This window comes from Arvicanthis niloticus, chromosome 10 (assembly GCF_011762505.2).
Source record: "Arvicanthis niloticus isolate mArvNil1 chromosome 10, mArvNil1.pat.X, whole genome shotgun sequence".
Lineage (NCBI taxonomy): Eukaryota > Metazoa > Chordata > Mammalia > Rodentia > Muridae > Arvicanthis > Arvicanthis niloticus.
The window spans coordinates 76,555,847-76,700,025 of NC_047667.1; the positions used below are offsets into that span (position 1 = coordinate 76,555,847).

Genomic DNA, 144,179 nt, shown 5'->3' on the forward strand with positions numbered 1-144,179 from the left:
GAACAATTTTTTCATTTTTAATTAAATACTTAATATGAATATAAGCTGTTTTGGGGTAAAATGTTTCCAATTCCTAATGAAATATAGGGCTTTCCTGTAGTAGTTCTCTGTTAATGAGTAAGGTTTCAACATTATTTAAATTCTTATGAATACATTTCTCATTGTAAATAACAGATTTTTGCATGAGTACTAGAAGAGTAATTACCTATCATGTTAGTCTCTTGCATGGATCTTGTTTGTGGTCTAAGTACTGAGCTTATGATAAATGATTTTTCCATATTCTTTACATTTGTAAGGTTTGCCTCTAGTATGCATGCTAAATTTGGTTTGCAAATATGGTTTCTGAGTGTAGATTTTTCCACATTTTTTATATTGGTAATGATTTTGTTGCAATAAAAATTCTGTGGTCACCCTGAAGATTTAAGGACAGTGTAAAGGATTTGAAACATTCACTATATTTGAAAGGTTTGTCTCCAGAATGGATTATAGTGATGAGGCTGCAGAGTTGAGGACTTTGGAAATAAACGTCCACAACTATCATATTTTTCAGATTTGTCTCCTGTAAGGATTCTCTGGTGAGATTGAAAATTTGATGAGCAAGAATAGGATTTCCTGCATTCAATATACCTATAAGATTTCTTTCCAGTATGGATACTTTGATGACCTTAGAGAGATTAACACCAGAGAGAAGATTTGCCATATCTTTTACATTTGTAGGGTTGAACTCTAGAATGGATTCTGTAGTAAATTTGAAGATGTGTGAACCATGTAAATTATTTATCATAATTACATTTCTAAGGTCTGTTTCTGTGGGGAAAAAAAAAAGGCTTGGGGATCCCGCGGTTCCTCCTGCCATGCTGTGGGCAGTCGGCTGGGAAAGCTCTGGGTTTCTCCAGCTGGAAGTTGGGCCCGGCTGTTCATTAACTTAAAGTCTCTCCCTGGCTCCTCATGGTTCCTCATAGCTGCGCAGCCCCAACACACGAGGAAGCCCTTGGGTTTCCAAAACTGGTTTATTCACATGGCAAATTGTGGACGGATCTGGATGCATACCCCTCAAACCCAGGATCCACCTGAGTTAAAAGGGGAGGGGAGAAGGGGGGAGGGGCTGGGGAGGAATGTTTAATCGGCTCCACCTCTGGCCTTCAGGTACCTCATTAGTATGTAAATCTCTCTAGGGCCTGTTCAAGCCCTCCACCTGTGTACATGACTGAAGGGTGGAGGTGAAATGGAGATTAGACCTTGTGTTAGGCCCAACATCCCACCCTTTTTTCTTTCATAAAAGGAGGGGCAACTCTGTGTTAATGAGAGATGTGGACCATGTGGAAGTGGGCCTAGGAACAGGGCTAAACATTCTACCGCCCCTAAAAAGGGTCTCCGGGATTTAAAGCCTGTTCAACCAGGCTATGTCCAAACCATCTCTTCACGGCCCAACATCTCACTGTTTTTTTGTGAAAATTTTGGATGAGGTGGTCAAAAGAAAACACTATGTAGGCCAGAGGGTGTAGCATAACTAAATCAAGGGTAGTGGGAATTGAGGGTAGGGTTTGGAAGGCAGGGAATCATTGAAACAATTAAATACAGATTGTACAGTTTGAGGGTAATGACATCTGATTAATCTAAATAGACATTATGTTTTTCTCACTAACATGTAACTTTAGCTATGTGACTTTGGCAAAAGAGTTCATTTGTAGCTGGAAGGTCTAGATTTGTCTTCTGTAGTGAGCATCTCTGGGTTCTGGCATGCATCTCTGGAGCCTGGTGTGGGTCTCTGGATTTCAGCATGTTCTGGGGTCTTCAGTCAGATGAGATGACTGGAAGAAGGCAGCTTAGCAGGTTTCAGGAGGTGGCGCTGTCACTGGATCTTGGTGTGTCTCTGGAGTCTGTAGTCAGATGAGGTGACTAGGAAAAGGCAGCTTGGCGTCTCAGGCAGGTTCCAGAAGATGGCTGGACTCTGTTGGAACTGTGGGTATACCTGTAGGATAATCACAGGAGGGAAGCAGCACCTCGGGCAGGGAGATGTCTGTAGGCTGGACATGGGGCATTAAATTGCTTGGGAACAAGCACCTTATGGCCTGTTGTTAAGATCCTGGAAAAGCAAAGGTGTTTGAGGAAAGTTTAGTCTTGGAAGGTATCTGAGTCTGTTTTTGGATGGCTGAGGGAGAAAAACAATGTTAATTTTGTATCTGGGATTGGCAGCAACAGTTTGCCTGTAAAAGAAATTAGTTGTTAATTAAGACTCAAGAAATGGTGATCAGCACGTTCACTTAAACTGTGGAAGGAAATTAGATGGCTTTTAAACCTTGAAGAAATTATAAAGGTTGAAAAAAAATAATGTTGGACATATATCACGAATATTAGAGAGAAAAGGCAGCATTAAAATAAAAAATTAACAAACATTTTGGTTGAAAAACACAAGCATTGTTGCTCTAGGTGTTCCTGTTAGAAAGAAAAGGAAAATTTTTTGGTTGAAAAACAGGAACATTTGTTGCAGGCCCTCCTGTTGGGGAAAAGCAGTACGGCGGGTTTAGAAGCAGTGGGGCGGGGCCTTGTTCTGCGATGTGTCGTCTGGGTGCTCTGGCAGAGAGGACCTGTATTCCACCTTTCTTTTTATTAGAAATTTTAATTGTAGAGAAGGATCAAAAAGCTAACTTGAAGTTTATAGGGAGAGATACCTAGGCTTGATAGGAGAGCTAAGAGTCAGAGAGTGAAAGGCTATAGGAATCTCTCACCTAAGGAAGGAGTCTTAGGAGGGTCACAGCAGGCACTGTGACTTGAAAGACTGCTGTTGTCTGTGAAGGAGCCCTCTCTGTGGAGCTGGGGGATGGGCAAAGTGGAGGCTAGGGGGTCTGCCATCTTGCCCTTGAGCTGGAAAGCACATGGAGAGGGAGAGACAGAGAGAAAGAGGAGGAGTTAAAGTAGAGAAGTTGACCAGGAACACATGGAGAAAGAGTGGGGCCTAGTCTTTTGAACTAGGCAGTAGCTAAAAACTAACAAGGAACACGTGGAGAAAGAGGGGGGAGACAGAAAGAAGCCTGCCTAGTTTTGTGAACTAGGCTGGGAATTACTCACTGTCCTGGAGTTTCGGGGAGAGGTTTTCTGTGGGCAATAACTGGGGAGAACACTCTTGGAGCTGGCTCTACCACCTGTAGCTGGCTCTACCACCTGTAGGGAACGATATGGGCTCATGCGTGGGTGAGCAGGTCCCCTGCGGAACCTCGGGCGGTAGGTTGGATTCTGATGGACCAGGAGTTGTGTTCCCTTGGGGACTCCATCTTTAATCTGTCTAATCTCACCAGCATTATGGGGAGGTCCATGGCACACAGCATAGCGGCTCCCTTCTACTGGAACTCCATCTGGGCCAGTCACATTTGTTGCTTTAGGACCCCCTTTTCCTACAACCACATCAAACTCTACAATTTCTCCCTCCCCCACACTGCGCATATACTTGCGTGGATTATTCTTCTTGATGGCAGTCTGGTGTATAAACACATCTTCTTTGGTGTCTTTTCGGTTTATAAATCCATATCCATTTCTGACGTTGAACCATTTGACAGTGCCAAGGACTTTGGTGGCGAGAACTTTCTTCTCCGAGTCCTCGCTGCCCACGGGAGCTGAAGAGGCCGGGGCAGGTCCGGGGGCTGCGTCTCTGCCAGGGCTCCCCACGAGGGGCGCGGCTGGCGCCATGGCCTGGGGCGTGCCGCTGGCCGCAGGGCTCTTAGGCACAGGGTCAGCGGCCTGCGGGAGCCTGGTGTCGCAGGTGGTGGCCTCTCCCGCCTCGCTCATGCCGCCTCTCGCTCTCTCCGGGCACTGGTTAGCACGGTGGCAGTTGCGGCTGGGCCAGCTCGCAGCGGGCAGCTCGGGGGCGGGGGACGCTCGAGCTTGAGGTCTCGCTGGGTCTCCAGGCCCCGAAGATGCCAGGTTGTAGGGCATTCATCTTTCCAATGTCTTGTCTCCCCACATTTGAGGCAGATTTTTTCTGTTTTTATTGCTGCCACAAATGCCTGAGCTATGGATGCAACCTGATTTGATGGGGTTCCTATTTCTCTGGTTGCTACAATCCACCTATCGTGATGCTCCTCCCGGAGACCCTGGCAAGCTAGCCTAGATTCGGAAGTCATGCCTTCCCAAACAATGGCTTTAAGAAGAAGGTCCCTAGCTGTGGGGTTGGAGATTTTTCTTTCTAAGCTCATTTTAGTTCTGAAGATAAAATCAGATAGAGGTTTTCCAGGCTTTTGATGAAGGGAGAGCAGGGAGTGGGCAGGGTCTTGTGACCCTGAAGGTGGAGTAAGCCTATTCCAGGCTTGAATGGCACAGAGGCGGACCTGGTCATAGCAGCCTGCTGGCTGACTTGCATGTTGTGCCCCAGTAGAGAAATCTTCCTGGCCAAAGAGTTCTTTAAAACCCCATGGAGTGTCATCTTCCCTTCCCTGGTTTTGCCTGACTTGCTGAAGACACTCATCACGATAATACGCCTCCCATTCTAGAAACATTGGATCAGGAAGGGCAGAACGGCAAATATCTCTCCAATCTTGGGGGGTGTTTAAGTTGGCAATATGGCTCTGTAGGAGGGATTTTGTCCACGGTGCATGAATGCCATCTTCCTTCACTGCCTGCCTGAGTTCTTTTAGGTCGGAGGCTTGGATAGGGTGCCATTTAAGTGGTTTAGTTTGAGTGGGGTGGATACTAACTGGGAATGTTTGAGCAGTTTGGGTTTTATCTATGGATTTTGAAGGACTGCTACTTTTGCGGCTAAGAGGAGGGGGAGGGGACTTATCTCTCTTTGGTTGGGAGGTAAGAGGGAAGGCAGGGGAAAGCTCCTTTGGTATTTTAATGAAGCCTTGCCTTTGGATGGGGGAGGGCGGGACAGGAGGAGCACATGGTTTCATTTCCTCCAAGGCATAAGGGGGAAGGGGTGGGTATATGGATTTTATTTCTCTTATTAGTTGGGTAAGGGCCTCAAGGTCTGAAACCAGGTGACTTTTGGGACCTTGGTTTTTGGGTTCATTTAACTGAGGGGCCCCAGTAGCTGTGTTGTTCTCAGTCTGTCCTATTTTTGATGGTCTTATACATTGCCGAATTGCAGCTAAGATCAGCAAAAACTCACAAGGGGTTTTTTATCTCTGTTTTTGATAAGGGAAGCTACTTTGCTCCAAGAGTCTGGACTGTAAATATTATCCTCTGCCATGCATGGTGCTATCTGAAGGACTTCCTCCCAAAACAAGGAGGCTTGCTTTTTGCCTATTCTTATCCCATGGGTCTTTAGTAAAGAATATATTTGCCTGGCTTGGGGTGAACATTTACGTGAGGTGGAGTTTCCCATGATAGAAAAGAGGAGAAACGCCTTGTCCAATGGGAACATTCCCTTGGCCTATTGGCTTTGGGGGATTCCACAATGGTCCAAGAGCACCAAGCCTTCCCGCAGATTTAAGAACTGGCAGCCGCCCTTATGGCTTTTAAATGGCTGCTGTGTCACCAGATTTCTTTTTGTTTTAAAGAGAGTCTAGATGGAGTCTTTGCCAACGCCCGTTGTGGGCTGTCGGGATTTAAGCAGAGGCCAGGGAAGCCTTGAACCAGCACCAGAGAGTGGCCCTGGCCAGGAGGTAGCAAAAGCTCCCTTGGCTTACTTAAATCCGCACGATGACTTCCGACTGAAACACAGGAGGAAAAAACAGATTGTTTGTTTCAAGAGTTCGGGGCTTACCCTTCCCGCGGTATCGGTAGCTGCTTGGTTGTGTGGCTTCTAAGGCTCCACGTTTGAGGCGCCAGATGTGGGGAACAAAAAAGGCTTGGGGATCCCGCGGTTCCTCCTGCCATGCTGTGGGCAGTCGGCTGGGAACGCTCTGGGTTTCTCCAGCTGGAAGTTGGGCCCGGCTGTTCATTAACTAAAAGTCTCTCCCTGGCTCCTCACGGTTCCTCATAGCGGCGCAGCCCCAACACACGAGGAAGCCCTTGGGTTTCCAAAACTGGTTTATTCACATGGCAAATTGTGGACAGATCTGGATGCATACCCCCTCAAACCCAGGATCCACCTGAGTTAAAAGGGGAGGGGAGAAGGGGGGAGGGGCTGGGGAGGAATGTTTAATCGGCTCCACCTCTGGCCTTCAGGTACCTCATTAGTATGTAAATCTCTCTAGGGCCTGTTCAAGCCCTCCACCTGTGTACATGACTGAAGGGTGGAGGTGAAATGGAGATTAGACCTTGTGTTAGGCCCAACTTGTTTCCTACATGAATTCTGTGGTAAACTCTGAGACTTGAGGAATATGTGAAGGATTTTCCATATTCATTACATTTGTAAGTTTTCTCTCCAGTAGGATTCTGTAGTGAATGAAAAGTTGTGAGTACTGTGTAAATGATTTACTACACTTCCTACTATTTGTTGGGTGTATCTCTAGTGTGGATGCTGTGGTGAACTCTAAGACTTGAAGACCTGGTGAAAAATTTGCCACATTCATTACATTTGTAAGGTTTGTCTCCAGTATGGATTCTATGGTGAGCTCTTAGATTTGAAGAATGTGTGAAGGATTTCTCACATTCATTACATTTGTAAGGTTTTTCACCAGTATGGATTCTGTAGTGAACATGAAGTTGTGAGGACTGTGTAAATGATTTACCACACTTATTACATTTGTAAGGTTTGTCTCCTGTATGGGTGCTGTGGTGAACTTTAAGATTTGAAGAACAGCTGAAGGATTTCCCACATTCATTACATTTGTAAGGTTTGTCTCCAGTATGAATTCTGTAGTGACCCTTAAGTTGTATGGATTTTGTAAATGATTTGCCACACTCATTACATTTGTAAGGTTTGTCTCCTGTATGGATTCTATGATGAACATTAAGAGTTGAGGAATGGGTGAAGGATTTCCCACATTCATTACATTTGTAAGGTTTTTCTCCAGTATGGATTCTGTAGTGAACTTTTAAATTTGAAGAACGGGTGAAGAATTTCCCACATTCATGACATTTGTAAGGTTTCTCACCAGTATGGATTCTGTAGTGAATAGGAAGTTTTGAGGACGGTGTTGATGATTTACCACACTTATTACATATGTAAGGTTGGTCTCCTGTATGGACTCTATGGTGAGCTCTTAGATTTGAAGAGCGTGTGAAGGATTTCTTACATTCATTACATTTGTAAGGTTTCTCACCAGTATGGATTCTGTAGTGAATTTTAAGATCTGAGGACTGTGTAAATGATTTACCACACTTATTACATTTGTAAGGCTTGTCTCCTGTATGGATTCTGTGGTGAACTCTAAGACATGAAGAAAGGGAGAAGGATCTTCCACATTCATTACATTTGTAAGGTTTGTCTCCAGTATGGATTCTGTGGTGAACTTTAAGCCTTGAGAAACAGGAGAAAGATTTCCCACATTCTTTACATTTGTAAGGTTTGTCTCCTTTATGGATGCTTTGGTGAGCTTGAATATTTGGTGTCTGGGTAAATATTTTGGCTTTCTGAGTGCCTTCTGCTGTATGACCTAAAACATGTGGAAATATACAGTACAAAAGAAAGAATGCATAATGTTGCCAGAGAAAAAGGTTAAAAAACATATAAAAACAAAGTTATAAGAATTACACCTGACATATCAAAATATAATCTGAAAGCTGGAAGTGCCTAAACAAATGATACTACAGATATCTGACAAGAACCTATATCACCCAAAATAGTAAATTACCACCAATGAAGAAAACAAAAAAATCCATAAGCAAAGCAAATACATTAAAAAATTTCCATTAATACAGCCTTATGAATAATAGTGGGAGGATAACTCAAGCACTAAAAAGGTAAATATACCCCCCAAAACAAGAAATAAATAATTCACACCAAATGTGAATGTGGAAAAGCAAAAGAAGAGAAACACACAAACATACACATGCACATGCACACTCACATAACCCACACCAATAACAAAATAACAGATATTATCAATCATTCCTCATTAATATCTGTCAATATAAATAGATGGAACTTCCCTATTAAAAAAAAAACCAGACTAAATGTATGGATGTGTAATCATGATTCATTCTTTTGTTGTTTAAAAAAATAAAAACCTCAGCAAAAAAGACAAAAACTACATCAGAAGAAAGTGCTTGATTAAAAGTTGTTCAAATCAAATAAAGACAAGAAACAAGCTAGAGTAGACATTTCTATATCTAATTAAAATGATATTCAACAAAAATAATCAGATCAGATAGGGAACAACACTTTATATATTTAAAAGGAATAATCTACAAAGTGAAGTCTCAATTCTGAACTTTTAGAGCAGAAATGAACCCACATTCATAAAAGAAACTTTCTAAAACTCAAAACATATAAGGAACACCAAGCAATAATAGTGGGAGATTTCAGCAACCCTCTCTCAGCAATAGACAAATAATCAAAACAGAAAATTAACAGATATTATGAATCACATGGACCTAACAAATATATACAGAACATTTATTGCAAACACAAAATAATATACATTCATCTTAGGTCATAAAACCTTCCACAAAATTGACCATATACTGAGTCATATATTAAGCCTCATTAAATACAAGAAGACTGAAATAAGTCCTTGTATATTTTTATAGCACCATGATTTAAACCTGGATTTCAAAATAGAAAAACAGAATGCATACAAAATCATCGAAATTGAAAAATTCTTAAATTAATGTCCATGAAGTCAAAGAAGAGATAAAGAAATTAAAGAATTTTTAAATTCACTGAAAATTAAGGCAAACTATGCTCAAATTTATGAGATACACTGAAAGCAATGCTAAGAGGAAAGATCATAACACTGCCTTCTTAAAGAAAATAGATACAGCACATGCTAGCAAATTAAAAGCACACATGAAAGCTCTAGAACAAAAAGAAACAAAGACACCAAAGAGGACTAGATGACAGGAAAGAAAACTCATAGCTTAAAGCAAATGAATAGAAACAAAGATAACAAGAAAAAGAATCAAGGAAACCAAAGTTGGTCCTTTGGAAAAGTCAACAAGACAGACAAACCCTTAGCTGAACTAACTAAAAATCAGAGAGAAAATATCCTGAATGGAAAAATCAGAAATGAAAACATGGATATAACAACAGACCTCAAGGACATCCAAAGAATCAATAACTCTTATTTCAAAAGGCTCTGTTTCAAAAATTAGAAAGTATAAATGAAATCTAAATTTTACTGGATAGACTTCACATACCAAAGTTAAATCAAGATCAGGTAAACAATGTAACTTAGGAAAATGATGCACTCCTTAAAATTTCTCAACAAAAACAACAACAGCATCAAAAAGCCCATGACTGGATGCTTTTAGCAGAGAATTCTATCATAATGTCAATGAAAATCTAATACCAATGCTCCTCAAACTATTCCACAAAACAGAAATGAAAGAAATATGGCCAAACTCATTCTACTAGTACACATTGACCCTGATACCTAAGCCACAGAAATATACAACAGTCAAACAAAATTTCCATTATGAACAATGATGCAAAATACTCATTAATATACTTGCAAACAAAAATCCAAGAAGACATCAAAAACATCATCCAACTTAATTGAGAATGCTTCATCTCTGGTACGAAGGGGTCATTCAATATATAAAAATCTATCAATGTAATCCAATATATAAGCAAACTGAATAAATGAAAACTAAGATTATTATAATAGACAATGAAAATCCTTTAACCAATTTCAATACCTGTTCATATTAAAGTCTTCGAGAGACCATGGATACAAGGCATACAGCTAAATTCAAGAAAGGCAATAAAGAACATGCCAATTGCCAAATTTAAATTAAATGGAGAGAAACTTTTTAAAAAGTCTACTAAAGTGAAGAACAAGATAGGGCTGTCCATTCTCTCCTTGTTTCCTCAGCATACTACTTAAATTTCTAGTTCGATCAATAAGGCAACTAAAGGAGATCAAGAAGTTATGAATTGTAAAAGAAGAGGGATGGTTTCACTAACCCATCTTTAAAAGTCATGACCCAGAATTTTTTCTTACAAAAAGAAATTCTGCAACTAAAATAGAGCAGAAAGTAAAGGCAAAGATACACAGTAATCAACTTGGGATGTCGGTGGACACCAAACCCTGACACTGTTATTAATGCCATGTTGTGCTTGCAGAGAGGAGTCTAGCATAGCTGGCACCTGAGAGACTCTACCACCAGCTGACTAAGATAGAAGCACATATGTATAGCCAAGCATTGGACTGAGGTTGGGGACCCCTATGGAAGCAACAGAGGAAGGATTAAAGGAGCTGAAAGGGAAGGCAACCCCATAGGAAGATGAACAATGTCAACTAATCTGGATCCCTGGGAGCTCCCAGAGACTAAGCTGTCAGGGGCAGCTTTGCTTATACACTGAAGGCCTAAAATCAGCCATAGGCCTAAGTCAGCCTGCTAACACAAATTCTCTGGTTTCTGTGGAAAAACACTGAAAGAGATAATTGTAAGATATTGTAAACAGGCAGCTTTGGTGGAAATTTATCAGCCTGGATAGGAACAAGTAGTCATTGGTCTTGTAGATAGTCATAGACCTTGGCTAGCCTTGGTAGATAGTACCAACTTAGATAAGGACAAATGAATCATAGGCGGAGTCATAGTGACCTGTCCCCTGAACCTTCACCCAGCTGACACTCTGTTCTGTGAGATATCTGTACTCCCCCTGAACACCTATGCTCCTGCATCATCCCCTTCCCCACATCCTGCCTTTTTGTGAATATAACCCCTGTGTGAAAAACGTAAAATCAGTGGTTTGATCAGCCTATAAACAAGCCGCTCATTCTTTGTGTCCCCTGTCTTTCAGTTCTCTCTTCCAAGTGTTCTGATCCAAATTCAGTGCCCTGTGGGACTGGGGCACTAATCTACTAAGCAAAGAGCAGGTTCAAGGCCCCTGGCACATATGTAGCCGAGGACTGCCTTGTTTGGCCTCAGTGAGAGAGGATGTGCCTAAACTTATAGAGACTTGATGTGCAGGGGCAGGCGATGTGGGGACACCCTCTCAGAGGTGAATGTGTGTGGGGCTGGGATGAAGAAGTTTTGGAAGAGAAACTGGGTGGCACCGTTTGGGAGGAAATATATAAGATGATTTAAAAAATCTTTAAAAAGTATTAAAGAAAAAATTTTGCAATGCACAGATAATATAATATTATATGTAACTGTCTGAGAAACTCCATCAAATAATTCCTAAAACTAAAAATGGCTTCAGTAAAGTGGACAGTTACAAAGTTAACCGAAAAACTCAGTAGCCCTCCTTCATACAATTGATAAATTGTTTGAAGAAAAAATAAGTAAAATAACTAACTTTACAATAGCCAGAAGTAAAATGGCATATCTTGGTACAAATCTATTCGAACAAGTGGAATACCCATATAACAAGAAAGCTTTATGTAAAGTGATAAAAAATAACGCAGTTTAATTAACTAATTAAAAAATATATTTTCAATTGAAGTAGGAACATCACCCTATTTACCATCCCTTCTTTCCTCCCAGCATGTCTCATGTAAGACTCCACCTTGCCCAACTTCCTTCTCATGTTAAAAGTTTTTCTTTCCTTTCTTCTTTGATTATATTTTAAGTGCCTACATTTGTGTACCTGTGCATGTGTGTGTATGTGCGTGTGTGTATTTTTTGCAGTGTATTTATAATAAATAAAATCATCTCTGTGAGTGGGTTCCTGTTGTTTGTCACAAAGTATTGTTTAAGTGATGAACACTCTGTACTGTAAAACCCATGATGTTGATCATATCTAGTGAGACACTAATGCTCATTTTTATAAAACTTATTAGTGTAGTGTATACTTATATGGATAGTGATGACTAGAAATAAAGGAAATATAAAATTGGAAAAGGGAAAGAGTTTCTAAATTGGGTTCAGGGAATCAGTCCATTTCATGTTGACTTACTATTTGTAAGTTTTATATACAAGATCCTATTAGGGTTCATGAGTTTTTTCATTATTTTATGCTTTAAGAAAATTTTAGGTAAATGGTTGAAGACAGGAACAATTAATATGAATGAGAAATTTTGAAAAAAATCAACCAATGCAAGCTTAATTTCATATGATAATGTACCTTTTGAGATATGGGCATATCTGTTATATTTAGAATATCTATGTAGTAAGTTAGGGATGCAAATATACTTGTTTGTTTTTTATAGAAGACAAAGAAATATACTGAAGATTATATCATGAGATGGGGCATACAAGAGAGAACAAGAAACACAATGGAGAGCAATTACACACTAGGGCCAATTTAAAAAAAAAATATATATATATACACACACACATATATATATAGAGAGATACATATGTATATACATATATATACATATATATGCATATATACATATATATACACATATATACATATATATACACATATATATACATATATATACATATATATACATATATATGTATATATGTTTATGTATGTATACTACATTTCAAACTACCACTATTCAAATAATATAAGGCAAAAGTTCAGCCATGGTTTACGTTTTTTGGTACTGTATTCCGAATTAAGTGCTTAGGAATTATCTCTATGTAAGATAGATTTAATATAAAATAAAAACCACATTTCAGGACTAGGTTGTTCCTTGGTTTAGAGATATCACATCACATACTATTTCATTACAGATTACCTGGTTCTCTTTCTTCTGTTTTCTCTTGATCAATAATCCAGGGATCTTTTTGTTTTTCAAGACAGATGATTACCCTTGGTTTTGAAAGTGCAACACCTGCATATTCAAATATACATAATAATATACCATTGAATGCACCTGGGTACTGGCATAGGAATATACCATGCATGTAACATATAAAGGAGTTAAAAAATGCATGAATGACTTTTTATCACCATGTGTTTCCAAATGTTTTAGACTCCTCACAACTCAATTCATTTTCAAACTCTGAATATCTTTTTAAAATTATAGCATCAGATAAAGTCAACTGTGGAAGTCAAAGTGGGTTCACATATAAATGCTAATAACTGCCTAAAAATAAATAATTAAGAGTGAAGGATCCTTAGGTTAAATTTAAAATCAAGATAAATATACATAATATATTAGCTGTAAATATGTTACTAATCAATACCTATAATGAATAAAGGCCAAATTCAAATACTAAAAGAAGTTTTAGACACTCCTGAGGTGAAGTTGAAGTTATGAAATAAAAATATTCTTACCCACAGAAACCAGGTTGTTGTAATTCTCCAACATGACATCTCTGTACAAAGCCTTCTGAGCAGAATTGAGACATTCCCACTCCTCCTTAGAGAACTCTATAGCCACATCAATGAATGTCAGTAGACCCTGAAATTAAAATTAACCATTTTCCCTCATGTATATTGGCTAAGTTCTATATTTGACCCAATAAAAGATTAGTTAACTATGTAAATATTATGTTATCAATATCTAATATTAATTTTTGATGACTTATGATCTGAGAGAAAGAGTATTTGACTTCTCTGCAAAGATCCAATAGTCTAGCAGTTCTCAATATGTGGATGATGACACTTTTCTTGGTCAAATGGCATAATCCCCTAAATGATCTAATGGTGGTTTCCTAAGCCACAAGAAAGCAGAGATATTTACATATTACGTAATTCATAGCATGCGTCATAGCAGTAACAAAAGTACAGTTATGATCTAGCAACAAAAATAACCTCATGGTTTGGGTCGATACAACCTGAGAATTTTATTAAAGAGTTGCAGCAGCAAGATAGCTGAGACCTATGGCAATAGGCTCTCAGTCTTATTACATAAATTATTTAATATGTATTTATTATACAAATTAATATACAATATATAATTTATTATACATTTATTACATAATTTAATATATAATAAAATTAATTATTTATTAAATAATATGCTATATAACTTATTATATAAATTAACAGAATAATATGAAATTTTTTTTTTGTAAATGTGAGTCAGCACAGTGAAAGTTTGGATGTTATGAGGTTATTTCTGTAAAAACAGTCATCATGTCCCATACCAATGCACACATTTACCTGAGAAGAACACATCTTTTCTTTCTCCTTCAGAATGGAATGTCTCACAAAAGTTTATATGAAAATTACACCTTCCAGGAGCCAGTCTTTATTGATAGCAGCCAATCTTCCGCCCTGCCCCTGATAAAACTGAAGTGTGGAAAGCAGGAATCACAACTCCTTGCCTTCTACCAGGAAATGGCTCCAGAGATCATGAGCTTATATCAGCAGAAGGAAGAAAAAAAAAAATCCTTTTTTTTGCCATCAGGTGCTCTGTTTTTCCAGAAGATGGTGTAATTCTCTATAGATCTGGGTATCTAGTAGTAGTGACGTCTTATATAACTAACAGACAAATTGTAATTTTAAATCGAGGCTAAACATAGTTAAAATTGATATTCAAACTTTGCTTTCTTTACCTTTGCCTGAGGTGTTTTATCAAAAAAATATAATGATGCCTCTATTTGCAATAATGGTCAGGGTCTGTGAGGTAACTGCAGCTGAAATTATTTCTGATAATAGGTAAACAAAACACTTGCCTGTGGCCGAGAAGAAACGAGGCAATCAATTCCTATCTCACAATTGTCTCCAACGAGATATTATTCTTAGCTTCCATTTTCCATTCTAAAATACTATGATTTTGTTGTTTTAAAGAAAGACTCATGATTATATTTACTCACCTGTTTCCTTTTAAAGTGAGTTTGATTCTTTGGATTAAATATTGAAAACATTATCACATATAAATATGACAGCACTGCATCAATTCTAGTTCCTTCACCTGTCACTGAACGCAGCTGAACTTCAGCCTCCAACAATAACATCCATGTTGACAACTTTTAGTTGATAAGAGGCTGAAAAGTTTTATATTAAAACCAGCTTTACTATCCAACACTTTGTCATTTACTTTCTATGAATAGACTAGACAATATGAAGAGAGACATTGTGCTTACCTAAAAAAAAACACAATCATATGATTTATTATCATTCTACAAAAAGTTCTAATAAGAACTCAAATTGTGCCTCAATGATTAATTGAAATTTTACATATGCTACTTTTTTATATTTTTCTCTTTCATTCTGCTATGACTTTCACATTTTCAGGCTCTATGCCAATGAAGTGAAGGTTCAGAAATTTCAGAAATGCAAGATGAAGGCCTAGTTCACAGAAAGATTTCAAATTTTCTGTGTACTTTTCAATTAATATGGACTATAATGCAAATAATTTTGTCTTAGAAAAAATTATACCACACTAAAAATTCTTTAGAATCATGGCAAAACAAAGGCTAAATTTTGTAAAATAGGATTGCAGCTTAAGAATGACAGAATGTACTATTTCATAAACTGTCTGGGTTCATTGGTCAGACACTGTGAAATAGAAACACATTGTTTTAGTAATTGAATAGTACTTTTATGCAACTGCCTCCAGTAAATACTAATCACTGAGAATACATGTTATGATACATCAAAGAATGAAAATATTACATTTACAAAATCATGATATGATATATTCAGGGAATCTTAGATATCATGAAAAGTTTTAACCAAAGAATCATGAAAATAGATGAATGTGAAGACTTCTAGCCCAAGGAACAGAAATTATTTTCAATGAAATCATAGAGAAAACTTTCTTAAACTAATGAAAGTCATGCTTATAAACATGTAATAACACCAATTAAACAACATCAGAAAAGAAACTCCTCCCACTGCATAGGGAACAATAGAGTAATCCTACAGAACATAGAAAGGTTATTAAGTTAGGAGAGTTAAAGGGGAAAGGTAATACACATAGGCAAACTTATCAGAATTATACCAAAATTCCTGAAATAGGCCCTTAAAGCTTCATGGGTCTGAACAGATATATTGCAACCTCTACAAAACCACAGATACCAACATAGAGTACTATACACAACAAAACTCTCAATCTACATAGATGAAGAAAACAAAATATTTCAAGAAAAATCAAAATTTAAACAATATGTCTCCACAAAGCAAGTTCTACAGAACATACTAGAAGCAAAACTCCAATCCACAAAAGAAAACTACTCCCAAGGAGACAGGAGACAGGCAGTAAGTAATCATTTGGAACTTTGGGCTAGAAAAGCTGCTTAACTTTTGAGAGCTCAATGAGATATTGTGTAGGAGCTTGGACTCTAAGAATGTTGAGAACAGTATAGACAATGGAAGTCTAGCTTGTTAAGTTTCAGAGGGAAATACATACTGTAACAGGCCCTTTGAGTGACAAAATTGTGGTGTCTGATTAGTGTAGCTGGAGAATGACCTATGACTAATAAGCAACTAGCATCTTTGAGAGGAAACGTTCTGGGAAGAATTACTTCAAATTCAAAAGACAAAATTTCTCTTCCAGAGGTGGGTAAGAGCATAGCTCATGTTGGGCACTGAAATTGGTAGTGTGTGATTCATCTAGACAGTACTCATTTTGAAGACATTAAAGGATCATATAGGGCAGCTGAGGCTTTGCAACTTGTGGCAGGGTTGGAATCCCTGAAGGGAGCCCAGGTGAGACTGCTGGTGAAGGTACAGCACAGCTGTAGCAAGGGATGCCAGAATTTGTATAAAGCCAGTAACATGGAATGAACACCAAGAACCCCAGCATCAGTGGAGTGGAATAAGCTGCTGCAGAGGGAAAAGCCAGAGAAATGACCCAAGCACTTTAGAAGGATTCAGAAGATATTGAATGATTCCCAGATAACTGTGCATAATATTATTTACACATGTTGGATGCTGATATTGCTTTGTTTATATGGTGACTCACTAAGTAAAAAATTTGTAGCTTAACTTTGATTTTTAAAGGAGCACAACATTGAAAGACTTTGATCATTTAAGGGACTTTGGATATGTAAAGACACTAAACTTTTAATATATTTTGACTTGTAAAGACTGTGGAACATTAAAAGTTTCATTTTTATATTGTGATATAAATATTAACATGACTTCTTAGTGGTAAATGAGAACACCATTTTTAATTGGAGAGGGATGCTTTTGTGTATCAAGGTGTGTCAGTTATCTTAGCTAGACTTGTGTCAACACAAGCTAGATTAAACTGAAAGGAAGGAACCTACATGGAGAAAATGCTTCCAAAATATTAGGCTGTCCTCCAGCCTGTAAGGCATTTTTAAAATTCTTCATGTATGTGGGGTAGTCATGTCCATTAGTGGTCATACAATCCCTGGGCTTGTGGTCCTGCCTTATACAGGTAAGCAGTCTGAACAAGCCAGTAAGCAGGTTTGCTCCACATCCTATGTATTAGCTCTTTATGTTCCTTGCTGCCCTGAGTTATAGCCCTCATTGCTATTGAAGATGAATGGTTATGTGGAACTGTGAGTGAAATAAACTGTTTTCTCCTCATGTTGCTTTTGGTCATTTTGTTTCAGCAAAGCAATAGCAAACTTAACTAACAGAGCTTGGTTTTCAACCTGACACACTTTAAAAAAATCACTTAGATTGAGACATTACCTCTGTTAATTGGCCCATGGATATGTTAGTATGACATTTTTGTGGCTGATGAAGAAAAGACAAAAACACTGGATCCAGGCAATATAACATGTTCAATAATAACCAGCTCTATACTCTGAGATCCTGTCAAGAAAGAGTTTAACCACGAATATATTTGATTTTATTTGATTTTTATTTTTACTTTTGTCTCTTGTAAATGATGATACACATTTGGCACAGTACTTTGGACTATAAAGAAATAATGGATGGAATACTAAGGTACTGGGCAAGAGGGTGGATATAAGAGAGACGTCATAGATTTTTATATCCAGAGGATATTTACAAACCTGCAGGTACATAGAATGTGGTGGTAGGTTCCACCCCACCACTCATGGAAAATCAACTGGATGTTTTAAAGTTGCAGACCTCAAGACAGAGATAGTACTCAGGAAAGAGATAGTAATAAGTACTAACAATATAGTAATTGAGAATACAGAGTATTAGAAAGAGTACAAAATTGGGTAGCTGTTTAGAAATACTGTTTAGATGCTTGCTGAGTGTTTAATACCATTATACACATTACAAATTACTCTTAGGTATACATCTATGGTAAAGGGTAACATAATACATACAAACATATGAATAGAGATTTCCCTCTGCTACTATGTTCAGTATCAAAAACTCAGAATCAGCCTAGCCACTGTATTTTCTGGCTTCCATCATGGCTACGAAACAAAGAACATCCAAACATGCTGAAGAAGAAACAATGAAGTCAGATGACTTATTCCCTATACTTCTGCCTATCCTCTGGGCCATGCCTAATATCCCTGAGATAGATTCAGGCTCTCTCTGGCACTCCATTTTCTGTCCACTGCTCTGCTGGCTTCTGTCACTCCAGACTAAGAATTATCATCCAGGCTGTCCTACCAAGGAAAGACAAGGCCCACCAAACATACCAGACCTGCTATACCAAAAAAAAAAAAAAAAAAAAACTTGTCCAAGGCTGCTCATAGGAGGCCTACTGCACAGTGAACATCTAGACTTAGGTTTGTCTTCCCTATAACTAATATGTAAGGAACATTCAGGGACAATTAGATGGGTAAAGGCCCAATAAGAACCTAAACAAGAATACAAGAATCAAAACTTCATGGCACCCTCAAAGCAAAAGTATCTCAACACAGCAAGCCCGGGATATTCTCATACAACAAAAGACAAAGAAAATGGCCTTAAATTAAGTCCTGTAATGATGATAGATGCATTTATATTAGAAATTAATAAATTTCTCAAAGCAATACAAAAACTATAATCAAAGAAGCAGAGACCTTTAAAGTGGAAACTAATAAACTCCTCAAAAAAAACCCAGGAAAATAAAATTTCATAGGAGAATGAAATGAATAAAACTGTTCAAGACATGAGAATAGAAATGGACTCAATAAAGAAAATATAATTTGAGTGAATCCTGGAATTGAAAAATTTAGGAAAAAGAACAAAAACATCATATATAAACATCCCCAATAGAATACAAGAGTTTGAAGGAAGAATCTGAAGTGTTATGATACAGTAGAAGAAACTGTTACATAAAAAAATTAAACTAATGAATGCTTGACACAAAAATTTCCAGGAAATCTGGCATAGTATGAAAAGTCCTAACTTAAGAATAAGAAGTTACAAACCAGGTGAAGAGTCCCAACCCCAAGGAGCAGAAAATATTTTCAATGAAATCATAGTCAAAAATTTCTCCAACTTACAAAAAGACATGCATATAACCACATAAGAAGCTTATAAAACACCAACTAAATTGGACCAGGAAAGAAAGTATGCTTCTTACATAATATTTAAAACACACAATTTACAGAACAAAGAAAAATATAAAAAGTTGCAAGAGCAAAAGGGCCCATAATATACAAAAGCTGACCTATCAGAATCAGAGCCAACTTTGAGAAAAAGACTTGAAAAACTAGAAGGGCTTGGACAAATGTTTTACAGCATCTAAGAAACCAAAGATGCCAACTTATACTACTCTTCACATGCAAACCTTTCAGTCATCATAGATGGAGAGAACAAGTTACCCCAAGACAAAACCAAAGTTATAGCATATTTATCTACAAATCCAATACTAGAGAAAATATTTGTAGGAAGACTCCAAGAAAAAAGATTAAATAACCAAGAACACAGAGAAAATAAATAATTCCACAGCATACACAAAAACACACACTCACACACACACACACACACCACCACCACCACCACCACCACCACTACCACCACCAACAACAACATTAAAACAACAGGAATTAAAAGTTATTGGTTGACCTAGATGGTCTGCTTCCATGAAGACTCCATATTCTGAGACATCCTAGAGGAGCCACTGCACTCAGAGCAGTGGACACCTAGCTGGTCTGATCCTGTGAAGACACCATATCCTGAACCATCCTAGAGGAATCACTGTACTCAGAGGAGCAGGCACCTAGCTGCTCTCCCTCCTTAAAGACACCATATCCTGAGACATCCTCCAGGAACAATTGACTCCGAGCAGCAGAATTTCAGGATCCCAGAGGTGGCCTGAGGTCCAGGAGTTCTTCCAACCAGGATCATATGATCACAGGATCACAGGATCACAGGAAAACAGGATCACAGGATCACAGCATCACAGAGCTATCTGGACCCTGAGAAATTCTGACAAAGGCAAGATAAAAGGGAAGACAGGCTCCAGTCAGAGACAGTGAGGGCAGGTATCACTAGAGTAAACCAGATGGCGAAAGGCAAACACAAGAACATAAGCAACTGAAATCAAAGTAACCTGGCATCATCAGAACCCACTTCTCCCACAATAGCAAGACCTGGACATCCCATCACACTGGAAAAACAGGATTCAGAATTAAAATCACTTCTCATATTAATGATAGAGGTCTTTAAAAAAAAGACATAAATGAATCCTTTAAAGAAGTACAGGATAACACAAGTAAACTGGTAGAAACCCTTATAGAGGAAACAGAAAAATACCTTAAATAATTGCAAGAAAACACAAAGAAACAGGTGAAGAAATTAAATAAAACCATCCAGGATCTAAAAATGGAATTAGAAATAATAAAGTAATCTCAAAGGAAGACTACCCTGGAGATAGAAAACCTAGGAAAGAGATCAGAAATTATTGATTCAAGTATCACCAATAGAATACAAGAGATAGGTGAAAAAATCTCATGTGTAGAAGATATCATAAACACTGACACAGCTGTCAAAGAAAATGCAAAATACAAATAGCTCCTAACCCAAAACATCCAAGAAATCCAGGACAAAATGAGAAGACCAAACCTAAGGATAATAGGTATAGATGAGGGTGAAGATTCCCAAATTAAAGAGCCAGTATATGTTCAACAAAATTATAAGATAAACTTCCCTAACCTAAAGAAAGAGATGGCCATGAATAAACAAGAAGCCACAGAACTTCAAATAGACTAGACCAGAAACGAAATACCTCCCGTCACATAATAATCAAAACAACAAATGTACAAAACAAAACAAAAAAATTACTAAAAGCAGTAAGGGAAAACAGTAAAGTAACATAAAAGGACAGACCTATAAGAATTACACCAGACTTCTCACCAGAGTCTATAAAAGCCAGAAGATCCTAGACTGATATCATATAGACCCTAAGAGAACACAAATGCCAGCCCAGACTACTATACCCAGGAAAACTCTCAATCACTATAGATGGAGAAACCAAGATATATCATGACAAATCATGGGAACAGGGGTGGGGTAAGTGGTGGCACATCCTCATAGAAGCAGGAGGAGGTGGAATGGGATAGGAAGTTCATGGGGGGGTAGTGGGTAAGGGGATAACATCTGAAATATAAATGAAATATCCAGTAAAAAAGTTAATATAAACAGTCATTGGTCATTAATATCTCACAATATTAATGATATATATTCACCAATAAAAAGGTAAACAGAATTAATTTGAAAATAGGACCCATTATTCTGCTTGCATACAAGAAACATATATTCACAAAATATATGTTATAGCAGAATGAAAGACTGACAAATATTTCCAAGCAAACATAACCAAGAAGCAACTCAAGCAGGCATTATAATATATAATAAAATAGACTCTCAACAAAAATTAATCAAAGGAAAAATCCGCCGATATGTGAAAATAATGCCCACAACCAAGGAATATTTGGTTCTTATGCCCATTGTTACCACACTTTCAAGGAAGAAGTAATACCAATTTTCCACAAACTATTCCACAAAATAGAAACAGAAGGAACATTAGAATCTCATGTGAGACCAAAGACAACCTGATATCTAATCTACACTGAGCTTCAACTAAGAATATTTCAGACCAATCTTTCTTATGAACATTGGTGACAATTTATTAAATAACATAACTCCAAAACAAATCCAACAAATACATTAAAACATCATGCACATTGATCAAGTGGGAGAGATATTTGTATGTAATCTGTGTCTATTTTTGGGTGTGGTTTCTTTAATTTCTTTACCAGACCATTGATTGCTTGCATCATGGAGTAGTACTGATATGTATAGTATTTGTATTGAAAAGCCTTCTTTACTGAAGTTGTTTATCAGCTGTAAGTATTCCCTGGTAAAAGTTTATGATCCTTTAAATATACTATCATATCATCTGCAGATAGCGATAGCGGTACTTTGACATTTTCCTTTCCAATTTGTATCCATTTGGTCTCTTTTACTTTTCTTATTGCTCTAGCTAAAACATCAAGTAATGTATTGAAATGATAGGGGGAGAGTAAAAGCTTTGTCTTGACCATGATTTTAGTTGAATTGTTTAAGGGTCATTCTTTTTAACATGATGTTGGCTATTGGCTTGCAACATATAGATTTTTTAATTGGATATTTTATCTATCTACATTTCAAATGTTTTCCCCTTTCTCAATATTCCTTCTGGAAACCCTCTATGTCATCTTCCCTCTCCCACTTCTGTGATGTTGCTTTCCACCCCCAACCCATCTACTCCTGCCTCCCTGCCCTGGCATTTCCCTAAACTGGGGCATGTTGATGTATACAGGCTATATCCTGCCTGCTATGGGTATAGAAACAGAGTGGATGATCAATGTAAACAAATCAAAGAACCTGAAATAAGCCTGCACAGTGGTGGACAATTGATTTTTAACAAGAAAAAAGCAAATTACATACAGTGGAAAAAGAGAGAATCTTCTCTAAATTGTGCTGATCGAACAGGATATCTGAATGTGATGAATTAAATCAATTGATATTTATCAAAACTCTATTCTATGTGGATCAAAGTTCTCAATATAAAATTAAATATACTAAATCTAATAGTGTACTATGCTGTTTGGAAGATTATTAAACTATGTGTATACTGTGTACTTTAATATAAACTTTTCAAAAGTAAGTTTAAACTTAACCAGAAGTGATCACAGAGTGTGACATATAGACCTATACTCAGAAGTTCCGCATCTGGCTTAGTATCACAATGCCAATAAACAACCAGCATTGTCATTCCAAACAAGTTATATATGACATTTGTCCACAACACTTAGATTTTTCTGAATTACTCATGTTTAACTTTGGGAGTATATCTTTCTTAGGCCTCATTCTGTTTTTACCCTTTTTATTGGTAAAGGGAAAGTTGATTTTAACAGATTAAATTTATTACAAATATGGTGTATTGGTTGAATTTTCAGTATTTCATTGCAGATATTCTTACTATAGTTGAACTTCCTGAGATCTGTCAAACAGGACAGTCTAATTGTACCCATTTATAAAAATTAATAAATAATAAGTTCCTCCAAAAAAAGAAGAAAGATTATGGGATAGCCTTGAATGCAGTTATACAGGACACAACTTCTTAATATAACAACAATGACTGAGTAGTAAAATTCTGCCAATCAAAAAGAGACCTCATGAAACTGAAATGAATCCTTCTGTAAGGTAAAGAACACTGGCAATAAAACAAAACAACAGCCAACAGATTTGGAAAAGATCTTCCCTAAATGTACGTCCAATAGAAGGCTAATATTCAAATTACATAGAAGACTAAAGAAATTTACTCCAATAAACCTAATAACCTAACTAAAAACAGAACTAAATAAATTCTCAACAAAGGAATCTCAAATAGCTGAAAAGCACTTAAAGAAATGTCCAGCAATATTAGTCAGCAGGGAAGTGCAATTCAGTAATTTGGTATTCCATTTTTCACCAATCAGAATAGCTAAGAGATATCAAGAGATATCACCTGATATCACCTACTGCCACATATATGGACAAGGGGAACACTCTTTCATTAATGGTGGGGTTTGAAACTTGTACAAACACTTTGGAATCAGTCCAGTGGTTTATCAGAAAATTAGAAATAGTTTTACTTGAAAACCCAGTAATACTGCAGGTCATATAAACCAATGATGCTCTACCATACCACATGGACACTTGCTCCATTGTGTTCATAGCAGTATTATTCACAAGAGTCAGAAACTGGGAACAACTCTGAAGTCACTCAACTAAAGAACGGATACAGAAAATGTAATTAATTTCTGCAATGGAATACTATTTTGCTATTTTTTTTTAAGAAGGGCATCATGAAATTTGCAGGCACGTGAATGGAACTAAAACATATTATACTGGAAGATCTATCCCAGACTGAAAAGGTCATGCACAGTTTGATAATGTACTCACTGATAAGTGGATATTAGCCATAAAGGTTCAACAAACATGATCTACCCCACAGTACAAAAATTAAACAAAAAGAAAAATTCAAGTGCAGATGCTTGAATCTTACATAGAGGAAGAAATAGACACTCATAGAAGCCAGAGGGAGCAAGAAAACTTGGTGAAAGAGGGCATGGGGAGAGAAATTGGTGGGGCAGAATCAGTTGTGCAGAGAGACAGGTGAGAAGTCTAGCTGTACATGATAATGGAAAAAACTCTGAACCAGCTGAGGGAGGAAGTGGGGGTAATCTCTATTAAGCAGCAGATATCTGCTGGGATTGTGGATGCTCCCCCAAGTCAATGGTTGTGAATGTAAACATGATGCCTAACAATGCATACATGAAACCAGAAGAGGTCTCCTCCACTAGACAGGGAGTTCTCCTAGTAGAGAGTTAAGGTCACCAACCCATCAGCAAAATATTTGAACTAAAGTTTGTCCTGTCTAAAATCTGTGTAGAAACAAAAATGAAGCAGAGAATGATGTAATGGACAACCAGTAAATTGCCCAAATTGAGACTCATCGCATGACCAAGAACGAGTCCCCAACAGTGGCATTGATACTTTGTTATTCTTACAGACAGAAGACTAGAAGTGTCCTCTGAGAGGCTATTTGCATCAGCTGAATAGAACAGATGTAGATTTGAACAACCAAACATTGGATAGAGGTCAGCAACTCTTACAGAAAGGTTATGAGAAAGATTAAAGGCCATGAGGGATATACAAACTCCATAGCAATACCAAACAAGTTGACTAACCTTTATAATTGACAGTAGTCAGAAACTGAGCAACTACAGACAGCACACATGGGCTAGAATGAGGTCTCCATCACCTAGGGTTGCCTTTCTGACTTCTATGGCAAAGGAAGTTCCTAACCCCACAGAGACTTGATGTGCAGCATGAAAGATTATCGGGGGTGAGGGGCATATCTTTTCAGAGAAGAAGGGGAGCAGATATGGAAGGAGGGACACTATGAAGTGGGACTGGAAAAGACACAGAATTTTGGATGTACATAAATTATTGAAGTAATTTTTAAAACTACAGATATAAATCATACTGCCAACATCATGCCAATTGAAGGCAACTTAAAGCAATTGCATTCATTATTTAAAAAATTGGATACTAATGTCCATTTTACCACTACCTATTAAATATTGTATTCTACATTCTACCTGGTGCAAGAAGCAAAAGAAGAAAATGAAAGTGATGCTTATAATGAAAATATAAATCCAGGTATTCCTATTTATATTCTACTAAAAAACCTTCCAGAAATTATAGATATATTCACAACTGTGCTTTTAACATTTTACAAAAATTATCTAAAGGGATTAAAAAGCATAAACATTAAAAGCAAAATACTGAAATTATTAGAATAGACTATATCCAATCATAGACTCTACCCATTACTATATCTATACCTAAACCTATAACTATATCTATATCCCATACATACATATATAAAAAACTTATATTTATATCCTATCTATATTAACATAATTATAGATGGAGGATAGATAAAGTACATAGAAATAAGGCTAGAATGTGTATGTGTATATGTATATATGTGGAATCTTATTCAGAAAATACATTCATAGATTACATAGGTATATATATATATATATATATATATATATATATATATATATATGTAAGTGTATTTATATACATATAACATATCCACTACATATCTATGTATATTCTAATTTTTTATCATCTATTTATCTATTTGAAAGTAAGGTCAACAATTTACAACTTGGATTTTATAGAAGTAAAATTATTCAGCACAGCTCAAGAAACCAAACCTGAATTGAAGTGCTAAGGACTAGGCTTTCAGAGGAAATTTCAGGAAAGGCTAACTGGCAGTAATGAATAACTCAAAGTCAAATCATGGATTATAAGATGATTGCCTATGTTCTGCTGGAGACAGATTACAGATAGCTATCTTTCAATAATACAGTTCTCTCTTGGAGTTCCAAAATCTCTCTGCACAGACTTGTGAAAGACACAATTATAAGTATAGTTTTCATTTTTGATAAAGTTCTTTCTGTCTACATTCATAAAATGTTATTTGTGAAGTCTTACTGATATAATTAGTACTTAATGCACTGGCAATTTTCATCCTTAATAAAATTATTAATACTATTCATTTAAAAGACTCAAAGTACTTCCTGCATGTTTTAAAAAATATTGTCTAAAATTTGTCATTTTCAGCATGTTTCCATTAATAGATCTGAGTGTTGTCTCAAGGCAATATTTAAAAGACAGAGAGCAAAAAGTAAAGGGTTCTGTTGAAAAGCTATATTCAGATGTGATCCCAGTGATATGATCTGCAATGTTGAATCACTGTGTCCAGAAAGCTCAGCAGATTTATTCCACAGAGTTTAACATGGGACACAGGTCAATAGCCACAAAGAAGTAGAGAGACAGGTTTATTATGTATATATGTAAGAAGGAGGCAGTTTTGGTTCATTTAGGATAACCAATTTCTCTAGGGGACAAATATTTTGGATAAAACTTCTATGCAGGAGAATTCTATAGTAGACTATATTCAGCACCCACAATGAATATCAAAATATGTGCACAGGAGGATTTATCATATTAAATCCTCAATCCCATCACCCAACAATGGGTCAACTTTGAACTTTTCCATATACCTGAAGTTCTGTTCCTTGAAATGACAGTGACTTCATCCATAAAACACACACACACACACACACACACACACACACACACACACACACACTATAAGAAAACTTCAGGGATTCTCTCCTCAGGATATATACATGTCATAATTGCTGTCTTGGCATTTGTCTAAAGATATCAAATTAATTTTTTGAGACATGATTTTCTGGTATTCTTAATGAGTAATTGTAGGATGAGAGTGATACCATCCTAGCACAAAATGAATACTAATCACACCAAGGCAGAATTAATAGAAGATAGTTGTAATGTATTTATTGAAAACACTGACACAGAAGGAATAAGTTTGAGTTTTAAAATTACCTATAACATAAACTCTATAAAAAGTTTAAAGACTAACAAAACATACACAACACTATACAACTGGTTTTTATTAGGATAGTTATTAATATTATCTTGACTTAAATCCTTACATTTTAAAATACTATTTCTTTAATTTGTTAGAATATAAACTCCATACCATGATTAATTAATGATGTCAGATTAGTACTGGGTGAACTTTTTTCATTTTTTTTCCAAATAAATACTTAATAATATGAGCTCTTCTTGAGTAAAATGTTTCCAATTCCTAATGAAATATGGGACTTTCCTGTGGTAGTTCTCTGATAATGAGTAAGGTTTCAACATTATTTAAATTCTTATGAATACATTTCTCATTGTAAACAACAGATTTCTGAATGAATACTAGAAGAGTAATTACCTATCATGTTAGCCTCTTGCATGGATCTTGTTTGTGGTCTAAGGATTGAACTTGTGATAAATGATTTGCCATATTCTTTACATTTGTAAGGTTTGCCTCTAGTATGCATGCTAAATTTGGTTTGCAAATAAGATTTCTGAGTGTAGGATTTTCCACATTGTTTACATTGGTAATGTTTTTTTTTTTTTTTTTTTTTTCAACACAGATTCTGTGGTCACCATGAAGATGTGAGGATAGGGTGAACGATTTCCAACATTATTTGAAAGGTTTGTCTCCAGGATGGATTATAGTGATGAGGCTGAAGAGTTGAGGACTTTGGAAATAAATGTCTACTGTTACCACATTTTTCAGTTTTGTCTAGTGTAAGGTTTCTCTGGTGAGACTGAAAATTTGAGGAACAGGAATAGGACTTCCTGAATTCATTATACCTATAAGATTGCTTTCCAGTATGGATTCTTTGATGACCTTAGAGAGATTAACACCAGATAGAAGATTTGCCACATCCTTTATGTTTATAGGGTTGAACTCTAAGCGGGTTCTGTAGTAAACTTGGAGATGTAAGAACCATTGTAAATTATTTATCATACTTATGACATTTCTAAGGTGTGTGTCCTACATGGATTCTGTGGTAAACTCTGAGACTGGAGGAATGGGTGAAAGAATTCCCACATTCATTACATTTGTAATGTAATTCCTCTTCAGTAGGAATTCTATACTGAATGAAAAGATGTGAGTATTGTGTAAATGATTTACCACACTTCTTACTATTTGTAAGGTGTGTCTCTATTATGGATGCTGTGGTGATCTCTAAGACTGGAAGAACGGGTGAAGGATTTCCCACATTCATTGAATTTGTAAGGTTTGTCTCCAGTATGAATTCTGTAGTGAACATGAAGTTGTGAGGACTGTGTAAATGATTTACCACACTTATTACATTTGTAAAGCTTGTCTCCTGTATGGATTCTGTGGTGATTTCTAAGACTTGAGGAATGGGCGAAAGATTTTCCGCATTCACTGCATTTGTAAGGTTTGTCTCCAGTATGGATGCGTTGGTGAACTTTAAGATTTGAGGAACGGGTGAACGACTTCCCACATTCAGTACATTTGTAAGGTTTGTCTCCTGTATGGAGTCTGTAGTGAGCCTGAAGTTGTGAGGATCGTGTAAATGATTTACCACACATATTACATTTGTAAGGTTTGTCTCCAGTATGGATTCTGTAGTGAATTTTAAGATCTGAGGACTGATTGAAGGATTTCCCACATTCAGTACATTTGAAAGGTTTCTCACCAGTATGAATTCTATAGTGAGTCTGAAGCTGTGAGGACTGTGTAAATGATTTACCACACTTCTTACATTTGTAAGGTTTGTCTCCTGTATGGATTCTGTGGTGAATTCTAAGACTTGATGAATGGGCGAAAGATTTTCCACATTCAGTACATTTGTAAGATTTGTCTCTAGTATGGATGCTGTGGTGAACTTTAAGATATGAAGAACTGGTGAAAGACTTCCCACATTCAGTACATTTGTAAGGTTTGTCTCCAGTATGAATTCTGTAGTGAGCTTGAAGTTGTGAGGACGTTGTAAATGATTTACCACACTTATTACACTTGTAAGGTTTGTCTCCTCTATGAATTCTGTGGTGAACTCTAAGACTTGAGGAATAGGTGAAGGATCTCCCACATTCATGACATTTGTAAGGTTTCTCACCAGTATGGATTCTGTAGTGAGTATGAAGTTGTGAGGACTGCGTAAATGATTTAGCACACTTATTACATTTGTAAGGTTTGTCTCCAGTATGGAGTCTGTAGTGAATTTTAAGATCTGAGGACTGTGTAAATGATTTACCACACTTATTACATTTGTAAGGTTTGTCTCCTGTATGGATTCTGTGGTGAACTCTAAGACTTGAGGAATGAGAGAAGGATTTCCCACATACATTACATTTGTAAGGCTTGTCTCCTGTATGGATTCTGTGGTGAACTCTAAGACATGATGAATGGGAGAAGGATCTTCCACATTCATTACATTTGTAAGGTTTGTCTCCAGTATGGTTTCTGTGGTGAACTTTAAGCCTTGAGAAACAGGAGAAAGATTTCCCACATTCTTTACATTTGTAAGGTTTGTCTCTTTTATGGATGCTTTGGTGAGCTTGAATATTTGGGGTCTGGGTAAATACTTTGCCTTTCTGAGTGCCTTCTCCTTTATGACCTGAAACATGTGGAAATATATATTTATAAAAATTCAAGAATTTTTCACGTTAGGTCCTTGAAAATAATTCTGTTAATATGGTTTATATTATCCCTCTGTAATTTTGATGATTCAATTGTTGCATTCATGTAAGCATCACATGTGTATCGGCTGTCATCTTCTTTCATCCACATTGCATTATATAACTGAAGTATTAAGGATTGATTTAAAATACCATAATTATCATCATATTTGTGAATTTTCTCTGTGGTATATTCCAGAAGTTGGAAAGATAACTGATAGTAGTTATTAGAGATAGCCTGTCTTCTTTCAGGGTTGTCTTGAATTTCTGAAACAGAATTACTTATCTTATTTTTACTAGTAATTCTTTTATGAAGAGAATCATGTAAGATATTTCCTTTGTATAAAATACCTCTATGTAGAATGTTTAGGTAATACTTCCTTAATGGGTTCTGATAGCCTATGTTGATATCATATAATCTGTTTGCATTTGCAGAAGCATCTCTCTCATGATATGATCCAAGTTTCATTGCATACATGGTCATTTTCTTACATGGATCTAAATTGTAGAACTCATCACAAAGATTTACTGGTTGACAGAGCTGCAATAAATTTTTAGGGAAATAATTTTCACATTCATGATACTCAGTACTTTCTTGTCTCCAAAAACTTCTTTGTTCATAACTTGGTTTAATATTGTCTACTAATGTGTTACTTGATAAATAATTCCAGAAATCTAGTTTATTCATCCAAATATCACTTTTGAATGGCTCTACATTTGTGTGTAGAACAGAGTTGTATTTCAAAACTTGTTGTGAACATTTTATTAGAGCAGTCTCTAACTGTATAATTGGGAGTGACTCAGACTGAGTTCTCCCAGGAGAGACTGAAGCTTCTTTATCCTTTTCAGAAAACCAATAGATGTGTTTCCCCAGCAGAACATTTCCATGATGACATTTTTTATGCTTCTCACTGCTATCTCTATATCCCCAGAACTTCTTTCTTTGTAAATCTGAAAGGTAATTATGTTCAAATTGTCGTGTTATTTCTTTCTGGAAATAATTTTCTATACACACTTTTGGGAAGAGTGCCTTGTTATGACCACAGGACAGTGCTGAAAGAAATAAAGTAAACCATTATATGACATTTTTGAGTTGGATGAAAATAATAAACAAGCATAATGCATAAAATAACACTAATCAAAGGATTTAAGCAAAAGGACATAACATAGAGTTTCAGAAACATTGTTCCAATGAACCAAATGTCATAAATGTAAAGAAGGTTAAGACACATTTCATGAAATATATCATATATTTTCTAATATATACAAAAGTCATCAGGAATTATTCAGAGTAAAAGTTTATTCGAAACATTTTTTTTAACTATCACCCATGAGTAATTTTTCCTCCTCATTATGATTCTCAATTATTAATATGGATACAAATCATTTTTCAGATCACTTGAAAAAAACAATGACAAAAGTAAAGAAGTATAATACTCATTTTAGGATTGAATCCTAGTCAAATATTAATTAATGGTTTTAACATCACAAAGATTATTTGTAAGAAAGAAACATAATAAAAATCTAAGTGTACCAGTTAAAAATCATGTCAGGCACATGAGAAATGAAGATTTAAAACTGTTCTCAAATCTTAAAGAAAATTCACTGAGACAGATAAATTTCATATAACATTGAGAATTTTTAATCATGTGTATAAAGTCAATTTTTCTAAAATACTCATATGTAACAGTATGTTTAAATTTAAAGTATGATATTCTGAAACTAAAATTTGAAAAGTCAAACATTATTTTTGAAATACATTTCTGAATCCCTGGTCTGCACATCATTCTTTGGAAGACAGCTCTGTCTGCATCCTTGGAGGCCTGCTGCCACCCAGCCCAACCATGTGAGATTTCCCAGTCCCTAAACCTCTGCCACACAGGTTTCCTGGCAAGTACAACAGAAGAGATCTGCATCTTTCAGTACACATAACTACCTGCAATCCCAGATTCCTGCAGCCATCAGAAACCCCTAGCTTTGTCCCTTAAGGACAGCTCATTTCCTGAGCAAAAAAAAAGTTTGAAGCCACGAAGCATTAGCAGCTTGGCCAGTAATTCTAAAATGCTGCTGCCACACAGGGCAACACAACTCTACCTTAAATCCCAGAGAACAGCAGCAACTCTAGCAGACCTTCCAATAACGGTGAACAACATGAGAAACCAGTGGCAACATGAGAAAAACATACTCAACAATACCCAAAATACTATTTCACAACAAGAGGACAGAATATATATACTGTACATACTGTATACACTTGCAAACACTGCATACACTTGCAAACCCTGTATATACTAGCAAACCTGAATTGCAAGAAAATGGTCTTAAATTTCATGTTGTGAAGATGATAGAGACCATTAAAAATGAATAATTCCCCTAAAGTAAGAAAATACAATCTAATGTAGATATCCCTAAAGAGAAAATAAATGGATACTAAGAAATACAGGAAATTACAATCAGATGGATGAAGTGAATAAATAAAAATATTCACAATCTGAAAAGAAAAATAGAAACAATGAGCAAAACATGAACTGAAAAACCTAGGGAAGAGAACAGGATATTTATACACATGTATCGCCAACCAAATAAAAGATATGAAAGAGAAAATCAAACATGTAGAAGATATGATAGAAAAAGATAAGTTGGATAAAGAAAATTCCAAGTCTAAAATATTTCTAACACCAGATTTGCAGAAGATTTGGAAAAGTATGTAAAGGTCAAATCACAAAAAAATATGAATAGAAGAAAGAGAAGATTCCCTGCTTAAAGGCACAAAAATTATTCACTACAAATTTATGAAAATTAAATTCTCCATCCTAAAGAAAGATATGTTTCATACATCCATGAAGTTTACAGAACATCAAATACATTGGATCCAAAATTAAATCCTCATAGTATAAGATCCAGAAGACTAAATGTACAGTACAAGAGAAAGAATACAAAATGCTGCCAGAGAAAAAGGCTAAATATCATATAAAGACAAAGTTATCAGAATTACACCTGACTTCTCAACAGATAATCTGTAAGCTGGAAGTGCCTAGACATATGACACTACAGATATCAGACCAGAACCTTTATCCCCCAAAACATTAAATTACCACCAATGAAGAAAACCAAAAAAATCCATATGCAAAGCTCATACAATAAAAACTTTCCATTAATACAGTCCTATAAATAATAGTGGAAGGGTAGCTCAAGCACTAGAAGGGTAAATACACCCCCCCCCCCAAAACAAGACATAAATAATTCACACCAGAAAAAGCAAAGGAAGAAATACCAAACACACACATGCACATAAACACACACATTCACATAAACACACACACACACACCACAACAATATCTAAATAACAGATACTAACAATGACTCCTCATTAATATCTGTGAATATAAATGGATGAAATTTTCCTATTAAAAAAAACCAGACTAAATGTATGGATATGTGACCAGGATCTATCATTTCATTTTTTTTTTTAATCAAAATGTTTTTTTTTAATCAGTAACAAAGAAAAATACTACATCAGAAGAAATCCTTGATAAAAAGTTGTTCTAATCAAATAAACACAAGAAACAAGCTGGATTAGCCATTTGTATATCTAATTAAATAGATATTCAATCAAAATAATCAGAAAAGATGGGTTACAACACTTTATATGTATAAAAGGAATAATATACCAGGTGAAGTCTCTATTCTGAACTTTTACACAACAAATGAACCCACATTCATTAAAAAAAAAACTTTACAAAAGCTCAAAACATACAATGAACACTACACAATATTAGTGGGAGATTTGAACACTCAATTCTCAGCAATAGACAAACAATCAAAACAGAAAATAACAGACATTATGAATCACATGGACAAAACAGATATATACAGAACAAAAAAAATAATATATAATCTTCTTAGCAGGTCACAGAACCTTCCCAAAAATTGACTGTATGCTTTGTCATTTATTAGGCTTCATTAAATACAAGAAGACTGTAATAAACACTTGTATATTTTTATAGCACCATGAATTAATCCTGGATTTCAACAATAGAAAATCAGAATTCATACAAAATGATAGAAATTGAATAATTCTTAAATCAATGACATTGAAGTCAATGAAGAAATAAAAAAATAAAGAATTTTTAAATTCACTGAAAATTAAGGCAAACTATGCTCAAATTTATGAGATACACAGAAAGCAATGCTAAGAGGAAAGATCCTAACACTGCCTTCTTAAAGAAAATAAATACATCAGATACTAGCAAATTAAACACACATGAAAGCACTAGAACAACAAAAACAATGACAAAAAAAAAACAAAAACAAAAACAAAGACACCAAAGAGGATTAGATGGCAGGAAAGAAAACATATAACTTAAAGCAAAATATTAGAAACAAAGATAACAAGAAAACGAATCAAGAAAACAGAAAGCTGGTTCTTTGAGAAAATCAACAAGACAGACAAACCCTTAGCTGAACTAACTAAAAATCAGAGAGAAAACATCCTGAATGGAAAAATCAGACATGAAAACATGGATATAACAACAAACCCAAGGAAATCCAAAGAATCAATAACTCTTATTTCAAAAGGCTCTGTGCCTAGAATTAGAAAGTATAAATAAAATGTATACTTTTCTGGATAGACTCCACATACCAAAGTTAAGATCAGGTAAACAATGCAACTAGGGAAACTGAAGCAGTCATTAACATTTCTCAACAAAAACAACTACATCAAAAAGCTCATCCCTGGATGCTTTTAGCAGAGAATTCTTCCATAATGTCAACGAAAAGCTAATATCCATGCTCCTCAAATTATTCTACAAAACGGAAACAGAAGAAACAGAGCCAAACTTTTTCTATTAGTATACATTCACTCTGATACCTGAACAACACAAATACACACCAATCAAAGGAAGTTTCAGACCAATTTCCATTATGAACAATGATGCAGAATACTCATTAATATACTTGCAAACAAAAATCCAAGAAGACATGAAAAGCATCATCCAACATAGTCAATGTGCAATCAACAAATCAGGAATAAAGTGGTCATTGAATACATGAAAATCTATCAGTGTAATCCACCGCATATGCAAACTGAATGAACTGAAACATGATTATTACAGTAGACAATGATAATCCTTTAACAAATTTCAATGCCCCTTAATAGTAAAGTCTTTCAGAGATCATGGATACAAGGCATATAGCTAAATACAAGAAAGGCAATAAAGAACAAGCCAATTGCTGAAATCAAATTAAATTGAGAGAAACTTTTAAAAAATCTACTATAGTCAAGGACAAGATAAGGCTGTCTATTCTCTCTTTGTTTCCTCAGCATACTAATGTTGTGGTAAATCTCCGACTCACTGAAGTCCAGTCAAGGAAGACACAACTCAATTAATTACAGATGTATGCTGTATGCCTAGATTGGGCAGATTTACCATTGAACTACTCTATTCCCCATCTATGAGATCTCTTACAACTTGCAGTTTCCTAGGTCATGATCTTCTTCAACGTCTGTTCTTCCCCCAACTGCCAACTCCTCCAACAGCTCTTCTGACTCCTCCCCTTCCCCTGCCTCTGGCTCCTCCTACTCCTCTTCTACTGCCCAATCACTGGCTCTAGCCTTTATTTAACAAATTTGATTGGACAGAAGGTTCACAAGATTCACTCCTCCTTCGCAGCCCCTCCCAGGAGTGGAATTACCATGACAACAAGAGGCTAGGGCTATCCACAACATACTACTTTAATTTCTAGTTTGATCAATCAGGCAACAAAAGGAGAGCAAGAAGATATAAATTGTAAAAGAGGAGGAATGATTTCACTGACCCACCTTTAAAAGATTTGTCCCAGAATTGTTCCTGAGAAAAAGAAATTCTGTGACTAAAATAGAGCAGAAAGTAAAGGCAAAGATACACAGTGACCAACTTGGGCTGTTGGTGGACACCAAACCCTGACACTGTTATTAATGCCATGTTGTGCTTGCAGAGAGGAGTCTAGCATAGTGGGCACCCTAGAGACTCTACCCCCAACTGACTAAGATAGAAGGAAATATGTACAGCCAAGCATTGGACTGAGGTTGGGAACCCTATGGAAGCAACAGAGGAAGGATTGAGGAGCTGAAGGGGAAGGCAACCTCATAGGAAGATGAACAGTGTCAACTAATCTGGATCCCTGGGAGCTCCCAGAGATTAAACCACTAAGCAAAGACCACACATAAGCTGGTTCAAGGTCCCTGGCACATATGTAGCAAAGGACTGCCTTGTTTGGCCTCAGTGAGAGAGGATGTGCCTAAACTTGTAGAGACTTGGTGTGCAGGGAACAGGGAAGGGGGGACACCCTCTCAGAGGTGAATGTGTGTGGAGCTGGATGAAGAACTTTGGGAAGAAAAACCAAGTGGCAACATTTGAGATGAAATATATAAAATGATTAAAAAATAATTTTAAAAAGAATAAAAGAAAAATATTGCAATGCACAGAAGATGTAATAGTATATGTAAATGACTGAGGAACTCCATCAAATACTTCCTACACTAAAAATGCCTTTGTAAAGTGACTCAGTATAAAGTTAACCCAAAAGCTCAGTAGCCCTCCTTCATACAATTGATAAATGGCCTGAAGAAGAAATATGTACAATAACTACCTTCACAATAGCCACAAGTAAAATGGCATACCTTGGTACAAATCTAATCAAACAAGAGGAATACCCATATAACAAGAAAGCTTTATGTAAAGTGATAAAAAAATAACTTAATTTAATTAACTAAGTAGTAACATCATCCTATTCACCATCCCTTCTTATCCCCAGCATGTCCCAGGTAAGACTCCACATTCCCCACCTTCGTTCTCATGTAAAAGCTTTTCTTTTCTTTTGATTATATTCTAAGAGCCTACACTTGTGTACCTGTGCATGTGTATGTGTGTGTATGTGTATTTTTTTGCTATGTGTATTTATATTTACATAAAAACATCTCTTGAATGGGTTCCTGTTGTTTGTCACAATGTATTGTTTAAGTGATGAACTCTCTGTATTGTAAAACCCATGATGCTGATCATATCTAGTGAGAAACTAATGCTCATTTTCCTAAAAATTATTAGTGTAGTGTAATTATACAGATACTGATGGAGACAAATAGAGGAAATATAAAATTGGAATGGGTAAGAGTTTCTAAATTAGGAGCAGGCAAATGATCAATATAGAAAAAGAAGTAAGATTTTTTGAGAAATAATAAAAAGGTAGTTTTGGTAAATCCACATAGAAATATTGTTTTACATTTACTTAAAATTGTACAAAATAAATATGTCTGTATGTTGAGGCCTGAGCAAATTGTTGAGGCCTGGGATGACCCGCGTTTGGGGTGGCCACTGTATCCTGACCCAAGCTGCAGCTCCGGTTCACTGGTCAGGGTTCAGCAAGAGAGAGAGTAAGGACAAACTTGAAGAATGGAGACCAGACAGAGTGTGATTCAATCCCATTTATTCTTCAGTCTCTCTTCTTAGTCCAGACCCAAGTCTAGCTGTACTCTCCAAAGAGTCTCCCTAAAGAGTATATCTAAAGAGTCTGATTCTCTACCATCTGCCTCTGCCTTTTATATGTCTCAATTCTAAGCCATGCCTCTAAGTCACACCTTGAATCATGCCCTTAGGTCTTGTCTCTAAATCTGATCTCTACACTTCTAAGTCACATTCTTAAGTTACACACCTTTAATCTCACACACCTTTATTCTCACACACCCAAGGTATCTGAACCAAGATTATCGGAGTGTGCTCAGCTGTTGTAGGCTATTGTAATCCAAGTCTCATGTCAGAGGAATATGGCTCAAGATGGCTTCAAAGCTGATAGCTGCTTTCTGCTAAAAGTTGGCCCCTAACATCTGTATATGATACTCATTGCATATGTAGAATTTATATACCTTATAATATATAAATATAACACCACATGTGTGTGTGTGTGTTGTGTCACTAAAGATGACAATGCTGTTAAAAAGAACCACAGATCAACACAAACTTGATTAAAAGACTGAGAAATGCCATGTCAAATTTATATATAAAATTATTATCAAATAATACCTAGTCTATGTTTATTATCTAAAACTAATTACAATGTCTTATTGCTTTAGATATGATTTCATAAAATATTAAATATCTATGGAAAATATGGACATTTACTGTCCCTGATTTTAAGTGAATTGCTTTGAAATTCTCTCCACGAAGAATGTTGCTACACCAGGCTTGTTTAAACCTCCCTTTACTATCCTTAGTCTGTTTATAAATGTAACATAATGATTCTGTATTTTGTCACAGGCCTTTTCAGAGCCTTTTGAGATTATCCTGTGGTATCTGTGTTGTAGTTTGTTTACTCATTTTATTACTGTAGTTAGTTAACTTATGTTGAAATACCTCTTCCTCTCTGGAATGAAACCAACTTAAACATAGTAGGTAATCATTTGTAAATGTTTTTGAGTTAATTTTCAAAATATTTTCCTACCAAATTTAGCATCCCATGAGGAGTGCAACAATACCAACCAGCCAGAGCTCCCCAGGGTCTAAACCACCAGCCTAGGAGCACATATGGAGGGACACATGACCCCAGCTGTATATGCAGGGGAGGATGGCCTTGTTGGGCATAGGTGGGGGACCTCTGGTACCATGAAGTCTGAACACTGAGTATGGGGGGAAATGTGAGGGTGAGGAGGGGGAATGGGGGGTAGGTGGGTAAACACCCTCATAGAAGCAGGAGGAGGGGGATGGGATAAGGGTTTCCTGGGTGGTGGGGGGGAATGCTGTAAGGGGATAAAATTTGAAATGTAAATATTATATCCAATAAAAGAGGGGAAAAAAAGAAAAGCGGTTTGAACCAACATCCTTAATAAAATGTCAGCCCTCTTTTAAAAGAATTATCTTGATACTAAAATTTGTTTTGAGAATTGTATATTGCAGAATGATCAGCCTTGGTGTATCTACTCATCAAGCAAGTTGAGCAGACCTGCTCAAACCTTTGAGGTCTGGGAATTCCATCTGGATGCAGTGAAGACACAGCATCAGAGGCTAATCATTTTGCTCTTCCCCCCACTCCTCTTCTAATATCTCAATGCCCATAATCAGCTTGAAGAAGCTAATGAAGAGCCAGCGCCCCTATTCCCTGGGCTTGGTGACTAAGGTGGTAAATGTTGGGCTGTCTTTCTAGGGAAAAGTAGTGGTTTTGTGGGAATAGAGAGGAGTAGCTAGGATTTATTGCATAGCTATAACCTATTAGTAGAAATCTGTACAGTTATTATCAAGATGAAGATATAAATTCTTAAATGGCACCAATTTACTTTGATTACAAATTTTAAGGTTTTCATTGGCATGAGCTTCTTATTGATATAAAAGTTAGATGAATATTGCTACTCTCATAGGCATTGTACCAGTATAACACATTTAGGAATACAAAGCTTAGACCCAGTCCTTCTTTAACTCTTTTTAACTGATTTGAGATGGACAGCCTGTGAGTTAAGGGACTATAGCAAATTCATGGCTTGGAGTTTATTGTTAGGGTGTTTCCTATGCTTTATTTAGAGATAGCTAAGTGCAGTTAACAAACAACAGTCCAGATCACCTTACATGGATAGTTGGGTTTCAAAACATCAGAAATCCACAGAATTGACGTGACAAACATTTTTGTATTAATGTTCATTTTGATTAGAGACCTGTCTGCTCCTGACAGCTTCCTATATTGAATTCTAAGAAAAAATTGAGCATCTTTGGAGTTATTCCAGTTGTGGTGAGACAGCCACTAGACAAGAATTGCCTCTTTCCCCTCTTTCTCTCTTTCATCACCTAGCTTCTCCTCTCCTTCTTCTCCTCCTCTTCTTACTCCTTCTCTTCCTCTCAGTACTCCTCCCACCTTAGCTCCTCCTACATATCCCCCTTCCTGTTAAAATGAAACTTTTCTCTCAAAATACAATTAGAGCATAATTATGCCAATTGGTACCCTTGAGGTACAAGATAGTCCTCATACCCAGCCCAACATTTTGTTGACTAACCAGAACCTCTGTCGTCTCTCCTAACTAAAAGACTTAGTTCTGAACCTGGCTTTTTCCTTGGATTTAGGATGTATGTCAGCTGACGACCATCCACTCAAATCTTGTCTCTTAAGGTAAATAGCCAGAATTGGCTATGAGGCTATAAGTTTTCAACCCCGTCAGAAATCCAGAATGACTGAGTTAACTATAATTGTGGGAAGCACAAAGCATAGCTTCTAAAACTTAGCCAATTTATAGAGACCTCTGAACACCTGGACACTCCCTCTACTACATAAAATGGGGGGCAGATGTTCATCTATCTCCACCAGTCAAAGATAATTGATATATCTAGGTTGGGTAGTGGATTACACCTCTGATTGAGCAATACCAAACTTATAAAGCCTTTGATTAACATTTTTTAAAAAAATGTATAAAAGCAAAAAGGAAAAGGGGGCATGGGATAGGGGTTTTCTAAGGGTGGGGAATGGGGAAAGGGGATGGCATCTGAAGTATAATTAAAATATCCAATAAAAATGTTGCATGCTAAAAAAATAAGGATTACGGAGACTCAATTATCTCTGTTTAGATTTTTGGACCAAATAAATTCATTTTTACTTTGTAAAGGGAAAACCATTGAAAAGTTCCTTGAGTTTTTACACTGAAGAAAAACTTAAAGAACTTGGCATTCATTCTAACATGTGCCATAGAATTTCTTTAGTTGGGTGGCTCTGATGGAAACTTCTTTATCATCAGAGGATTTCTGTATGATTTAAACAGTCTATTTTATATTGACTTACAGTTTTTAAGCTGTATATACAAGATCCTTTTAGGATTCATGAAACTTTATATTATTTTATGTTTAAGGAATTTTTAGATAAATGGATAAAGTTAGGAACAATCAATATAAATGAGTAATTTTGAGAAAACAAACAATGCAAGCTTAATTGCATGTGCTAATTTAGCTTTTTAAGATATGGCAATATCTGTTTTATTTAGAATATCTATGTAGCTAGTTAGGGACTAGAATATCCTTGTTGTTTTTTATAGAAGATAAAAGAAATATACTCAAGATTATATCATGAGCTGGGGCATAGAATAGAGAAGAAATATCGTGGAGATCAATAACACAGTAGGGTCAATTTTAACATTTTTACACACACACACACGTGTGTGTGTATGTGTGTGTGTATAGATGTGTGTTGTGTGTGTGTGTTGTGTGTGTGTAGGCATATGTGTAATCAGGAAATCCTTTATAGAATATTTTTCTACTAGGTGGCTTCTGGAGATTGAAATCAATTCATACGATTAAAATGCAATCAGCTCTAACTTCTGCACCATTTCTCTGGTTCACATCTTTTAATGCCACATGGAATATTACTGTTACACAAGCTTCCTAACACATATGCATATGAAAGACAGTTTAAATGACATTGCCACAAGTTAAGATGGACAATACAAAGCTACATATCACATGTCTCTACATATTGCATATAGTACAAGCAATGGGTTGTAATATTTTGAGTATTAGTCCACTGAAATATCACAGTAATTCTAGACATATTTATTTTCATTTTAAACCTGAGGATATGTGTCCACTGACAAAGACAGTAAATACATAAAACACTAGAAATATTGAGTAGAATATTAAACTGCATATTTCATGCTTACTGACTTACATTCATAGTACTTTCAGGTACTACTTTGCTATAGGAGGACAAGATTAATTATTAGTCTTATTCATTTATTTATTTTGTGATGTCCAATGTTGACCTTCGTGTAGGATATGCTCATTGTTGTAAATCATCCCATAAATACATTGGCATTATTTACCACAGCTTGTTTGAGAGTATGGTGGTTGTTTAAGTTAAAACCCATAGTTGAAACTGTATATGAGGCCAATAATCTGAGAGCAAATCATTCCTGGGTCTTGTATTATAATCTACTATTATTTCTGCAACTTAAATTCATGATAATATGTCTCCTAAAAGTATACTGTTTTTCCAGTATATCTTTGCAGCAATCAACCGTCAATAAAGAAGCTTAATGTGGAGGTCAACACCTGGAACAATGAAAAAACTGAGAGATGTTGGAGGACTTGGTCTTATGAACTTATCTTTTTCACACCCCTCCTATCACTGCTCATCGATCAATACAAGAGATAAAACACAAAATGTTGTAGGCCATAGGTGGTTAATGATGCTAAATATCATTTCCAGATACAACAAGATTAATGTCTATACAAACTCACTGACATTGTGACAATATTCAAAAGATCAGGACATGTTCAAGGCAAATAAGACCCCAGCTTTGAGAAGGAGAAATTGGGTAGAAAATTTTCTATGATATAAGAACCTATCCAAAGTATATAATCTCTTGGAGAGGGAAAATCAGTCTTATTCTATGATGCAATGTTAGTTATATTAATTATATTTCATAGATTATGTTCACAAATAGTTGTCAGTACAAAGATAACTCCATCTTTAAATACATTTTTGGCTTCTACTTTTATTTTTTTTATTTTTTTTTGAAAGTGAGAATGCAAGAGAAAGTGAGAGAGGGAGAGAGAGGGGGGCGGAACACAAATAATCAGAGAACTAAGATATTGAATTATTGTTGGAAGTGAAAATAATCTGCGAGGAGATGAAAGAAAGAAAAATATGAGCAAAATATACTTTATTAAAGTCTTTAGAAAGGTAATAAAACAATAATTACTCAAATGTGCTTGTCATATATATGCAACAGAAAAATAATGATAACAATTAAAATACAAAATAATCTTTTACTACTTTGTAAAGCAGATATTACATACTACATTTCTAACTATAACTATTCAAATAATATAAAGGCAAAAAATCAAACAATAGCCATGGTTTACATTTCTTTGGTACAGTTCTCCGAATTAAATGCTGAGAAATAATCTCTATGTAAGATAGATTTAAGATAAAATAATAACCACAATTCAGGACTAGATTGCACATTGGTTTAAAATTATCATATCCCATAATATGTCATTTCAGATTACCTGGTTCTCTTCCTTCTCTTTTCTCTCCATCAACAATCCAGGGTTCTTTTCGTTGTTCAAGACAGATGATTACCTCTGGTTTTGAAAGTGTAACACCTGTATATTCAAATATACATAACAATATACCATTGAATGTGCCTGGGTACTTACATAGGAATGTACCATGCATGTAACATGAAGGAGACTTAAAAATGCATGAATGACTTTTTTATAATCACTTTTGTTCCAAAATAATTTAGACTCTTCATAATTCAATTCTTTTTCAAACTCTGAATATCTTTTTAAAATTATAACACTAGATAAAGACAACTGTGGAAGTCAAAGTGGATTCACATATGAATTATAATGACTGCCTACAAATAAGTATCTAAGATTGAAGGATCCTTACGGTAAATGTAAAATCAAAATAAATTTAGGTAATATATTAGTTGTAAATATGTCACTAATAATTATGTATAATTAATGAAGGCAGATCCAAATACTAAAATAAGTTTCAGACATTCTTGAGGTGAAGTGGTAGTTATGAAATAAAAATATTCTTACCCACAGAAACCAGGTTGTTGTAATTCTCCAACATGACATCTCTGTACAAGGCCTTCTGAGCAGAATTGAGACATTCCCACTCCTCCTTAGAGAACTCTATAGCCACATCAATGAATGTCAGTAGACCCTGAAATTAAAATTAACCATTTTCCCTCAAGTCTATAGGCTAAGTTCTATATTTGACCCAAGAAAAGATTAGTTACCTATGTAAATTGTATGTTATCAGTAACTAATATGAATTTTTGATGACATGATCTGAGAGAAAGAGTATTTGACTTCTCTGCAAAGATCCAATAGTCTAGCAGTTCTCAACATGTGGATGTTGACACTTTTCTTGGTCAAATGGCATAATCCCCTAAATGATCTAATGGTGGTTTTCTAGCCACGAGAAAGCAGAGATATTTATATAATTCATAGCATGCTTCATAGCAGTAACAAAAGAGCAGTTATGAACTAGCAACAAAAATAAACTCATGGTTTGGGTCAATACAATCTGAGAATTTTATTGCAGCAGCAGGAAAGCTGAGACCTATGCCAATAGGCTCTCAGTCTTATTATATATATATGTTTTTATTATGTATTCATTATATAACTTAATATACACCATATTATTTATGTATTATACATTTATTACATAATTTAATATATAATAAAATTAAATATTTATTAAATAATATGCTACATAAATTATTATATAAATTAAAACAGAGAATAATATGAAGGGTTTTTTTGTAAATGTGAGTTAGCACAGTGAAAGTTTGGATGTTATCATAATGAGGTTATTTCTGTAAAAACAGTCATCATGTCCCATACCAATGCACATATTTACCTGAGAACACATCTTTTCTTTCTCCTTCAGAATGGAATGTCTCACAAAAGTTTATATGAAAGTTACTCCAGAAACTACTCTTTATTGATAGGTAGCCAATTCTCTGCCCTGTCCCTGATAAAACTGAAGTGTGGAAAGCAAGAATCACAATTCTTTGCCTTCTGCCAGAAAACTGCTCCAGAGATCATGAGCTTATATAGGCAGAAGTAAAAAAAAAAAAAAAAAAAAAAAAAAAAAAAAAAAAAAAAAAAAAAAAAATCCTTTTCTGACATCAGCTGCTCTGTTTTTCCAGAAGATGGTGTATTTCTCTGTAGAGCTAGGTAGGTAGCAGTAGTGACCTCCTATGTAACTAGCAGGCAGATTGTAATTTTAAATGGAGGCTGAATATAGTTAAAATTGATATTTACGCTTTGCCTTCTTTACCTTTGCCTAAGATGCTATATATATATATATATAATGACGCCTTTATTTACAATAATGGTCAGGGTCTGTGAGGTATCCCCAGCTGAAATTATTTCTGATAATAGGTAAACAAAACACTAGCCTGTGGCTGAGAAGTAACAAGGCAATCAATTCCTATCTCACTATTGTTTCCAACGAGATATTATTCTTGGCTTCCATTTCCCATTATAAAATACCATGATTTTTGTTGTTTTAAGGAGAGAACCTTGATTATATTTTCTTACCTGTTTCCTTTTAAAGTGAGTTTGATTCCTTTGGATTAATTGTTAAAAACACTATTCACATGTAAATATAACAGCACTGCACCAATTCTAGTACCTTCACCTGTCACTGAATGCAGCTGAACTTCAGCCTCCAACAATATCATCCATGTTGACAACTTTGAGCTGATCAGAGGCTGAAAAAGTGTTATATTAAAAGCATCTTTACTACCCAATACTTTGTCATTTACTTTCTCTGAAGAAAATACTGCACAACACGAAGAGAGACATTGTGCTTACCTGCAAAACTCACTGATATGATGTATTATCAGTCTACAAAAAGTACTAATAAGAACTCAGATTGTGCCTCAAGGATTAACTGGAATTTTCCATAGGTTTCTTTTTTCTCTTTCATTCTACTATGATTTTCACATCATAATGAGGTAAAAGTTTAGAAATTTCAGAAATGCAAGATGAAGGTCTAGTTCACAAAGAGATTTCAAATTTTCTTTGTACTTTTCAAGTAATATGGATTATACTTCAAATACTTTGTCTTAGGGAAAAATTATACTACATTTAAAATTATTTAGATTCATAGCACAACAAGGGCAAAAACTCTATAAAACAGGATTGCAGCTTAAGAATGACAGAATGGACTTTATATAAACTGTATGGGTTCATTAGGCAGACATGGTGAAATAAAAACACATCGTTTTAGTAATTAGATAGTACTTTTGTATGCAACTGCCTCCAGGAAATACTAACCATTGAGGATACATGTTATGATACATCAAAAAAGAAATTATTATATTTAAAAAATCCTAACATGATTATATCCAAGAAATATGGGATACCATGAAAAGGTTTAACCTAGGGATCAGAGGAATAGATGAAATTGGAAAGTTCTATCCCAAAAAATAGAAATTATTTTCAATGAAATCATAGATGAAAGCTTTCCCAAACAAATGAAAGACATGCCTATAAACATGTAATAAGCTTATTTAACACCAATTAAAATACACCAGAAAAGAAACTCCTCCCACTGCATAGCAAACAAAACAGTAATTCTACAGAACATAGAAAGGGATATTATGAGAGGAGAGATAAAGGGGAAAGGTAGTACACATAGGCAAACATCAGAATTATACCAAAATTCCCAAAAGAAGCCCTTAAAGCTTCAAGGGTCTGAACAGATATATTGCAACCTCTAAAAAACTACAGATGCCAACCTAGAGTACTATACACAACAAAACCCTCAATCTCCATAGATGAAGAAAACAAAATATTTCAAGAAAAATCAAAATTTAAACCATATGTGTCCACAAATCCATTTCAACACAAAATACTAGAAGCAAAACTCCAACACAAAAAGGGAAACTACATCCAAGAAGATAGGAGACAGGCATATAGTATTTCTATACTATCAAAAACAAAACCTGTGATACTAAGAAAAAATACACACCCACAACAATAGAGAGGGAGAGAGACAGAGACAGAGACAGAGACAGAGACAGCAACAGAGAGAGACAGAGAGACAGAGACAGAGGGAGAGAGAAAGAGAGGGAAAAAGACAGGGAAGGAGAGAGATGGGGAGGGAGAAAAACTATGACAAAATAATAGAAATTAACCATCACTGGTCATTACTATCTCTGAACATCATTGATTCAATTTCCCACCAAAAACCACACAAATTAACGGATGCTAAAACAGGCTAATGATTCTACTACATAAAAGAAACACACCTCAGGAATAAAAATAGACACTACCTCAGAGTAAAGGGCTGGAAAAACGTTTTCCAGGCAAATGTGTACTGTCTAAAATATTTTCCAAGCAAAGACCCTCCAGATACTAGCTGGATTAGCTATTCTAATATGTAACAAAACATATTTTAATGCAAAATTAATCTACAGATACAGAGAAGAATATTTTATCCTCATTAAAGAAAAAAAAATCTACCTAAGCTTTCCCAATTCTGAAACTCTATGCCCCAAACACAAGAGTGCTCTCATTTTAAAAAGAAACATTGCTAAATTAATCTGAACAATGAACCTCATTTATTATTATGTGAGACTTAAAGATTTGTTTGATTCTATACCCGTTTTTGATTGGGTTGTTTGTTTTCTTGGTGCTTACATTTTGGGTTCTTTATTTTGGATACTAGCACTCTATTGGATGTGAGGTTAGTGCCAATCCTTAGTTTGTTGATTGTCTGATTCGCTATGTCTTTGTATTACAGAAGCTTTCCAGTTTCATGAGGTCCCATTTATCAACTTTTGATCTTAGAACATGAGCCATTGGAGTTCTGTTCATAAAATATCCCTCTGTGCCAATGAGTTTGAGGCTCTTTCCTAGTGGCCTATCATGACTGCCCTCTGAAAGGCACAAAAAGCACCTGAAAGAGTCAGATGCAGATATGATACTTAACCAGACAGAAGCAGGTGAGCCATGTGGTTGAATTAGGAAAGAGCTGGAAGAAGCTGAGGATGGTGATCTAATGGAAAGACCAACAGTCTCAACTAATCTGGACCCCTGAGATCTCTCAGACACTGAGCCACCAACCAGGCAGCATACAGCAGACACTGAGACCCCCAACACATGTACAGCACAGGACTGTCGGGTCTGTACATGTCAGTCAGAGAAGATTCAGTCAGAGAAGATACACCTAACCCTCAAAGACATGTTGTCCCAGGGAGTAGCGAGTTTAGGTGGGCTGGACAGGAGTCAGGACATCTTCATGGAGTTGGATTAGGGAGGAGGTGTGGGATGTGGAACACTCAGAGAGTGGACTGGGAGCAGGGTAAAGTCTGGACTGTAAAAATGATTTAAAAAATACTCACAAACCAAATCCAGGAATGCATCAAAACTATCATCTACCATGATCAAGTATGCTTCATCCCAATGATGTAGTGTTAGTTCAATCAACTAAAATCTATCAATATAATTTATCAGATAAACAAACTGATACAAAAAAATATGATCATCTCATCAGATGCTGCTAAAGCCTTTGACAAATATACAACATTTCTTCATGTTAAAAGGCTTAGAGAGATCAAGAATATAAAGCTCATACCTAAACATAAAAAGCAATATACACCAAACCAATAGCCAACATCAAATTGAATGGAGAAAATTTAAATCAATACTACTAAAATCAGGGAAAATACAAGGCTACTCACTATCTCCATATCTATTTGTTATAGTACTTGACATTCTAGAAAGTGTAATAAGACAACTAAAGAAAAACAAGGATTAAAATTGGGGAAGGAAGAAGTCAAATATAGTTATTTACAGATGATATGACAATATACATAAGGTATTGAAACAAATATTAATAAATATTTTCCCATGGTAAGTTCAATACCTGTCTCAATTGGTTTGGTTACAGAAGGAAAGAGACACACAACATTTATATGTTAAGATGATTTTAAAACCTAAATAGCTGAGCCACTGTGTAACCTCCATGCAGTTAATCCATCTCCCACCAATAATTACATGTTATTACTTACTAAATTCTATATTCTAGTTAGTTGCTCTAGAGCCAGTGGGATAGCATTCTAGCCCATGCTTTCTCAGCTCCTTCACATGGTGCCTATGCATATCTGAACTATGTTCTTCTCAGGCATAGCATCTCTCCTCTCCTTGACACTCTCTTGGCATGGTGTATCTCTTTCCTGTCGGTCACCCAGTCCCAAGTCCAGGAAATACTAAAATCCCAATTCTATCTGTTCTCTACAGCTACTGGCTGTTGACATGTTTATTTACCAATAATAACAAAATGGAGCCAGTTTTCCAGAAGCTATGTGCAGATCCTCTAATGTAAGCAGGATATTTTTGGACAACGTAATTAGCATTCATAATATAAGCAGCTAAATTTTTTCCTATTTGTCCAATTAAAAAGGCTGTCTTCACTCAGATATATATTGAACATAATTTTAATAATTATTTAAATTGTAAGTTATGATATACACATATCATCTAGTCTGTCATGTTTGTCAATTTAAATAAATTATTCTATCATTTATACTAACCAAAAAAGTGTACAATTTTTGTGTCTGAATAAGGTTTGATTTTAATTTGAAATACTATCTGAAAACAATTCTTTCATATCTAGAACATCATCTTTAATGTTAATCAAAGCAACGTCAGTGATGAGACTATAATTAGTTATCAATCTCATCAGACTTCCGAGACTGAATTTAACATTACCTGAATATGTAGGAATCACAAAGATTTAGCTTCCTAAACTTATATAATTTGTAGAAACAGTTGACTGCCTGGACAGTGCCTGATTTTGCATATAAAGTTAGAGTACCTGTCTTCAACATTTTGTCCCAGAACCATCTGTCAAACCTAAAGTGAAGCAAGAATAATGAAGGACTAGATTATCTTGTCTTGGCAGAGCTTAGCAACTAACTCTCTCACATCTGTTTCTGCTTTATTTGCATAGAATTTTGTCTATAGATGAAATAAGGGTATTTTTTTAATACAGTGAATAGTTTGCCACAATTGAAATAACTCCAAATGGAGGTGATGATACTCAAGAAAGGGTTTGGGGGTACTTTCAAGATCACATATGTCTCCTAGTCAAAGATCTATTAATAATGAAATAATTTTAAATGTCACCTGCCGTGAATCTCTGGTGTATTCCATGAATATATATATATATATATATATATATATATATATATATATATATATATATATATAATATATATATATATATTATATAAATATATATATATTAATATCAACATTATATACACATTACTATATATATGTATATACATATATATATATATATATATATATATAGTAATTAATCAGAATCTACCATTATCATGAGTTTACTGTCTGATTCAAATTACATTACTTAACCATCCTAAAGAGTTTGTAATAGCAGCTATTAGAAAGACTGGGTCTAACTCTTGTTTTCTTACATAAATTGCATAGGCACAATGCCTATCTAAGACTACCAAAATTAAATTTAAATTTTCTTCCAATGTTCAAAGTTTTATGCCAATAAAACTTAAGCATAAATCAATATATGAATTCTGTACCAACATTTCAAATTATATTTACAATTCTTGATCAAAACATAAAGATGATTGTAAATGTAAGATTGTGGCTATAAATTGTTTTGTTTAAGGATAGATTAAGTATTCCATTCACATATATCTACTTTCTTTTAGTATTACTCTATCCCTCTGTTTTCTTTTCAACCTTGTCCATTTTAACTAAGAGAGAGAGAGAGAATAGAGAAAAGGAAAGGAAAATAAGAAATCCCTGAATCTACATTCTCTATTTAGTTTTCTACTTTTCCATTTTCAAATTATCCCTTAAAATGACAATCTATACTTTATGAAATAATCATAATTAGCCACCCACACTCAAGTGAATGGGATGACCACTGCCATCAACTCCTTCCTGCTGAATTCATGTAAAATATATATATATATATATATATATATATATATATATATATATATATATATATAAGCTGTGGGACTGCAGTAGGGGTAGAACATTAGAAAAATTGAGTAGACTTAAGCAAGTTAGCTTTTGCCTTTGTTATCCAATCTATGTATAGTTAGAAAGCTCAGTGCTCAACTTAAGTCCTGACTGGAATCATCTGAAATATGAGATGAAATGAAGTGATCTGGAATTAGGAGTCACTCTTGAACCTGTCCTGGGCACAAGTCTTGGAAAAAAACATCATGTAAGGCAAAAACAACTGGGAGGACAGGTTCCCAGAAGCTATGTGCAGATATTCTCCTGTAAGCAGAATCCATTGAGGCATATATCAGAAGATTAAAAGATTTCTTATACTGTTGGAACAGTGTTTAACATAGTGAAAATGTCAATATTACCACTATAATACTTTATAAGTAACTTCAAAAAATATACACATCCGGATGTGAACAACTTCTCAATACTAGGCATATAAATATAACATTAACCTTATACAACAAACCACATCAGATAGGCTTTGGTTCTTGGGCATAAACATTGATTGTAAAATAATATAGCATCTGATTTAGGCATTCATTATACATGTAGAATACCATAAGAATAAGGGTAATTCTCAATTTCTTATGGAATAACAAAAAATGGATAGGAAAAATAATGGCCAATATAAAAGAAATTCTGAGGAAATAGACAGGTAGATAAAAATAGAATAGAATTGAAGGCCCAGAAATAAACCCACACAGTTATGGCCACTTGGTCTTTGGCAAAGATACAGTGGAAAAAAAGAAAGCATTTTCAAGAATGCAAAGTGATCCATTGTTATATCTGTACAAATTTCAGTTTCAAGTGAATCAAGGACCTCCACCTAAAATCAGATATGCTCCGTCTAATAGATGAAAAAGTAGTAAAGATCCTCAAACATATAGGTATAGAGGAGAATTTTCTGGAAAGAACACCAATGGCTCAGGCTCCAAGATTAATAACTGACAAATGAGACTTCACAAAATTGAAAAGCTTCTGAAAGGCAAAGGACAGTGTCAATAGGACAAAGGAGCAACCTACAGATTGGGAAGAGATGTTTTCCAACTCTACAACAAATAAAGGACTAATATCCCAAATATACAAAGAACTCAAGACATTAGACTTCAGAGAACACAATAAATCTATTAAAATATGAGCTACAGAGCTAAACAAAGAATTATAACTGAGGAATACCAAATGGCTGAGAAGCACCTAAAGAAATGTTCAATATCCTTAGTCATTGGGGAAATGTAAATCAAAATAACACTGAGATTCCACCTCACACCAATCAGAATGGGTAAGATCAAAACTCAGGCAACAGCAGATTCTGGTGAGAATATGAAGAAAAAGGAGCACTCCTATGTTGCTGGTGGACTTGCAAGCTGGTGCAACCACTTTGGAAACAATCTGGCAATTCCTCAAGAAAATATTTCTACTAAAATACCAAGGTATACCATTCCTGGTCATATACTCAAAAGATGCTCTATCATATAGAAAAGACACTATTCCGCTGTGTTGTTAACAGCCTCATTTGGAATAGCCAGAAGCTATTTACCCTGCTTGTATCCCATGTGCCCTGCTTTTCTTTCTATATTGCTTTCAAATATGTTTACATGGCAATCGTTATTTTTTCTTTTCTGGTTATCTTCAGTAGTTTCAAGATATGTATGAGTGGAAACAAGGAAAGGACATATTGAGTATGGTAAACCAGATGCAGAAAGACAAACATTGCATGATATGCCTCATAGAAGGCCCTTCACTTCAAATATTTTGATGTGAGTAAATACCCATTGCTTCTTAAGGGAGAAGCTATGTTGTCTTTCTGAGGATATTTTTCATTTTTTTTATATAAATGCATATGTTTCAAATAGCTACTTTATTACTGGGTCCAATGAGGAAACTGATGTGTCTTTTTATATGTGCAATGGTACTTGGGCTCACTCTTACTAATGAGCTTCAAAGTGACTTCTCAACCAAGACCTGCCTCCACATTATTAAATTCATGTTTTTGAATAATCATGATACTCTTTAGCACTGACTTCTTTACTTTCAGCCCTAGACATTGTAGCATCAAATAGAACTGTGACAACAACAATAGACTTCTTTCTCTTAGTCACAATAATGGGTCAATAGGCTGAGCCAAAATCTCTCAGTGTTAAACTATTTTATTAAGGACAGATAGGAGATCCATTTACAGAATCAGAGGGAAAAGCACTGGGAAAATATCAATAATTTACCATTCCAACAGTTAGATATTAGTTTTTACTGGTTATTAGCCTCCATGATGAGTAAATTATTAATGCATGAGGTTATTCTGTAATTAGTACATCCTGGAGCAAACTTTCTATTTATTTTAATTTCCATAACTGCTTCATCCTGATAAGTTTAAAACTAAATGTGTTCATGGAATTTTTCTTTGCAGAAAGTAAATATATTTTATATAATATTTTATTTTCACAGATTTTTGTCCATCTTTAGTTTACCATAGTTACTATGCTTACGTAGTTACTGCCTGACTGTAGAGTGCTTATGGAATTGTCTTTTGTTTCTCTCTAAAATTAAGATGGTTACTTTCAATTTCAAGTCATTAAACGTATACAAAAATGTTTTTGGAATCTTTACTAGGTTTCAGTCCAAATTTTGTTAGTGTAAAAAATAGACACGTGGTTCTGTGTGTATTTATTTTATTTGTAATTTTCATTTTTCTCTATTAATGATTCATACCTTCATATTCAACTCCCCTGTACTTATATATTATTAATATCATTTTTCTTCTACCCACCTTAATCAGAGACACAAAAATCACAAAAGCTAATAAAGCAAGCAACATTTGGTTCTCTGTAAGTTTTGTGTACATTTGTTTTACAAATGTACACTTGGTCCTAATACAGTATACACTTATTTTTTAATTTATGGGTATTAATGTTTCATTTTCCTGTATCTTTAACATTTGTTTCTTCCCTGAGGAGAAAATAAGAAAACAACAGATGCTCTGGAATTGCAGTTACATGTAGACATGTTCGTACAAGTGGTTTTGAAATGGAATATTACTCAGCTATTAAAAATAATGAATTTGGGAAATTCTTAGGTAAATGGATGTAACTAGAAAATATCATCCTGAGTGAGGTAAACCAATAACAAAAGAACACACATGGTATTTACTCACTGATAAGCGGAGATTAGCCCAAAAATCTGAAACAACAAAGATTCAACTACCAGAGGACATGAAGCTCATGAAGAAGAAAGAACAAGTGAGGATGCCTAGGTCTTTCTTAGAAGGAGTAACTAAATACCCAAGGGAGCAAATATGGACACAAAGTGTGAGACAGAATCTGAAGGGGGGGTTGTAGGGAGACCATTCCATCTGGGTATTCATTCCATGGGCAGTCACCAAAAATAGACGCTGATAGGGATGTCAGGATGGGAAAGCTGACAGCAGCCTGATAAGGCTGTCTCCTTAGAGGTCCCCCAGAGTCGGACATACCCAGAGACAGATACCCACAGCTATCCATTAATCTGATCAAAGGTTCCCAATGGAGGAGTTAGAGAGTAAATTGTAGGAACCTTAATGGCTGGTGGCTCCGTGAGGAGAGCAACAATACCAACCAGCCAGAGCTCCCCAGGGTCTAAACCACCAGCCTAGGAGCACATATGGAGAGACACATGACTCCAGCTGTATATGTAGGGGAGGATGGCCTTGTTGGGCATAGGTGGGAGACAAGATCATTGGTACTCTGAAGGCTGAGCACTGAGGGGGGGGATCTGAGGGTGGGGAGGGGGGCTGGGGGTAGGTGGGTAAACACCTTCATAGAGGTAGGAGGAGGGGGGATGGGATAAGGGGTTCCTGGGTGGTGGGGGAAATATGGTAAGGGGATAAAATTTGAAATGTAAATATTATATCCAATAAAAGAGGGGAAAAAATAGAAAAGCGGTTAGAACCAACATTCTTAATAAAATGTCAGCCCTCTTTAAAAAAAAAACTATCTTGATACTAAAATTTGTTTTGAGAATTGTATATTGCAGAATGATCAGCCTTGGTGTATCTACTCAACAAGCAAGCTGGGCAGACCTGCTCAAACCTCTGAGGTCCAGGAATTCCATCTGGAGGCAGCGAAGACACAGCATCAGAGGATTGTCAATTTGCTCTCCCCCCCACTCCTCTTCTAATATCTCAGTGCCCATAATCAGCTTGAAGAAGCTAATGATGAGTCAGCGCCCCTATTCCCTGGGCATGGGGACTAAGGTAGTAAATGTTGGGCTGTCTCTCTAGGGAAAAGTAGTGGTTTTGTTGGAATAGAGAGGATTAGCTAGGGTTTATTGCATAGCCATAACCTATTAGTAGAAATCTGTATAATTAATATCAAGATGAAAATAAAAATTCTTAAATGGCACCAATTTATTTGTTTACAAATTTTAAGGTTTTCATTGGCATGAGCTTCTTAGTGATATGAGAGTGAAATGAATATTGTTACTCTCATAGGCATTGTACCAGTATAACACATTTAGGGATACAAAGCTTAGACCCAGTCCTTCTTTACCTTTTTTAACTGATTTGAGATGATCAGCCTGTGAGTTAAGGGACTATAGCAAATTCATGACTTGGAGTTTATTATAAGGGTGTTCTCTACGTTTTATTTAGAAATAGTTGAGTGGAGTTAACAGGCAACAGTCCATATTACCTTACATGGATAGCTGGTTTTCAAAACATCAGAAATCCTTAGAATTGACATGACAAACATTTCAGTATTAATGTTCATTTTCATTAGAGACCTGTCTGCTCCAGACAGCTTCCTATATTGAATTCTAAGAAGAAATTGAGCATCCTTGGAGTTACTCCAGTTGTGGTGAGACAGCCACTAGGCAAGAATTGCCACTTTCCTTCTACAGACAAATTACTGTCCAGAAAAGGACACACTTGCAGAATAGTCGACTGATTATATCTGCCTAGACAGAGTAATCAGCCCTTAATAATTCTGCAGCACTAAGGTCTTTCAGATAATCCTGGGCCAGAAGCTAGAAGAACAGATGCTCCAACATTTTGAAGTAGAGCGAGTGTCCAGGTGGTCAGAGGTCTCTATAAATTGGCTAAGTTTTAAAAACTATGATTTGTGCTTTCCACAATTATAGTTAACTCAGTCATTCTGGATTTCTGATGGGGTTGAAAACATATAGCTATTGACCTTAAGAGAAAAGATTTGAGTGGATGATCGTCAGCTGACATTCGTCCTAAAGCCAGGTTCAGAACTAAATGTTTTAGTTAGAATAGATGACAGAGGAGCTGGTTAGTCAACAAAAGGATGGACTGGGTATTAGGACTATCCTGTACCTCACTGGTACAAATTGGCATAATTATGCTCTAATTGTATTTTGAGAGAAAAGTTTCATTTAACAGGAAAGGTGATGTGTATGAGGAGCTAAGGTAGGAGGAGTACTGAGAGGAAGAAAAGGAGTGAGAAGGGGAGAAGAAGAAGGAGAGGAGAAGCTAGGTGATGAAAGAGAGAAAGAGGGGGGAGACAGGGAGGCAGATGTTCAAGTATCTTCACCAGTCAAAGATAGTTGTTGTATCTAGGTTGGTCAGTGGGTTACACCTCTGATTGAACAATTCCAAACTTATAAAGCCTATGATTAACATTATTTTTTAAAAATGTATAAATGCAAAAAGGATAAGGGGGCATGGGATAGGGGTTTCCTAAGGGGGGTGGGGGGGAATGGGGAAAGGGGACGCCATCTGAAGTGTAAATAAAATATCTAATAAAAAAAATGAAACCCAGGTTCTATAAGTAAAAATTGTTCTTAGCTACTCAGAAATTTCTTTAGACACTATTTTTGTTGATTTTATTTTTGTTTATTATTGAAAATGAATTTTAATTGCATTTCTATCTCCTTTTTATTAATTATTTTATTTATTTACCTTAAAAATGTTGTCCTCCTACCCAGTCTCTCCTACTTGAACCACACACCCCTCCCCATACACTTTGCATCCAAGAGGGTTTTCTCCCAGGCTCCCACACACACTCTTGCTTCACTATAATATCTCACATTGCTGGAACCTCAAGCCTCCAGAGGACCAAGTTTCTCTTCTCCCACTTCCATAATATAATGCAATTCTCATAGTTTGTGTTGTTATGTCTCCCTTTTAATTTCTGATTTTGTTTATTTGGGTATTTTTCTCTGTGTCCTTTAGTTAGTTTGGCTAAAGTTTTATCTATCTTGTTGATTTTCTCAAAGAATCAGCTCCTAGGTTTTTTTTAAATTCCTTGCATAGTTGTCTTTGTTTCTAATTTGTTGTTTTCAGCTCTGAGTTTGATTATTTTCTGGTGTCTACTCCTCTTGAAATCATTTTCTTCTCTTTTTTTTAGAACTTTCAGATGTGCAATCAATCTGATAGTGTAGGATCTCTTTAATTCCTTTATGAAGGAACTCAGAGCTTTAACTTTTCCTGGCACTACTGCTGTTTTGTGTCCCATAAGTTGTGGTAGGCTGTGCCACCATACAGGGTAGAGAATCGTGAATTTCTTTCTTTCTTTTGTTCCCTGACCAACTTATCATTGAGGAGAGTTATTCAGCTTCCCATGAGTATGTAGACTTTCTGTTGTTTTTGTTGTTACTGAAGAACAGCCTTAGTCCATGGTAATCTGATAGAATGTAAGGGAGGCATGTTTGTGTCTGAAAATATGCTCCATTTTTGTGAATGTACCAGGAGGTGCTGAGAAGCAGGTACATTCTTTTGTTTTAGAGGGAAATATTCTGTAAATAACTTTTAAATTCATTTGGTTCATAACTTTTTTTAGTTTCACTATGTCTGTATTAAGTTTCTGTTTCCACAATCTTTCCATTGGTACAAGAGGGCTATTGAAGTCTCACACTATTACTGTGTGAAGTTCAAGGTATGTTTACATCTTAAGTAATGTTTCTTTTACAAATGTGGTTGTCCTTGCATTTAGTGGAAAGATGTTCAGAAGTGTTCATCTTGATGAATTTTTCCTTTGTTGATAATAAAGTGTCTTTTTCTGTCTGTTTTTTATCACTTTTGTTTGAAATTTTACTTTATTGGATATTAGAATGACTACTCCACATTGTTTCTTGGGATCCATCTGCTTGGAATTTTTTCCCATCCTTTTATTCTGAGGTAGTGTCTGTCACTGAGGTGTGTTTCATGTAGACAGCAAAGTGCTGGGTCCTGTTTATATATCCAGTCTCCTTGATTATGTCTTTTTGTGTGGAATTTAGTCCATTGATGTTGAGAGATATTAAACACAAATAATTTTTGGTTCATGTTATTTTTGTTGCTAGAGGTGGAATTTGTGCTGTTCTCTTCTTTTGTTTTTTTTTTTTTTGTGTGTGTGTCTGAGAAGACAAATTTCTTGGTGTTTTGGCATGTAGTTTTTTCCTTCTATTGTCTTCTGTAGGTATGGTTTAGTGGAAATATATTGTTTAAATGTGATTTTGTCATGGAATATCTTGATATCTCCATGTATTGTAAGTTTTGCTGAGTGTATTAACCTGGGCTGGTGTTTGTGGTTTTTTAGGGTCAGTATCATTCTGCTATAGATCTGCTGGGTTTTACAGTCTCTGTTGAGAAGTCTGGCATAATTCTGATAGGTCTGCCTTTATATGTTACTTAACCTATTTCCTGTACCACTTTTTAATGCACTTTCTTTTTTCTCTGGCTTTAGTGCTTTGATTTTTATGTGACTTGAAGAATTTCTTCTCTGGCCCAATCTGTTTGGTTTCTAAGGGCTTCTTATGTGTTTATGGACATGACTTTTTTAGGTTAAGGAAGTTTTCTTCTTTGATTTTGTTGAAGATGTTTACTGTTCGTTGAATTGTGAATCTTCACTATCTTCTATACCTATTATTCTAAGCTTTGGACTTATAATTGTGTCCTTAATTTTTCTGTATGTTTTGGGTTAGAAGTTTATTTCATTTTATATTTTGTTTGACTGTTGTGCCAATGTTTTCTATGGTATCTTCTATCCCTTAAATTTCCTCTTCAAATTTTTGTATTCTACTAAAGATGCTTGCATCCTGAACTCTTTTCTAGGTTTTCAATCTCCAGGGTTGTCTCCCATTGTGATTTCTTTTTTGTTTCTACTTCTATTTTTAGACCATGAATAACCAGTTTTGTTTAATTCCTTCACCTATTTGATTGTGTTTTCTTATATTTCTTGAATTTATTTATGAGTTTCCTCTTTAAGGGCTTTTGCTTGTTTGCCTGTGTTCTGCTGTATTTTTTTCAGGGAGTTATATATGTCCCCCTTAAGGTCTTTTATCATCTTCATGCAATGAGATGTTTTAATTAGAATCTTTCCTTTTGGTTAGTAGGGTATTCATGCCTTGCTCTGGTGAGAAAGCTGGATTTGTTGCCAAGTGGTTTTGATTTCTGTTGCTTAAGTTCTTGTACTTCCCTCTCATTGTCTGGTTTTCTCTGATAGTAACTGTCCTTGCTGTCAATGACTGGAGCCTGTTTTTCCTATTAACCTAGTTATGTTGAGTCTTTTTGGGTCAGGGTATCTCTTATTGTAAGAGGGGGTCTGGAATACCTGATCTGTGAGTCTGGCTGTGACAGACCTCCTGCCAATAAAATGACTCTGTGTGTGGTCAGGGTGGAGCACAAGATCTGCTACATCTCAAGCACACTAACATACTAGAAGGAGGATGCATCTCCAGCAGCAAGGGGAGGTCTTATCTTCTTGGGGCCAAGACCTCCCAGTTAGAGCAGTGATTGGGGATGTAGGGGTTACAACTGCAATCCTGGTAGTGTCAGAACTCCTAAGGGTTACACCTGTCTCTATGTGTGGGTGAGGTGGATGGGGATGCTGGAGCACAGGATCTGCTCCCAAGTACAGTTGTGAAAGAGAAGCATGTGTGGTTCTCTTATTTTGGGTTTGTTGTGCAATGACTAATTTTCTGGGTGTAATTATCCTACTTGTATTTGAGTTTTGCTTCTAGTATCCTCTGTTGTGATGCCTTAATATAAAGATTTTGTTCATGGTTTTGTCATGGAATATCTTGGTATTTTTATATATGGTGATTGAGAGTTTTGTTGGAGTAGAGTAGGTTGGAGTGGCATTAGGGGTCTCTCAGGGTATGCATGATATCTGACTTCTAGCTTTTAGCATCTGTTATGAAATTATGATGTAAATCTAGTAGGTCTGCCTTTATATGTTACATGGCTGTTTTCCATTACAGTTTTTAATATTTTTTGTTTTTTTATTTGTATAATTAGTGTTATGGCTAATATATGCTGAGTAGTTCCTTTTCTTTTCCATCAATTTGGTGTTTTGTAGGCTTCTATTACCTTTGTGGCCATAACTTTCTTCAGGTTAGAGAAGTTTTGTTGTATGATTTTGTTGAAGATATTTTCTGGCTTTTTGAAATAGGAAAGTTCACATACTTCCATTGATATTATTCTTAGGTTTAGTCTTTTCATTGTTTTCCAAATACCCTGGATGTTTTCAATTAGGAACTTGTTACACTATGCATTTTTTAAACAAATGTGCCAAGGTCTTCTGTAGTATCTTCTTTGCCTGAGATTCATTCTTCCCACTCTTCTATTCTGTTGGTGATGTTTGCATTTGTAGCTCCTGATATCTTTTGGGAGTTTTCCAACTCCAGATTTTCCTCTATTTATGTTTACTTCATTCTCAACTTAAGGAAATAAATAACTACCTAATTACATAAATAAGTAAGAAAAAACAAATAAGTAAATGTGCAAGCAAATCTACCCTATGGTTTATTGTGACTGAGAAATAATATCCAAGGTGTTCTTCTGACTTCCTACATGTACAAGTGTATATACCTTTACAATCACAAATATACAGTATTTGATAAGAACAATATCCTAGAAAAGTATCAGTTCCAAATAAATTACCTGGAAAGGTGAAATTTTTAACTATCTTAGGAAGCTTAGCATTAGCAGAAAATTTCAACTTTCTCTAACTTCATGAAATTTCAAATATTTTATAGATCCTTGGTTTTGTTTGAATATATGCATATATTTATGTAAGTTATAATAATTTGCTCATGGTGCTGCGCTTGATAGGCAATAGGCTGTTCCATCTTAATAATATAGATAGGGGGAGATGTTAGGAGCTGCAGTGAGCGTGACAACATTCGCCATTACAAGATGGCGTGGGTATCCTGTGCTCCCACAAGTAAACAACTAACTGCGCAGGTGCAAAAGGCAAAAGTGCGCCAAAGTCACTGCCCATCTCCGGGGCGTAATATGGGGTGATGAGTGAACATCCAATCAGAAGTGAATATGCCACTCTAGGGTATGTATAGCAGTGCCTTTCCCGGGCTTTGGGTCTTTCCGCTTCTGCTGATACAAGAGGAAAGCCTCGCTGTAGTAACCACCTGAACACTGCCTCACATTTCTCTGTCTTTATTTGAGTCTACTGATCAACATTCTATTTCTGTATAATACCATGCAGTTTTTATTACTCTTTTGCTATAGTACAGCTCGAGGTTATAGATGGTGATTTCTCTGAATATTCTTTTATTGTTCAGGATTGGATTGTTTTGTTTTTTGTTTTGTATTGTATTTTGGAAGGCCTGGGTTAATTATTGTTTAGAATGAAGTAGAATTTTTTTTTAAGGTCTATGAAAAATTGCATTGAAATTTTGATGGAGGTATCATTGAATCTGCTTTTTGTAAGATGATACTTACATGGCTGTGGTATCACAGAATTAATTTGACTGTTTCTTTCAGTTTGCATTTGAAAGAATAGTTTGAGGATTATTAGTATTAGCTCTTCTTTGAAGGTCTAGTAGAATCTATGCTAAAACCATTTGGCCCTTGGGTAACTTTTAGGAGAATTTTAATGACTGCTTCTATTTCTATAGGGGTTAAATACTTGTTTAGTTTATTTGATCTTGATTTAACTTTGGTAAGTGGTATCTGTCTAGAAATTCGTTTATTTCATTAAGATTTTTCAATTTTTTGGAGTAGAGGTTGTTGAATGATTAAGTTTCTTAAGTGTCTGTCGCTCTATCTAGCTCTTCATTTCTTATTGGGTTGATTTGGCTACTGTCTCTCTGTCTTTTGTTTAGTTTTGCTCAGGGGTTTCTAGGTGATGTTTTCAAAAACCCAGCATTTAGTTTCATTGATTCTTTGTTTTGTTTTCATTGTCTCTAGTTGATGGATTTTAGGAGGGGCACATCAACCCACAGCAAAAACCATCAACCAAAACTTCGTCCTGACTATAAAGTAACCTATGCTTATTTTTTTTTTTTACTAAATATTTTATTGATATTTTATAGTGAAGCTGCAATTTACACACCAAATTCTTAGTTAAAAGTCCTTACAAGTATTCAAATGCTTTTGCCTCTTTTGTTTTTGTGACCATCATGACCTTAAGAAGTGGCTTTTTGCCTTCCCCTCACGCATTCCCATGTACCTAAAAACACAACAACATTTCTGTTGATGAAAAATCTCTAATTTTAAACACTATATATCTGGAATCACATAATGTGAGGCTCCTTATGAGGGTTACCTTGACATATTTTCAAGAATCCATAAATTTAACTTACTTTTTATTAGCATGTAGCATGGGCCATGTATGCTCTGCCCACTTATTTTTTAGTGGTTACCTACTATAATTTTATCTGCCTTGTAATTATTATAAATATTGACACGAATAACATCAGTATGTACCTCAGATGATATTTTGGTTGTGTACATACTTAGGAATGGAAGCTTGGGATCAGAGAGTGACTTTATTTCTAGTCTTTTGACTAGTGGGCAAAGTTTTGAATAATCATGGACCCCTGTCACATTCTTACCAGCATTTCATATGATATTACATTTCTCCATGTCCTTGCCCACACTCATTATCTCTTGACTTTTACTATGATTCCACTAGTATACATGGTTTGCATTGCATCAGGTTTGCCATAAGCATTGGAAATTTATTTTATTTGCTACCCACAGCTATTTATATCTATTTTATTCTACATTATGTAAAAGCTGAACACGTTCAAATTTGATACATTTTTTACAAAGCATACCCTCTTGTTTTCCTTAAATATTGATATACTTCATTTAATCTAAGCCTTTGCTTATATGTGAAACTTTCAGCTATTGTTCCCCTGTTCATTATTACCAAATTCTCAAATAAGATTCCATTCATCTCATGATCATCATTAGAACATGCTAAGAATATTTGAAAAATATTTTCCAAAAATTTTTAGTATAATAAATGGGCTTTTCTATCCTATTTGGTCTGTACAAGAGCATTTATGGTTATATCCAACAGATATTGTAAGTGAAATTTCATTGGCTACAGTTAGATGATGGAATTCCTCATGCTAGATACCATCTAAGTACCCATAGGGTGCTTGTAATCTGGAAATATATAATGGCACTGTAGTGCAATTGTTAATGATTATCTTGAAACTGACTTCTCCAAGTCTGAGTAGTTTTTAAAGATTGTTTTGTCTATCTTACGTTCTTTGTACACCTCCATCAGTATTCATCAAATATATATATATATATATATATATATATATATATATATATATATATATTTGAATATGAAATGTACTACCTTTTTTGGATTTGTTGGTCAAAGAGGTCTCATAGACACCCAAAACTTTACTTCCAATTGATATTGCTTGTGGTTACCCCCCAAGAACTTGAAAAACCATCACAAGAATGTCATAAACAAATTACATATTTCCAACACAGAATATGACCAAACAAGTAGTCAAAGAATTGGAAACACATCCCTCTATCCAGCTTGAAATGTGGTGGAAGTAATCATCAATCATACAAAAGTTTAAACCCTGTGACCTCCAGAAATATCTGAAAGTTACCTACCAAGACATTCCCAATATTTTATATGATTTCTCAGAATTCACAGCTATTTGGTTTGAAAGAATTTGGGGTTAATTACTATGTCTATTATTTTGATTGTTAATTTGGGCACTGATGCAATTTAGTTCATTATTTTTCTCTGGATACAACCAAGCTTTTGAAAAATATAATACCTTGTTCAATAATTTTATGCTTCATCCTCATACCTGTGAGGCTATGAGCAGAGAATGTCCCTCTCCTTCCTAGAATAAGCATCTCGATCACAACTGAGGATGAAAGAAGAGAGAACACAACCACCACATCTGGACTAGCTTTCATCTCTGTTCTTAGTACAGTGGATTATACTTTGTGTTCTTCATGTCCCCAAAGCTGGTGAGATACATTTAAAAACAGCTTCCCACCAGGCGGTGGTGGCACTCGCCTTTAATCCCAGCACTTGGGAGGCAGAGGCAGGTGGATTTCTGAGTTCGAGGCCAGCCTGGTCTACAGAGTGAGCTCCAGGACAGCCAGGGCTACGCAGAGAAACCCTGTCTCTAAAAACCAACCAACCAACAAACAAACAAAACAAAGCAAACAAACAAAGAAAAACAACAAATAAACCAGCTTCCCATTTTCTATAATGTTCAGGGGTTTTATATATCAGTGATTCTTTGAACATGACATTTACTAGGCATGCACTGTTGATGAAAATTTTTTCTTTGTGTATTTGATTTTATAGTTTGAGTGTTTTCTCTTTCCTTAATACCTAAGCTGATTACCAGGATGCAGTTAGTAGTGATATAACTTCAATTTTCAATGCATTCAACAAAAGCTTTTCTGTTTATAATGTGACAATAAATACAACATTCATTCATATTTTTCTGTTTTATAAGACAGAATTATTAAATCTCTGTGAAGAATGACATTATGCCTTTTTGGAAATATTTATTACGTTAGTGAGAGTAGTTGCAAAACATGATATTAAGAATCATAATGATAAAAAGAATGAAAGTGCAGTTGGTATTTATTAACCTTGGTCAAGGGTTCAGACTTTTTCAAAATATGCTCAGCTATTTTCTTTCTGAAGCCATCATTTAAAAGCTTATTTGAAAGGCTACAGATATAGTTCAGCAGTTAAGAATACCTACTGCTTTGCAGAGGTCAAGGCTGCAATTTATGATACCTATGTGGTGGCTTACAAGCATTTGTAACTCGAGTTCTAGGAATTCTGAACCTTTTTTTCTGCCTCTGAATGCACTAGGCATTCCCTGGGTATACAAATAATATGCATGCAATCATATATATGCATAAAATTTGTAATTGTTTAAAAAATATTAAATTTAAAGTATTTGTGATTGAAATAAAATTAATGACTGATTTTCTTTTTCAATAATGTTTCTAAGTTCTTTTATGTGACATTGAAATTGTTTTAAGTATTGCATGAAACTTATATACTTACTGTTCTTAATATATTAGGGCATTATTCATGTCATTTAAAAGTTAATGAGAAAATGCTAGGTAAGAAAAGAACTATAATTAATGGATTATGTGATTTTATACTATAGGTATAGTTGATTAACTTATTCTAATATTCCATGTGGAAGCATGTTGGGAAAAAAGGCTGGGGATCCCACGGTTCCTCCTGCCATGCTGTGGGTAGTCTGCTGGGAACGCTCTGGGTTCCTCCAGCTGGAAGTTGGGCCCAGCTGCTCATTAACTAAAAGCCTCTCCCTGGCTCCTCACGGTTCCTCATAGAGGCGCAGCCCCAACACATGAGTAAGCCCTTGGGTTTCCAAAACTGGTTTATTCACATGGTGGATCTGTGAATGGATCTGGATGCATACCTCCATAAACCCAGGATCGACCTGAGTTAAAAGGGGAGGGGAGAAGGGGGGAGGGGCTGGGGAGGAATGTTTAATCGGCTCCACCTCTGGCCTTCAGGTACCTCATTAGTATGTAAATCTCTCTAGGGCCTGTTCCTGCCCTCCACCTGTGTACTTGACTGAAGGGTGAAGGTGGAATGGAGATTAGACCTCCTGTTAGGCCCAACAGAAGCACACAAATTTCTTACTACCACCCCAATATTGGGAATTCTCAAATGAAACACACTTGCCTGCACACACAGAAACACACACACACAAACACACACACACATAAACAGACTTACAGCTATATATTTTAACATGCCATAAAGAGCACAATGATTGGGAAACTCCCGAACTTTCACGTTGCTAATGCTGCCCCTCTGTTACTTCTGAATTATTACTTAATAAAATCTATATTTCATCTTTGCTATCCTTGATCAACTGAGAGGCTTGGTCCAGGGGCCACTCTTCCCCAGCACTTACATGATGTTATACTCTCTCTTCTGCACTACTCAATCTGGTCCTTCTTCTTCCCCAGCACGGTGATAGTAAATTTTTCTTCTTACCTGGTTTTTCTTGCCTGCTAAAATTAAAGTACTATCTCTTTCTCCCTGCCCAGCAGTTTGCTCATGGCAAATTTGTTTACCACCTAGAGGCATGGACACTCAGCATCTCACCTTCAGGATTCTCATGCAATTTGGGAACCCATAATGCAAGCATTAAACCAAATACACAACATTATACCCTTTTCCTTAAAGTAAAAAGACTTCCTTTATTTTTTTAAAAAATATCCGTGTGTGTGTGTGTGTGTGTGTGTGTGTGTGTGTGCTTACTAAGTGGTACATGTTGTTCATTTCAAACTATTTCTGCAGAGATCAGCGAATACCTTGATATGTTATTACTCACCTTCCTCCTTATTTGGTACAAGGTTTGTTGTTCACTTCTGAGTGTGTCCAGCTCAGTAGCCCATTATCCTTTGGGGATTACCCAGCCTCTGCCTTTCATATCACAATAGGATTTCTGGAGTTGCAAATGATTTCCTATCTGATTTTAAATGGTCTCTGTGGTTTTGAACTCAGGTCCAGTTCCTCATGTTTTCATGACAAATTATAAACCTACTAAGTAGTCTGCTACCACCCACTCATTCTTTTAAAAAAAAATCACCCTCCTACATTTTTTTTCAGGACTTAGAAGTAAATCAAAGTTAATTTGATAATTAGCAAATCTTTGATCTCATAGTAATTTTTAATTGGAAAAATTTAGAAGGCTTATTTCAATAGTTTTCACAGTGTTGAATATTTCTGCATGCCTATTGACTATCTAAATTATTATTGATCAGTCTTCTTGCTGCTTAATTCTCACTGGGTATTAAAATTGAGCCCTGATGTTTCATTTATTTCAAAGCTTTGCTAATCTTATGATAATCACATTTTTATTCTTTGTTAGGACCTCTTAGTACCAGGGCTTTATCATGAAAAATGCAGACTTGATTGCCAGTACTCATTGATCTTCATAGAGAATCTGCAAATTCTTCTCTTTTTTTCTTTCTTTATTTTTATTGCACAAGATATTTGTTGCCTACAGGCAGCCTGTGTCCAATTGTTGCCAAATATGTTTTTCCTTTCATGTCTAGCATAATTAATGTAATACACCCTTTCATTTATTTCTGTATACTCAACAACCCTTATAGTTCTTAAAATATGGCAAACTATAAGTACTCAATGAAAAAAATCAATATATAGTTCAAGTTTAATATGCTGTGTGTCTTGCTCTTCAGGGGGCATTATTAATATTTTATATTGCATAATATTCATAGAGTTTATTTCTCCTATACTCTGGCCATTGATTTCCAGTTGTATTTGCATTTTTGTAACAATAATCAAGATTATGCTTATATAACCAACACTTGAGCAAACAAACCAACAAATGAAATATCTGTTTGTACAAGCTGCTGAAAAAATAAAAAATATATTTATATAATCATATAAAAATCTCATTAAGAAAATCAATGCATTTTTTACAATGAAGATGGTGTAAAAGTCTGTATTAATCAATATTTTCCTGTTGTGCAATACCATTATTTTACACTATAATCATGTCATTTGCAGAAATGTTATTGATTTCTTGAGACAGACAAGTGTTCAACACTTGTATATGTGGTGTTTAATACTAGAATGGCCCTTTTACTCCACAAATGTGGCCTAAGCTGGTGGGGTCAGCACAATTGGCAAACTGCTTATTATGCTATTAGGAGGATCTGAATTCTAACTCCAGAATTAGAATATACGGGAACTTTCTATAGCAGTGATTCCTTGTGGTCCTACTTCTGCTCAACTGGAGGAACATACTTATGTTGAAGCAAGATAGTAAGTGAAACTGTCAAAAAATCAAGATAGGTGCCTTTTGAGATTAACCTCTGGCCTACACACAGAGAGAGAAGGGAGGAGGCAGGTAAGAAGGGAAGGAGAGAGAAAGAAGAAAGTCTACAAAGAAATAGTAGTATTTTGGAATTTATATGTGATTTTGTTCCTGAAAATAAAAATCAGGGAAGAGTTATATCTTAGTTGGGGTTTTACTGCTGTGAACAGACACCATGACCAAGGCAAGTCTTGTAAATTATACCATTTAATTTGGCTGGCTTAAAGGTTCAGAGGTTTAGTCCATCATCAAGGTGGCAGCAGCATAGCATCTAGGCAGGGATAATGCAGGCACAGCTGAGAGTTCTATATCTTCATTTGACAAGTGCTAATGGAAGACTGACTTTCAGCAGCTAGGCTGAGGGTCTTCAACCTACACCACCAGTGACACACCTACTTCAACAGGGCCACCCCTCTTAATAGTGCCATTCCCTCAGTCAAGCATAATCAAACCTTCACAAATGAATTGTCAATTTTTAAAGAAGTTCATATAATACAGTCTTCTGAACTCATATGATAGGTGAATTAAAATGACTAGCCGAATAAGCTGTTCAACTACATTAAAGATTGATAAGCTATGCATGTTGGCATAAACTCTTAATCCCGACGTTTGGAAAGCAGAGACAAGCAGACCTTTCTGAGTTTGAGTCCAGCCTGTGTATAAGTGAGTTCCAGATTACCCAGGGCTACATATTAAAATCTTGTTTCACACTAAACAAAGAAAACAAATAAACAAAGAGTATTAGAGGGGCTCATTGTTTAACTGCACTTGCTGATCTTCAGGAGGACTAGAGTTTGGTTGTAATGGTCATGTTTGGTGGCTTACAACTATTTATATTCAAACTATAGGGATTTGGTGATGTCTACTAGCATATGTCAGCATCGAATACCTGTTCTCTCATCCGTCTATCTATCTATCTATCTATCTATCTATCTATCTATCTATCGATTAATCTATCATATATCTATCACATGTATATATATATATATATATATATATATATATATATATGAGCTTTTTAAGGCTCATTCAAATCTAAGGTTCTGAACAGTTGAGAGTCACTACTAGAACAGAAGATATGTCTGGAAGAGGCTGAAAAATGACACTCTCCAAACTTGTGAGCTACCTGCAGGCTATACCATACTCTCAGGCTTTTGTGAGTTATTACCCATGCTGGGTTGGGCTTTGGTGATAGAGTTGTCTTTGAATAAACCCTACCTTTGTGTGTAACCTCTTACAACTATTTCTGCAATTAAGCCCAATAAAGCATTGGTCAATAAATCAGACTTTCATAATACCCTTAATTTGATCTGTTCTCTGTATCCTATTGAATAAGTTGATGTTTGCTCATGTCTCTATGGAATGATTTCACAAAATAGGTGATAGGAAAAAATGTAGGGGTGATGGTGGGGGACTGTAAGTGGGCTTGTGTCAAGGTATACCTACCCCTATAAAATTATGCCACACAGTACATCTTGTATAAGAGATTTACTGAGGAAGGGGGTAGTGAAATGCCATCTTGGTTTGAAGACAGGAAGAAGAGATAAAGGCAAATAAGCAGACAGAAAGAAGACAAGAGACAGAAGAGAAAGGCGGACAAATAAAGAATGAGAAAGGTAAGAGATGAGACAGACCTAGAGAGATATGAGTTGGCCGGAAGCCATTTTATGCTCAGCAATTAGCACACCCAGTGGACTTGGTGATGACTGGTGATACTGTAAGGTGCTGCTACATCTATGAGGGCAGGCCACTGGGAATGTCTGTTTGTTAAACAACTTAGCATTCTGTTAATTGAAGTGTAGTCCTGTGCATGGTTTCTTCTATTGTTAAGGTACTCTTAACTAGTTGTAAATTTCTTTATGGGAGGAATTCCACTTTCTCAGAGTCAAGAACACATCAATATAATAATTCACTGCAATCAAATAGGCTTCATCCCAGGGATGCAGGGACAGTTTAGCATAAGAAAATCCATCAATGCAATCAACTGCATAAACAAACTCAAGGAAAAAAACACATAATCATTTCATTAGATGATGAAAAAGCATTTGACAAATTTCAACATTCTTTATGATTAAAAGTCTAGGAAAGTTTAAGAATTCAATGTCAATACCTAAACATAGTAAAAACAATATACAGCAAACCAGTACCCAATATCAAACTAAATGGAGAGAAACTTGAACCTCTTTAAAATCAGGGACTAGACCTAGCTGGTATGCTCCTGTGAAGACAACATATGTTGAACCATGCTAGAGAAAGCACTGCACTCAGAGCAATAGGTAAGAACCCTCCCCACAACTTTATGCTCCAGAGCTGTAACCAGAAGCCTTGGGTACTCAGGATCCATCGCCCATCCAAAACCTAACCCTCTGGAATACCTCTCCCTTTCCTTTCTTCTCTTGGTCCTTTTGGCTGTGATAGACACCTAGCTGGTCTGCTCCTGTGAAGACACCATATCCTGAACCATCTGAGAGGAGCCACTGCATTCTGAGCAGCTGAGGAACAACTGCACTCAGAGCAGCAGGATTTCAGGATCCCAGAGGCAGTCTGAGTCCCAGGATAATCGATGATAGATAGATAGATAGATAGATAGATAGATAGATAGATAGATAGATCGGAGACCCAAATAAATGATACAAATGAATTGTGTTCACATAGAAAATTTAGTAGAAACAGGAGCTTATGTTAGTATAGTTTTTCAGAAGTTTTGGAATCCAAATTGACTACTTCCAAAGTTTTATATACAATTTATAGGAATTGGTAAATTATTAGGAATAAGAAAAAGTGTCCAGTGGGAACTAAAGGACAAAATGCAAAGTTGGGAACTTATAGGACTGGCATAACCATAAATTTATGGGAAAGTTATCTTTCACAACACTGGGGTATGTAAATTAATATTCCTTGAAATTCCTGGGACAGGAATTGAGGAAATTAAGTCTAATATTTTAGTTCATTTTGGGGAAGTTATTAATAATGCTGATGATGAAAAATCACAAACTATGCCCCTGTTCTAGAAACAAGACATGTAATGTATCCAATTTCCAAATTTATAAAAGAGGAAGCTGCTGACATACCCTTGCTCTGAAAATGTATACTTAACTGACCAGCATAGCAAAAACAGTGTCCCTAAACAAAACAAAAATTGCAGGCACTTCAACAACTAGTAAAAGAATAGCTGTAGGCTCAACATCTAGAAGAGTCTACAAGTCCCATGGAATCCCTGAGTTTGCTGTAAAAAAGAAATCAGGAAAATAGAGGCTGATAACAGATGTAAGAGCAGTTAATTCAACTAAAGTAACATTTATGTCCATGTATTTCCTTTAACATCTTTCTTACAAAGATCCTAGCCTATAATAATAACTGACTTTGAGGATTGCTTTTTCAAAATACCCTTGCAGGAGAAGGCCAGGTAAAGTCTTGCTTTCTCAATACCTACTCTGAAAAATATTCATCCACTAAGGGGATAACATTGGAAGATATTTTCACAGCACATGTTAAATAGTCCAACATTAGGTCTAAATTTTGTGAAAAAAAACATTAAAATAATTTATAAGCAATTTCCTCAGTCTATTCTATTATTTATCATTATATGTATGACATTTGTTGGCTGATTCTGAAAAACATGTTTTAGAAAATATGTTTAACGTAACAGAAGGAATTCTGCCCTGCTCCAAAAGGAGAAAAATACAAAGAGGAAATTCTCTTAGGTATTTGGATTTTAATATCAAACAACATAAAATTTGACCATAAAAGGTACAGATACTTAGGGACCAATAGAAAGCACTTAACAATTTTCAAAAATTAATGATATTAGCTGACAGAGGCCTAAAATTTGATTAGGTGTACATGAGTTAAGTAATTTGCTTCAAACATTAAAATGAGATTTGAATTTAAACATTCCAAGCTGTCTAACAGATGATACAGTAAAAGAGGTATTTCTTGCATACTACAAGATGCATTTGTGAATTGAATTTGTCCTAAAATTGTTCTCATTTTGTTTATTTTGCCTTCAATTCATTTTTCTACTGGATTCATTTTGCCAATTAAAAAAATGAATAGAATTGTTTTTTTTTTGTAGCTCAAAAATAAAGTAAAACAATTAAGACATATACAGAAAATGTTTCTGAGTTAATTATAAAAGGTAGAATAAAATGATGCCAATTATCAGGAACAGCTCCAGGAAAAATTATAGTACATATTAATAATGTTGGCATTATGTTATTACAGGTAATCAAAAAAGATTGGCAAAGAGCATGATGTAACTAACTACTTGGCAAATATTATAAGAAATATCTAAAGAGTAATTGTGTTCAGTTTATAAAAAGAACAACTTAGATTACTTCTCACATCATAAAAAGAACAATAATTTCAACAATTGATAAATTTTTTTGTTTGATGTTATTAGATTCTGTTCCCCGTGAATGGGTTTCTTTAGGTAGCCCTGAAACTCCTCTATCTTGCTCTGTAGACCAGGCTAGCCTGGGATCCCGGGATCCACCTATCCAATATGCCTCCCATGTGCTGTGATTAAAGCATTACGCTAAAACAACTGACTCAATAAAGTGATTCAAAGTGATGTTTATAATGAATACAAAGTTCAATAAAGTATGCCAGCATTGCATAAGTACTGTATTTATGTTTTCATTCAGTTGACTTTGCAAAATTACCATGTAACAGCACAGAATTACATTTCAATAGGATTCTCTTGTAGAGTCCAGAATCCATAAGCAAAAGAATAATTTTGGACCCTTAACTCACAGCAAATAAAAGGAACTCATTACAGTTCAAAGACTTTCTGGTAATAACTTTGAAAGGAAGGTTCATAATAGGCAACCAGCATCCTTGGAGAATTTTACAAGCTTTGTGAGGAAATTTAACCTGCAAGACTCTGAAAACTGTAACCTGAGATTACAGAGCTATGACAAAGTGCCATTTGAACCATCATTGACCAGGATTGACCTAATAAAAATAAACTGCTCTGATTCACATTACCTTAATTTTCATTGCAACAACAGTGTTATTAGGAAATACCTGCATAGTAGTGCATGTTAACCTCTCAGAGGCCTGTCTGCTCCTTCAGCTTATGATTTTACGTTGTTGGTACTTAAGATGTCTTGTGTGATGGCTATTCTTGGTTGTCAATTTGATGACATCTGGAAAACACTATAACCAAGAGTTGGACTGAATACCAAGTTATTTTGCTTGGTGTGTATTGTTGAATCTACTTCTTGCATGGAATATTGAGCTAGGAAAACAAATAAATTTAATCCGATTTTGTGGAAAGACACACTTTTAATCTGGGTCACACCTTATGCTGGAAACATATATAAGAATGGGAAAGAAGACATGCTTTTTCTCTGTGTTTCCTCAACTTGCTAGCTTGTTCATTCTTGAACTTACATTGAAGATTAACTCTTCAGGATTCCAGTGTATACATTCATCTTTTTGGATTCACCAATTACTCTGTTATTTTAGTTTCTGTTTACAACCATTGATTGTTATATTACCTGGTCATCTATCTATATATCGTGTCAAGAAAAACTCTTTCTATATAAGTAGATTCATTTCAGAAGTATTATTACTCTAGAGAATCCTAAAAATATGGAATTTGGTCAGGCATCAGAACATTTCTCTGAGAGACCTAGCCATATTGTTTTGGACAGGATTGGTGGAAGAGATTTGGAACTTTGGGCTAGAAAAGCTGCTTAACTTTTGAGAGCTCAATGAGATATTGTGTAGGAGCTTAGACTCTAAGAATGTTGAGAACAGTATAGACAATGGAGGCCTAGCTTGTTACGTATCAAAGGGAAATACAAATAATATCAAATTTGAGTGACAAAATTGTGGTGTCTGGTTAGTGTGGATGAAGAATTAACTCTGAATAAAAAGGAACTAGCATCTTTGAGACGAAATGTTCTGGGAATAATTACTTCAAATTCAAAACGCAAAATCTCTCTTCCAGAGGTGGGTAAGAGTATAGCTCATGTTGGGCACTGAACTTGGTAGTGTGTGATTCATCTTGACAGTACTCATTTTGAAGACATGAAAGGATCATGTAAGGCAGCTGAGGCTTGGCAACTTGTGGCAGGGTTGGAATCCCTGAAGGGAGCCCAGGTGAGGCTGCTGGTGAAGGAACAACACAGCTGTAGCAAGGGTTGCCAGAATTTGAATAATGCCAGTAATATGGAATGACCACCAATAACCCCAGCATTAGTAGAGTGGAATTAGCTGCTGTATAGCAGATATAGTTTGGTATGTACACTGCAGATGGAAAAGCCAGAGAAATGACCCAAGCATGTTAGAGGAATACAGAAGATATTGAGTGATTTCCAGATAACTGTGCAGAAAGTTATTTACACATGTTGGAGGCTGATGTTGCTTTGTTTATATGGTGACTCACTAAGTAAGAAAATTTTTAGCTTAACTTTGATTTTTAAAGGAGCCCAAGAGTGAGAGACTTTGAACATTTAAGTGATTTTGGATATGTAAAGACACTGGATTTAAATATATTTGGACTTGTAAAGACCAAACTTGTTAAAAGTTTCATTTTTACATTGTGATGTAAATATTAACATGACATCTTAAGGATAAATGAACAGGAACACTATTTTTTAATTGGGGAGGAATGCTTTTGTGTTTCAAGGTGTGTCAGTTATCTTAGCTAGACTTCTGTAAACTTTACACAAGCTAGATTAACCTGAAATGAAGGAACCTCATTTGAGAAAATGCTTCCAAAAGATTAGGTTGTCCAAGGGACTGTAAGGCATTTTTAAAATTCTTGATGTATGTGTGATAGTCATATCCATTAGTGGTCATACAATCCCTGGGCTTGTGGTCCTGCCTTATACAGGTAAGCAGTCTGAACAAGCCAGTAAGCAGCTTTGATCCACATCCTATTGTATTAGCTCTTATCTTTATGTTCCTTGCTGCCCTGAGTTATAGCTCTCATTACTATTAAAGATGAATGTTTCTGTGGAACTTTGAGTGAGATAAACCCTTCTCTCCTCATGTTGCTTTTGGTCATTTTATTTCATCAAAGCAATTGCAAAGTTACCTAACAGAGCTTGGTTTTCAACCTGACACACCTGAGAAAAATCAGTCAGATTGAGGCATTACCTCTGTTAATTGGCCCATGGGTATGTTGGTATGACATTTTTCTTGCTGATAGAGAAAAGACAAACACACTGGATTGTTTCCAGGCAATATAACAAGTTCAATGTTAACCAGCTCTACTCTCTGAGATCCTGTCAAGAAAGGGTTTATCCTCGAATATATTTGATTTTATTTGATGTTGATTTTTAGCTTCGTCTCTTGTAAATGATACACATTTGGCACAGTACTTTAGACTATTAAGAAATGATGGATAGAAAACGAAGGTACCGGGCAAGAGGGTGGATATAAGGGAGACGTCATAGATTTTTATATCCAGAGGATATTTACAAACCTTCAGGTACATAGAATGTTGTGGTAGGTTTCACACCACCACTTGTGATGGAGAACCAATTGGATTTTTTCAAGTTGCAGACCCCAAAACAGAGATAGTACTTAGGAAAGAGATAGTAATAAGTACTAACAATATAGTAATTGAGAACACTAAGTGCTAGAAAGAATACAAAATTGGGTAGCTGTTTAGAAATACTGTTTATATACTTGCTAAGTGTTTAATAACATTAAACACAGGACAAATTACTCCTAGGTACATATCTATGGTAAGGGGTAACATAATACATAGAAACATATTCATTGAGATTTCCCTGTGCTACTGTGTTTAGTATCAAAAAAATCAGAATCAGTCTAGCCAACATATTGTCTGGCTTTCATCATGCCTGCCAAACAAGGAACATCCAAGCCTGCTGAACAAGAAACAATGAAGTCAAATCACTTATTCCCTATACCTCTGCCTATCCTCCAGGCCATGCAAAAGAGCCCTTAGCTAGACGTAGGCTCTCTCTGGCACTCTGTTTTTTTTCCATTGCTCTTCTGGCTTCTATCAGTCCAGACTAACAGTTAGCATCCAGGCTGTCCTACCAAGAAAACACAAGGCCCACCAAACATTCCAGACATGCTATACCAGAAACAACTTGTCCAAGGCTGCTCATAGGAGGCCTACTGCACAGTGAACATGTAGACTTAGGTTTATCTTCCATATAACTGAAATATAAGAAATATCCAGAGACATTTAGATGGCTCAAGACCCAATAAGAACCTAAACAAGAACCACAAGAACCAAGAATTTGTGGCACCCTCAGAGCAAAAGTATCTCAACACAGCAAGGCCTTGATATTCTAACACAACAAAAGACAAAGAAAATGGCCTTAAATCAAGTCCTGTAATGATGATAGATGTGTTTATATTAGAAATTAATACATTTCTCAAAGCAATACAGAAACTATAATCAAAAAAGTAGAGGCCTTTAAAGAGGAAACTAATTAAATCCTTCAAAAAAACACAGGAAGATAAAATTACATAGGAGAACGAAATGTATAAAACTGTTCAAGAGATGAGAATAGAAATGGACTCAACTAAGAAAACACAATTTGAGTGAATCCTGGAATTGGAAAACTTAGGAAAAAGAACAGAAACTTCATAAATAAACATCCCCAATAGAATACAAGTGTTTGAAGGGAGAATCTGAAGTGTTTAAGATACAGTAGAAGAAATTCTTACATGAATAAAAAAAAATTAATCTAAAGAAGGCCTGACACAAAATTTCCAGAAAATCTGGCATAATATGAAAAGTCCTAACTTAAGAATAAGATGTTATGAAGCAGGTGAAGAGTCCCAGATCCAAGGACCAGAAAATATTTTCAATGAAATTATAGTCAAAAATTTCTCTAGCTTACAGAAAGACATGCATATAACCACATAAGAAGCTTATAAAACACCAACTAAATTGGACCAGGAAAAAAAATCCCCTTGTCACATAATATTCAAAACACACAATTTATAGAACAAAGAAAAATATAAAAAGTTGCAAGAGAAAAAGGCCCCATAACATACAAATCAGACTCATCAGAATCAGAGAAAACTTTGTGAAAAAGACTTGAAAAACTAGAAGGGCATGGACACATGTCTTACAGCATCTAAGAAACCAAAGATGCCAACTTATACTACTCTTCACATGCAAACCTTTCAGTCACCATAGATGGAGACTACAAGATACTCCAAGACAAAACCAAATTTATAGCATATTTATCTACAATTCCAATACTACAGAAAATACTTGTAGGAAAACTCCAAGAAAGAAGGTTAAATAAACAAGAACACAGAGAAAATAAATAATTCCACAGCATGCAGACACACACACACACACACACCACCACCACCACCACCACCACCATCAACATCAACTACATTAACACAACAGGAATTAAAAGTCATTGGTTGACCTAGTTGGTCTGCTTCCATGAAGACACCATAATCTGAGACTTCCTAGAGGAGCCACTGCACTCAGAGCAGTGGACACCTAGCTGGTCTGATCCTGTGAAGACACCATATCCTGAGCCATCCTAGAGTAACCACTGCACTCAGAGAAGCAGACACCTAGCTGCTCTCCTCCCTTAAAGATACAATATCCTGCGACATCCTAGAGGAGCCATTGCACTCAGAGCAGCAGAATTTCAGGATCCCAGAGGTGGCCTGAAGTCTAGGAGTTCTTCCATCCAGGAGCTCAGGATCACAGGATCACAGGATCACAGGATCACAGAGACATCTGGACCCAGAGAATTTCTGACAACAGCAAGATAAAAGGGAAGACAGGCTCCAGTCAGAGACAGTGAGGGCAGGTAGCACTAGAGTTAACCAGATGGCAAAAGGCAAGCACAAGAACATCAGCAACAGAAACCAAAGTTACCTGGCATCATCAGAACCCACTTCTCCCACCATAGCAAGACCTGAGAACCCCATCACACCAGAAAAGCAGGATTCAGAATTAAAATCACTTCTCATGATAATGATAGAGGACTTTAAAAAGGACATAAATAAATCCCTTAAAGAATTACAAGATAACACAGGTAAACTTGTAGAAGCCTTATAGAGGAAACACAAAAATACCTTAAAAATTGCAAGTAACCACAAACAAACAGGTGAAGGAATTAAACAAAACCATCAAGGATCTAAAAATAGAAGTAGAAACAATGAAGTAATCTCAAAGGGAGACTACTCTGGAGATAGAAAACCTAAGAAAGAGATCAGGAACTATTGATTCAAGCATCACCAATAGAATAACAGAAATAGAAGAGAGAATCTCATGTGCAGAAGATACCATGAAAAACACTGACACAACTGTCAAAGAAAATTCAAAATGCAGGAAGCTTCTAATCCAAAACATCCAGTAAATGCAGGACACAATGAGAAGACCAAACCTAAGGATAATATGTATAGATGAGGGTGAAGATTCCCAACTTAAAGGGCCATTATATCTTCAACAAAATTATAGAGAGAAACTTTCCTAACCTAAAGAAAGAGATGACCATGAATATACAAGAAGCCTACAGAACTCCAAACAGACTAGACCAGAAAATAATCACCTCCTGACACATAATAATCAAAACATCAAATGTACTAAACAACAAAAACAAAAAATACTAAAAGCAGTAAGGGAAAACAGTATAGTAACATAAAAGGGCAGACCTATAAGAATTACACCAGACTTTTCACCAGAGTCTATAAAAGCCAGAAGATCCTGGACTGATATCATATAGACCCTAAGAGAACACAAATGCCAGCCCAGATTACTATACCCAACAAAAGTCTCAATCAATATAGATGGAGAAACCAAGATATTTCATGACAAATCCAAATTTACACATCTTCCCACAAATCCTGCACTTTAAAGGATAATTGATGGAAAATCCCAACACAAGGTGGGAAACTACAACATAGAAAAAGCAAGGAAGTAATCTTCCAACATCCCAAAAGAAGATAGCTATACAAACATAAATCCATCGCTAATAACAAAAATAAGAGGAAGCAACAATCATTTTTCCTTAGTATCTCTTAACATCAATGGACTCAATTCTCCAATAAAAAGACATAGACTATCAGACTGGATACATAAAAAGGACCCAGAATTTTTCTACATACAGAAAAGGTACCTTAGTGACAAAGACAGACACTACCTTGGAGTAAAAGGATGGAAAAGAATTTTTCAAGCAAATAGACCCAAGAAATGAGCTGTAGTGGCCATTCCACTATAATATCAAAGAAAACTGATTTTCAACCAAAAGTAATGAAAAAAGATAAGGAAGAACATTTCATACTAATCAAAGAAAATATCTACCAAGATGAACTCTCAATTCTGAACATCTGTGCTCCAAATGCAAGGGCAACCACACACATAAAGAAACCTTACTAAAGCTTGAAACACACATTGCACCTCACAAAATAATAGTGGGGGATTTCAACACCTGACTCTCAGCAATGTACAGATCATGGAAACAGAAAATAAACAGAGACACAATGAAATTAATAGAAGTTATGAACCAAATGGTTTTAACAGATATCTATAGAACATTTCATCCTAAAATAAAAGAATATAGTCTTTTTCAGCACCTCATGGTACCTTTTCCAAAATAGATCATATAATTGGAAATAGAATATACTTTGACAGATACAAAAAGATTAAAAGAATCCCTTGCATCCTCTCATATCACCACGGACTAAGGCTGGTCTTTAATAATGTCAAAAACAATGGAAAGCCTTCATACATTTGAAAACCGAACAACTCTCTTCTCAATGATGACCTTGTAAAGAAAGAAATCAAGAAGGAAATTAAAGACTTTTTAGAATTTAATAAAAATGAGTACGTACACATCATACCAAAACTTGTGGGACTCCATGAAAGCAGTGGTCAGAGGAAAACTCATAGCGCTAAGTGCCTACAAAAAGAAACTGAAGAGAGAACACACTAGCAGCTTAACAGCACACCTGAAAGCTACAGATAAAAAAAGAAGCAAATGCACCCAAGAGGAGGAGACAGCAGGAAATAATCAACCTCAGGGCTGGAATCAACAAAGTTGAAACAGAAAGATTTCTATAAAATATCAACAAAACCAGGAGCCGGTTCTTTGAGAAAATCAACAAGATAGAAAAACACTTAGCCATACTAATCAGAGGGCGCAGAGACAGTATCCAAATTAATAAAATCAGAATTGAAAAGGGAAACATAACAACAGAAACTGAGGAAATTAAAAAAATTATCACATGCTACTACAAAGGCCTACACTCAATAAAACTGGAAAATATGGATGAAATGGACAAATTTCTAGACAGATACCAGGTACCAAAGTTAAATCAGGAGCAAGTAAATCATCTAAACTGTTCTATAACATCTAAAGAAATAGAAGCAGTCATAAAAATTCCCCGCAAAAAAGTACAGGACCAGATGGTTTTAGTGCAGAATTCTATCAGACCTGCAAGGAAGACCTAATGCCAACTCTCTTCAAACTATTCCAAAAAATAGAAATGAAAGAAACACTACCCAATGTATTCTATGAAGCTACAATCAAGCTCATACCTAAACCTCACAAAGACCCAACAAAGAAAGAGAACTAAAGACAAATCTCCCTTATGAATATCAATGCAAATATATTCACTAAAACTCTTCCAAACCGATTCCAAGAACACATCAAAACAATCACTCATCATGATCAAGTAGGCTTTATCCCAGGAATGCAGGGATGGTTCAATATTCACAAATCCACCAATGTAACCCACTAGATAAACAAAAAAAAAAAAAAAAAAAAAAAAAAAAAAAAAACAAAACCACACATACACAAGGTCATCTCACCTGATGCTGAGAAAGCATTTGACAGAATTCAACACTCCTTCATGGTAAAAGTCTTGGAAAGGTTAGGAATACAAGGTCCATGCTTAAAACATAGTAAAAGCAATATACAGCAAACATAGCCAACATCAAACTAAATGGAGAGAAACTTGAAGCAATCCCACTAAGATCAGGGACTAGACAAGGATGCCCACTCTCATCCTACCTATTCAATATAGTACTGGAAGTCCTAGACAGAGCAATTAGACAACAAAAGGAAGTTACAGGGAAACAAATAGGAAAGGAAGAAGTCAAAATTTTCCTATTTGCAGATGATATGATAGTATACTTACGTGACCCTAAAACTTCCACCAGAGAACTCCTAAACCTAAACAACTTCAGCAAAGTGGCCGGATATAAAATCAACTCAAAAAATCAGTAGCCTTTCTCTACTTGAAAGATAAACAGGCTGAGAAAGAAATTAGGGAAATGACACCCTTCAAAATAGTCACAAATAACATTAAATACCTTGGTGTAAACCTAACCAACCTAGTAAAAGATCTGTATGACAAGAACTTCAAGTCACTGAAGAAAGAAATCGAGGAAGATCTCAGAAGATGGAAAGATCTCCCATGCTCATGGAATGGCAGGATTAATATAGTAAAAATAGCAATCTTGCCAAAAGCAATCTACAGATTCAATGCAATCCCCATCAATTTCCAAATCAATTTTTCATAGAGATAGAAAGAGCAATTTGCAAATTCATTTGGAATAACAAAAAACCCAGGATAGCAAGAACTATTCTTAACAATAAAAGAACTTCTGGGAGAATCCCCATCCCTGAGGTCAAACTGTACTACAGAACCTTAGTGATAAAAACTGCATGGGATTGGTACAGAGACAGGCAGGAAGATCAATGGAATAGAATTGAAAATCCAAAAATGAACCCATACACCCATGATCACTTGATCTTTGACAAAAGAGCTAAAACTATCCAGTGGATAAAGGACAGCATTTTCAACAAATGATGCTGGTTCAACTGGAGGTCAGCATGTAGAAGGCTGCAAATCAATCCATTCTTATCCCCTTAACAAAGCTCAAGTTCAAGTGGATAAAGGACCTTCACATAAAACCAGATACACTGAAACTAATAGAAGAGAAGGTTGGGAAAACCCTCAAACACCTAAGCACAGGGGAAAAGTTACTGAACAGAACACCAATGGCTTAAGCTCCAAAATCAAGAATTGACAAATGGGACCTCATAAAATTGCAAAGCTTCTGTAAGGCAAAGGACACTGTCAATAGGACAAAAACGCAACCAACATATCAGGAAAAGATCTTTACCAATCCTACATCTGACAAAGGGCTAATATCTAATATATACAAAGTACTCAAGAAATTATACTCCAGACAACCAAATAACCCTATTAAAAAATGTGGTACAGAGCTAAATAAAGAATTCTCTATTGAGAAAACTCAAATGGCTGAGAAGTACCTAAAAAATGTTCCACATCCTTAGTCATCAGGGAAAGGAAAATCCAAATAACCCTGAGATTCCACATCACACCAGTCACAATGGCTAAGATCAAAAATTCAGGTGATAGGAGATGCTGGTGATGATGTGGAGAAAGAGGAACACTCCTCCATTTTTGGTAGGATTGTAAGCTGGTACAACCACTCCTGAAATCAGTCTGGAAAATTTGACATAGCATTACCTGAGGATGCAGCTATACCACTCCTGGTCATATACCCAGAATATGCTTCAACATATATCATGGACACATGCTCCACTATGTTCATAGCTGCCTTATTTACTATAGCCAGAAGCTGGAATGAACGCAGATTTCCCTCAACAGAGGAATGGATACCAAAATTTGGTACATTTATACAATGGAATATTACTCAGCTCTTAAAAACAATAAATTTGAGAAATTCTTAGGTAAATGGATGACACTAGAAAATATCCTGAGTGAGATAACCCAATCACAAGAAAACACATGTGGTATTCACTCACTGATAATTGGATATTAGCCCAGAAGCCTGAAATACCCAAGATTCAACTCATAGACCACATGAAGCTTATGAAGAAGAAAGACCAAGTGTGGGTGCCTCAGTCCTTCTTAGAAAGAGTAACAAAATACTCAAGAAGCAAATATGGAGACCAAGTGTGGGACAGTAACTGAAGGAGGGGCCGTCTGGAGACCATTCCACTCCAGTATTCATCCCATGTGCAGTCACAAAACATAGACACTGATGTGGATATGAATAAGTACATGCTGACAGGAGCCTGATGTAGCTGTCTCCCTATAGTTCTACCAGAATCTGACATATTTAGAGGCATATGCTCACAGCTAACCATTGATCTTATCAATGGGTTCCCAATGGAGGAGTTAGAGAGAAGACTGAAGGAGCTGAAAGTGTCTGCAGCCCCATGAGGAGAGCAACAATACCAACCACCCAGAGCTCCCAGGGTCTAAACCACCAGCCTGGGAGCACATAGGAAGGGACCCATGAGTCCACCTGTACATATAGGGGAGGATGGCCTTGTCAGGCATAGGTGGGAGAGGAGATCCTTGGTCCCATGAAGGCTAGCCATCGAGTGTGGAAGAATTTGCGGGTGGAGATCTGAAAGTTGGAAGGGGGGGTAAATGTTTGCACATCCTCATAGAAGCAGGAGGGGTGGGATGGGATAGGAGGTTCATGGGGGTTAGTGGGTAAGGGGATAACATCTGTAATATAAATAACATAATAAAAATGTTAAGAAAAAGTCCTTGGTCATTAATATCTCACAATATTAATGATATCTATTCACCAATAAAAGGTAAACAGGATTAATTTCAAAGTAGGACTTATTATTCTGCTGCATAGAAGAAACATATATTCACAAAATACATGTTACAGCAGAATGAAAGACTGACAAACTTTTCCAAGCAAAAATAACAAAGAAGCAACTCAAGGAGGCATTATAATATATAATAAAATAGACTTTCAACAAAAATTAATCAAAGGAACTATCCACCAATATGACATCTGAAAATAATGCCCTGTTCTCAAGTACCCACAGTCATTAAATTCTCTCAACCCAAAATACCAAGGAATATTTGGTTCTTATGCCCATTGTTACTACACTTTCAAAGAAGAACTAATACCAATTTTCCACAAACTATTCTACAAAATAGAAAAAGAAGGAACATTAGAAACTCATATTATGATACCAAAGACAACCTGATATCTAATCCACACTGAGCTTCAACTAAGAATATTTCCAACCAATCTCTCTTATGAACATTGATGACAATATATTAAATAACATAACTCCAAAACAAATCCAACAAATACATTAAAACATCATGCACATTGATCAAGTGGGCGAGATATTTTTATGTAATCTGTGTCTATTTTTGGGTGTGGTTTCTTTAATTTCTTTACCAGCCCATTGATTGCTTGTATCATGGAGTAATACTGATATGTATCACATTCGTATTGAAAAGCCTTCTTTACTCAAGTTGTTTATCAGCTGTAAGAATTCTCTGGTAAAAGTTTGTGATCCCTTAAATATACTATCAAATTATCTGCATATAGCAATACTTTGACATTTTCCTTTTCAATTTGTATCCCTTTGATCTCTTTTACTTTTCTGATTGTTCTAGCTAAAACATCAAGTGCTATATTCAAAAGATAGGGGGAGAGTGAAAGCTTTGTCTTGACCCTGATTTCAGTTGAATTGTTTAAGGTTCATTCATTTTAACATAATGTTGGCTTGCAACATATAGTTTTTTTTTAATTTGGATATTTTATCAATCTACATTGCAAATGATTTCCCCATTCACAGTATTCCTTCTGGAAACCCTCTATCCCATCTCCCCTCCCCTTACTTCTATGATGTTGTTTCCCTTCCCACCCACCAACTCCTGCCTCCCTGCCCTGGCATTTCCCTAAACTGGGGCATGTTTATGTATACAGGCTGTATCCTCCCTGCTATGGGTACAGAATAAGAGTGGATGATCAATGTAAACAAATCAAAGAACCTGAAATAAGCTTTCACAATGGTAGACAATTGATTTTTTAAAAGAAAAAAGCAAATTACATATAATGGAAAAGAGAGAGTATCTTCTCTAAGTTGTGCTGATATAAAATATCTGAATGTGATGAATTAAATATATTGATATTTATCACTGCAAACTGTATTCCAAATGGATCAAACATCTCAATATAAAATATACTAAATATAATAGAAGAAAAATTATGGGATAACCGTGAATGCAGTTTTACAGAACACAACTTCTTAATAGAACACCAATGACGAAGTAGCAAAAATCTACCAATCATAAAGAGACCTCATGAAAGTGAAATGAATCCTTCTGTAGGGTAAAGAACACTGGCAATAGGACAAAACAACAGCCAACAGATTTGGAAAAGATCTTCCCTAAATGAACATCCAATAGAAGGCTAATATCCAAATTACATAGAGAACTAAAGTAATTTACTCCACCAAACCTAATAAACCAATCTAACAATAGAGCTAAATAAATTCTCAACAAAGGAATCTCAAATAGCTGAAAAGCACTTAAAGAAATGTGCAGCAACATTACTCATCAGGGAAGTACAATTCAGTGATTTGGTATTCCATTTTGTACCAATCAGAATAGCTAAGATAAAACACTCAAGAGATATGACATATTGCCATAGATATAGACCAAGGGGAACATTCCTTCATTAATGGTGGGGTTGAAAACATGTACAAAGACTTTGGAAATCAATCCAGTGGTTTATCAGAAAACTAGAAATAGTTTTACTTGAAAACCCAGTTATACTGCAGGTCATGTAACCAAATGATGTTCCACCATACCACAAGGACACTTGCTCCACTATGTTCATAGCAGTATCACTCATAATAGTCAGAAACTGGGAAAACTCTGAAGTCACTCAACTAAAGAATGGATAGAGAAAATGTGATTAATTTCTGTGATGGAATACTATTTTGCTATTTTTTAAAAAGAAGGACATCATGAAATTTGCAGGCAAGCGAATGGAACTAAAACATATTATCCTTGAAGATCTATCTCAGACTGAAAAGGGCATGTACAGTTTGATACTGTACTCACTGATAAGTGGATATTAGCCATAAAGTTCCAACGAACATGATCTACACCAAGGAACAAAAATTAAACAAAAAAAAAATTCAAGTGCAGATGCTTGAATCTTACATAGAGGAAGAAATAGATACTCATAGAAGCCAGAGGGAGCAAGAAAACTTGGTGAAAGAGGGCATGGGGAGAGAAATTGGTGGGGCATAATCAGTTGTGCAGAGAGACAGGTGAGAAGCCTAGATATCAAAATAATTTTTTGAGACATGATTTTGTGGTATTATTAATGAGTAACGGTAGGATGAGAATGATGCCATCCTAGCATAAAATGAATACTAATCACACCAAGACAGGATTAATAGAAGATAGTTGTAATGTATTTATTGAAAACACTGAAAAAGAAGGGACTAGTTTGAGTTTTAAAATTACCTATAATATAAACAATATAAAATGTTTAAAGATTAACAAAACAATAATTTCACATAACATTTATGTCACAAAAGTCAATATTCTACACTAATAAAACATCCACAACACTATACAACTGGTTTTTATTAGGATAGTTATTAATATTATGTTGGCTTAAATCCTTACATTTAAAATACTATTTCTTTAATTTGTTAGAACATAAACCCCAAACCATGATTAATTAATGGTGTCAGATTAGTACTGGGTGAACTTTTTTTTTTCATTTTTTTCCAAATAAATACTTAATATGAATATAAGCTCTTTTTGGGTAAAATGTTTTCAATTCCTAATGAAATATGGGACTTTCCTGTGGTAGTTCTCTGATATTGAGTAAGGTATCAACATTAATTAAGTTCTTATGAATACATTTCTCATTGTAAATAACAGATTTCTGCATGAATACTAGAAGAGTAATTACCTAACATGTTAGTCTCTTGCATGGATCTTGTTTGTGGTCTAAGGATTGAACTTGTGATAAATGATTTGACATATTTTTTATGTTTGTAAGTTTTGCCTCTAGTATACATGCTAAATTTGGTTTGCAAATAAGATTTCTGAGTGTAGGATTTTCCACATTCTTTACATTGGTAATGTTTTGTTTTGTTTTGTTTTTTTTTTTTCAACACAGATCCTGTGGTCACCATGAAGATTTGAGGACAGGGTAAATGATTTGCAACATTCACTATATTTGAAAGTTTTGTCTCCAAGATGGATTACAGTGATGAGGCTGCAGAGTTGAGGACTTTGGAAATAAATGTCCACTGTTACCATATTTTTCAGGTTTGTCTTCTGTAAGGATTCTCTGGTGAGACTGAAAATTTGAGGAACAGGAATAGGACTTCCTGCATTCATTATACCTATAAGATTGCTTTCCAGTATGGATTGTTTGATGACCTTAGAGAGATTAACACCAGATATAAGATTTGCCACATCCTTTACATTTGTAGGATTGAACTGTAAGCAGATTCTGTAGTAAACGTGGAGATGTAAGAACCATGTAAATTATTTATCATACTTATGACATTTCTAAGGTGTGTGTCCTACATGGATTCTGTGGTAAACTCTGAGACTGTAGGAATGGTGAAAGATTTCCCACTTTCATTACATTTGTAATGTAATTCCTCTTCAATAGGAATTCTATACTGAATGAAAAGATGTGAGGACTGTGTAAATGATTTACCACACTTCTTACTATTTGTAGGGTGTGTCTCTATTATGGATGCTGTGGTGATCTCTAAGACTGGAAGAACGGGTGAAGGATTTCCCACATTCATTGAATTTGTAAGGTTTGACTCCAGTATGGATTCTGTAGTGAACATGAAGTTTTGAGGACTGTGTAAATGATTTACCACACTTATTACATTTGTAAAGCTTGTCTCCTGGTATGGATTCTGTGGTGATTTCTAAGACTTGAGGAATGGGCGAAAGATTTTCCACATTCACTGCATTTGTAAGGTTTGTCTCCAGTATGGATGCTGTGGTGAACTTTAAGATTTGAGGAGCGGGTGAAAGACTTCCCACATTCAGTACATTTGTAAGGTTTGTCTCCAGTATGAATTCTATAGTGAGCCTGAAGTTGTGAGGACTGTGTAAATGATTTACCACACTTATTACATTTGTAAGGTTTGTCTCCAGTATGGATTCTGTAGTGAATTTTAAGATCTGAGGACTGTTTGAAGGATCTTCCACATTCAGTACATTTGTAAGGTTTCTCACCAGTATGAATTCTATAGTGAGTCTGAAGATGTGAGGACTGTGTAAATGATTTACCACACTTATTACATTTGTAAGGTTTGTCTCCTGTATGGATTCTGTGGTGAATTCTAAGACTTGACGAATGGGCGAAAGATTTTCCACATTCAGTACATTTGTAAGATTTGTCTCTAGTATGGATGCTGTGGTGAACTTTAAGATATGAAGAACTGGTGAAAGACTTCCCACATTCAGTACATTTGTAAGGTTTGTCTCCAGTATGGATTCTGTAGTGAACATGAAGTTTTGAGGACTGTGTAAATGATTTACCACACTTCTTACATTTGTAAAGCTTGTCTCCTGTTTGGATTCTGTGGTGATTTCTAAGACTTGAGGAATGGGCGAAAGATTTTCCACATTCACTGCATTTGTAAGGTTTGTCTCCAGTATGGATGCTGTGGTGAACTTTAAGATTTGAAGAACAGTTGAAAGACTTCCCACATTCAGTACATTTGTAAGGTTTGTCTCCTGTATGGATTCTCTGGTGAACTCTAAGATTTGAGGAATAGGTAAAGGATTTCCCACATTCATGACATTTGTAAGGTTTCTCACCAGTATGGATTCTGTAGTGAGCATGAAGTTGTGAGGACTGTGTAAATGATTTACCACACTTATTACATTTGTAAGGTTTGTCTCCAGTATGGATTCTGTAGTGAATTTTAAGATCTGAGGACTGTGTATATGATTTACCACACTTATTACATTTGTAAGGTTTGTCTTCAGTATGGTTTCTGTGGTGAACTTTAAGCCTTGAGAAACAGGTGAAAGATTTCCCACATTCTTTACATTTGTAAGGTTTGTCTCCTTTATGGATGCTTTGGTGAGCTTGAATATTTGGTGACCAGGTAAGTACTTTGGCTTTCTGAGTGCCTTCTCCTTTATGACCTGAAACATGTGGAAATATATATGTATTAAAATTCAAGAATTTTTCACATGTTAGGTCCTTGAAAATAATTCCTTTAATATGGTTTATATTATCCCTCTGTAATTTTGATTATTCAATTGTTGCTTTCATGTAAGCATCATATGTGTATCAGCTGGCATCTTATTTCATCCACATTGCATTATATAACTGAAGTATTAAGGATTGATTTAAAATTTTACTTAAAATTATACAAAATAAATGTCTGTATATGATACTCATTACATATGTATAATTATATACCTTATGATATAGAAATATAACACCACATGTGTGTGTGTGTGTGTGTGCTATATCACTACGGATGACAATGCTGTTAAAAAGTACCACAGATCAACACAAACATGATTAAAAGACTGAGAAATGCCATGTCAAATTTATATAAAAAATTATTATCAAATAATAGACATTTTGATAGTACCTAGTCTATGTTTGTTATCTAAAACTAATTACAATGTTTTATTGCCTTAGATATAATTTCATAAAATATTAAATATCTATGGAAAATATGGACAAACATCCCCTGCCCCTGATTTTAAGTAAATTGTTTGAAGTTCTCTCCACGAAGAATGTTGTGACACCAGGCTTGTTTAAAACTCTCTTTACTATCCGTAATCAGTTTATAAATGTAACATAATGATTCTGTATTTTGTCACAGGCCTTTTCAGATCCTTTTGAGATTATCCTGTGGTATCTATGTTGTAGTTTCTTTACTCATTTTATTACCTTGTTATTTAACTTATGTTGAAATACCTCTTCCTCTCTGGAATGAAACCAACTTAAACATAGTAGGTAATCATTTGTAAATGTTTTTGAGTTAATTTTCAAAATATTTTCCTACCAAATTTAGCATCCCATGAGGAGAGAAACAATACTAACCAGCCAGAGCTCCCCAGGGTCTAAACAACCAGCCTAGGAGCACATATGGAGGGACACATGACTCCAGCTGTATATGCAGAGGACGATGGCCTTGTTGGGCATAGGTGGGAGACCTTGGGTTCCATGAAGGCTGAACACTGAGTGGGGGGCAGAGTCTGAGGGTGGGGAGGGGAGGGGGGCGTAGGTAGGTAAACACCCTCATAGAAGCAGGAGGAAGGGGATGGGATAAGGGGTTTCTGGGTGGTGGTGGGGAATGCGGTAAAGAGATAAAATTTGAAATGTAAATATTATATCCAATAAAAGAGGGCAGAAAAAGAAAAGCGGTTAGAACCAACATCCTTAATAAAATGTCAGCCCTCTTAAAAAAAATTTCTTGATACTAAAATTTGTTTTGATAATTGTATATTGCAGAATGATTAGCCTTGGTGTATCTACTCATTAAGCAAGCTGGGCAGACCTGCTCAAACCTCTCATGTCCGGGAATTCCATCTGGAGGCAGTGAAGACACAGCATCAGAGGCTTATCAATTTGCTCTTCCCCCTACTCCTCTTTTAATACCTCAATGCCCATAATCAGCTTGAAGAAGCTAATGAAGAGTCAGCGCCCCTATTCCCTGGGCTTGGGGACTAAGGTGGTAAATGTTGGGCTGTCTTTCTAGGGAAAAGTAGTGGTTTTGTGGGAATAGAGAGGAGTAGCTAGGATTTATTGCATAGCCATAACCTATTAGTAGAAATCTGTACAATTATTATCAAGATGAAGATATAAATTCTTAAATAGCACCAATTTACTTTGAATACAAATTTTAAAGTTTTCATTGGTATGAGCTTCTTATTGATATAAAAGTTAGATGAATATTGCTACTCTCATAGGCATTGTACCAGTATAACACATTTAGGAATACAAGGCTTAGACCCAGTTCTTCTTTAACTTTTTTAACTGATTTGAGATGGTCACCCTGTGAGTTAAGGGACTATAGCAAATTCATGGCTTTGAGTTTATTGTTAGGGTGTTTCCTATGTTTTATTTAGAGATAGCTAAGTGCAGTTAACAGACAACATTCCAGATTACCTTACATGGATAGTTGGTTTTCAAAACATCAGAAATCCACAGAATTGACATGAGAAACATTTCTATATTAATGTTCATTTTGATTAGAGACCTGTCTGCTCCTGACAGCTTCCTATATTGAATTCTAAGAAGAAATTGAGCATCTTTGGAGTTACTCCAGTTGTGGTGAGACAGCCAGTAGACAAGAATTGCCTGTTTCCATCTACAGACAAATTATTGTCCAGAAAAGGACACACTTACAGAATAGTGGACTGATTATACCTGCCTAGACAGAGAAATAAGCCCTTAATAATTCTGCAGTACTAAGGTCTGTCAGATGATCCTGGGCCAGAAGGCAAAAGAACAGATGCTCCAACATTTTGTAGTAAAGGGAGTGTCCAGGTGTTCAGAGGTCTCTATAAATTGGCTAAGTTTTAGAAGCTATGCTTTGTGCTTCCCACAATTATAGTTAACTCAGTCATTCTGGATTTCTGACGGGGTTGAAAACTTATAACCTTATAGCCAATCCTGGCTATTTACCTTGAGAGAAAAGATTTGAGTGGATGGTCGTCAGCTGACATTCATCCTAAAGCCAAGGAAAAAGCCAAGTTCAGAACTAAGTGTTTTAGTTAGGATAGATGACAGAGGTTCTGGTTATTCAACAAAATGATGGACTGGGTATTAGGACTATCTTGTACCTCACTGGTATATATTGGCATAATTATGCTCGAATTGTATTTTGAGAGAAAAGTTTTATTTTAACAGGAAGGGTTATATGTAGGAGGAACTAAGTTGGGAGGAGTACTGAGAGGAAGAGAAGGATTAAGAAGAGGAGAATAATAAGGAGAGGAGAAGCTAGGTGATGAGAGAGAGAAAGAGGGGGGAGACAGGGAGGCAGTTGTTCATGTATCTCCACCAGTCAAAGATAGTTGATATATCTAGGTTGAGTAGTATGTTACACCTCTGATTGAGCAAAAAGAAATTTATAAAGCCTTTGATTAACATTTAAAAAAATATGTATACATGCAAAACAGAAAAGGGGGCATGGGATAGGGATTTTCTAAGGGTGGGGAATGGGGAAAGGGGATGGCATATCTGAAGTCTAAATAAAATATCTAATAAAAAAGTTGCATGCTAAAAAAAAAAATGAATACGGAGACTCAATTATCGCTGTTTAGATTTTTGGACCAAATAAATTCATTTTTACTTTGTAAAGGGAAAAACATTGAAAAGTTCCTTGAGTTTTTACACTGAAGAAAAACTTGAAGTACTTGGCATTCATTCTAACATGTGCCATAGGATTTCTTTAGTTCGGTGGCTCTGATGGAAACTTTTTTAACATCAGAGGATTTCTGTATGATTTAAACAGTCCATTTTATTTTGACTTACAGTTTTTAAGCTGCATATACAAGATACTTTTAGGTTTCATGAAACTTTTTATTATTTTATGTTTAAGGAATTTTTAGATAAATGGACGAAGTTAGGAACAATCAGTATAAATGAATAATTATGAGAAAACAAACAATGAAAGCTTAATTACATGAGCTAATTTAGCTTTTTAAGATATGGCAATATCTGTTATATTTAGAATATCTATGTAGCTAGTTAGGGACCTGAATATCCTTGTTGTTTTTTTAATAGAAGATAAAAGAAATATACTCAAGATTATATCATGAGATGGGGCATAGAATAGAGAAGAAATATAGTTGAGATCAATGACACAGTAGGGCCAATGTTAATGTTTTTACACACACACATATATATATATATATATATATATATGTGTGTGTGTGTGTGTGTGTATAGATGTGTGTTGTGTGTGTGTGTTGTGAGTGTGTATAGGCATACGTGTAATCAGGAAATCCTTTATAGTATATTTTTCCACTAAGAGGCTTCTGGAGATTGAAATCAATTCATACGATTAAAATGCAATCAGCTTTAACTTCTGCACCATTTCTCTGGTTCAAATCTTTTAATGCCACATGGAAAACTACTGTCACACAAGCTTCCTAACACATATGCATATGAAAGACAGTTTAAATGACATTGCCACAAATTAGGATGGACATTACAAAGCTACACATCACATGTCTCTACACATTGCATATAGTACAAGCAATGGGTTGTAAGATTTTGAGTTATAGTCCATTGAAATATCACAGTAATTCCAGACATATTTATTTTCATTTTAAACCTGAGGATATGTGTCCACTGACAAAGACAGTAAATACATAAAACACTAGAAATATTGAGTAGAATATTAAATTGCATATTTCATGCTTACTGACTTACATTCATAGTACTTTCAGGTACTACTTTGCTATAGGAGGACAAGATTAATTATTAGTCTTATTCATTTATTTATTTTGTGATGTCCAATGTTGACCTTCATGTAAGATATGCTCACTGGTATAAATCATTCCATAAATGCATTGGCAGTATTTACCACAGCTTGCTTGACAGTATGGTGGTTGTTTAAGTTAAAACCCATAGTTGAAACTGTATATGAGGCCAATAATCTGAGTGTCAGAAGCCAGGACCCTTGCCTCTTACCCTCACCCCCTACTTCTCACCACCTGCACAATGTCTCCTGCAGCTTCATCTCCCTAGCAACCACAAGGTTCTGCTTGATAGTTACAAATAGATTTTTAGATGTAAAGCAGTGTACCGTATCTTTTGTAGTAAGCAGTTGGACCGCCATTGTTTCAGGGCACAGGCCGAGAAGATTCTGTACTTTCCCATCACCTGGATCCAACTTTCCCATCACCTGGATCCCTCTTACCCCTCCCTTTGAAAAATGTATTATAAATAAGCACTTGGTGCCCAAATATATGACTCTTGACAAGCATTTGCTTCCTTGAGTCCATTCTCTCTCTCGCCCATTCTTCCAGGTTGCAATCCTCCTCGTCCCTCATGAATAACCTAGGGCCCGCAGGTCGGGTCATCTGAGACCAAACCAGTCCTAAGTCTTGTATTATAATCTACTATTATTTCTGCAAACTAAATTCATGATAATACATCTCTTAAAAGTATATTGTTTTTCCAGTATATCTTTGCAGCAATCAACCTTCAATAAAGAAGCTTAATGTGGAGGTCAACACCTGGAGAAATGAAAAAACTGAGATGTTGGAGGACTCGGTAGTATGTACTTATCTTTTTCACACCCCTCCTAGCAATTCTCATGGGTTAAGACAAGAGATAAAACACAAGAATGTTATCGACCATAGGTGGTTAATGATGCTAAATAGAATTTCCAGACACAACAAGATTAATGTCTATATAAACTCACTGAGACTGTGACAACATTCAAAAGACCAGGACATGTTCAAGGCAGATAAGACCCCAGCTTTGAGAGGGAGAAATTGGGTAGAAAATTTTCTATGATGTAAGAACCTATCCAAAGTACATAAATTCTTGGAGAGGGAAAATAAGTTTTATTCTATGATGCAATGTTAGTTATATTAATTATATTTCATGGATTATGTTACAAAAAGTTGTCAGTACAAATATAACTCCATCTTTAAATACATTTTTGGCTTCTACTTTTGTTTCTTTTTTCTTTTTTTTTTTTGAAAGTGAGAATGCAAGAGAAAGTGAGAGAGAGACAGAGAGAGAGAGAGAGAGAGAGAGAGAGACAGAGAGAGAGAGAGACAGAGAGACAGAGAGAGAAAGGAGCATAAACAGTCAGAGAACTAAGATATTGAATTAGTGTTGGAAGTGAAAATAATCTGCAAGGAGAAGAAAGAAAGAAAAACATGAGCAAAATATACTTTATAAAATTATTTAGAATGGTAATTAAACAATAATTACTCAAATGTACTTGTCATATATATGCAACAGAAAAATAATGATAACAATTAAAATACAAAACAATCTTTTACTATTTTGTAAAGCAGATATTACAGACTATATTTCTAACTACCACTATTCAAATAATATATGGCAAAATTCAAATAACAGCCATGGTTTACATTTCTCTGGTACAGTATTTTGAATTAAATGCTTAGGAATAATCTCTATGTAAGATATATTTAATATAAAATAATAACCACACTTCAGGTCTAGATTGCTCCTTGGTTTAGAATTATCATTCCCATTTTATGTTACTTCAGATTACCTGGTTCTCTTCCTTCTGTTTTCTCTCGATCAACAATCCAGGGCTCTTTTTGTTCTTCAAGACAGATGATTACCTCTGGTTTTGAAAGTGTAACACCTGTATATTCAAATATACATAACAATATACAATTGAATGTGCCTGGGTACTTACATAGGAATTTACCATGCATGTAACATGAAGAAGAGTTAAAAAAATGCATGAATGACTTTTTTATAATCACTTTTTTCCAAAATAACTTAGACTGTTCATAACTCAATTCTTTTTCAAATTCTGAATATCTTTTTAAAATTATAACACTAGATAAAGACAACTGTGGAAGTCAATGTGGATTCACATATAAATAAATAATGACTGCCTACAAATAAGTATCTAAGATTGAAGGATCCTTAGGTTAAATGTAAAATCAAAATGAATTTAGGTAATATATTAGTTGCAAATATGTCACTAATAATTATGTATAATTAATAAAGGCAGATCCAAATACTAAAATAAGTTTCAGACATTCCTGAGGTGAAGTAGAAGTTATGAAATAAAAATATTCTTACCCACAGAAACCAGGTTGTTGTAATTCTCCAACATGACATCTCTGTACAAGGCCTTCTGAGCAGAATTGAGACATTCCCACTCCTCCTTAGAGAACTCTATAGCCACATCAATGAATGTCAATGGACCCTGAAATTAAAATTAACCATTTTCCCTCATGTCTATTAGCTAAGTTCTATATTTGACCCAAGAAAAGATTAGTTACCTATGTAAATTTTTATGATATCAGTAACTAATATGAATTTTTGATGACTTATGAACTGAGAGAAAGAGTATTTGACTTCTCTGCAAAGATCCAATAGTCTAGCAGTTCTCAACATGTGGATGTTGACACTTTTCTTGGTCAAAAGGCATAATCCCCTAAATGATCTAATGGTGGTTTTCTAGCCTCGAGAAAGCAGAGATATTTACATAATTCATAGCATGCTTCATAGCAGTAGCAAAAATACAGCTATGAACTAGCAACAAAAATAACCTCATGGTTTGAGTCAATACAACCTGAGAATTTTATTAAAGAGTTGCAGCAGCAGGAAAGCTGAGTCCTATGGCAATAGGCTCTCAGTCTTATTATATAATTTATTATTATGTATTCATTATATAACTTAATATACAACATATATTACTTATGTATTATATGTTTATTACATAATTTAATACACAATAAAATTAACGATTTATTAAATAATATGCTATACAAATTATTATATAAATTAAAACAGAATAATATGAAGGGCTTTTTGGAAATGTGAGTTAGCACAGTGAAAGTTTGGAGGTTATAATAATGAGGTTATTTCTGTAAAAACAGTCATCATGTCCCATACCAATGCACATATTTACCTGATTAGAACACATCTTTTCTTTCTCCTTCAGAATTGAATGTCTCACAAAAGTTTATATGAAAATTACACCTTCCACGAGCCACTCTTTTTTGGTAGGCAACCAATCCTCCGCCCAGTCCCTGATAAAAGTGAAGTGTGGAAAGCAGGAATCACAACTCCTTGCCTTCTGCCAGAAAACGGCTCCAGAGATCATGAGCTTATATAGGCAGAAGGAAAAAAATCCTTTCCTGCCTTCAGCTGCTCTGTTTTTCCAGAAGATGGTGTATTTCTCTGTAGAGCTGGGTAGGTAGCAGTAGTGACCTCCTATGTAACTAACAGGCAGATTGTAATTTTAAATGGAGGCTGAACATAGTTAAAATTGATATTCACCCTTTGCTTTCTTTACCTTTGCCTAAGGTGCTTTATAAAAAAAAAATGATGCCTTTATTTACAATAATGGTCAGGGTCTGTGAGGTATCCCCAGCTGAAATTATTTCTGATAATAGGTAAACAAAACACTTGTCTGTGGTCAAGAAAAACAAGGCAATCAATTCCTATCTCACTATTGTCTCCAACGAGATATTATTCTTGGTTTCCATTTCCCATTATAAAATACCATTTTGTTGTTTTAAGGAGAGACCCATGATTATAATTTCTTACCTGTTTCCTTTTAAAGTGAGTTTGATTCTTTTTGATTATCAAAAACAGTATTCACATGTAAATGTGACAGCACTGCAACAATGCTAATACTTTCACCTGTCACTGAACTGAACACAGCTGAACTTCAGGCTCCAACAATATCATCCAAGTTGACAACTTTGAGCTGATAAGAGGCTGAAAATTATTATATTAAAAGTACCTTTACTACCCAATACTTTGTCATTTACTTTCTATGAAGAAAATACTGCACAACACGAAGAGAGACATTGTGCTTACCTGCAAAACTCACCCATATCATGTATTATCAGTCTATAAAAAGCACTAAAAAGAATTCAAATTGTGCCTAAATGATTAATTGGAATTTTCCATAGGTTTCCTTTTTTTTCTCTTTCATTCTGCTATGATTTTCACATCACAATGAGGTAAAAGATTAGACATTTCAGAAATGCAAGATGAAGGTCTAGTTCACAAAGAGATTTCAAATTTTCTTTGTATTCTTCAATTAGTATGGACTATTCTTCAAATACTTTTGTCTTAGAAAAATTATACTACACATAAAATTATTTAGAATCATGGCCCAACAATGGCAAAAACCCTGTAAAACAGGATTACAGATTAAGAATGACAGAATGTACTATTATATAAACTGTATGGGTTTATTAGGCAGACATGGTGAAATAAAAAAAAATTGTTTTAGCATTTGAATAGTACTTTTATGCAATTGCCTCCAGTAAATACTAATCATTGAGGATACATGTTATGATACATCAAAAAAAGAAAGTATTATATTTAAAAAATCCTGACATGATATATCCAGGAAATATGGGATACCATGATAAGGTTTAACCTAAGAACCAGAGGAATACATGAACATAGAGAGTTCTAGCCCAAGGAATAGAAATTATTTTCAATGAAGTCATAGACAAAATCTTTCCCAAACTGATGAAAGACATGCCTATAAACATGTAAGAAGCTTATTGAACACCAATTAAACAACACCAGAAAAGAGACTCCTCCCACTGCATAGCAAACAAAACAGTAATTCTACAGAACATAGAAAGGGATATTAAGAGAAGAGAGATAAAGGGGAAAAGTGGTACACATAGGCAAACATCAGAATTATACCAAAATTCCCCAAATAAGCACCTAAAGCTTCAAGGGTCTAAACAGATATATTGCAACCTCTAAAAAACTACAGATGCCAACCTAGCATACTATACACAATAAAACTCGCAATCTCCATAGATGTAGAAAACAAAATATTTCAAGAAAAAGCCAAATTTAAACCATATGTGTCCAAAAATCCAGTTCTACAGAAAATACTAGAAGCAAAACTCCAACCCAAAAAGGGAAACCACAACCAAGGAGGCTGGAGACATGCAATAAGTAATTCTATACCATCAAAAACAAAACATGTGATACTCAGAAAAAAAATACACACTCACACCCATAGAGAGAGAGGGAGAGAGAGAAAGAGAGAGAGGGAGAGAGAGACAGAGAGAGAGAGAGAGAGAGAGAGAGAGAGAGAGAGAGAAACTATGTCAAAATAATAGAAATTAACCATCACTGGCTATTACTATCTCTGAACATCATTGATTCAATTTCCCACTAAATACACATAAAGTAATGGATGCTTAAAAAGGCTTATGATTCTGCTACATAAAAGAAACACACCTCAGAAATAAAAATAGACACTACCTCAGATTAAAGGGCTGAAAAAATGTTTTCCAGGCAAATGTGCACTGGCTAAAATATTTTCCAAGCAACCAGACTCCAGATACTAGCTGTATTAGCTATTCTAATATGTAACAAAACAGATTTTAATGCAAAATTATACAGAGAAGAATATTTCAGGTCATCTTGGTTTGAGCTCTGTGTTTCAGGAACTTGGCTGATCACAAGATAGATGGTTGATTACAAATAGGCTCTTTGAGAATAGCCTATAAAAATGTTCCCCATGACTGTTCCTTGGACACTGTCACAAACTGAATAATGGACTGGGACTTTCCACAGGTACTTTCCAATAACCCCCCTTCACTCCCCCTGGGTTGTGGTTTCTCCCCTGAATTGTGGTTTTTGGCCTTAAATTTTCTCTGCCTCCAAAGCCCCGAGTTCAGACTCCACTACCCCTGAGTGGGTCATGGGTCTTGACCTCAAGATGTTGATCAAAATATACCTCTTACTGATTACCTCAAGTTCAGTGTCTTGTGAGTTATTGGGTAGCCACGAATTCCTGAGACTTGGGTGTCCTCCCTTTTTGGGGGTCTTACACTCACATTTTCCAAGAAACATTGCTAAATTAATCTGTACAATGAACCTCATTTATTATTATGTGAGACTTTAAGATTTAACCTCACCAATCAGTAGGTCATCTGGATGAAAATTAATGAAGGAATAATGAAACTAAATGCTTTTATCAATCAAATGAGCCTAACCAATATCTACAGATCATTTCACCAAAACACTAAAGAATATACCTGCTTCTCAGCATCACATAGAACTTCTCCAAAATAGTCAATGTAGTCAGTCACAAAGTAAACCTCAACACATAAAAGAAAATTCGAATAATTTGTATGTTATTATGCCACCACAGATTTAACCTGAAATTCAACAAAAGCAGAAAGACCAGAACTCCAAAACATTCATGAAAATTGAACAACTCTATACTCAATGGTCTCTAGGTAGGAAAAATAAATGAATAATAGGAATTTTAAAACTAAATGAAAATGAAGGCACAATCTTCCCAAATTAATGGGACACAATGAAAGCAGTTATAAATGGCTCATTTAAAGCACTTAATGGCTCCATAAAGATTTAGAAAAGCTTCATATCATCAATTCAAAAGAACATCTGAAAGATCTAGGAAAAAAAGGAAGAAGAAAGAAACACACAAGAGGAGCAGAAGGCAGTAAATAATCAAATTCAGGGATGAAATCAATCAGAGAGAAAGGAGCAATAGAGAGAATCAGTGAAACCAAGAGCTGGTTCTGTAAGACAGTGAATAAGATAGAAATCCTTTAACCAGATTAACTTTAAGACAAAAAGCCAGTGTTCAAATTAGCTACATAATAAATGAAAAGGGATACCTAAAAATGGTCATGGAAGAAATTCACAGTATCATTGTGTCTTAATTTGAAAGTGTATACTCAACAAAATTGGAAAATTACAATAAAATATCCTATTTTCTGGAGAGATAACACTTTCCAAAGTTTTATGAAGACCATGTAGCTTATATAAATGGCATTTATAACCTTTGAGGAAATAGAAGCATTGCTTAAAAGTGTCAAAATGATTAAACATCCAGGGCCAGACAATTTAGTGGAAAATTCTGCCATACTGCCATAGAAGTACTAATACCAATATTCCTCAAATAATTTTTGAGGAATATTGAGAAAGAACATTGCCAAACACATCCTATTGGAGTTCTGTTTACAAGAATCTGAAGAATGAAAATTTATAAAAATAGTAAGATATATATAGGCTTTCCTTTAGGCTTTTCTTTAAAAGACATGGAAAATTTTCTCTGAAACAACCTGAGAGTGTGGGCCAAGCCAGTTTCAAGTACCTACTAACTACAAAGAATAGAAGCCATCTAGGTGGAACTAGGGAGCCGATGACCATGATGATAAGACAGGACTGTGGTCTGGGCTACCTAGAAATGTTTAACTAGAGAATGAAAGGACAAGACAAGGACCACATTCTAGAGAAGAATAAAAGTACAGAGTGTTTGCCACATGAATATGGGTTGAGTCTCTCTGAGACTATCTATTGTTATTACCTCATGATGTTATGTTTCCTTGGTTACCCCTCCAACCACTTTCCCCGTTTCAACCCCCCACCCCCACGTTTGTGAGTTCCTATATAAGACTGCCCCTGACCAGGTGGTCTTGTAAATTCCTCTGCCCCTACTTGGGATATGAATTGACCATCAGTCGACTGATCCTGAAATATACCTCATGCTGTTGCAGCAAAAATAGTGTCTTGTGAGTTATTGGAGTGGCCACGAGTTCCTGAGGCTTGGGGGAGGTCCTCCCTTCGTGATCCCTTCAAATCAACAAAGAAAGATAATTTCAGACCAATTTCTTCTCTAAACACTGATGCTAAGGTACTCATTAAAATACTCACAAACTACTTATTAGTGAATACTTACCATCAATGTTCTCGTGGGACCGAATTGGCTCACACAGAATTATATTTTCTAGTTTCATCCATTTGCCTGCAAAACTGCCGGGAGCCAACCCCCTTGCCCCCGGCTTGGGGGTGAGAAAAGGGGAGAGAGAGATGCAGCTGCTTCTTCTTTCTTCTCCTCCTCCCACCGTCAGCCCCTATGCTACTGTAGCTGATCTGCAGTCAGCATTCTGGCCCTAAGACCAGTAAGGTGTTAAGTAAATAGCCTTGTGCTATCCTAAAAACTTCTTCTGAGGATAATGGGACTGCAGGCTAGGGTGATTAACACCTGTAGCCTAACAGCAGAGGATTAGGCAAAGTGGCCTTTGTTCTATCTCAGCAGGAATTGCTGGGCTCTAACTTGCAGGAAGAAAAAACACTTTAGAAAAGTTACTATAGAGTTTATTAAGTGTAAAAAATATCCTATGAAAGCTATCTGAGAGGAAGCGTGGAAAGGTCCTGAGTGGGGAAGAAGAAAAGATTCTAACAAAGTAAAATTCTAAGGGAGAAAAATTCTAGGCAGGGGGAAAGGAAAGGGCGATGGGGTCTAACTAACTGACTAGTCTAACTCACCATTCTAACTGTTCTCTCATCTCTTTGTCCTCAGAACTTATACATCTTTCAGAGTACATGGTCACATGTTACAAGGTTCATCACGAGTTCACACCAAATTTCAAGTCATAAATTGAAATAGAAGTTTACAACACAGAATGTTTACATGAATATCCATTAGGAGTAATTATCTAACTAGACATTCATCACCTATCTAGCTCCACAGGTTCACAGAAAGTTTGAAACTATAACTTAAGAAATTAGTGAAGTTTTGTATAGATAAACCCAGGCAATATTTTCTCTTCTGTCCTGGTACCTATAATAAATTTTAGATTCCCTCTAGTAACCTAGGCTAATGGTTTTATGACCTCTTGGAATGTGCTCTGGGCAGGAGAAGGTCCAGCTACTATCTCTCTTGGGGCAATTAACTGATAACACTCAGGAGACTGGCAGAGTTCTCATTGCAGTTTGACTATGCCTAAGAGACTTAATAGCAGTCCCAATATAAAAGAGCTTAGTAATCACTGATATAATTTTAGGAATTCTTATAGGATCATCATTAAAACTTAAGAAGTCATCTATTTGTCTATATAGTATCACTACAAGACAGTACATCTTCGTGGATCTGCAGAGATCTGCTACAAAGGGGTGTGCTATTGCTTGGTGATAGTAGCATATGTCAAATAATAGTAATAATGGGAAAAGCATATTAATAGCAGGAATCTTTCCTAAAATCACATCCACCACAGCCTTGCTAATGGGGCACACTCGTCGCAGATTATATAATAATCCGAGGCAAGCATTTCAGGATGATCATCTGCTCATTATTAGCTTGTCCCATTATGGCTCCCGACACAAAACTTAGGAGGTCCTCATTTTTATTAGCAGGGTAGTGTTCCATTGTGTAAATGAATGACATTTTTTGTATCCATTCTTCTGTTCTAGGACATCTTTTTGTTTTCAGCTTCTGGCTATCACAAATACAGCTGCTATAAACATAGTGGATTATGTTCTACTGTGGCATAGTGGAATATCCTTTGGGTATATGCCCAAGAGTGTTACAGTTGGGCCTTCAAGTAGATCTATTTCTAACTTTCTGAGGAACCACTAGATTGATTTCCAGAGTGGTTGTACCAGTTTGCAACCCCACTATCAATGAAAAAATGTTCCTCTTTGTCAACATTCTCACCAACATATCCTGTCACTTGAGTTTTGATTTTAGCCATTCTGATTGGTGTAAAGTGGAATTTCAGTGTCATTTTGATTTACATTTCCCTGATCAATAAGGACTTTGAACATTTCATTAAGGGATTATCAGCCATTTGAGATTTCTCTGTTGTGAATTCTCTGTTTAATTCTATACCCCATTTTTGATTGGGTTGTTTGGTTTCTTGGTGCTTACCTATGAGTTCTTTATTATGAATACTAGCCCTCTATTGGAAGTGGGGTTAGTAAAGATTTTTTGTCAATCTGTAGGTTGCTGAATCATCCTATTGCCTATATCCTTTGTATTAGAGAAGCTTTCCAGTTCCGTGAGGTTCCATTTATCAATTCTTGATCTTAGAAGATGAGCCATTTGAGTTCTGTTTATAAAAGTTCCCTCTGTGCAAATGAGTTTGAGGCTCTTTCCTAGTGGCCTATCATGACTGCCCTCTGAAAGGCCCAAAAAGCTGAAAGAGTCCAATGGAGATGTTTACACTTAACCAATGGTCAGAAGCAGGTGAAAATTTTGGTCTAATTAGGAAAAAGCTGAAAGGAGCTGAGGAGGGTGGTCTTATATGAAGACCAGCAGGCTCAACTAACCTGGACCCATGAGATCTCTCAGACAGTGAGCTACCAACCAGGCAGCATACAGCAGACACTGAGACCCCAACACAAGTACAGCACAGGATTGTCGGGTCTGTATACCGCCAGAGAAGATACACCTAACCCTCAAAGACTTGTGGTCCCAGGGAGTAGCAAGTTCAGGTGGGCTGGGCAGGAGTGGGGAAATCCTTGTGGAGTTGAGATGGGGAGGAGGTGTGAGATATGAAACACTCTGAGAGTGGTCTTTGGGAGCAGGATAAAGTCTAGACTGTAAAAAGGATTAAAAAAAAAAAAAAAACTCACAAACCAAATCCAGGAATGCATCAAAACTATCATCTAGCATGATCCAGTATGCTTCATCCCAGTGATGCAGTGTTAGTTCAATCAACAAAAATCTATCAATATAATTTTTCAGATAAACTAATTGATACATAAACAACATAATCATCTCATTAGGTACTGCTAAAGCCTCTGACAAATATTCAACATTTCTTCATATTAAAAGGCTTAGAGAGATCAAGAATATAAGGTTCATACCTAAACATAAAAAAGCAATATAAACCAAACCAATAGCCAACATAAAATTGAATGGAGAAAATTTAAATCAATACTACTAAAATCAGGGAAAATACAAGGCTACCCTCTACCTCCATATCTATTCAGTATAGTACTTGACATTCTAGATAGAGTAATAAGACAACTAAAGAAAAACAAGGATTAAAATTTGGAAAGGAAGAAGACAAATATAGCTTTGGCAGATGATATGAAAATATACATAAGTTTTGAAACAAATATTAATAAATAATTTCCCATGGTAGGTTCAATACATGCATCAATTGTTTTGGTTACAGAAGGAAAGTGACACACAACACTTATATGTTAATATGATTTAAAAAGCTAAATAGCTGGGCCACTGTGTAAGCTCCATGCAGTTAATCCACCTCCCACCAATAATTACAGGTTATTACTTACTAAATTCTATTTTCTAGTTAGTTGCTCTAGAGCCAGTTGGATAGACTGCTAGCCCATGCTTTCTCAGCTCCTTCACATGGTGCTTATTCATGTCTAACCTATGTTGTTCTCAGGCATAGCATCTCTCCTCTCCTCAACACTGTCTTAGCATGGTTGATTTCCTTCCTGTCGGTCACTCAGTCCCAAGCCCAGGAAATACTAAAATCCCAATTCTATCCATCCTCTACAGCTACTGGCTGTTGACATATTTATTTACCAATAATAACCAAATGAAGTCAGGTTTCCAGAATCTATGTGCAGATCCTCTAATGTAAGCAGGTTATTTTTGGACAACATAATTAGCATTTATAATATAAGCAGCTAAATTTTTTCCTATTTGTCCAATTAAAAAGGCTGTCTTCACTCAGATATATTGAACATAATTTTAATAATTATTTAAATTTAAGATATGATATACACATATCATCTAGTCTGCCATATTTGTCAATTTAGATAAATTATTCTATCATTTATACTATCCTAAAGAGTGTACAATTCTGTGTCTGAATAAGCTTTGATTTTAATTTGAAATACTATCTGAAAACCATTCTTTCATATCTAGAACGTATTCTTTAATGTTAACCAAAGCAAGGTCAATTATGAGACTATAACTAGTTATCAACTTCATCAGAGTTCTAAGACTGAATTTAACATTACTTGACTATGTAAGAAGCACAAAGATTTAGCTTCCTAAACTTATGTAATTTGTAACCATCTGTCAGACCTTAAGTGAAGGAAGCATTTTGAAGGACTAGCTTACACTGTCTTGGCAGAGCTTAACAACTTACTATCTCACACCTGTTTGTACTATTTTTTGCCCAGAATGCTGTCTGTGGATGAAATTAGAGTATTTTTTTATCCAGTCACTAGCTTGCCACAATTGAAACAACTCCAAATGGAGGTAATGATACTCAACGTTTTCTTGAAGTGGGATGGGGATACTTTGTCTCCTAGTCAAAGATCTATTAATAATGAAATAATTTTAAATGCCATGTGCAAAAGAAATCTGGTGTTTTTTTGAGATCATATATATACATATGTATGTATTTACATATATATATACATACATATATTACAATATATATTGTAATTAATCAGAATCTAACATTATCATGAGTTTACTGTCTGATTTAACCTACATTACTTAATCACCATAAAGAGTTTGTAATAGCAGCTATTAGAAGGACTGGGTCTAACTCTTGTTTTCTTACATACATTGCATAGGCACAATGACTATCTTAGATTACAAAAATTAATTTTAAATTTTGTATCAATATTCAAAGATTCATGACAATAAAATTAAAGCATTTATCAATATATAAATTCTGTACAAATATTTCAAATTATAATTACAATTATCAATCAAAACACAAAGATTTTTATAAATGTAAGATTGTGGCTATAAATTTTTTTGTTTAAGAATACATTAAGTATTCCATTCCCATATAGGTAATTTCTTATATTATTACTCTATCCCTCTGTTTTCTTTTCAACCTTCTTCATTTTAACTAAGAAAGAAAGTATAGAGAAAAGGAAAGGAAAATAAAAAATTCCTGATTCTAAGTTCTCTATTTCATTTCCTACCTGTCCATTTCAAATTATCCCTTAAAATGACAATCTATACTTTATAAAATAATCATAACTAGACACCGACACCCAACTGAATGGGATGACCACTCCCATCAACTTCTTCCTGATGAATTGAAGCAACAAAATAATTTCAAAGTTGTGGGGCTGAGGCAGGGTAGATCCTTTAAAAAAAGTGAGTAGAGTTAAAAAAACTTAGCTTTTGCCTTTGTTATTTAATCTATGTGTAGTAAGAAATTTCAGTGCTTAACTGACTGGAACCATCTGAAATATGGGATGAAATGAGGTGATCTGGAATTAGTAGTCACTCTTGAAACTCTCCTGGGCATAAGTCTTGGAAAAAACCATCATGTGAAGCAAAAATCTACTGGGAGGACAGGTTCCCAGAAACTATGTGCAGATATTCTTCTGTAAGCAGAAGCAATTGAGAAATATATATGAGGTTAAAAGATTTCCCATGCTGATAGATCAGTATTGTTAACATAGTGAAAAAGTCAATATTACCACTATCAAATTTTATAAGTAACTTGACAAAATATTCAGAAAATACACACATCCTAATGTGAACAACGTCTCAATACTAGGCATAGAAATAACACATATTAATCTTATACAACAAACCACATCAGATATGCTTTGGTTCTTGGGCATAAAACTTGGTTGTCAAAATTATAGCATCTGACCTTCTCATACATTATACATGAGAATATGTTAAGAATTAGCTAAGCATTCATATATCCAGTTCATTTTCTACATATTATATAACCTTATTGCATCAGGAAATACTAAGTGACTTAAAGGCATGATCAAAAATTAGCAATGCTGTCTTATGACCTTCACCTAAAATTAGCTAACATCAAGCAACTTATACCCAGAACTCAACACTTAGACAACATCAGTACTCAGTCAATGATACTTTGTTCATTTCCAACATCAAAGCTTCAATAGAAGAGTCACCAAAATATAAAAACACAGTAACTAATTTTATAATGTGTTTTAAAATCCAAGTTATACTTTTATTTAGAGGCCTGGAATCATGACATTTGCAGTTAGAATTTTTTTCAAGAGAAAGAAAAACCCACTACATAGGCAGCTATATACAAATAAAATAGGCATAAAATAATAACCTTTTTAAAAAGAGGCCACACTAAAATCATGGACAAGACATCTCTTGCTATATTCAATATAGTACTTGAAGTTCTAGCTTCAGCAATTAGACACCAAAATGAGGTTATAGGTTTCAAATCAGAAATGAAGAATTCAAAGTATCTCTTTTTACTGATGATATATAAGTGACCCCAAAATTTCTACCAGAAACTTTCTACAGCTGATAAACAATTTCAGCAAAGTTGTTGGTTATAAAATTACTTCAAACAAATCAGTAGCTTTCCTTTACATGAAGGACAAACAGGCTGAGAAACAAATTATAGAAGCAGCACCATTCCTAATAGCCATGAATACTATAAAATATCTTGGAGTAACTTTATAAGCAAACAATTGAAAGATGTATGACAAGAGCTTCAAGTCTTTGAAGAAAGAAATCCCTGAAGATCTCAGAAGATAGCAAAGGTATCCGATGCTCATGGATTCGTAGGATTAACATAGTAAAAGCACCCAGCAATCTCAGATGCAATGCAGTCATCATTGAAAATCCTAATATTCACAGAGAAAGGAAGGGTAATTCTCAATTTTTTATGGAATAACAAAACACACAGGTTAGAAAAAGTAATGTCCAATATAAAAGAACTTCTGAGGAAATCACTATTCCTGATTAGAGCAATAGTGATCAAAACAACATAGTATTGATATAGAGACAGAAATGTATATAAAAAAAAACACAATTGAAGACCCCAAAATAAACCCACACAACTATGGCCTCTTGATATTTGGCAAAGATACCCATAGCTCCTTAACACAGTAGCTATGTTGTATTTCTGAGGATAGTTTTTCCTTTTTTGATATAAATGCATACATTTCAAACAGCTACTCCATTACTGGGTCCAATAAGGAAACTGATGTGTCTTTTTATATGTGCAATGGTACTTGGGCTCACTCCTACTAATGAGCTTCAAAGTGGCTTCTCAACGAAGACCTGCCTGCACATTATTAAATCTATGTTTTTGAATAATCACAATGCTCTTCACAGTGACTTCTTTACTTTCAGCACTAGACACTATAGCATCAAAGAAAATTGTCACAGCAACAATAGACTTCTTTGTCTTAGTCACTATAATGGGTCAATAGGCTGAGCCAAAGTCTCTCAGTGTTAAACTATTTAATTAAGAACAAATAGGAGATCCATTTCCAGGATCAGAGGGAAAAACACTGGGAAAATATCAATAATTTACCATTCCAGCAATTAGATATTAGTTTTTAATGGTTATTATCATCCATGATGACTAAATTATTAATGCATGAGGTTATTCTGTAATTCGTATATCCTGGAGCAAACTTTCCATTTTATTTTAATTTCTGTAACTGGTTCATCCTGGTAAGTTTAAAACTAAATGTGTTCATGGATTTTTTCTTTGCAGAAAGTAAATATATTTTATATAACATTTTATTTTCACATGATTTTGTCCATCCTTAGCTAACCATAGTTACCACCTGACCGTAGAGTGCTTATAGAATTGTCTTTAGGTTCCCTCTAAAATTGAGATTGTTACTTTCAATTTCAAGTCGTTAAACACTTACAGAAATGTATTTGGAATCTTTACTACATTTCATTTCAAATTTTGTTAGTGTAAAAAATAGACATGTGGTAATGTGTGTATTTATTTTAATTGTAATTTTCATTTTTTCTCCATTAATGATTCATATCTTCATATTAAACTCTGTACTTATATATTATTAATTTCATTTTTCTTCTACCCACCTTAATCGGAGACACAAAAATCACAAAATCTATTAAAGCAAGCAAAATTTAGTCCTCTGTAAGTTTTGTGTACATTTGTCTTACAAATGTACACTTGATCCTAACACAGTATACACTTATTTTTTAATTTATGGGTATTAATGTTTTGTTTTTCTGTACCTTTAACATTTGTTTGTTACCTGAGGAGAAAGATGCCCTGGAATTGAAGGTACATGTAGACATGTTCCTGCAAGTGGTTTAGAAAATGAAACCCAGCTTCTCTATTAGAGAAATTGTTCCTAACTACTCAGCCAGTTCTTTAGGGACTATTTTTGTTGATTTTATTTATTTATTATTGAATATGTATTTTCCTTGCATTTCTATATTCCTTTTTATTAATTATTTCATTTATTTACCTTTCAAATAATGCCCTCCTACCCAGCCTCCACTATTTGAAACACATACCACTCCCCATACACTTTGTATTTAAGAGAGTTTTCTCCCAGGCTTCCACACACTCTTGCCTCACTCTTCTAATATCCCCCTTTTCTGGGACATCAAGCCTCCAGAGGACCAAGTGCCTCTTCTCCTACTGATGTAGTATAAGGCTTTATAAGTTTGGTAATGCTCAATCAGAAGTGTAACCCAATAATCAACCTAGATATATAAACTATCTTTGACTGGTGGAGACACGTGAACATCTACCTCCATGCCCCCCCCCCTTTTTCTCTCTCTTTCTCTCTCTCATCACCTAGCTTCACCCTTCCTGTTAAAATAAAACTTTTCTCTCAAAATGCAATTAGAGCATAATTATTCCTAATTGTACCAGTTAGGTACAAGATAGTCCTAATACCCAGTCCATCATTTTGTTGACTAACCAGAACCTCTGTCATCTCTCCTAACTAAAACACTTAGTTTTGAACTTAGTTTTTTCTTGGCTTTAGAATAAATGTCAGCTGAAAACCATCCACTCAGATCTTTTCTCTCAAAGTAAATAGCCAGGATTGACTATGAGACTATAGGTCTTCAACCCCGTCAGAAATCCAGAATGACTGAGTTAACTGAAATTATGAAAAGCACTAAGCATAGCTTCTAAAACTTAGCCAATTTATAGAGACCGCTGAACACCTGGAATGCCCCTATACTGAATGTTGGAGCATCAAATCCTCAGCCTTCTGGCCCAGAATCATCTGACAAACCTTAGTGATACAGAATTATTATGGGCTGATTACTCTGTCTAGGCAGATATAATCAGTCGACTATTCTGCAGTGACTTTTCCTCTTAGCATTGCTGTATTTGTGTCCCATGAGATGTGGTAGGCTGTTCCACCACACAAGCTAAAGAATCTCTAATTTCTTTCTTTCTTTTGTTCCATGACCAACTTACCATTGAGGAGAGTTGTTCAGCTTCCATGAGTATGTAGACTTTCTGTTGATTTGATTGTTATTGAAGAACAGCCTTAGTCCATGGTGATTTGATTGAATGCAAGGGATTAATTTAATCTCATTGAGGCATGTTTGTGTCTGATAATATGCTGAATTTTCATGAACGTGTCATGAGGTGCTGAGAAGCAGGTATATTCATTTGTGTGAGCTTTAAGGTGTGTTTACAACTTAAGTAATATTTCTTCTACAAATGTGGTTGCTCTTGCAATTATTGGAAAGATGTTCAGAATTTAGAGTTCATCTTGGTTGATTTTCGTTTGTTGATAATGATAGTGAAGTGTCTTTTCCTGTCTGTTTTTCATAACTTTTGTTTGAAATTCTATTTTATTGGATACAAGAATGACTACTCTACCTTGTTACTTGGGATCATTTGCTTGGAAATTTTTTTTCCATCTTTTTACTCTGAGGTAGTGTCTGTCACTGAGGTGTGTTTCCTGTATGCAACAAAATGCTGGGTCCTGTTTATATATCCAGGCTCTGCCTACGTCTTTATATTGTGGAGTTGTGTCCATTGATTTTGAGAGCTATTAAAGACAAATGATTTTTACTTCATGTTATTTTTGTTGTTAGAGGTAGAATTATGTTTGTCTAGTTCTCTTCTTTGGGGTTTGTTGTGAGAAGACAAATTTCTTGTTTTTTTTGGGGGGGTGTAGTTTCCCTCCCTCTTGTTTTGCAGTTTTCCTTCTATTGTCTTCTGTAGGTATGGTTTAATGAAAAGATATTGTTTAAATTTGATTTTGTCATGAAATATCTTGATTTCTACATCTATGGTAAATTTTGTTGGGTACATTAACCTGGGCTGGCATTGGTGGTTTTTTTTTTTGGGGGGTGGGGGGTGTCACCATGATTCAGGCCTTGCTCTGGTGAGAAAACTGGATTTGTTGCCAAGTTGCTTTGATTTCTGTTGCTTAAGTCCTTGTGCTTCCCCATTGAAACTTGATTAGTAGCAGAAAGAGGCTATCAGCTTTGCAGCCAAATCGAGCCATATACCCTGACAAGAGACTTGTTTTCCAACAGCCTACAAATAGCTGAGCACACTATAATATCTTGTTTCTGTTTAGTGCTCCCAGATGCATGGCACATGTGGCATCCATGCCTGCAAGGTGTGCAGTGCATGTGCTATCCAGGCCATACACACCTGTAAGACACACATGGTATCCATGCCTGCAAGGCACATGGTGGACATGCTATCCATGCTATACATGCCTGTAAAGCGCATGTGATATTCACACCTGCAAGACACATGGCAAAGCTTATAAATACCCTGGACTTCTTCCCTTCAATGAGAGAGACAAAAAGGAGACAATAAAGTGACTTGAGACTTGATCAGAACGTTTGTCTTGTCTCCATTCTTCCTGTCTCTTCCCCTTCATACCCACTCTCTCTCTTGCTAGACCCTGACCAGGGACCAGAGCAGCAGCTCAGGCCTGGACATTTTGGCCCCCAAGTGGGGGACAGAGTGGTCCAGGGCAATTCCTGCTCATCATCTGGTGTTCTTTGATAGAAATTCTTCTTGCTGTCAATGACTGGAGCCTGTTTCTCCCTGGTAATGTTGGGTCTTCATGGGTCAGGCTGTCTATGTTTCTAAGATGGCATCTGGAACACCTAATTTGTGAGTCTGGCTGTGGCAGAACTCCTGCCAGTCAAATGACTCTCTTGGTGTGGGCAGGGTGGAGAGTGCTGGAGCACAAGATCAACTCTGTCCTCAGCAAAGTAGCAGACTAGGAGGATGCATCTCCAGCAGCATGGGGAGGTCTTATGTCCTCTGCGCCAGAAACTCCCAGTTAGGGTAATGATTGGGGAATTGGGGGTCTCAACTGCTAGCCTATAAGTGTCAGAACTCCTGAGAGGTAAACCTGCCTCTATGTGTGGGTGAGGTGTTGTGGGGATGCTCTAGCACAGGTTCTGTTATCAGGTGCAGTTGTGAACCAGAAGTATGTGTGGTTATCTCATTTTGGGTTTGTTGTGCAATGATTAATTTCCTGGGTGTAATTATCCTACTTGTGTTTGAGTTTTGCTTCTAATATCCTCTGTTGTGATGGCTTAATATAAAGATTTTGTTTAAATATACTTTTGTCATGGAATATCTTGGTTTTTCTATATATGGTGATTGAGAGTTTTGTTGGGTAGAGTAGGTTGGAGTGGCATTAGTGGTCTCTCAGGGTCTGCATGACATCTGGCTCTTAGCTTTTAGCATCTCTGTTGAAATAATGATGTAAGTCCAGTAGGTCTGCCTTTATATGTCACTTGGCTGTTTTCCCTTACAGCTTTAAATATTCTTTGTTTTTGATCTGTCCATTTGGTGTTTTGGCTAATATATGCTGAGGAGTTCCTTTTCTTTTTCAATCAACTTGGTGTTTTGTAGGCTTCTGTTACCTCTATGGCTGTACAGATGGTTTAGCAGTTAAGAGGACTGACTGCCTTGAATATTAGAGACATTTCCCCTCAGTCCTGTTGACTATGCCAGTGTCTGTATATTTTGCTCTCATTGCATGAATGTTGTTTAAATCTTAACTTACAAAAATGTTTTCAATGAATTGGAGCAGTCTCCCTGAGAGCTAAGTATAAACATAATATCTCTATTATAAAAATTTGAGGAAAATTGGCAGATCTGGAAATAATCCTGGTAAATGAATTAATCAATGTCACACATACAATGATCCCATGCTTACTGCTCTGGAGTGTGTGTTTGGGTGTGTGTGTGTATGTGTGTGTGTCTGTGTAGGAAGATGTAAGATTAAAAGGTGAGCTACTAAACTCATGAAAGTGGAAGGAAACTAAAGAGAAAGAAAGATAAGGAAAATGAAAATGGAATTGAATATGATATTATGTATTGTGCTTCCCCAACATGTCACAATGAACCTATATATGTATATAATTAACATATAATATTTTAGATAAGCTGACCATATATCAGTTTGGTCATGATTGTCTCTTTAACTTACAGATTTAAGTAACTGTGCTCTATTTTTTTTTTTCCGCACTGAAAATCATTATTGCTGAAATGATGAATTATGCCTGTACCTTACCTTTGAGGTACTTGACATTCTTGGTGACTTATCTCAGCTTGAAAAGGTTGCTTCTGAGAGAGAAATTCAAGGTCAGCCCCAATTCAGAAGCACAGTGACTTTATAAGCTTTGATTAGGTACATGGACAGGAGATACAGACTAAACTAATCCTATTTGTAATTACATGTTATAATATTAAAACTGTGGTTTATTGGAAGTGAGAAGGTAAAAGTAAAATATAAATTCTAAATAATTTTATTTCTCTTTAAATTATTTTGCACTTTTTAAATCTCTTCAAGTATCTAAAAATAGGATGGCAATTATTTAATTACACAATTTGAACACGTACAGAAATATCATCATGTACCTCTTAACATCATTTTATTGTTTGATACATATAGCAAACAAAATATATTAGATACTTATATCAAACAAAACATAAGTGGTAAGGAGAAACACATGGATTTTTTGTTCACATCCATCGAACTGTAAAACACATTCATCTTCTTTGTTAAATCTGGATTAAACCAAGAATCATGGTTCATAAATATTATAAATGTTTACATATCAAGACATCATTATGACATCTTAAATTTTAATCAAATCTTTTCTTATTTTACATAATGATAATTTAGCTTTGGTTGTTAGATCTTCATCATTTAGACACATATTTCTTGTTGTGAGTTTATAGTGCTAGAAAAATTTTAATTTTTTTATATTTCTGACATTTTATCTTCTACTTGTCAATTTTATTGTGCCATTACTGCTGACACTCTTTTTTAACCTTTTCTTTTTGTTAAACCTTCTGTTTCAGGAAATGCAGAATAACACATTTATCAACCTTCTTAATGAAAGAAAAAATGCCAGGCACACGCATACTTCAGTTCTGCTATGGAAAGATTTCCCTGAAACCAGCCCTGCTAGCATTCTCTCAAATAATGACAAATAACAACCTGGAAAGATGGATATTTTCCTTCTTCTAGTCTAGGCCCAAGCACTGAGCAGATCCCATGCAGCAGCTCTCTGTTCAATCTCACAGAACTCAGAGAAAGCAGGCCTTCCAGAAACTCTAACCCAGGCAGTATCTTAGGTAAGGAAACAGCAACTCCTGCCCCAAACAGGGAGTAACTGGTACCCATAAGAACAAAGAAAGTCACTCCTTGCCTGGAGCACTGATTACTCCCTGTCTGCACCTGAGCACTGAGCAGATCTTTGGCCCAAGTTCTAAGCCCAGTAGTAACACACACCCCACACAATTCTGAAAGAACCAAAATAATAGGAAAGACAGGCTCCAGTCAGAAACAAGGCAGGTAGCACTAAAGAGATCCAGACGGCAAAAGGCAAGCGCAAGAACATAAGCATCAACAACCGAGGGTACATGGCAACATTAGAACCTAGTTCTCCCACACAAGAAAGTCCTGAATTCCCCATATCACTAGGAAAGCAAGACTCAGATTTAAAATCACTTCTAATGATGGTGATAGAGGACTTTAAGAAGGACATAAATTACACTATGAAAAATTTGAGAAGAACGAAAGGAAACAGGTAGCTGCCCTTAAAGAGTAAGCACAAAAATCCCTTAAAGACTTACAAGAGAACAAAACCAAACAAGTAAAGGAATGACCAACAGAATACAAGAGATAGAAGAGAGAATCTCAGGTGCAGAAGATACCATAAAAAATATTGACACAACTGTCAAAGAAAATGCAAAATGCAAAAAGTTCTTAACACAAAATCCAGGAAATCCAGGACACAATGAGGAGACCAAATCTGAGGATAATAGGTATAGATGAGAGTGAAGATTTCCAACTTAAAGGGCCAATAAATATCTTCAACAAAATTAGAGAAGAAAACTTCCCTAATCTAAAGAACAAGATGCCCATAAACATACAAGAAGCCTATAGAACACCAAATAGCCTAGACCAGAAAAGAAATACCTCCTGTCACATAATAATCAAAACACCAAGTGCACAAAACAAAGAAAGAATATTAAATGCAATAAGGGAAAAAGGCCAAGTAACATATAAAGGCAGACCTATCAGAATTACACCAGACTTCTCATCAGATTCTATAAAAGCTAGAGGATGCTGGACAGAAGTCATACAAACCTAAGAAGAACACAAATGCCAGCCCAGGCTACTAAACCCATCAAAAATCTCAATTACCATAGATGGAGAAACCAAGATATTCCACGACAAAACCAAATTTACACAGTATCTTTCCACAAACTCAGCATTACAAAGGATAATAACAGGAAAGCTACAATACAAGAAGGGATATTACCCTAGAAAGAGCAAGAAAGTAATCCTCTTCTAACAAATCCAAAAGAAGATAGACACACAAAAATAATTCCACCTCTAATAATAAAAATAACAGGAAGCAGCAATCACTGTTCCTTAATATCTCTTAACATCAATGGAAACATATCCCCAATTAAAACACATACAGTAATTGACTGGATAAGTAAACAGGACCCAGTATTTTGCTGTATACAGGAACCCACCTCAGTGACAAAGACAGATTTTACCTTAGAGTAAAAGGCTGGCAAACAAGTTTTCAAGCAAAGGGTCCTAAGAAACAAGCTGGAGTAGCCATTCTAAAATCTCCAGCCTGAGAACAAAAAGGGAAGGACTCATGCCTCCACCTGTATAGGTAGCTAAGGGTGGTCTTCCCAGGCATCAGGGGAAGTGGAGGGCCTTGGTGCCTGAAAGTGTGGATTCCCTAGTTTTGTGGAATTTCAAGAGCAGGGATGCAGAAATGGGAGGATGGTGGGAGCACACCCTCATATTAATTGGAGGAGAGGGGATGGAGTAACAAGCGAGGCATCAATAGAAATGGACGGCTTTGGAGCCAGAAATTTTAGACTAGCTAGTGTTGGGGAATTTGAGAGCAGGGAGGCAGGAATGGGAGGATGGTGGGATCACACCCTCATAGAAACTCCCACAATTATATGGAATAGACATGGAATAGGTAGGCTGCCAGAAGACTAGATTCCAAAATTCAAACAAAAGTTATCTTGATACTAAAATTTTTGAGAATTGTATATTGCAGAATACACAGCCTCCATGTACCTACTCATCAAGCAAGCTGAACAGACCTGCTCAAACCCCTGATGTCCTGGAATTCCTGCTGGAGGCACTGAAGACACATTGTCAGAGGCTTATCTATTTACTCTTCCTTTTGCCCCTCTTCAAATATCTCAATGCCCATAATAAGCTTGAAGAAGTTACTGAAGAGTCAACACCCCTATTCCCTGGGTTTGAGAACTGAGGTGGCTAATATTGGGCTGTCTTTCTGGGGAAAAGTAGTGGTTTTGTTGTAACAGGGAGGATTAGCTAGGATTTATTGCATATCCATAACCTATTGGTAGAAATAAGTATAATTGTTATGAGATGAAGTTATAATTTCTTAAATGGTAGAAAATTTACTTTGATTTCAAATTTAAGGTTTTCATTGGTATGAGTTTCTTATAAAAGTGAGATTAATATTGTTACTCTCAAAGGCATTGTGCCTGTATTATCACATTTAGGAATACAAGGCTTAGACTCAGTCCTTCTTTAACATTTTCACTGTATTGAGATGGTTAGCCTGTGAGTTAAGGGCCTATAGCAAATTCATGGCTCTGAGTTCATTGTTAGGGTGTTTTCCATATTTTATTTAGAAATAGCTAAGAGGAATTAACAGACAACAGTCCAGATTGCCTTACATGGATAGTTGGTCTTCAAAATGTCTGAAGTCCACAGAATCGACGTTACAAACATTTCTGTATTAATGTTCATTTTGATTAGAGATCTGTCTGCTCATGACAGCTTCCTGTCTTGGATTTTAAGAAAACATTGAGCATCTTTGGAGTTTCCCCAGTTGTGGTGAGACAGCCACTAGGCAAGAACTTCCTCTTTTCATCTACAGACAAATCACTGTCCAGAAAAGGACACACTTGCAGAATAGTTGACTAATTATATCTGCCAAGACAGAATAATCAGCCCTTAATAATTCTGCATCACTAGGTCTGTCAGATGATCCTCAGCCAGAAGGCTGAAGATCGGATGTTCCAACATTTTGTAGTATTGGGACTGTCCAGGTGTTCAGAGGTCTTTATAAATTGGCTAAACTTTAGAAGCTATGCTTTGTGTCTCCCATAATTTCAGTTAACTCAGTCATTCTGGATTTCTGATGGGTTTGAAGACATATAGTCTCATAAGCAATCCTGGCTATTTACTTTGACAGAACATGTTTGAGAGGATGTTTGTCAGGTGATATTCATTCTAAAGACAAGAATAAAAGCCAGGTTCAGAACTAAGTCTTTTAGTTAGGAGGGAAAACAGAGGTTCTAGTTAGTCAACACAATGATGGACTGGGTATTAGGTCTGTCTTGTACCTTACTGACACAAATACGTATAGTCTGCTCTAATTTTATTTTAAGAGAAAAGTTTTATTTTAACAGGAAGGGTGATGTGTAGGAGGAGCTAAGATGGTAAGAGTAAGGAGAGGGAGAGTTGGAGTAAGGAGAGGAGGAGGAGAAGGAGAGGAGGAGCTAGGTGACAAGAGAGGTGGGGAACATGGAGGTGGTTGTTTGCCTGTCTCCACCAGTCAAAGATAACTGATATATCTAGGTTGGGTATTGGGTTACACTTCTCATTGTATGGGCATCTTGTTATTGAGCCTTACCAAAAATTTAAAGCCTTTGATTTACATTTTTAAAAATGTATAAAAGCAAAAAGGAGAAGGGGGGATGTGATAGGGGTTTCCTAGGGAGGGGAAATGGGGAAAGAGGATGGCATCTGAAATGTATATAAATACAATATCCAATAAAAAATTAAAAATTTAAAGAAAGAAAAGATGGATATTTTCCTATTCATGATAAATTTGGAAATATTTTTTGTAATTCTGCAATAGCTTCTGCACTGGATTTCAGTTTTGGTCACCTGAACAGAGGGCACTTTATGGAAGAACAAAATGTCATCTAGACAATAACTTTGAAAATATAATAAGTCAACAATCAGAAGGGCAATTGTGGGGACCCAACAGGTGATCACTGTGGGAATCTTCTGGCATCAAGAAAGGTAAGTCATGTTAATGAAATGGGGCAAGAAATAAGTCAGCCTGAACTCAACTCTCTGTTTTTATTTTGGTGTTTGGTGCTCACATGTGTTAATTGTCTGCTTTTGCTTTGATGTCTCAATGCTATCCAAACGTGTTTGGCCTGATAGAGGGAAGAAGCAGTACTACTATGCAGGGACTACAAATTTTTCCTGGAGTTATAGACAATGATTATAATGGTGAGATTAAGGCAATTCAGAATATAGTCACCATTCCTACAGGAAGAAAGATAGCTCAAGTATTGTTACTTCCATTTTACCCTAATAATCACAAATATAAGAATCCTAAAAGAGGGAATCAATGCTTTGGTTCCTCTAATGTGTACTGGGTAGAGCCTATAGTAAAACAAAAACCTATGATGACACTATGGCTAGATGGAAAGGCATTCCAAGGCTTGCTTGACACAAGAGCTGATGTGACTATATGAAAACAAAGTGATTGGCCTGCCACCTGGCCTCTGAACCCATCCTTAACCAATCTAAGGGGTATTGGCATAAGTCAAAATCCACAACAAAACTCTAAGGTGCTCATGTGGAAAGAAGATAATACAGGGAATATACAACCCTATGTCATACCAGGCCTTCATATTAATCTCTGGGGCAGAGATTGTTATCCCAGTTGTGATTGATTATGTGCAGCCCTAATGAAGTAATCACAGCTCAAATGATAAACTCTGGATTTTCCCCCAGGGAAAGGATTAGGAAAAAGTGGAGAAGAGATTATATAACTTGGATCATGCCATAAAGGCCCATGAGTTCCATCACCTTAATTCTAAAACTTTAAAAATTATGTTTAAAATTACCAGAGAACAAGCTACACAAATTGCCAAACAATGTCAATCATGTGTTACACTTTTACCAGTTCCTCATTTGTGCATAGATCCAAAGGGACTAATACCAAACAGACTCTGGCAAATGGATGTTACTCATTATAATAAATTTGGCAATCAAAAATATATACATGTATGTGTAGATACATATAATGGTTTCATTTATGTGACATTACAATCTGGTGAAACAAGCAAGCATGTGATCACTCATATGCTTGCTACAATTGCTATATTGGGTGTGCCTAAACAGATAAAAACTGACAATGGCCCAGGTTATATAAGCTCCAGTTTCTACCAATTCTGTGAAAAATTGGAAATACTACATAAAATGGGTATTCCATATAATCCAAAGGGCCAAGGTATGGTAGAAAGAACACATCAAACCATTAAATGTCAATTTGAAAAAATTAAAAAGGGGGAATGGTACCCTACCAAGGGACCCCCAGAAATATCCTTCATCACACACTCTTTCTTTTAAATTTTTAAACTTTGGGTTCTGAAGGAAAATCTGCTACATACAGATTCTGGCATCCTGATACCAAAGAAAAATTTTGCAACAGTCCTCTCGAAAAACCTATTAACTGGAGCCTGGAATGGGCCAGATCCAGTGCTTATCTAGGAAAGAGGTTCTGTCCTCATATATTCCTAAACTGCAGATGCCTCATGCTGGCTGCCAGAGAGATTGATTTAAAAAATAGACAATAATAACAAATCCAAGGAGGAGAAACCCCAGAGAAACCCCCTGAGAAGCACATTTTTTCTTTGCAGGAAACATGAAGATGGTTCTCAATTGCCTTCAAACTGGAACAGATCAACCAGCAAACCTGACTTGGGAAATCCCCAATGTGGAAGAAGACATCACTACCTGTACCTCCAGGGTGGCTGTATTGGACTCTTATTTCCCCAACTTATGAGTTAGAGGGGAACATTGTCTAGATCCAGGAGAAAACCCACTACCACAGTTACTATAGTTGTTTTTTGGTTTGAAGTTAACTGGATCAGGAAAAGGGATTTCCTTACTTGTTTTCTTAAGATCAAAGCTATGATCAGTTCTGTATTTCTATAGATTTAGATTCTGCTATAACACATTTGTAAACAGAAGGGAAGATGCTTATACTTTTCACTCCTCTGATAGAAGGAGTTATTTGTTGACCTTAAAAAAGAGTGTTGCTGTTATACTGACTAATCAGGCATTGTTAAGTCTCTTGTCTCTCGGGTCCATGCTGTTCAACAAACTGATGGCTTTTGTATGAAAACAGATAGACACTATTCAAATGAAACCCACACAGGTCTGTTATTACAGGCTGGACATAGGGGATTGTAAAACCGCTCTCATCAAGGCTAATGAGGATTATCCCCTAATTTACATGCTAAGCTGGATATTTAAAGAAGGGTAAGAGAACACTTCAAGATCCTTGCCCTTAAAAAGGGAGGCCTCACCATCCTAAGACAGGAGCTCAACCAATGGCTGTTGAGTATCCAAAGACGGGAAAGGGAGGCTGGGGTCATTTGTTTCAACCTAAGACAGTCACAGTTTTCATAAGTTTTCCCAGCCATACCTTTTGAAAAAAAATAAAAAGGGGGATATGTGGGGAGCCAACATAAGGTGGCTATCATCCTTGTAGCCATCATGAGCCATATACCCTGATAAGAGACTTGATTACAATAGCCTACAACAGCTAACCACACTCTGATAACATCTTGTTTTACATACCCAGGATCTTCCCTTGGGTGTGTGATACTTAGAGATCAGATTTAGAGCCAAGAATTAAGGGTGTGTCTTAGCGGCACCTCTTAGAATTGAGACATATAAAAGGTGAGAGGCAGACAGAAGAAATTATTATTGGGTAGTAGTTAGTTAGACATGAGATATTAGGTATTAGGAACTTGGCACTTGGAGAAAGAACTTGGAACTTAGAGGCATTAGGGACTAGGAACTAGGGGCTAGGAACTCAAGACTTGGTACTTAGACTAAGAAGAGATATTGAAGAATAAACGGGATTGAATCACACCCTGCCAGGTCTCCATTCCTCATGTCCATACTCACTCTCTCTCTTGCTGAACCCAGACCTGTGGACCAGAGCAACTTGGGGCAGTGCAGGCTCTAACAATTTAGCTCCCAAGGTTTTAGCAGTGTGGGTTCTAACATTGATAGAGTGGTCCTCAATATTTTTGGTGCCCAAATTGGGGCAGCTTGGCTGTGACAGGCAATCATTTCAGCAACTGTGAGAATAGATATTTGTATACTGACTAATACCAAGGCTGCATATGTCAGTCAAACCATTTCACATAAAAGTGTGTGTTAATAAACATGTGTGTATGTATGTGTGTGTGTGTGTTTGTGTGTATGCGTGTGTATATGTGTGTGTGTCTCTATGTGTGTATATTTGTGTGTGTATGTGTATCTGTATGTATCTGTGTGTATATGAGTGTATGTGTCTGTCTGTATGTGTGTTTTGTGTGTATGTGTCTGTTTGTATGTGTGTGTTTTTGTGTGTATGTGTGTGTTTATGTGTGTATGTGTGTATGTGTTTGTGTGTGTATGTGTGTGTGTTTTTGTATATGTGGATGACTACCTGAGTTACTGTTTCTCAGGTGCATTTACTTTTTCCTTGAGGCTGGATCTCACTTTCCACACAGAGCAAACCAATTATGCAAGGCTTAACCCTGAGACATGCATGCAAAAATTTCCCCACCTCTCAGTTTGCAAAAATATATCACCACACCTGGCCTTAATTATTATTTAATTTACATGCATGTAGGTGGTTTCTAGTTGAGGTTAAAAGAGAGTATCCAGTTCCACTTAAAATCGAGTTATAGGTAATGAGGGATATGCAGCCTAAACAGGCCATCTCCTATAACCAGACAAGTGTTCCAGTGGAATTGGGACCCTAACTCAACCAAAAATCTTAGACTGAAAAACATGTCCTTCCTAGTCCTGTGTCCATTTCAGAAGCTTTTGAGACTCTCAAAAGAACAAGAAGGAGCCAATTCTGATGCAATCACACTAGGGGCTTTATTCAAGCTTGACTTTGGGCCACCCTGCCCAAAGAGCAAGAGAGGAAGGTTAAGCCCCAAGCCCTCAACCTTCTGAGCAAGAGAGGAAGGTTAAGCCACCAGCCCTCATCAGGAAATGTTAAGCAAGCAAGGGGGTTTCCTGACTGGCAAACATTTATTCAAATGAGTATCTTAACACAACTGGTGGGTGCTCTGAAGTAAAAACAAGAACAATCACAAAAAGTCTGAAGGCATATCTGGAACTATCAGACTTATCTTGATTGGTTGTTGCTAGGGAATAGCTAGAGAGTTAGGGTACAGCCCACAGACAAGATTATTGATTCTTGCTGGAACTTGGGGGCAGCTTGGGTTCAGCTGCAGGTCAAGTTCTCCAGCTCTTTTTTATTTTTTTTAAACAGAGATGGGTCCCAAGTTGGAGTATGTTTGGCCTGTCACTACAAGATGTACAGGGGTAAAAGATGGACAACTTGAAGGAAAAGCTAAACAATGACTTGCCTAGCTAGATGCCCACACAGTGAGAGGGTGACCACTCCTGATTCCATTAATGATATTCTGCTATACTTATGGACAGGAACTTAGCAAAACTGTCAAAGAGAGGCTTTACCAAGCAACTGATGAAAACTGATACAGAAATCCACACACACACACACACACACACACAAACATTAAGCAGAGACTGGAACTCCTGTGGAGGAGAAAAAGGAAAGATTGAAGGTGCCCGAGTGATCAATGTCACTACAAGAAATTCCACTGAATAAAATAACCTGGGCCCATAGGTGCTCATAGAGACTGAACTACCAAGCACAGAGCATGCATGGCATGGACCTAGGCCCTCTGTATTTATGCAACAGTTGTGCATCTTTCTCTGCATGTGTAAATCTTAGAGAAGGAACATTTGCTGTTTTTGACTGCACTTTGTTCCTTTGAATTTCTTTCTCCTCAATAGACTGTCTTTTGTAACTTCCAAAAAAAAAAAAAAAAAAAAAAAAGAATATGTGCCTAGACTTACTAGAACTTGGTATATAAAGGCTAATTACTATTAATTGGAGTTCTCTCCTGTTTTACATACAAGGTGAGGAAGACTGACTGATCACAGAGGGAACGGGAGAAGGAGACATTGGAAGGAGAGAATGGATGGGGAGCTACAATTTGGATGTTAATTAAATAAATAACTTAATCAATAAAAACCTGCCTAGTTATAAGTATTTTACTAGTTTTAATTTTTGAGATCTCATAATTTCACTGATTCTGCATTTCTTCATTCTAGCTAATTAGTCTTCAGCAATCTGGGAAAGATGGTTTCAATTTTCTTTTATGGTTCTGATGTTTGAAAAGCCAATTAGTTCTATTTCTTTCTCTTTTATGGGGGGGGTGATATTTTTTATTTACATTTCAAATGTTATCTCCTTGCTTGGTTTCCCCAATCTTGAAAACACCATATCTCCCCTGCTTCTATTATGGTGCCCCCCCATTCACCCAATCATTCACACCTACCTGCTCTCCTGTTCCCCTACACTGGGGCACTGGAGCCAATTACTTCTTACTGAGTACTGGTTATCTTTTATCATGCATACAAAAAAATAATGTAGAAAGTCTGTATTCTGCAGAGACATGAAAATTTCTTAATAACAATGACAGAGCAAGGAAATTACTCCACTCATGTCTAGCTTGGTATCAATGAGTATGTTAGTGATACTTTCGGGAATATGGAGAGTTATTATTACTGGAGTGTGGTCAATAGGAAGATGGTTAAAGTGCCAAGTTCAGTTAAGTCTGCTTCTAGAGGCATGGGTGAAAGGTACCCCATTCCTCCAGCAACTACACTGTGTAGAATCTCTGGGAAGGCATAAGCCCTCCTAAACCTTTTCCCACTTCCCATACATGTGAAGAGGTTAATGGCTTCAATCTTGGGCAGACCTCTGGGTGGTAGTCATAGCTGCTGACAGTTCCAGCCTTAGGAACAGCTTGTGGAGATTAGAAAAAAATTAGTGTGTGTTCACAAATGCTTCTGCGACTCAAACACTTGAATCAGTCAAACATTCGTCCAAACTGTGTATTTGTAAATAGCTTCTGCCTTCTTCATTTGTAAAAGCACAGACCTATTCATTTCCTAGCATATTGTCTTTAAAGTACTGTGATATAAACTGACTTTTACTATACATAATCTTTGGAGGCCTCTTTCATTATAAAAATGACTTTTAGGAACCAAGAAAGTTGTTATGTTAATCAATATCTTGTTCCTTTTAATAGAATTTGTATTTTAACCACGGACATAACCCAGATGTTTATGCTTAATGAGTAGATAGAGTTCTGGTGTGTTTCTACTTTAGGCAAAATGACTAAAACTGCCACAAACCCTCACATATACTTTTGTGTGAATATTTTTTTTTGCTTTAATGGGGAAAATATGTTCTAGCTTACACTAGAAGAATATGATGAACTTCATACTGAACAGATATCTTTGATGAATGTCACCCTAAATCACTCATTTGTGTCAGGAAAGAATTAGGGTCTCTTTAAGCCATGAGACATATGCATTTCTATTTATACCAGATGTGATAATAAGGTTGTGAATTTTTATAAGTTTATGTGTGTGTATACACATGTGTGTACATATTTGAGGTTTCTACCCCGTCTTCTCCTCCTCCTCCTCCTTCTTCTTCTTCTTCTCTGTCTCTGTCTCTGTCTCTCTCTCTCTCTCAATCTATCAATTTGTCTATCATTCTGTGTGTATGTGCCTGTGTGTGTGTGTGCCTATGTGTGTATGTGTGTGTGTTTGTGGTTTTTCTTTCTGTGTGTGTAGCCTGGATAATGTATGGTAACTCCCTTACCTCTTGTGTCTGCTGTGATGTTATTTACAAGAAACCTAAATGTTCTAATTTGGGTGTACTGTAACCTCTGCACTGACTAAGCATATCTCATCTTTATCTTTACTATTTTCTTCCATAATTTATTTTTTTAAAATTTATACTTCTCTATTAAAACAAACACAGAATTTTGTGAAACACATAAAACTTACATTTTATAAAACTAACTCCTGAAATTATTTGACATCAAATTTATCTGGATACTGGAACAAAAAGTTGACACAGGTATTCATGGGCAAGAACTCAACTGTAGACACTGGCTCACATGTTTGTCCTTAACATATATTCCCAGCACTGTAAAGAAGTAAACACCACCTGTGTGCATATACATACCAATGCACACACACACACAAACATGCACACACATGCCACAATACATACATACATATATATATATATATATATAAAACACAGCACACTCAAACACCTCACAATCAATTAAAAATGAGATGTTGGTAGAATCAAAGTGAAAGCACTCACTTGCCAAAAAAAAAAAAAAAATCAGCCTCAAAGTCACCAAAATACTTATTTCTTGGACAACATATTCGAGTTACTTATTAGGGTCATATATTAAAACCAGATACACAAATGCATTATTCTGTGTTCCAAGACATCACATTGATAGTGTAACCAAGTTTTTAATACTTACTATAGAAAGAAATATTAGTTTTGAAATTTTCATTATTTTATTTATTCATTTTATATCATTATCACCAGCCCTCCTATCCTTTCTCAAGTGTGTCCCAAGCTCTATTCACTGTTTGGCTCTAAGTATATGCTTCTACTTGCATCAGTTGTTGGATAGAGCCTCCCAGAAATGCTACATTTTTCATTGTAAGCATAACAATCTATCATTAATAGTATCAGGGTTTGGTGCTTGAACACTGGTTGAATATCAAGTTGGACCACTTATTAGTTGGCCATTCCCTCAGTCTCTTCTCCAGTGTCAATCCCTGAATTGCTTGTAGAAAGGATATATTTTAGGTTGAAGATCTGTGAGTTTCACAATGTCCCTATCTCATCTCCGGGGTTCTTGTGTGGACATTTCTTTCTAGAGCTGCCACTTAAGACTTCCACATCGGTTGCAATTTTTTATTCATACTCATTGCCATCCAGCCATCCTCCATGAGCTTCCCAATACCTGAGACCACACACCCCTATTCTCTTACTTTCCCCCTCTCCCACACTGTTTCTTTTCTCCATATGCCTCCTACTACCATTCCATTCCTGCTTCCAAGTGATACTCGACCAACCTGGCTTGTGATGTTCTTCCTGCCCATCCTCCTTGGAACTTTGGAGTATGGGAATCTTGTATTTTATGGCTAATATCCATGAATAAGTGAAAACATACCATGTATGCACTTTGGGGACCAGTTATCTAACTTGGAATCATATACTCATGTTTCTGTCATTTGCCTGCAAAATTCATTATGTCTTTTTTATAGGATTTTATTGTATTGATATACGGCATTTTCTTTATCCATTATTCAGTTGAGGGACATCTATGTTATATCTAGTTTTTAGACATTATGAATAAAGTATCTATGAACATAGTTGAGCAAGTATTGTTGGGGGATTGCGGAGCATCTTTTGGTTATATGCCCAGGTGTGGAATAGCTGGGGTTTGTGCTAGACCTATTCATAGTTTTCTGAGAAACTTCTAAATTGATTTCCTCAGTGCTTGTACTAGTTTACCCTCCAACCAGTAATGTTGGAGTGTTGCCCTCACTCTATATCTTCACCAGTGTGTGCTATCTGTAGAATTTTTGATGTTATGCATTCTGTGTGCGTGTAAGGTGAACTTCAGAGTTATTCTGATTTGTACTTTTCTGATGACTAAAAACATTGAACATTTGTTTATCTGCTTCTTTACCATTCAAAATTCCTCTGCTGAGAATTCTCTGCTTAGCTCTTTTGCCCATTATTTAATTGGCTTATTAGGGTCATTGGGGGTTAAAATCTTGAACACTTTATAAATTTTGAATATTACCTCTCTGTGAGATGTAATGTTGGTGAAGATTCTTGCCCCATCTTTAGCCTGACATTTTGTTTTATTGACTGTGTCCTTTCCCTTAGAGAAGCTTTGCAGTTTCATGAGGTCCCATTTATCACTTGTTGATCTTAGAGCTTGAGCTTCTGATGCTTTGTGCAAAAAATTGTCCCCTCTACCAATGTATTCAAGAATATTTCCCTCTTAAGCTTCTATGGGAGTTGGTTTATCAGAGATTATGTTGAGATTCTTGGTCCACTTGGACTTGAGTTTTGTGCAGAGTGATAAATATAAATTTATTTTCATACTTCTACATAAAAATATTCAGTTAGTTCACCATTATTTGTTGAAGATACTTTTTGTTTTCTTTTGTATGGATTTGAATTCTTTATAAATTATCAATCATTATAAGTGTTTGGGATTATTTCTCTGTCTTGATTTGTGTCTGTTGATCAACATTCTATTTCTGTAAAATACCATGCAGGTTTTATTACTCTTTCGCTATAGTACAGCTTGAAGTTATAGATGGTGACTTCTCTGAATATTATTTTATTGTTCAGTTTAGGATTGTTTTGTTTTTTTGGGTTTTTTGTTTTGTTTTGTATTTTGGAAAGCCTGAGTTAATTATCATTTAGAACAAAGTAGATTTTTTTTCTTTCAAGGTCTATGAAAAATTTCATAGAAATTTTGATGGAGGTATCATTGAATCTGCTTTTTCTAAGATGATACTTTCACTATTTTAACCCTACCTGACAATGAACATGAGAAATCTTTCTATCTTCTAATATCTTCTTCAATTTCTTTTTTCATGGACTTGAAATTCATGTCAAACAGATCTTTCACTTGCTTGGTTAGTCTTATACTAAGATATGTTATATTATTCATGACTACTACAATTGTACTTTCCCTAATTCCTTTATTTGCCAGTTTCTCATTTGTACAATTGGGGACTGTCAATCTCTTTTAGTTAATTTTATATTCAGTCATTTTATTTATCAGCTCTATGGGTTTTTTGGTAGAAGTTTTAGGGCCGTTTATATACACCATCATATCAAAAGCAAATAGGAATAATTTGTATTTTTTTACAATTTGTATCCCATTGATCTCCTTTAGTCATCCTATTGCTTTGTCTATGATTTCAGGTACAATATTGAACAGAGTAGAATACAGTGGGCAGCCTTCTCTCATCACTGATTTAGGTAGAATTGCTTTAAGCATCACTTCATTTAGCTTGGTGTTGACTTTTGGTTTTCTAAATATTGCATTAATTATGTTTAGGTATTTATCAAATGTTGGAAAGAATTTCTAAGAGCTAGAAGGGCCTAGAAAGATAAATTGCTACCACTAAGAAACCATAGATGTTGGATGTTGGATTTTGAGAAAGGCTTTTTAAGCATCTAATGAGATGGTCATGTGATTTTTTTCACTCAGTTTGTTTATATGGTAGATTATGTTGCTGGATGTTCATATACTGAAATATCTATGCATCTCTGGGATGAACCTTACTTGATCATAAAGGATAATGACATTGATGTGTTCTTGGATTCAGTTTGCAAGTATTTTAATGAGTATTTTTGCATCAATGTTCATAGAGGAATCAGTCTGAAGTTCTCTTCTTTTGTTGAGTAATTGTGTGCTTCAGGTATCAGCATGACAGTGGTATCATAGAATTAATTTGACTGTTTCCTTCAGTTTGTATTTGAAAAATAGTTTGAGGATTATTAGTATTAGCTCTTCTTTGAAAGTCTGGTAGAATTCCATGCTAAAACCATTTGGCCCTTGGGTGACATTTAGGAGAATTTTAATGATTGCTTCTATTTCTATAGGGTTAAATACTTGTTTAGTTTATTTGATCTTTATTTAACTTTGATAGATGGTATATGTCTAGAAATTCATTCATTTCATTAAGATTTTTCAATTTTTTGGATTAGAGGTTGTTGAATGATTAAGTTTCTTAAGTGTCTGTCATTCTATCTAGCTCTTCATTGCTTCTTCTTCTTCTTCTTCTTCTTCTTCTTCTTCTTCTTCTTCTTCTTCTTCTTTAATTTGGATACTGTCTCTCTGTCTTTTGTTTAGTTTCACTAAGGGGTTTCTAGGTAATTTTCGCAAAAATCCAGCATTTAGTTTCGTTGATTCTTTGTATTGTTTTCATTGTCTCTAGCTGATGGATTTTAGTCCTGTAGCTGCAGGTTCATACCTGCTGTATGTTTGCCTAGAGAACTGGTCTGTAGATACCGAGTTGTATTTGGTGTTTGCTATGGGACTGAACTTCTACTAAAGAATATCAAGTTTGCCCTAAAGAACTATTGCTGAACAGGTCCACTTCCCTCGTATCCTAATAACTTTTCTTTTCCACTACCTCTGGTAGGTAGTGGCATAGATAAAGGTTAAACCATTATTTAAAGTAGGTTGCAAAAATTTATGCCTAAAGTCAGGTGTGGTGGGAAGTGGGGAAGGACAGTGCTAGTAGTGAGAATAAAAATTGTTGATAACTATCTTTTGGACTATGTGGAGAACTGGGATAGGAGAGGTTTGGGGAGGCTATGGTGATGAACCTAGCTGCAATTCTGATCGCTGGGCATATGATTACTTAGGCAGCTACCTCCTACAGCCTGGCAGGACTTACAGAAGTAGGAGGGGCACATCAACCCACAGCCAAAACCATCAACCAAAACTTTGTCCTGACTACAAGGTAGCCTATGTTTATTTTTACTAAGTATTTTATTGTTATTTTATAGTGAAGCTGCAATTTACACACCAAATTCTTAGTTAAAAGTCTTTACAAGTATTCAAATGATTTTGCCTCTTTGTTTTTGTGGCCATCATGACCTTAAGAAGTGGCTTTTTGCCTTCCACTCAGGCATGCCCGTGTACGTAAGAAACAACAATATTTCTGTTAATGAAAAAAATCTCTTATTTTAAACACTATATATCTGGAATCACATAATGCGAGGCTCCTTATGACAGTTAGCTTGATATATTTTCAAGAATCCTTAAATTTAATTTACTTTTTATTAGCATGTAGCATGGGCCATGTATGCTCTGCCCACTTATTTTTTAATGGTTAACTACTATAATTTTATCTGCCTTGTAATTATTATAAATATTGATACTAATAACATCAGTATGTAGCTCAGATGACATTTCTGTTGTGTACATACTTAGTACTGGAAGCTTGGGATCAGAGAGTGACTTTATTTCTAGTCTTTCGACTAGTTGGCAAAGTTTAAAATACTTACCAGCATTTCATATGATATTACATTTCTCCATGTCCTTGCCTACACTCATTATCTCTCGACTTTTACTATGATTTCACTAGTATAAATGGTTTGCATTGCATCAGCTTTGCCATAAGCATTGGAAATTTATTTTATTTGCTACCCACAGCTATTTATATCTATTTTATTCTACATTATGTAAAAGCTGAACACATTCAAATTTGATACATTTTTTACAAAGCATACCCTCTTGTTTTTCTTGAACATTGATATACTTCATTTAATCTAAGCCTTTGCTTATATGTGAAACTTTCAGCTATTGTTCCCCTGTTCATTATTACCAAATTCTCAAATAAGACTCCATTCATCTCATGATCATCATTAGAACATGCTGAGAATATTTGAAAAATATTTTCCAAAATTTTTTAGTATAATAAATGGGCTTTTCTATCCTATTTGGTCTGTACAAGAGCATTTATGGTTACATCCAACAGGTATTGTAAGTGAAATTTCATTGGCTACAGTTAGATGATGGAATTACTCATGCTAGGTACCATCTCAGTACCCATAGGGTGCTTGTAATCTGCAAAAATATAATGGCACTGTAGTGCAATTGTTAATGATTATCTTGAAACTGACTTCTCCAAGTCTGAGTAGTTTTTTAAGATTATTTTGTCTATCTTATATTCTTTGTACACCTACATCAGTCTTAGTCAAATATATATATATATATATATATATATATATATATATATATATATTACATTTCATATTAATTAATATATATACGTATATATACATATATATATGCATATATATATATTAATATGAAATGTATTAACTTTCTTGGAGTTGGTGGTCAAAGAGGTCTAACTAATACACCACCAAAACATTACTGATGATTGATATTGCTTGTGGTTAACACAATGTACTTGATAAGACCATCACAAGAATTTCATAGAGAAATTACATATTTCCAACACAGAATATAACCAAATGAGTAGCCAAAGAATTGAAAACATCATCCTTCTATCCAGTTTGAAATGTGATGGAAGGTGTAAGTAATTATCAATCATACAAAAGTTTAAACCCTGTGACCTCCAGAAATATCTGAAAGTTGCCTACCAAGACATTCCCAATATTTTATATGATTTCTCAGAATTCACAGCTACTTGCTTTGTCAGAATTTGGGGTTAATTACTGTGTTTATTATTTTGATTGGTCATTTGGGCACTGATGCAATTTAGTTCATGATTTTTCTCTGAATACAACCAAGCCTTTGAAAAATATAATACCTTGTTTAATCATTTTATGCTTCATCCTCATACCTATGAGGCTATGAGCAGAGAATGTCCCTCTCCTTCCTAGAATAAACATCTTGATCACAGCTGAGGACGAAAGACAAAAGAATCCAACCACCACTTCTGGACTAGCTTTCATCTCTGTTCTTACTACAGTGGATTATACTTTGTGTTCTTCATGTCCCCAATGCAGGTGAGATTCATTTAAAAACAGCTTCCCATTTTCCATAATGTCCAGGGGTTTTATGTATCAGTGATTCTTTGAACATGACCTTTAATAGGCATGCACTGTTCATGATGATATTTCTTTGTGTATTTGATTTTATAGTTTGAGTGTTTTCTCTTTCCTTAATACCTAAGCTGATTACCAGGATTCAGTTAGTAGTGATATAACTTAAATTTTCAATGCATTCAACAAAACCTTTTCTGTTTATTATGTGACAATAATTACAACATTCATTCATATTTTCCTATTTTATAGGACAGAATTATTAAATATCTGTGAAGAATGACATTATGCCTTTTTGGATACATTGATTACATTAGTGAGAGTAGTTGCAAAACATGATATTAAGAATCATAATGATAAAAAGAATGAAAATGTGGTTGGTATTTATAAACTTGATTAAGGGTTCAGACGTTTTCAAAATGTGCTCAGCTATTTTCTTTCTGAAGCCATCATTTAAAAGCTTATTTGAAAGGCTACAGTTATAGTTCAGCAGTTAAGAATACCTACTGCTTTGCAGAGGTCAGGGCTGCAATTTATGATACCTATGTGGTGGCTCACAAGCATTTGTAATTCAAGTTCTAAGAGTTCTGAAACTTTTTTTCTGCCTCTGAAGGCATTCCCTGGGTTTACAGATAATATGAATGCAATCACATATAAGCATAAAATTTGAAATTGTTTCAAAAATATTAAATTGAAAGTATTTGTGATTGAAATAAAATTAATGACTGATTTTTTTTTCAATAATGTTTCCAACTCCTTTTATGTGACATTGGTATTGTGTTAAGTATTTCATGAAGCTTATATACTTATTGTCCTTAATATATTAGGGCATTTTTCATGCCATTTAAAACTTAATAAAAAATGCTAAGAGATGAAAGGAACTATAATTAATAAATTAAGTTATTTTACAATATAGCTATATTTGATTAACTTGCTCTAATATCACTTGTGGGAGAATGCAAATTTCTTACTACCACCCCAATTCTGGGAATTCTCAAATGAAACACATACCCTGCACACATAGACACACACACAAACAAACACACACACAAAACAGAAAACACATACACACCCTCACGGCTCTATATTTTAACATGCCGTAAAGAGCACAATGGTTGGGCAATTCCCAAACTTTCATGTTGCTAATGCTTCCCCCTCTGTTACTTCTGAATTATTACTTAATAAAATCTATATTCCATCTTTGCTATCCCAGATCAATTGATGGGCTTGGTCCAGGAGCCACTCTTCCCTAACACTTACATGATGTTATACTCTCTCTTCTGCACTACTCAAGTCTGGTCCTTCTTCCCCAGCACGGTGATACTAAATTTTTCATCTTAACTGGTTTTTCTTGCCTGCTACAATTAAAGTACTATCTCTTTCTTCCTGCCCAGCCATTGGCTCATGGCAAATTTGTTTACCACCTAGGGGCAGGGACACTCAGCCTCTCTCCTGCAGGATTCTCATGCAATTTGGGAACCCATAATGAAGCATTAAACTAAATACACAACATTATAACCTTTTCCTTAAAATAAAAAGACTTTTTTTTATTTTTTAAAAAAATAGCCACGTGTATGTGTGTGTGTGTGTGTACTAAGTGGTGCATGTTGTTTATGTCACACTATTTCTGTAGAGGCCAGCAAATACCTTGATGTGTTATTCTTCATCTTCCTCCTTATTTGGTACAAGGTTTGTTGTTCACGTCTGAGTATGTCCAGCTCAGTAGCCCATTATCCTTTGGGGATTACCCAGCCTCTGCCTTTCTTATCACAGTAGGATTTCTGGGGTTGCAAAGCATGCTCTTCTATCTGGTTTAAAATGGTCTCTGTGGCTCTGGACTCAGGTCCAGTTTCCCATGCTTTCATGGCAAATTCTAGGCTTACTATGTAGTCCCCTACCACTCACTCATTCCTAAAATGTCCACATTTTTTCTGGACTTAGAAGTAAATAAATCTTAATTTGATTATTTAGAAAATCTTTGATCTCATGGTAATTTTTAATTAGAAAAAATTAGAAGGCTTATTTCAATAGTTTTCACAGTGTTGAGTATTTCTGCATGCCCTATTGACTATCTAAATTATTACTGATCAGTCTTCTTGCTGCTTAATTCTCACCAGGTATTAAAATTGGGCTCTGATGTCTTTTATTTTAAAGCTTTGCTAATCTTATGATTATCACATTTTTATTCCATGTCAGGATTTCTTTGTGCCAGGACTTTATTATGACAACTGCAGACTTGATTGCCATGCCTCACTGGTCTTCTTAGATAATCTGCAAATTCTTTGCATCTTTTTCTTTTTTCTTTGTTTCTTTGATTCTTTGTTTCTTTGCTTCTTTCTTACTCTTTCTTTCTTTCTTTCTTTCTTTCTTTCTTTCTTTCTTTCTTTCTTTCTTTCTCTTTGTTGCACTAGATATTTGTTGCCTACAGGCAGCCTGTGTCCAAGTGTTGCCAAATAATTTGTCTTTGATATCTAGTATAATTAATGTAATACACCCTTTCATTTTTTTCTGTATACTCAACAGCACATATAGTTCTTAGGCAAACCATAAGCACTCAATGAAAGAGTCAATATATAATTCAATTTTAATATGCTGTGTGTCTTGCTCTTCTGGAGCATTATGAGTGTTTTACATTGCATAATATCCATAGTTTATTTTTCTCTTATATATTAGCCATTGATTTCCAGTTGTATTTGCATTTTTATACCAATGATCAAGATTGTGCTTATAAATTCATCAATAAAGCAAACAAGCTAAAAATGAAATATTTGGTTTGTACAAGTAATTGAAAGAATAAAAAAAATACATTTACATAATCATCTAAAAAAACTCATTAAGAAAACCAACGCATCTTTCACCATTATAGTGTAAACATCTGCATTAAGTAATATTTTCCTGTTTTTCAATACCTTTATTTAACACTGCAATAATATCATTTGCAAATATATTTACTGAATTCTTAAGACAGACAAGTGTTCAACACTTAAATATTTGGTGTTTAATACTAGAATGGCCCTTTTACTACACAAATGTGGCATAAGCTGGGGGGTCAGCTCAACTGGCAAACTGCTTATTATCCTGTTAGGAGGATTTGAATTCTAGCTCTAGAAGTAGAATATACGGGAGCTTTCTATAGCAGTGATTCCTTGTGGTTATAGTTCTGCCCAACTGAAGGGACCTACTTATATTGAATCAACATAGTAAGTGGAACTGTCAAAAATAATCAAAATAGGTGTTTGTTGACATTAACCTCTGGCTTACACACACACACACACACACACACACACACATAGGAGGGTGGAGGCAGGTACAAAGAGAGGGAGAGAAGAAGAAGAAAGTCTAAAAAGAAATAGTAGTATTTTCAAATTTATATGTGACTTTGTTTTTGAAAATAAAAATTTCTTTTGAAAATAAAAAACCTTAGTTAGGGTTTTACTGCTGTGAACAGACACCATGACCAAGGCAAGTCTTTTAAAGTACAACATTTAATTGGGCTGGATTATAGGTTCAGAGGTTCAGTCCATCATCATCAAGGTGAGAGCAGGGTAGCATCTAGGCAGACATAATGCAGGCAGAGCTCAGTTCTACATCTTCATTTGACAGCTGCTAGTGGAAGACTGACTTTCAAATAGCTAGGCTGAGGGTCTTAAGCCCACAACCCCAGTGACATACCTACTTCAACAGGGCCACCCCTCCTAATAGTGCCATTTTCCAGTCAACCATAATCAAACTTTCAATTTTTATGAAGTTCATATAATAGGTCTTTTGAACTCATATGATAGGTGAATTAAAACTACTAGCCAAATAAAATGTTCAATTACATTAAATATTGGTAAACTGGTCTTCTGAACTCATATGATAGGTGAATTAAAACTACTAGCCAAATAAAATGTTCAATTACATTAAATATTGGTAAACTAGTCATGTTGTCACAAACTCTTAATCCCAACACTTGGAAAGCAGAGAAAAGCAGACCTTTCTGAGTCTGAGGCCATCCTATCTACACAGTGAGTTCCAAATTACCCAGGACTACATAGGAAAATCTTCTTTCACACTAAACAAAAGAAATAAAATAAACAAAAATTGTTAGAGGGGCTCAGTGGTTAACTGTACTTGCTGATCTACAGGAAGACTAGAGTTTGGTTGTAATGACCATGTTGGGTGACTTACAACCATTTATATTCAAGCTACAGGGATTTGATGATATCTACTAGTATATGTCAGCATTGAATACATCTGTTCTCTCATCTATTTATCTATCTAACTACCTATGATCTATCTATCTATCATTTATCTATCACATATATAAATATTATGTATATATATATATATATATATATATATATATATATATAAATATGTGTATATATATTGTAGAAGGAGCTAAGGTGGGAGGAGTAAAGAGAGGAAGAGGAGGAGTAAGGGAGGAAGAGAAGAAGGAAAAGGAGGAGCTAGAAGAAAAATAAGAGAGGCAAACAAGGATGCTGGATGTTCACATGTCTCTGCCAGTCAAAGGTAGTTGGTATATCTGGTTGGGTACTGGGTTATCCTTCTGATTGTAGGGGTATCTAGTTTTTGATCATTACCAAACATATAAGACTTTGGATAATCTAAGCACTAGAGGCTCATCTGTACTGAGCCTGTGTGGTTAGTGGGATAGTCTGGGCATCCCTTTCTTTCTACCTCCTCTATCTCTTATACACATACACAAACACACAGAAAGATACAGAGGAAGACCAAATCACAGGAACTAAAACTAAAATCCATATTTATATTAAAATATGATATTAATGCACTTTCATCACTGATAGTCCTACATATGTCATATGTCTGTCATTCTACAATTAATCAGACTAAAGTGTTGGCCCACGATTTTCTTTCTTTTCCATGTACACATTCAGGCATTCAGGTATTGAAGGTGTATTCTGAGTCATGTACATGTCGATTTCACAGTACAACAGTGTTGTGTCAACACATGTAAAAACAGTAAGCAGCTGTTTAATTGTTACAATTTTGAACATTTGGAAATAGACTTGGTTAAAAAAATTAATTTCTATGGTAATTTCATTTAATTTTATGTTTTATTCAAACAGTTTTTGTGATGTGTAAATTGATAGCTGATTTACATTTCTACTTTCTGTATCTTTTGATGGGCAAAGACAATTTGAATTGAAATCATTTTTTTTCAAATGTGCACTGAATGAATACTTTTTCTTACTGTTTGGAAACTTTATTTTTTTGTAGAATCCCTGTTGAGAACTTAATACAGGGTTAAAAAAATAGGTCACAGAAGGTATAAGTAGGATATTTATGTATTTGTTTGGCACTTGAATACTCAGTAATCTGACAGCGACTGACTGATACACCTATTCTGGAACTCTGGGATCAGGCAGAACTACAAAATATCCAGGAGAGTTGTTGGGCAAAGTGATGTATTTATACTTTAGAAAGATGACTCAGCACTTAGAATTGGAAGATGATGACCTCGAACTTTGTATCCTCCAGTCTCTATCTCTTGAATACACTGCAGGTACATGGCTCATATCTGATTTAGTAGTGCTCAGGTCTTCATTCATGCCAAACACAAACCCTTCCCAATGAGTCATATCCAGTGCCACACAGCAATTTATTCTTTTGAAAAAAAAAAAAAAAACTACTTTATCAGTATCTACTTAATTAAATTTGTAAAAGACAAAACCCTTAGAGTTTTAGAATGTGTAACATTTAGTGTTTCATAAGTCTCGTAGTTCAGTTTGACTACTGATCATTTTCCTCTCCTGGAAGCTTGAATGTTTACTTCCAGTATCATACAATTATATTATAATTAATTATAACTATATATACATATCATATATGAGTACATATTTGTACACTATATATGTTATGTACATTATATAATGTGTATAAAACATATAATGTATTACACATATATATGTATATACAATGTAATATTCGGTAGCTATATAATACTGTGATGGCTTTTAACATTGTCAAAAGTTCTTTTTGTTTTTTTTGCCTTCCTCTAACCTTCCTTTCCTCTTCTTTCTACTGATTCTTCAGGACCTCTTTCCTTGAACAGGGTCTAGAGCAATAAAGAATGAATATAGATTTTAGTGAATAATGACTCAGAAATATCTTAGGGGAGGTGCTAGACACTTGAAGGTTTGGGAGTGGTCCAGCAACTGAGCTTTTTAGGTTCATTATAATCTAAGGTTCTGAATTGTTGAGAGTCACTACTAGAACAGAAGATCTGCCTGGAAGAGGCTGAAAAAAGACATTCTCCAAACTGGTGAGCTACCAGCAGGCTATACCATATTCTCAGGCTTTTGTGAGTTATCACCCATGCTGGGTTGGGCTTTGGTGTTAGAGTTGTCTTTGAATCATCCCTGCCTTTGTGTGTAACCTCTTACAACTATTTCTGCAATTAAGCCTAATAAAGCATTGGTCGATACATCACACTTTGATGGTACCATTAACTTGATCTGTTCTCTGTATCCTATTGAATAAGTAGATGTTTGCTCATGTCTCTATGGAATAGTGTCATAAAATAGGTGATAGGAAAAATGCAGGGGTGATAGTGGCAGACTGTATGTGGGCTTGTGTCAAGGTGTACATACCCCTATAAAATTATGACAAAAAGCATATCTTGTAGAAGAGGTTTACTGGGGGAGGGGGAAGTAAAATCCCATCTTGGTGTGGAGACAGGAGGAGAGATAAAGGTGGATAAGCAGACAGAAAAATAAGAAATAAAAGGGAAAGGTTGACAGATAAAGAATAAGAAAGGTAAGAGATGAGACAGACCTAGAGAGATCTGGGTTTGCTAGAAGACATTTTATGTGCAGCAATTAGCACACCTGGTAGACCTGGTGGTGGCTGATGATACTGTAAGGTGCTGCTATATCTATGAAGGTAGACCATCAGGAATGTCTGTTTGATAAAAATTACTGCCTTGAGAAACAACTTAGCATTCTGCTAGTTGAAGTGTAGTCCTATGCATGGATTCTCCTATTGTTAAGGTACTCTTAAAAAGTTGTAAATTTCTTTCTGAGAGGAATTCCACTTTCTCAGAGTCCATTGTTTCAAGATTCTGACGGCCAATAGTAGGGGCACAAGTGAGTGCCTCTGTAGACCTGCCAGGTCCAATGCAGTCAAATTGAGAAAGATTACCAATTGGATCCATGTGATCAATCAGTAAAAATGAAGGTAAAAACTGGCTGGGGAGCTCAGGGTTCCTCATGCCACACTGTGTGTAGTCGGCTGGGAATGCCCTGGGTTCCTCCAGCTGGAAGTTAGGCCCAGCTGCTCATTAACTAAAGGCCTCTCCAGGCTTTCTCATGGTGTGGTCCCCAACACACAAAAAAGTCCTTGGGTTTCCAAAACAGGTTTATTGGCATGGCAGATGGTGGATGGATCTGGATGCACACCCCATAAAACCCAGGGTGGACCTGAGTTAAATAGGGAGGGGCAGATGGAGGAGGGACTGGGGAGGAATGCTTAATTGGCTCCACCCTCTGGCCTTCAGGTACCTTGTTATTATGTAAATCTCTCTAGGGCCTGGGGCCTGTTTCATGCCCTCCACCTGTGTAAGTGACTGAAGGGTTAAGGTGGAATGGAGATTAGACATCATGACAGGAGCCTGGTTTCTGGGGGCATGGCAGAACCTACAACCCAAGAACCAGGATACCCTTCCATGGCCTGACATAAAAACACTTTGAGAATCTATCCAACCCAACCACCATCTGGCTATAAAATGGGAATGGCTTCAGGCAAATTTGGTTCAGGCAAACAGTGAGGGAAATAATTGTAATGGACTGTGTAACAAGAGAGATGGGGCAAAAATGTTTATTCTGCTCTGCAGAATTTTGCTTTTTAGATTTATAACTTTAGTTTATTTTCTCAGTTTATTTTGGGTGTCTTCACTAAAAGTTAATTATATTTGAAGTAAACTCTTAGTTAACAATCAGATTCTATAATCAAGTAATAACTCTATGAATGAAAGTCTTTCTTAATGGATGAGCTTTTTAGAAAGAAGCTTGCACATTGTTTATGATGCTTTGGACCTCTATGTCTACAGCTTCCCTGGATAAGTGTACTAGGGAATACAATATTTAAAAGTAACTTCAGGGCTCCGACATGCCCAAGATGATAGGCGAGGCGGCCACAACATCTGCACCAACACCAACATCAGGGGTGATAGGACCAGCAGAATCCAGTGACACAGGAAGACCTCCTAGGCCAGTGGCATGGGTTACTTCCAGTCTGAGCCAGTGCCATGAGCAGACTTTGGGCACTAGCTTCACACCCAGTCCCACAATACACAGAGGAGGCTCTCTTCAGGTGCTCTAACATGCCCAGGATCACAGGATCTCAGGAGGTTTGTCACACTAGTATTTCAGAATCCCAGAGGCAGCTTGACTCCTAGTAGCTCTGACACACACAGAATCTCAGGATCACAGTATCCCTGAATCACAGGGACTCAGAGAAAGCTAGACTCTGAGGACAGTACCCAGTTAATTCTAGGAAGACAAAATTATGCTTATACCAAAACTATACAAAGACCCAACAAAGCAAGAGTACTTCAGACCAGTTTCTTTTAGAACATCCATGCAAAAATATTCAATAAAATTATGCAAGCCGAATCCAAGGACAGATCAATACAGTAATTCAATACAATGAAGTAGGCTTCACCCCAGAGATGCAGGGATGGTTTAATTTAAGAAAATCCAACAATGTACTCAACTGCGTAAACAAACTCAAGGAAATAAAAGACATGATCATTTCATTAGAGCCTGAAAAATCATTTGACAAAATTCAACAGTCCTTCATATTAAAAGTCTTGTAAAGATTAAGAATTCAAGGTCCATACCTAAACATAGTAAAAGAAATATATACCAAATGAGTAGCCAACATCAAGTTAATTAGAGAGAAACTTGAAGCAATCTCTTTAAAATCAGGGACTAGACCTAGATGGTCTGCTCCTGTGGAGATAACATATCCTGAATCATCCTAGAGGAAGCACTACAATCAGAGCAGAGGGTAAGAACTCTCACTACAACACTGTGCCCCAGACCTGTAACTGGAAGCCTAGGGCACTCAGTACTCATCACCCACCCAAATTTTATGCCTCTGAAATTCCACTCTTCCTTTTGTCACCTGGTCTTTTTGGCTGGTGCAGAATGTAAGGCCCCCATGAATGGAGGACCTCATCCAAGCCTCAGGAATTCAAGGCCACCCCAATAACTGCAAGACACCAAACTTGATGTAATCAGCAAGAGGCATATTTTAATCAGTATACTGAGGTCAAGACCTGTAGCCCACACAGGGGCAATGGGCTCTGACCCTGGAGCTTTGGAGACAGAGAGAATTTAAATTCCAAAACCACAACTCAGGGTGGGAACCACAACCCAGGGGGAGTAAGGAAGGGCTATTGGAGAGCACCTGTGGAAAGTCCCAGCCCATTATTCAGTTTGTGACAGGGTACAAGGAACAGGATATTCTCTAAGAGCCTATAGGTAATCAGCCAAGTTCCTGGTCTCCAGGATGTACGGGCATGCTGAGAACTCCCAACTCAAACTCTCCTGGTATCCAGGGTGCACAGGAACGCTAACTTGAACTCTCAGCTCAAACCCTATTCAATCTATCTTATGGTCAGGTTTTAGTTCCTTGTACCCATAGCAATTGGTCACGCTGTCTTGAACTCCCATCTCTGAACTCTATTCAATCTATCATCTATTTTGTCTTGTGGATAGCTAGTTTCCTAGGACACAGAATGTAGAACAAGTTTATCTGCACTCTTGACTCCATCTGTGGAAGGTTTAAAAATTTTTAACTCTTTCACAGACACCTAGCTGGTTTGCTCCCATGAAGACATCATATCCTGAACCATCTTATTGAACAGCTGCACTCAGAGAAGCAGAGGAACCACTGAACTCAGAAAACCAGGATTTCAGGATCCCAGAGGCAGCCTGAGTTCTTGGATGATAGATAGATAGATAGATAGATAGATAGATAGATAGATAGACAGACAGACAGATTAGGGACACAAATTAATGATACAGATGAATTGTGTTCACATAGAAAGTTTAGTAGTATCAAGACCAGATGATAGTGTTAGGAGCCATGCTGCGTTTGCTGAAGTAGCTATATGCTCGCCATTAGAAGATGGCGCTGGCTTCCTGTTCCTGGTTCTTCTTGGCCTTGGTGTCTGCAGCTGTGCGCACGCATAGGTGCGAATTTTCCCGCTGATAGTATTATCAGTGGATATGTAAATGAGACCCCAGTCTGTAAGCCAATGAGGACAGATCATGTCTCTTTGATAGTATATAAGTCAGTACATTCTGGGGCTTGGGGTCCTTCCTTTGTTCTCCATCTTGCATCCTTCTAACTAAAAGAGCTGTAACAATAAAAGACGCTGTCAGAAGAATCTTGAATGTGGCGTGCTCCTTATCGGCGAGGTAGCGTGCCGCATGATAGTATACTTTCTTAAAATCTTGGGATTCAAAGTGACTACTTGCAAAGATTTACATATAATTTATAGGAACTGGTAAATTATCAGGAATAAGAAAATGTGTCCAGTGGATTACCCATGTGAGAACTGAATGAAAAAATGGAAATATGGGAATTTATATGACTGACATAACCATAAATGTATAGGAAAGGTATCTTTCACAACACAGGTGTATGTAAATTAATATTCCTGAAATTCTCAGGACAGCAACTGAGGAAATTAAATCTGATATCGTAGTTCCTGTTTGGAAAGTTATTGATAATGTTGATGGAGAAAAATCACAAACTATGCCCCTGTTCTAGAAACAAGACATGAAATGTATCTAATTTCTGAATTTATAAAAGAGGACACTGCTGACATACCCTTGCCTTGAAAATGTCTATCCAACTGACCAGTATAGCAAAAACAGTGTCCCTAAACAAAATAAAAATTTCAGGCACTTCAACAACTAGTAAAAGAATAGCTGTAGGTTCAACATCTAGAAGAGTCTACAAGTCCCATGGAATCCCTGAGTTTGCTGTAAAAAAGAAATCAGGAAAATAGAGGCTGATAACAGATATGAGAGCAGTTAATTCAACCAAAGGAACACTTATTTCCATGTATTTCCTTTAACACCTTTCTTACAAAGATCCTAGCCTATAATAAAAACTGACTTTGAGGATTGCTTTTTCACAATACCCTTGCAGGAGCAGGATAGGTAAAGCCTTGCTTTCTCAATACCTACTCTGAAAAATATTCATCCACTAAAGGGATAACACTGGAAGTTATTTTCACAGCACATGTTAAATAGTTCAACTATATGTCAATATTTTGTGCAAAAAACATTAAAATAATTTATAAGCAATTCCCTCAGTCTATTATTTATCATTATATGTATGACATTTGTTGGTTAATTCAGAAATATTTGTTTTAGAAAATATGCTTAAGGTAACACAAACAATTCTGCCATGCTCCAAAAGGAGACCAATACAAAGAGGAAATTCACTTAGGTATTTGGATTTTAATATAAAACACCATAAAATTTGGCCACAAAAGGTACAGATTCATAGGGACCAAGAGAAAGCACTTAATAATTTTCAAAAATAAATGGCTGATATTAAGTAACAGAGGCCTACAATTGGATTAGGTGCACATGAGTTAAACAATTTGTGTCAAATATTAAAAGAGATTTAAATTTAAATATTCCAAGCTGTCTAACAGATTACACAAAAAATAGTTATTTCTTGCATACTACAAGATACATATGTGAATTGAATTTGTCTTAAAATTCCTCTTATTTTGCTCATTTTGCCTTCAATTCATTTTGCTACTGGACTCACTTTACAAAGAGAAGAAAGTATTATAGAATTGTTTTTTGTAGCTATAAACAAAGTAAAACAATTAAGACATATACAAAAAAAAAGGTTTCTGAGTTAATTATAAAAGGTGGAATAAAATGATTCCAATTATCAGGAACAGCTCTAGCCAAAATTATAGCACATATTAAAAATGTTGACATTATGTAATTACAGGTGATCAGAAAAGATTGGCAAAGAGCATGATGTAACTACATGGCGAACATAAGAAATATATAAAAAGCAATTGTGTTCAGTTTATAAAAGAACTGATTAAATTACTTCTTACATCATAAAAAGAACAATTATTTCAAAAATTGATGAAATATTTTTTTGTTTGATGTTATTTAATTCTCTTCACTGAGAATAGGTTTCTTTAGGTAGTCCTTGAAATCATGTATCTTGCTCTATAGACCAGGCTAGCCAGGGATCCACATACCTCTGCCTCCCATGTGCTGTGATTAAAGCAGTGACTATAACAACTGACTCAACAAAGTGATTCAATGTTGTTATAATGAATACAAAGTTCAATAAATTATGCCAGCATTCCATAAGTATTGAATTTACATTTTCTTTCAGTTGACTTTGCAAAGTTACCATGTTACAGCCAGAATGACCTTTCAACAGAATTCTCTTGTAGAGTCCAGAATCCATAAGCAAAAAATAATTTTGGACCCTTAATTCAAAGCAAATAAAAGGAACTCATTTCAGTTCAAAAACTTTCTGGTAATAACTTTGAAAGGAAGGTTCATATTAGGCAATCAGCATCCATGGGAAATTTTACAAACTTTTTGAGGAAATCTAACCTACCAGACACTGAAAACTCTAACCTGAGACCACAGAGCTATGACAAGGTGCCATTTGACCCATCA

The 144,179-nt window shown here is 35.7% G+C and overlaps 3 protein-coding genes and 1 pseudogene across 3 annotated transcripts; 1 reads left to right on the plus strand and 3 right to left on the minus strand.

Annotated features, from left to right (window-relative positions):
• Window positions 1-5,951: 5,951 nt before the first annotated feature.
• On the minus strand, window positions 5,952-13,292 carry LOC117716053 (uncharacterized). The gene is made up of 3 exons (XM_076941720.1): window positions 13,172-13,292; window positions 12,630-12,725; window positions 5,952-7,478 (listed from the first exon to the last, which is right to left on the minus strand). Exons 1-3 carry the CDS (start codon window positions 13,203-13,205, stop codon window positions 6,370-6,372), a joined length of 1,239 nt encoding a protein of 412 aa, XP_076797835.1. The 5' UTR covers window positions 13,206-13,292; the 3' UTR covers window positions 5,952-6,369.
• A 14,845-nt stretch (window positions 13,293-28,137) lies between these two features.
• On the minus strand, window positions 28,138-63,482 carry LOC117716054 (uncharacterized). The gene is given in 4 exon segments (XM_076940997.1): window positions 28,138-28,308; window positions 28,310-29,816; window positions 29,818-30,862; window positions 63,371-63,482. Coding segments are annotated over 4 exon segments (2,835 nt in total).
• Window positions 63,483-87,101: 23,619 nt separating this feature from the next.
• On the minus strand, window positions 87,102-95,040 carry LOC143443768 (uncharacterized). The gene is made up of 3 exons (XM_076941719.1): window positions 95,007-95,040; window positions 94,462-94,557; window positions 87,102-88,300 (listed from the first exon to the last, which is right to left on the minus strand). The coding sequence occupies exons 1-3, from the start codon at window positions 95,038-95,040 to the stop codon at window positions 87,102-87,104; spliced, it is 1,329 nt and encodes a 442-aa protein (XP_076797834.1).
• Window positions 95,041-139,599: 44,559 nt separating this feature from the next.
• Window positions 139,600-144,179, plus strand: part of LOC117716387 (uncharacterized) — a 19,229-nt pseudogene continuing 14,649 nt past the window's right edge.

Coding starts and splice junctions, on each gene's coding strand:
- LOC143443768 (XM_076941719.1), bottom strand. CDS start 95,040: ATGTTGGAGAATTACAACAACCTGGTTTCTGTGG. Junction 94,558..95,006: donor CAACAACCTGGTTTCTGTGG/GTAAGAATATTT, acceptor TTGAATATACAG/GTGTTACACTTTCAAAACCA. Junction 88,301..94,461: donor AACAGAAGGAAGAGAACCAG/GTAATCTGAAGT, acceptor GCATCCATAAAG/GAGACAAACCTTACAAATGT.
- LOC117716053 (XM_076941720.1), bottom strand. CDS start 13,205: ATGTTGGAGAATTACAACAACCTGGTTTCTGTGG. Junction 12,726..13,171: donor CAACAACCTGGTTTCTGTGG/GTAAGAATATTT, acceptor TTGAATATGCAG/GTGTTGCACTTTCAAAACCA. Junction 7,479..12,629: donor AACAGAAGAAAGAGAACCAG/GTAATCTGTAAT, acceptor CACATGTTTTAG/GTCATACAGCAGAAGGCACT.